Genomic DNA, 144,179 nt, shown 5'->3' with positions numbered 1-144,179 from the left:
TCCTGAATTCTCTTGTAACTACAAACTGTATGTTGCTGACTCTCAAGTTTCTATTTCTAGGCTAGACCATTGTCTACTGCACATCTTCAACTCCGTGTCCACTCCATGCCCTCAAACACAATATTTCCTTTTTGTGTGATATATTGAATGTGGTTCAATGAATCCAATGTGCGATATATTGAATGTGATTCAATGAATTCAGTGAATTCAAATGAACTGATGATTTTATTTCCATGCAAATAACAACTCTTTGGGACAGATCAGATACATTTTTTTACTTCCATATTGCCAAATTTTAATTTGATCAGTTCTATATTTATCCCCCTGTGGCAGCTGGAGCACTGACAGTAGACGGAAACTTTCCTCATTCCAGTCTATCAAGGAAAATCTGCAGTTAAAAACTTTGATCAGCAGGCATTCAGAGAATGGTAGGTGGCAAATAAAGATCCTAGTGGATTATTCTAATTACATTTTGTTTTACCTTCATAACTTAAGAAGCTGTAAGAAAAGAGAGAGGACAACTTTCTGTGTGTGTGTTTTTTTAATATAATTTATTGTCAAGTTAGCTAACATTCAATGTATACAGTGTACTCTTGGCTTCAGGAGTAGAATCCATGATTCATTGCTTACATACAACAATATACAGTGCTCATCCCAATAAGTGCCCTCCTCAATGCCCATCACCCACTTTCCCCTGATCCCCACCCCCCCATAAATCCTTAGTTTGTTCTGTGTATTTAAGAGTCTCTTATGGTTTGCCTCCCTCTCTGTTTGAAACTATTTTTTCCCTTTCCCTTCCCCTATGATCTCTTGTTAAGTTTCTCAAATTCCACATGAGTGTACACATAGATCTCTCTTTCCTTGACTGACTTATTTCACTTAGCATAATACCCTCCAGTTCCATCCATGTTGTTGCAAATGGCCAGATTTCATTCGTTTTCATTGCCGAGTAGTATTCCACTGTATATATAAACTACATCTTCTTTATCCATTCATCAGTTGATGGACATTTGGGCTATTTCCATAATTTGGTTATTGTTGATAGTGCTGCTATAAACATTGTGGTACATTTGCCCCTATGAATCAGCACTCCTGTATCCTTTGGATAAATTCCTAGTAGTGCTATTGCTGGGTCGTAGGGTATTCTGCTTTTAATTTTTTGAGGAACCTCCACACTGTTTTCCAGAGAGGCTGCACCAGTTTTCATTCCCACCAACAAGTGCAAGAGAGTTCCCATTTCTCCACATCCTCACCCACATCTGTTGTTTCCTGAGTTGTTAATTTTAGCCACTCTGACCTGTGTGAGGTGGTATCTCAGTGTGGTTTTGATTTATATTTCCCTGATAATGAGTGATGTTGAGCATCTTTTCATGTGTCTGTTGGCCATCTGGATGTCTTCTTTGGAAAAGTGTCTGTTTGTGTCTTCTGCCTGTTTCTTCACAGGATTATTTGTTTTTCATGTGTTGAGTTTGGTAACATCTTTATAGATTTTGGATACTAGCCCTTTATCCAGTATGTCATTTGCAAATATCTTCTCCCATTCCATCAGTTGCCTTTCAGTTTTGTTGACTGTTTCCTTTGCTGTACAGAAGCTTTTTATTTTGATGAGGTCCCAATAGTTCATTTTTGCTTTTATTTCCCTCGCTTTTGGAACTCTCATCACTGTTATTTAACAGAGTGTTGGAAGTCCTAGCTTAAGCAATCAGACAACAAAATGAAATAAAAGGCACCCACATTGGCTAAGAAGAAGTCAAACTTTCACTTTTTGCAGATGACATGATACTCTACGTGGAAAACCCGAAAAACTCCACCAAAAAGCTGCTAGAACTGATACATGAATTCAGTAAAGTCACAGGATATAAAATCAATGTACAGAAATTGGTTGCATTTCTATACACCAATAATGAAACAATAGAAAGAGAAAACAAGAAATCAACCCCATTTACAATTGCACCAAGAACCATAAAATACCTAGTAATAAACCTAACCAAAGATGTAAAAGATCTATATGCTGAAAACTATAGAAAACTTGCGAAAGAACTTGAAGAAGACACAAAGAAGCGGAAAAACATTCCACGCTCATGGACTGGAAAAACAAATATTGTTAAAATGTCGATACTACCCAAAGCAATCTACACATTCAAGGCAATCCCAATCAAAATTGCACCAGCATTCTTCTCAGCGCTAGAGCAAACAATGTTTTAATTTGTAGGGAACCACACAAGACCCTGAATAGCCAAAGTAATGTTGAACAGGAAAACCAAAGCAGGAGGCATCACAATCCCAGACTTCAGGCTCTACTACAAAGCTGTAAACATCAAGACAGTATGGTACTGGCACAAAAACAGACACATAGACCAATGGAATAGAATACAGAACCTAGAATTCGGCCCCCAAGTGTATGGCCAACGAATCTTTGACGAAGCAGGAAAGAGTATCCAATGGAAAAAAGACAGTCTCTTTAGCAAATGGTGCTGGGAGAACTGGACAGTAACATGCGGAAGAATGAAACTGGACCACTCTCTCACACCATACACGAAAATAAACCCAAAGCGGGTGAAAGACCTAAATGTGAGCCAGGAAACCATCAAAACCATAGAGGAGAAAACAGGCAACAACCTGTTTAACCTCAGCCGCAGCAACTTCTTACTCGACATGGCTCTGAACTTTCTGTGGTTTTGACAGTTGTATTAACATCCTTCTTTAATGAACACTGTACGAAGTTTTCACAGACTCTAAGTATGAGTCTAGTTTGAAGTGTCTAGTGTCAATTGGCACAATGGATGCAGAGAAAAAAGAACTAGGATAATTGGATGCGCTAGATATATAAAAGTATTGACTAATGTTATTACAAATTATTTTTATGATATTCTCTTACTTATTTTCACCACTTTCTTTCCTGGTGTATTACTTTATATTGAAGACAGAAGAGGTAAACACAAAATTTAAATAAAAGAATGAAAAATTAAGATGAGGCAAAATTAGGTCTAAAGCAAGCAATAACTGGATTAATTTGCATCTTCTTTTTAAAACAAAATCATTTTATTATAAATCAACCCTCCCATCTCAGTTTAAACTGTTATTTTGGGTTTTATAACATATATCTGAAAGGAATTAGTTTTCACATATTAATTGGTTAAAAGAATGAGCATTTCTGAGAAGTCAGTTTTAATGTAAACCAATGACTATTTGTCTAACAATTTCTTACTTTTTAAACAATTGAAAACAAGAAACTTGAAGATTCATCTAGGGGGCAAACTTTAAAAATGACCACCTACCCAGTGGTAGTGTAGTTCCTATTAATTTTTTTATGTTTTTATTTTATTTCTGAGAGAGAGAGAGAGAGAGAGAGAGAGAGAGAGGGAGGAAGGGGCAGAGAGATAGGGAGACACAGAATTCAAAGCAGGCTCCAGGCTCTGAGCTGTCAGCACAGAGCCCGACACGGGGCTCGAACTCACAAATGGTGAGATCATGGTCTGAGCTGAAGTCTGATGCTGAGCCTCCCAGGCACCCCTCCTGTTAAATTTTTTTTTTTTTTTCAACGTTTATTTATTTTCGGGACAGAGAGAGACAAAGCATGAACGGGGGAAGGGGCAGAGAGAGAGGGAGACACAGAATCGGAAACAGGCTCCAGGCTCCGAGCCATCAGCCCAGAGCCCAACGCGGGGCTCGAACTCACGGACCGCGAGATCGTGACCTGGCTGAAGTCGGACGCTTAACCAACTGCGCCACCCAGGCGCCCCCCTCCTGTTAAATTTTTTAAAGCAATATGTACATATTGTATATTCAGAAATATGCAAGTACTTATATTTTTCCCGTTAGCTGGAAGAACCTGCAAAATAAATGAGATACTGTGATGTAGGTCAAAGTAAGAAGTGGAAACCCAAACAAAAACATATGTTTCTCATTTGATCTTTCTACCTACCTCACATTGTATTATGGCTGTAAATATTTAACCTGTTCTCCCCACAGAATACTTTTAATTTGCTTACAGTTTAAGTATTCATTTTTCATCAGTAACCAAATGCTCAAAATGTATCCTCTCCTCATAATTCTCATGGAAATTTCTCCAAAATAATATCACTTTTCTCAAACAGTTATAAAGCAAAATTGTCTCAATGATGCTAAACATGGCATGTTATTGAAATGTAAAAGGCTTCCACATCTAACTGAATGAATTAAGAAAAGCTTCAAGGAGGTTACATTTTTACTGACTTGGCGGCATATTTGAAGGTTGACAGAAAGACTCATACGGAAAATGTATATAAGTGAGTATGATGCGTTCTGGAAACTATAAGTAGTTTTTTAATTTTGGATTTAGTTTAAATTATTCTATTTGTGTCTAGTAAGTGTCTTGAAACCTTACAAAAATGTGTCAGAAAGTTTGTGGGCAAAGGTTAATCTTAACAGGTCCAGTAACGGGAACTAGATTTAAAAAGGCCTTGTGCATTTTGTGAAGGAATTTAGATTTATCTATTCTCATTTCAATCTCTTCCCTCCATCATGCCCTTCATCAAACACAATATATCCTAAGCTGAATTCATCTTTGCACTAAAGCCTCCTCCTATATTCCCCAGCTTATTAAAATGCATCACTTGGGTGCCTGGATGACTCGGTTAAGTGACCGACTCTTGATCTTGGCTCAGGTCATGATCTAGTGGTTCGTAAGTTTGAGCCCCACATCAGCTCTGCGCTGAGAGGATGGAGCCTGCTTGGGATTCTCTCTTTCCTTCTCTTTCTGCCCCTAGCCAGCTCACACTCTTTCTCTCAAAAATAAATCAATACACTTAAAAAAAAAAAAAAAAAAAAAGACATCACCATGAAATGTCTCCCAAACCAGAAGTCTGTTAATCATTCTCAATTCCTCTCTCTTTTCCTTCCCTAACTTAACCAAACAATGAAGAATTTCTGCCTCCTAGAACTCATATCTGTTCCCTTCTTCCCATCCCTGGAGCCAATGCCTTACATCAACACTCATTACTTTTAACCCGAATTCTTGCATGCCTTCTAAAATGTGTCCTTGCTTCCAATCTTGCCCCCCTCTGCTCTTTCTTAACACTGCTATCATAATGCCCATTACAAAGTGCAAAATTAGTCATGTCACTTTTCAAATTTGACTTCTTCAATGACTCCCTAGAGTCTTCAAGATAAAATTCAAACTCTGTTGCTCAGAGAACAACAAAGATAAAAACAAAGCCCTTCTGGATCTGCTCTTGACTATATGGCCACTTCATTTCTTTCTTTTCCCACTCCTTCCACCACTATGCACCATCAAGTTGATAGTCAAACATCAACCTGAACTGTAAAGCTTGTTAAACACACACACACACACACACGCACGCACGCACGCACGCACACATACACCTTGGCCATGATTCAGATATTCTGGGTTTTTAACAAATTCCTAGGTAGTTCTGATGTAAATCAGTCTGAGATCCAATGCTGTAAGTCCTACTGGACTACTTAGAGTTCCTTGGCTTCTCCATGAGCTTTGTTCTTCTGTACTTTGTACATACTGAACATTCCTTCCTAACTCCTTTCAGCCCCTTTCCCTGCACCTGCAATTCTTGGCTAGTTCCTACTCATATTTCAAAACTCAACTCCAACAGCATCTCCTCCAAACAGCCTCTCTGACTACCTTATCCAACCCTGTGTGGGTTAGGTACCTATTGTATACGTTCCCATAACACTCTGTTTACCTCTGTCGTGGTATTTAACAATTGGAATTCGCGTTGTTTGTCATCTTGACAGACTGTAAGCTCTTTTATCTTTATATACTTAGTGTCTAGCAAGCAACAGTGCTTAATAAACTTTCATTGAATGAATGAAATAGCTCACCTCTGAACTCTCATACAACTCACTATCATCACTTGTGGAGGAAAAAACTCAGTCCTCCTCCTGTGTTTCTTCTTTACTCTCACTCTACGGCCACGCTTACAGCACTCTGACACTAGATATGTGGGGGGTTTTCTCCCACCAAGCAATTCTCTGCAACACCAACTGAGTGTCATACAATTTAACGCAATTCTGACACTATCTACCTGGAGATGGCATCAGGTCTCACAGGTTAAGGGTTCAGTCCCATGAGACTGCTCCCCCTCCACTGCAGATGCCAATCACAAGTAGTAGGTCCCCAGGTTACCTACAACTTCTGTCCAACTTGGCTACAAATTGGAGGTTCCCATGACTTTCTCTCCCTTGGACTCAATTATTTCCTAAAATAGTTCACAGAACTCAGGGAAATACTTAACATTCATCAGTTTATTAAAGGATATGATAAAATATACAAATGAACAGCCAGATGAAGAGATACATAGGGTCTGGGAGGTCTGGGAGCATCCCAAGCACGGCAGCTCTGTCCCTGTGGAGTTGGGTCAGTTATCTTTCTGGTATGTAGATGTGTTCACCAACGTGGAAACTCCCCAAACCCCATACTATTAGGATTTTATGGAGACCTCCTCACATAGGCATAATCAATGATTCACTCCATTTCCAGACCCTCTCCGTTTTCTGAAGAATGCGGGTGGGGGATAGAGCTGAAAATTCCAAAGTTCCAATCATGGCTTATCCTTATGGTGACAAGTCCCCACCTAGAAACCAGAAGCCTTCCCAGAATCACCTATTAGAACAACAGATGCCCCTAGAGTTCTCATCACTTAGGGATTTGCCAGTGTTTTAGGAGCTCCGTGCCAGGAATGGGGTTGAAGGGCAAATATATATTTCTTATTATAAATCACAACACATCACATCACTATGTCCCTGGCTATTACTCAAGTACTGCCATATACCATTGTAAATTCACTAAACTTTTATCTCTTATATTGTTATATACCCTTTTGTTGTTTACAGCTTGCCTCACCAACTAGACTGAAAGCTTCCTATGAATATTTTATATTTACTCGATTATCTGACACATTACATGACCCCTTACATATCAAAGACACTCAGGATCAGGTCTGTCCCATAGTCATACAGGCCAGGCACTGCCTAACGCTGAAGGGTGCTGTTTACAAGCACCCATAAGTTGTGCTGTACAGCGGCTCCAGTCAATATGATTAATGAAACAATGCTTAAACCCATTTAATAATGGAATAAAGAAAATACTTTTAGGAACTGAATTTAAATGAATAAAAGAACCACATAATAATTGGCAAAATTTGAAAATTATACATTGTTTTCTCTGAAACCTCTTAGGATTCAATCAGTCTCCTCCCACAAATGTCTCCTGCAGAGGGGAGAAAGTCCTCCCTCAGTCTCTTCCTGGCTCAGAGCAGTTTCCCTTCAGCACAGCTTTCACAGAGAATGACCTTGCCTTCCCTGAAGATGCTAAAAACATACACACAGATACACTCTGATGGAATCAACACAGGATACTTCATGGGTCATAAAAAATCTTATTAATCTTATTCAAAGATTTTTCTGTCAAGATAAATCTATGATCTCAGTAGACACGCTCTCTTAGAGTACTTTTTCCATTAGGATAATAAAGAAAAAAATTATTGGGGAGTGATGAATGGAGGATAGGGAAGGGGAATGGAAAATTTGCTATCACTTTATTTGGAAAGTCAACGTAGTTATATATACCATCAACATCAAGCGTTTTCACTAACATCTGGTGTTCTTCAGGCTTTACAGAAACACTGAGGTCATCAAAAGCATCTTTCAAGTCACCAATCTGAATTCTGTTGCAGTTCATCAAGTTGACAGTTTGGAGGGCAGTACATAAACCTGAAAACACAGGGGGATTCTATAGGTCATATATTTCAATTAATATTATCATTATGATTCCAAAATTAATAAGCCAAACATCCCTTTATTCCAAGCATATTTCCCTGAGATGTTCAGTTATTTTTGTCTCAAACTAAAAAAACTAAGATGACTCAGTTTTGTTTTTGTTTTTTAACTTAACTGCCTTACCAATGAGTTACACAAATCATCATACACTCAAGGTATCAGCTTCTCAAAAGTTAAAATAGGCCATTGCATCTTTTAGGGAAATGTTTCATTGTATATGCATGAGACAGAATTTGGGGCTTACTTCTGTCTATATGAAATAGCCCAAATTTCAGAGTATAAAAATATTAGTCCTGAATTTTCTTCTGCTTATTTTGCTACTGCTTTCAGTTTTTGCATATTCTTCATAACTTTCACTCTATTATTAGAAGTCCGCCAAGGAGTGTGGGAGTATTAAGGTGCCCCATTCCCAGCTCTTATCTAAAACCTCTAGGGATTTTCCCTTCTAAATGGGGTCCTTAGGATTAGAGCCAAGCCTCTGTCTGCCTTTTCAATGACTCCCACAAATCATGGTACACTCAAGGTCACTGTTTGGATTATAATCTCTAGTTTATCTAAGAGAATATTTAAAAGGAGGCAAAGTACTGGTACTCAAAAGAATTGCAGGAAAGAGTTGTACTATTTAGTAAGACATTATTAGATAAGACATTTTCCAACAAATCCTAATTCATGAGTGCCTTATTTCTCCAATAAATCCCAGCAGGTTTTTTTTGTAGACATTACAAACTGATTCTAAAATCCACATGGCAGTGTAAAAGTCCTAGAATAGTCAAAACAACTTTTTTTTTTACATTTTTTTAATGTTTATTTTTGAGAGAGAGAGAGCGCGAGAGAGCGAGCGAGCAAGCAGGGGAGGGGCAGGGAGAGAGGGAGACACAGAATCCGAAGCAGGCTCCAGGCTCTGAGCTGTCAGCACAGAGCCTGACATGGGGCTCAAACCCACGAACCATGAGATCATGACCTGAGCTGAAGTCGGACGTTCAACTGACTGAACCACCCAGGTGCCCCAGTCAAAACAACTTTTTAAAAGTAGAACAAAGTTAGAGGGCCAATACTACCTGAATGGTTTCAATGTTTATTGCAAAGCAACAGGAGTCAGACAATGTGGTTTGTGTAAAAACTGACAAAGATTAATAGAACAGAAGAGAGAATCCAGGAAATAAATATATATGTATATTTATATGATTTGTTACAAAACTACAAAGGAATTTCCGTATAGAAAGTATAGAGAAAATACAATCTTTTCAACAGTGGTGCTGGAACAAATGAAGGTCCATATGCAAAAACAAAACAAAACAAAAAGGAACTCTGATCCATACTTTATTCCACATATAAAGATTAACTCAAAATAGATCACAGAGCTAAAATACAAAACCAGAGGTGCCAGGGTGGCTCAGTAAGTTAAGCATCCGACTTCAGCTCAGGTCATGATCTCCCCGTGAGTTTGAGCCCGCCTCAGGCTCTGTGCTGATAGCTCAGAGCCTGGAGTCTTGCTTTGGATTCTGTCGCCCTCTCTCTCTGCCCCTCCCCCACTTGTGCTTTTTCTCTCTCTCTCTCTCTCTCTCTCTCTCTCTCTCTCTCTCTCTCTCTCAAAAATAAATAAAAATATTAAAAAAATATTTTTTAATGCAAAACCAAAACCCATAATACTTTTAGAAGAAAATATAATAAAACATTTGTAACCTTGGGTGAGGCAAAGATTTCATACATGTGACACCAAAAGCACAATATATAAAAGAAAAAAAAAACTAATTAACTGGACTTCATCAAAATTAAAACTAATGCTCTTGACACTTAAGAAAATGAAGACACTCAGAGAAAAATGTGCTCAGTAGAAGACTCGGAGAAAATATTTGCTAAGTATATATCTCATAAAGGACATGTATCCAGAATACAAACAGAAATACAAAAAAACCCATCCAACTTTATTTTTTTTTATTTTTTTTTAACGTTTATTTATTTTTGAGACAGAGAGAGACAGAGCATGAACAGGGAAGGGTCAGAGAGAGAGAGGGAGACACAGAATCCGAAACAGGCTCCAGGTTCTGAGCTGTCAGCACAGAGCCTGACGCAGGGCTTGAACTCACGAACCGTGAGATCATGACCTGAGCCGAGTCGGACGCTTAACCGACTGAGCCACCCAAGCGCCCCAAAACCCATCCAACTTTTTAATTTTTTTTTAACGTTTATTTATTTTTGAGACAGAGAGAGACAGAGCATGAACGGGGGAGGGGCAGAGAGAGAGGGAGACACAGAACTGGAAGCAGGCTCCAGGCTCCGAGCCATCAGCCCAGAGCCCAACGCAGGGCTCGAACTCACGGACCGTGAGATCATGACCTGAGCTGAAGTCAGACGCTTAATTGACTGAGCCACCCAGGCGCCCCCCCATCCAACATTAAAAAAGATCTGTACAGACACTTTATAAAGATACACAGATGACAAATAAGCACATGAGAAGATGCTCAACATCATTAATCAGTGAGGAAACACAAATTAAAACCACAATGAGATACTACTACACACTTATTAGAATGATTAAAATTAAAAAGACTGACTCCACCAAGCACTCCCAAGGATATGGAGGAATTGGACCTCTTCATACACTGCTGGTGGAAATGTAAAATGGTGTGGCCACTCTGGAAACCAGTTGGCAGTTTCTTAAAAAGTGAAACATACACCTACCATGTGAACCAGCCAATCTTTGGTAACTACTCAAGAGAAAGGAAAGCATATATTCATACGATGAATATTGTTGTACACAACTGTTCATAACAGCTTTATTTATAAGAGCCCCAAACTGGAAATAGCCTAACGAGCCGCACCAGGTAAGTAGATAAACTTCAGTGTATCAGCAAAATGGAGTGCTATGCCAGTAATAAATGACAATGAACTGCTGATACATCCTACGTGGATGAATCTCAAAATAATTATGCTGAATGAAAGCATCTAGCAAAAAAGAATATACCCATTTTATAAAAGTCTGGTAAATGCCAATGGATCTATACTGGCAAAAAGCAGATCAGTCGTTGCCTACGGATGAGGAAGAGGATGGGAAAAAGGCAGGAGAGATTACAAAGGAGCATGAGGCAGTTTTGCAGGTCAGGGATGTGTTCATTACCTTGATTGTGATGACAGATTTATAGGTGTGTGCATATGTCAAACTGTGTACTTTTAATTATAAAAATATACAGCTTTTGAATATCATTTATAGCTCACAATACTGTTTAATAATAACAAAAGGCAATGGGAAATATGACCCACCTTCAAATTCAGGAGCTGGCTTATTTGTGTTCAAAGCCTCCAAAATTTGTTTGAGACTTACTTCACTATTTTCTAAAAAGTAAAGTATAAGGATTATAAAATGGCAAGGTGTCAATATTAATAATCATCATTAAAATAACCATGACAGGGAATGGTGTGTGTGGGGGGGGGGGGGGTGGGGGGGGGAGGGGACAAATTTTGTTAATGTCTGAAAATTAGCCAGATAAAAACTAATCAATTTAAAATAATTTTACCACGAATCTATTCCCTTAAAACAAGAAAAAATTCTAACGGTATTATTTGTCTTAATTAAATATTGATGTATACATTTTACAAATGTGATGCCAGACAGAGGGTGACTCTTAAAAATATTTCCAAGAGTAAAAAAATATTAATTTTAATTTGTTCTCAGTATGCCCACATTCTCATTATGTTTCTAAGACCTAGTTTATCTAAAACATACATATATAAAACATATCCCAAGCACACAGTAAAACTAGGACTTCAACAGAGATTGTTCTTTTAAAAAGGACTCACCATCAATAGATGCTTGACCCAGAATTTCCTGGAACGTCTTGTTGCTTAATAGAATTCTAGCCTTCCGGAGTTGGGACCTCAGCTCATTTATAGGCATCTTATCATTTCTGATCTTATCAAGAGTTGTAATCTCTTTAAATAAATCTGTAAACATGTCAAGAATAGAGAAGTGATGAGGAAGTTGAGGCAAAGCCCTTTTTTAGACTTAACACCCTAACCTGCACAGAGTAGATGCATTACAAAAGGAATTCTGAGTTAGAGGGCTTTCAAAACATGTCAGTGGGCTCTGTTTTCAGAAGTCACTTAAACAATAAGCAAAATTTAACATACCCCTAGCCAGCTAAAAGTTGAGTTTCTGCAACATTTTGTAGAAGTTTGCTTTTATTTATTAACTATTTCTCCTCAAAGGTTTTTCTACTACATGCTCCAGTCTTTCATAGACTGTAAAGCATTTCAAGAACAGCTTGATAATAAATAGCTCTTAGAATGAAGTCAAATATCAAAAATAGAACCCAGCTAGTTGGCAAAAGGAAAACTGAAAAATATAAATCTGTTATACTCTGAAAAACAGTCACACCCTCTCCTAGGCATTAGAAAGCCTCTCTTTCTTGCTAGCCTACCTACTAGTATTACATGCAGTAAATCCTTTTTTTTTTTTTTTTTTGTACTTTTTTTTAACGTTTCACTACAGGTGAGAAAAAGAAGCATATGGAAATTATCGGAGGTGAGAGAAAATTGTATTAGATTCACCAGGGGAGAAAATGTGTACCTTATACTGGAGCATATACTGAGACAAACTATTTTGCTTTAAGAAAGCATATTCTAGGAATGTAATTCTAAATAATTCATTACAGTCAAAGCACAGATTAAATATGATAAGGAATAAGAAAGCAGATTATAACATCTTGATACAGCAAAGAAAACTTAAGGAATTAAAAATACAGGGGAAAACAAACTATATTTTAGAAAAAGAATACCATTGAATGATCTTAGAAATTTACTTTTAATTTTCATTCTTTTACTATACTTACTATTGAATGGTGTTGATGGTTTAGGTGAATTAATGAAAACATCAATTACATCTTTTAAGATCTTTTTACTTTCTGCAAAGTTAAGAAATAAAATGGAATTTAAATAGATTTTAAGCTCATTAAAGCAGGGATCTGGTATTGTTTCAATTTCATTCAGCTTTCAAACTTCTGTGACCATAATGCATGGTAAGAAATACACTTAGATTATGAGCATGTGCGTGTGCGCGCACACACACACACGTACACACACACAAAAAGGGAATGCAAGGAAACACAATCTGGGAATTGCAAGGTACAGTTAGGATTCAGACCTCCCCATCCCCTGCCCCGAGGCAGGTCATAAGACACTCATGTGAGAGATGCCCTTGCTATACCCAGAGGGAGGGTGCATCCTTATCTCTGAAGACTGAGGGTTGGAGGGACACCAAGAGGAATCTGAACGAACAGACCTTACTAAGTTTCCCCTGGTTTACCACGCTCAGCTCATCTCATTTTGTCCTATCACAGTTTTCTACCACTTTCCACCCTTCATCAAAGCTAACACCAAAACATTCAGCTTTAACAACTCCTTATGAATATTCCCCTTTCATGTAAAATTTATATTAACTTTGAATGCTTTTCTCTTGTTGATCTGTCTCTTGTTACAGAGCTCCAGCTGGGAACCTAGAAGGGCAGAAGGAAAAGATTGTTTTCCCACTCCTACAGAAGCCTGCTTCAGGGGTCATAGGCTGGTAGCCCACAGACTGAATATAGCTGAGAGTCAGTCATGTCCATTGTCCTAGGGAGTGGTGGGGTTTTCTTTCCATTTGAATTTAACTATCTTCATCTAGGACACATGCTCTCAAGTTACCTTACAGTCCACACCCCTTCCTTTTGTCTTACAGCCAACTCATTTTATTAATTTTGCATTACGTGCCTGGCTACCGCAGGCATTTGAGTTAGCGGACTCTGCAGAGCCTGATTCAAAAGTTACCCTTCTCTATTGAAGTCTATTGTAATTTATCTAAATGGCAAATATTGGAGCTATGGCACTATACCTTTTGAAGTGGCAGGATAATTTGACCCATCTTTCCTATTCGAAGCAGTTAGCTTGGCCTTAAATATTTCCTCACTCCTGAGATTTTTGTAGACTGAGAGTTTTGGTAGGGACTATGTTTGCAAAAACCTAGAATCATTGAAGAAAATATGCCAAATGCCTAAATAGAGAGGAAGAGTTTGTCTGGAGACAGAGACAGAAGGAAAGAGAGGGACAGGGAGGGGTTGAGAGACTAGAGGTTTGATGGGAAAGAGTGAGAATTACCCTGTGGGAGCTTCCCTTCACACAGATGCAGGATTACCACAGGCTCCAACAACAAAGCATCAGTAGAAACACAATGCAAGGAAGTTTTAAAAGCTCTTCCTCTGTCTCCCACATTATGGTGTGACTTTGGAATGGGAGAGGGTGCCAGTAATCAACCACCCTGCCCCCAGGGTCTGATTTAATTTAATTGAAAGAAAAAAATGATTTCAATTTCTGGTATTTAGTAGCCAGATATCTGGATCAGCCCTCCTACTAAAAACAACTAAAAATTCTAAATAAAATTATTGCTATAAAAAAAAAAATCTTGGGGCGCCTGGGTGGCTCAGTCGGTTAAGCGTCCGACTCCAGCTCAGGTCATGATCTCACAGTCCGTGAGTTCGAGCCCCGCGTCGGGCTCTGTGCCGACAGCTTGGAGTCTGGAGCCTGTTTCAGATTCTGTGTCTCCCTCTCTCTTTCTGACCCTCCCCGACTCATGCTCTGTCTCTCTCTGTCTCAAAAATAAATGTTAAAAAAAAAAATTTTAAAAAAATCTTGAATTCATCAATGTGTTGCCAAGAAAGTAAGAAATTCCCAGACCAAACAACTGATGAAAGGCTGTAATCCAGAAACACGGCGACTGTTTTTACCCAAAGAGTGTTTGCCAAAGACAAAACAAAACAAAATTGGATGAATTTTAGTTTGTAGTTTCAAAGGCTCAGACAAAGCCTAAGTTCCTCCCAAAGTGGAGGGGAACGTGGGGTGGTTATCCTCAATTTACAAAAATGTTTCTCTAGATTTCAAGACCCAGAAAAAAATATCAAGAATAAGAAAACGTTCCTCCTTTATAGATAATTTGACTTTTCTCTCTAGCTACCTTTAAGATTTTTCTTTCTCTTTGGTATGTCACAGTTTCATCATGATAACCCTATGTATGGATTTCCTTTCATCCTATGTGGGATTCACTGGAATTCTTGTATTGGTAGGTTTAGGTCTTTCTCATTCTGGAAAATTCTCAGCTATAGTTCTCCAAATATTTTCTCTGCAACCACTCTGTCTCTTCTCTCCTGTGTGGCTATATATCACATCTTTTCATTCTTTCTTTTTCTAGCTTTACTGAGATATAACTGACATGTAACATTATATTAGTTGTAACTAATATATAACGTAATCAGATACACATATATATTTCAAACTGATTGCCACAATAAGTAGACCTCTTCATTCTGCCTTCCTTTTAGCTTCTTCTTCTTCTTTTTTTTAATGTTTATTTATTTGGGGGAGAGAGAGAGAGTAGGAGATGTGCAGAGAGGGAGACAGAGGATCTGAAGAGGGCTCCATGTTTACAGCAGTGAGCCCAATGCAGGGCTCTAACTCACAAACCACAAGATCATGACCTGAGCAGAAATCTGATACTCAATCAACTGAGCCACCCCAGCGCCACTAACCTCTTTCCTATATTCCAACTCTGTCTTTCTATGCTGCATTCTGTATAATTTCTTCAAACTCCTTTGCACTTCATATTTCTCTCTTCACCTATGTTTAATCTGCTAATATTGTTGTCTGCTAATTAATTTTAATTATTATATTTTTAATTTCTTTAAGTCCTGTTTCTTTCTTTTCAAATTTTAGTTTCCCTTACATGTTTTCAAATTTATCTTTTTTTAGAAGAGTACAGAAAGAGTGAAATTAAAAGAATAGAAAATACATATATATCCAAAAATATACTGTATTGCATATTCGCAGGTTGCTCAGAGAGTAAATCTTAAAATTTCTCAACATAAGAAAAAAACCCCTTTTTAACTATGCATGGTGACGTGTTAACTAGATCTATCGTTGTGATCATTTCATTCTCTATGTGAAATATATATACAAAATGTCACAAAATCAATGGTAGAGAAGAAAATGATACAGATGAAAACATAAATTGAGGAAACAATAAACACGATAGAGAGGATCAGAAAGCCAGGAATTAGTTAAGAGTTATTAAAATTGACAAACCGCTAGCATAAATGACCTAAAAAGAAAAAAGATGGGGCGCCTGGGTGGCTCAGTAGTCAAGCGTCTGACTTCGGCTCAGGTCATAATCTCGTGGTCCATGAGTTTGAGCCCCGTGTCAGGCTCTGTGCTGACACCTTAGAGCCTGGAGCCTGCTTCAGACTCTGTGTTCCCTCTCTCTGACCCTCCTCCACTCTCTCTCCCTCAAAAATAAATAAAAACATTTTTAAAAATCTTTAAAAAAGAAGTATCTGATTTTATTTATTTTTTAAAATGTTTGAAACATCTTTTTAAACATTTTTAATGGTTATTTATTTATGTTTGGAGGAAGAGAGAGAGGGAGAGAACAGGGGAAGGGCAGAGAGCAGAGAGAGAGAGAATCCCAGGCAGGCTCCGTCCGTCAGTGCAGAGCACTGTGAGATCGTGATCTCAAACCGTGAGATCATGACCTGAGCCAAAATCATGAGTTGGACGCTTAACTGACTGAGCTACCCAGGCACCCCAAGAAGTATCTGATTTTAAAACCTGGATAAAAACAGTACTTGTTTCTACTAGTCTTCTCCAAATAAAGAAGAGTATCCACACACTTTCCAAAAGGGTTACAACAATTCTCAGTAACCAGTTTATAAACATAGCAGTCCCATAACAATCTTCCTAAACCTATGGTATTAGTATTCTTAAAAAAAAAAAAAAAAAAAAAAATGAGCCAGCATGAACACGTATAGTCTAAACAGGAAAACTGAGAGGTAACTCAAGAACTCACCATCTGTTTCAGAGTTCAGTAACACCTCAGGTTTTTCTTCATTTAAAGGTTTCTCCAGGCCCTCCAACGCAGATAAAAGGTCTTTAACTTCAACTTTCCTATCAAAGACACTATTAACAACGTTACATGCATCTTCTATTCCTAAACAGAGACATGACAAAATACAAAGATATCTAGTTGGTCAGTCTATCCAGAGAAGCACATAACAACTTGATTTGGGTGAGATGTATTCATTTTCTAGAATACCCAGTCTTGAGAGATTTTGCCTCTCTGAAATATTCTCCAAACTGAAAGCTCTACAACATTTATAGGTTTACAATGCTTATATCAGAAAACAAGACACACTGAAATAGTTTACCTTACTAGTTCAACACAGGAAGGTAAACAAAACAACAAAATACCAAAATTATCTCTAAGAAAATAGTGCCATGATGGGGAAACAAAAGGGGGCACTTGGGTGGCTCAGTCAGTTAAGTGTCTGACTTTGGCTCAGGTCTTGATCTCACGGTTTGTGAGCTCGAGCCCCACATCAGGCTCTGTGCTGTCAGCGCAGAGCCAGCTTCAGATCTTCTGGCACTCTCTCTCTCTGCCCCTTCCCTACTCATGCTCGCTCACTCTCTCTCTCTCAAAAATAAATAAACAAACATTTAAAAAAAGGCAGCCCTTTCTGTCTTTATCTAAACATTTGGAAAGAATGACAGTGTTGTTGATGACATGCCAATAATTTGTTGCTTTACTAACTCAAGTGTTATTCATTTATATCTTTTAATCTCCCTTGTATCCAAGTTACAACTGTCTTCTTTATTATGTCCTCCCTATTTTTTCCCCTTCATCATACTTCCTAAAGAGTTCTTTATTAGTCTTTTGAAAGAACCAACTTTTGGTTATATGGATAAGTGCGTGTGTGTGTGTGTGTGTGTGTGTGTGTGTGTGTGTGTTCTATTTCACTAACTTCAACTTTCCACTTTGTTAGCTCCTGACTAGCACTTTTCAGGGGGATTGTACTGCTCTTTTGTTGTTTATGCTGCTGGTTAGCTCTGTAAACTGAACGTTTAAGATAAATTGTTCTGGAGGCGCCTGGGTGTCTCAGTCGGTTAAGCGTCCCACTCTTCATTTTGGCCCAGGTCATGATCATGTCAGCTGCGCTGACAGCAAGGAGCCTGCTTGGGATTCTGTCCTTCTCTCTCTCTGCTCTTCCCCCCCGTCATATGCACTCTCTCTCCGAAAATAAATAAACTTAAAAAAAGATAAATTATTTTTGATATTTCTTGTTTTCTAATAAAAGCATTTAATGCTATAAAATATCCTGTAAGATTGTTTTGGTCACACTCTACACGATTTGATACATAGTGCTTTCACTGTCATCATTTCTAAAATCTTTCAGGTTTCTTTTATTCTTCCACCAAGGAATTACTTACAAGGCAATTTGTTTTTCATCTTAAAAGCAACACTTTTCCTTTCTTTCACAAATAATTTTAATGTCACAACATCATGGTCAGACTATGTGGTCTGAATGACTTCTGATTTTCAGAATTCACTGAAATTTTTATTTGTGGCTTAAATACATCATCTATTTTTGTGGATATTCCATAAGTATTTGAAAAGAATGTGTATGTTTTTAGCATACAGAGTACTCTAATCTGTTTCTGAAGTCAACTTTGTTAATATTGTCACTTCAATCTCAATCTCTTTCTCAATTTCTTTCAATCCGTCTATTTCAATCTTATCTATTTAGAATTCAGTGTTTACCTGGAAATAGATATAAATATGGTTGTGTTTTATGGGCATTAGTAGAAATCCAACTTATATAAAGCATTCTTTGTTATACACGTATTCCATTTTTTCCTTTCTTCATGGAACCGTATTATTACTGAGGTCTCTCTCTGGTGCAAATGTAAATCTAGTTTACTGTTATGACGTGTATGTATGGACCATATTTTATTCAACCATTTCCCAAATCATGGACTCATAGATTGTTTTCATTTCTTCCCTCCCATAATGTTGCAGGGAGCATCCCTGTACATGTCTCTACAAGAAACTTCTCTGGGCTATTTATCTGACAATAGAATTATTGGATCATAAGAAATATGCATACTGAATTTGACAAGTACTGCTAGATTGCAATCTGGAATGCTGTACCATTTTACCTACTCACTAGCAATTTGTGAGTATTGCCAACTCTCTTCATACACATATTTAGCTATGTGGGTTTCTCCTCCTGTATACTAAGTCTTATATCCTTACTTATTTTTCCAATTGATTTCTTTCTTTCTACTGTTGATTTGCACTGATTTCTACTGTTGATTTCTACTGTTGATTTGTATTTCTTTCTACTGTTGATTTCTACTGTTGATTTCTTTCTTTCTACTGTAATATTTGCAGAATTCCCTTATATTTGAGATATTAATTTTTTGTTAGTTATCTTGTAATTATCTTCTTCCAGTCTGTTACATGTTTTAGAGTCCTTCATTTACCAGAAATCCTTAATTTTGATGTGATCAAATCCTTTTTTACCCCATGGTTGTGCTTTTGGGGAGTAACATCTTTAAGAAGGCATCCATAACCACAAGGCACAATAGTTTTTCTTGCATTTTCTTCCAACAGCTTTATAGTTTAATCTTTGAGATCCATTTTAACATTCATTTGATTCTTTGAAGGTTATTTTTGTATATGGTATGACATAGGGATTCTACTTCATTTTCTCTGCATTGTAAGGCAATTTTCTCAAATCAGAAGCTAAATAATACATCTTTTCCCCCACTAACTGATGATGTCATTTCTATCACATTCCGAGTTCCCATTAATAGAAGTCTCTACTGGGTTCCATATTGTGATGCACTGGTCTATTTTCACAGGTCTATATTAAAACAGCATTATGCTATGTACTAACATGTGACAAAGCAAGATCTTTATCTTTTTTTTTCCCAAAAGGGTCTTAGCTATTCATAGATCTATAATCTTCTATAATGAATATAGCATTAATTTGTCAAGGTTCCCACCAAACTTATCCTGAGATAGTGAGTGGAACTGCATTCCAAGTACAGATTATTTAGAGAGAATCCACTTATTTCAATACTTCTTTTAAAACCCCAGTTTTAGGACTACAGTTCTCAATCTCAATGTCTGTGGTCCAAGGCTGTTTTTAGTGTCCCCATGATAGAACTGTGCTGAAATTTCAAAACAAACCGAAAAAAGTTAAGCATTTAGCCAGTGTTTTTCACAAGGAGATAGAGAGCAAATGTAAAAAAATATATATATGAAGAAATAAACAAGAAAGATAAGAATACAGAGGGGAAAAGTCATTAGATGTGATTTAAAAAAGCAAACCTGTTACTTTGATTATAAGATGGATAACCCCATCAGCATTAGTGAGGACAAAAGAAAGAATATAGCAATAAAACACATGACAAGGAAGAAAGAGAGACAACAGAAATTTTTTTAAATAATTCAAGAATATTACAGTATGGAAAATATGCATCTATGTGTGAAAACCTAGAGTTTACAACATGAACTGAGTTTAAATGAGAAAATGCATAAAAGGGGGGTTTGGTAGAGTATATATAAAGTCTATATACACACATACCTATACATACACCAACCCCCAAAAATGAAGTTTCTGTTCATATGCATTTTGAATTTCATACTTACTGTGGCACTCGATAAATTCATCACTGTTGTTCAATTCTCTGATGAAATCCTTAAAACTCACCACTTCATCTTTTTTTAAAAAAGAAAAAAAGAAAGAATTTAGGTATTATTGTAAAAAGGACCATTTGATGTTATAACACCAGAGCTATAAACACAAAAATAATGGAGAGGACTGGTAATCCTATTGTGACACATGTGATATGCAGAATAGACCTAAAATAAAGCTGTCAGAGATGCACTTTGAACATCAATTCCTCTGATAAAAACCCGTAAATTGATAGACAAGAAACAACTTTTAATTTCTCTTTTAAAAGATATATGGCAGTATATTTCCTTTGGCATTTAGAGTGAAACTTCTGAAATATGCAAAATTTGTTATTTTAAATTGAAATAATTACTCACCGTTAGGATTAGTGTTATCCAAAGTCTCCTTTATTTTATCATCTGTTAGATAGATTCCAATGGCATTTAAATTTTGCTGAAGTACAGGAATGTCTTTAAGTTCATTTTTGTAAATGTTGATGTTGTAAAATTGATTTTTATTTCCTGGGAAGAGATAATCACCTTCAGTTAGAAAGGAATTTTCATGTTTCTCCTTTATATTTTAATTTTTTTTAATGTTTATTTATTTTTGACAGAGAGAGAGAGAAAGACAGAGCATGAGCTGGAGAGGGGCAGAGACAGAGGGAGACACAGAATCTGAAGCAGGCTCCAGGCTCTGAGCTGTCAGCACAGAGCCTGACACGGGGCTCGAACTCACAGACCGCGAGATCATGACCTGAGTTGAAGTCAGACGCTCAACCGACTGAGCCACCCAGACACCCGTCTCCTTTATATTTAAAAAAAAGTGGGGAAAAAAATCTCCCAAGATATAAAATTATACTTAAGAGAAAAGGCAGTATTTGTATTTATTTATGTACCTACAATAATTTAAAATAGGTGACAATAGGTACACAGAAATGTATAAATATAAGTAAGGAAACTGGGGGAAAGAAACAGAAGAGCAGCAAAAATAAGACAAAAGAGAGCAACAGACAAAGTACATTTCATAAGGTCATATACATTAAATTTTGCAACAATATCAAATGTGCATGCATCTAACAAGAGCCTTCCAAATATAGCAAAAACTTGCAGAATTAAAGGGAGGAATGCATGAACCCATAATCAGAACTGCAGATTTGAAAATCTTGCACTTAGTAATTAATAGAACAACTAGAATAAACATCAGGAAGAATTAAGGGCGCCTGGGTGGCTCAGTCAGTTAAGTGTCTGACTTTGGCTTAGGTCACGATCTCACAGTTCATGAGTTAGAGCCCTGTGTTGGGCTCTGTGCTGACAGCTCAGAGCCTGGAGCCTGCTTTGGATTCTGTGTTTCCCTCTCTCTCTGCCCTTCCCCTGCTCGTTCTCTCTCTCTCTCTCTCTCTCTCTCTCTCTCTCTCTCAAAAATAAATATTAAAACAAAAAAAATTTTAATGTTTAAAAAAAATCAGAAATTAGAATATCCAACAAAACTAGCAAACAATCTAACCAAATGATATTTATAGAACACTACCCAACAACTACAGAATATACATTCTTTCAAGTGCACATGGAATATTCACCTAGGTAGACCACATGCTAGTCTTTGAACCAAATCTTAATGAATTTAAAAGAATTTAAATTGTACGAAATAAATTCTCTGACCAAGGTGTATTACATTAGAAATCAGTAACAAGATCCCTAGCACATGTCCAAATATTTGGAAATTAAATAATATAGTTCTTTAATTTTTTTAATGTTGATTTATTTTTGAGAGACAGAGAGAGGCAGAGCGTGGGTGGGAGAGGGGCAGACAGAGAGGGAGACACAGAATCCGAAGCAGCTCCAGGCTCTGAGCTGTCAGCACAGAGCCCGACACGAGGCTCCGACCCAGGAACCATGAGATCATGACCTGAGCCGAAGTTGGACACTTAACCAACTGAGCCACCCAGGTGCCCCTAAATAGTACATTTCTAAATAACTCATGTTTCAAATGAGATATCACAAGGTAAATTAGAAAATATTTTAGGGCGCCTGGGTGGCGCAGTCGGTTAAGCGTCCGACTTCAGCCAGGTCACGATCTCGCGGTCCGTGAGTTCGAGCCCCGCGTCAGGCTCTGGGCTGATGGCTCGGAGCCTGGAGCCTGTTTCCGATTCTGTGTCTCCCTCTCTCTCTGCCCCTCCCCCGTTCATGCTCTGTCTCTCTCTGTCCCAAAAATAAATAAAAAACGTTGAAAAAAAAAAATTTAAAAAAAAAAGAAAATATTTTAAATAAGTGATTATCAAATCACAACATATAAAATTTTGTGAGATGCTGTGAAAGTGCTCAGAGGGAAATTTGTAGTTTTAAATGCTGGAAAGGTATAAAATCAGTAGTACAAAAAGTAGTGGTATGAAATTCTTTTTTCTTAATGTTTATTTTTGAAAGAGAGAGAGCGCGCCTGCGAGCATGAGTAGGGGAGGGGCAGAGAGAGATGGAGACACAGAATCCAAGGCAGACTCCAGGCTGGCACGGGGCTTGAACTCACGAGCCGTGAGATCATGACCTGAGCCAAAGTCGGACGCCTAACCGACTAAGTCATGCAGGCACCCCTGAAACTCCTTTTTAAAAAATTCTTTTTTAGAGTTGTATAATACTCTACTGTACATAGAAACTAAAGTTTATTCAACTAACCTCCAATGTTTACACATTAAGTATTTTCATTCTTTTGCCATCTCAAATAATTCTGTAATGAATAATCTTATGTATCTATATTTTCACATTGTTGGAAGGTATCTTCAGGGAAAATTCCTAGAAGCAGGATTGCTGGGTCCAAAGGTAAAGGCATATGTAGTTTTGTTAGACATTGCCAAATTCCCTCCATTAGACTGGTAGCATGTTAAACGCCCACCAGCTATAGGTAAACGTCTTTTTCTCTACAACCTAACAGTTGTGAAGGTTTTCAATTTTTGCCAATCTAATGGGTGAGAAATTGTATGTCCATTTCAATTTGCATATTTCTTATTATGAGTAAAATCAAACATCTCTTAATATGTTCATAAGCCATTTAAGATCTTTTTTATGATTTATATATCCATGACTTTTGCCCATTTTTCTATTTTTCTTCTGTGATATACATTATAGTTTCTACCATATTGTTATTTGTTCTTTGACTTTACCTATGATATTGTATTAATAGATAAAATTGTTTTTTTTTTAAATTTTTTCCAAGATGGATGTCAGAGAGCTTACTGCCTATGTTTTTTCCTAGATTTTTTTTAAACGTTAAAAAAATTTTTTTAACATTTTTCATTTGTTTTTGTGAGACAGAGAGAGAGAGAGAGAGAGAGAGAGCGAGCATGAGCCGGGGAGGGGAGGAGAGAGAGGGAGACACAGAATCCGAAGCAGGCTCCAGGCTCCGAGCTGTCAGCACAGAGCCCGACGCCCACAGACCGCGAGATCATGACCTGAGCCAAGCCAGACACTTACCTGAGTCACCCAGGCGCTCCTCTTCCAGGAGTTTTATGGTTTCAGGTCTTACAAGAGCAAGTATTTAATCATAGTCTAAGATAGGAATCCAGTTTCATTCTTTTGCATGTGGTTGTCTAGTTTTCCCAACACCACTTATTGAAGAATCTGTCCTTTCCCCACTATATATTCTTGCCTCGTTTGTCATAAATGAATTGACCGTATATGCAAGGGTTTATTTCTGAGCTCTCTGTTCTGTTCCACTGATGTCTGTTTTTATGCCAATACCATAGAGTTTTGATTACTATACTTTTGTAATAAAGTTTGGAATCAGAAAGTATGATGGCTCCAGCTTTGTTCTTTCTCAAGATTGCTTTGGCTATCAGGGTTTTCTATGGCTCCATACAAATTTTAGGATTGTTTGTTCTAGGTGTGAAAAATGCCATTGGAATTTTGATAGGGATTGCATTGAGCCCGTATATCGCTTTGGGTAGTATGGACATTTTAACATTATTAATTCTTTGACTCCACAAGCATGGAATATCTTTCCATTCATTTGCATCATCTTCAATTTCTTTCTTCAATGTCTTATAGTTTTCAGTGTACAGGTCTTTCACCTCCTTGGTTAAATTTATTCTTAGGTATTTTATTCTTTTCAATGCAATTGTAATGGGATAGTTTTCTTAATTTCTTTCTGATAGTTTATTAGCAAATAGAAATGCAACTGGTTTTTCTATTTGATTTCATATGGTGCAACTTTACTGAATTTGTTTATTAGTTCTAACAGTTTTTTTTTAATAGGGCCTTTAGGGTTTTCTACATATAATATTGTGTTATCTGCAAATAGTAACAGTTTTATTTCTTTCTTTCCAATTTGGATGACTTTGTTTCCTTTTCTTGCCTAATTGTTCTCGGTAGGACTTCCAATACTATGAACACAAGTTGAGTAAAAGTAGTGAGAAAAATTATGGCATAGGGAATATAGTCAATAACACTGTAATAACATTTTATTGTGACAGATGATAACTACACTTATCATGGTGAGACGTGAGCAATACATAGAATTATTGAATCACTATGTTGTATGCCTGAAACTAATATAACATTTTATGTAAACTATATTTTAGTAAACAAAACAAAACAAAAAAACTGGCAAGAATAGGCATCCTTGTCTTGTTCCTGATCTTAGAAGAAAAGCTTTCAGTTTTTCCCCATTGAGCATATATGTGGCCTTTCGTATATGGCCTTCATTAAGCTGAGGTATGTTTCTTCTGTACACACTTTGTTGAGAGGTTTTTTTTAATCATAAATGGATGTTATCTATCATAAATTGATGTTTGGCAGTTTCTATCAATTTAAATATATATCCCAGCAATCCCATTTCTAGGTATTCAACTAGGAGAAATGAAAATATATGTCCACACAAATACCTGTACATAAATATTTATAGCAGCTTCACTCATAATCACCAAAACCCAGGAAACTTCAATAGTTTATCAATTGGTAAATATACAAACATTACATTCATGTAATGGAATAATACTCATCAATAAAAATAAACACACTGCATGCAAAAAGTTGATGAATGTAAAGTATAATATGCTATGTGAAAGAAGCCAGACTCAAATGAGCTTCATATGTTATGATTCCATTTACATGACAACCTAGAAAAGGCAAAACTTTAGAGTCAAAGAATAGATCAGGGGTCACCAGGAATGAGGGTTAGCGAAATGGATGGACTACAAAAGGACACAAAGAAACTTCTGTGGTGATACAGTCTATGTGCTGTTTAGTAATGGTTACATGACATTATTTTTAAGAATTCAAAAAACAATATACCTAAAAAAAGGTGAATTTTACTACACGCAAGTTATACTGCAATAAATATAAATTTGCTCCTCAAAAATATAGTCAAGAGAGTAGTTGAGAATACATAAAAACAGAAAAGATAGGTATAAAATCCACTTTGCTAGGTTGGTCAAAAGTTTTAAAGTTGTCTTCTTTTTATTTTTCAAATTTTTATTCAAATTCTAGTTAGTCAACATATAGTGTACTATTGGTTTCAGTAGAATTTAGTGATTCATCACTTACATATGACACCCAGTGTTCAACGTAACAAATGCCCTCAATACCCATCATCCTTTTAGCCCATCCCCCGCCCACCTCCTTCCACCAACCCTCAGTTTGTTCACTATAGTTAAGACTCTTCATATGGTTTGCTTCTCTCTTTCCCCCACCTTCCCCTATGTTCATTCGTTTTGTTTCTTAAATTCCACATGTGTGAAATCATAGGTATTTGTCTTTCTCTGCCTGACTTATCTCACTTAGCATAATCCAGTCTGGTTCCATCCACATTGTTGCAAATGGCAAGATTTCATTCTTTTGATGGCTGAGTAATATTCCATTACATATACATATACATGCACCATAACTTCTTTATTCATTCATCAATCCATGGACATTTGGGTTTTTCCCATAATTTGGCAATTGTTGACAATGCTGCTATAAACATCAGGGTGCATGTGGCCCTTCAAATTAGTATTTGTATACCTTTTGTGTAAATACCTAGTAGTGAAATTGCTGGGTCATAGGGTAGTTCTATTTTTAACTTTTTGAGGAAACTCCATTATTGTCTTCCACAGTGGCTGCACCAATTTGCATTCTAAAAATTATTTTCTCATTGTTTATAATATTCTAATAAATTCAGGTCAGATATACCTAGTGAATAATCTCAGAGAACAGTATATAATCTAATATTTTTCTAGCACTATCAAAGTAAAACCACCCATAACTTTGAGTTTGGGGTAAATTTAGCAGTCTTTGCCATATAATTCAAACACAAGTTATATAAACTAATACTGTATTGTTTTATCTTTAAAAAAATTTAATGTTTGTTTATTTTTGAGAAAGAGAGAGACAGGGAAACCGAGAGCGAGTGGGGGAGGAGCAGTGAGGGAGGGAGACACAGAATCCGAAGCAGGCTCCAGGCTCTGAGCTGTCAGCACAGACCCTGATGGGGGGCTCCAACTCACAGACCACAAGATCATGACCTGAGCCGAAGTCTGACGCTTAAACAACTGAGCCACCAAGGTGCCCCTATATTGTTTTATCTTTATATTGTTTCTTACTTACCTGTGCTTTATCTAATCCTGTGTGTTTTTTAAAAGATGTTTTAAAAAACATCTTTTTTTTGAAAACATCTTTGTTTGTTTGTTTGTTTACTATTTTAGGGAGAGAGAGAGCACAAGCTGGGGAGAAGGATGAAGGGAGAGAGGAAATCTTAAGCAGGCTTCATACTCAGCGCGAATGGATGCAGGTTGAGCCCATGACCCTGGAATCATGACCTGAGCCGAAGTCAAGAGTCAGTTGCTCAACCAACTGAGTGACACAGACGCCCCAATCCTGTGTTGTTTTAACATGAAAACCACTGCCTGTCCTTCCACACAGAGCCAGTAGATACATATTAAGTGGAACTCACCTGAGGCTTTAGGCATGTTCAATGTATCACAGAACTTAATAAAAAAATTCTTCAAAGGTAATCTTGCCATTTTCTGTAATGCAAAGTAAAATGTAGATGAAGGAATTACTGCTTCTGAATTAATCTGTCAGCAGTTAATAGTCAAGTTATAACAAAGGTGAAAAGCCCGGGGGTCAGCCTGTACTGTTCCTTCTTCCTTAACTTCTGCATACATATGATTATCAATTTCTATTCAATTATTTCCAAATACTGCTTGAATATATCACTATATTAGTTAATGCCTATGCTATTACAATAGCATTGCTAAAAATCTATCGCATCAGTCTCATTTCTCTCCATTTATTTTAAACAATGCAGCAAGAGAGGTCTTTCTCTTTAAAAAAAAAATCTGGTTACTCCTCTGAATAAAACCCTTCAGTAGCTCCTACTTGTCCAAAAACTACAAAAGCAAAACAAAACAAACACACGGTGGGCAGGCAAAGAGGCTATAGGCCAATATTCCTTACAAATGTGTTAACATCTAAGTGAAATTCTAGAAAATAGGGTTTAGCAGTATAAGCAGAAACTAAAGTTCTAGATACCTTTAGGACATGCATTTTCACTGAGGGTGATAGGCTTTCAGGAAGGAAAACAGGTTCTTGGAGGGGAAAAAATCTTAGCCATTACAATGGTTTGTGGCCACAGTACATAAGCAAATATTTATTTTTGGCATTAAACATTCATAGCGTGTGGGATGGTGAAAAAGACAAAAATGTCTAAAAAGTCTCCTTAGGGGAGTGATATTTTTTTTTAAAGGTTAAGAAACACTACTTTTAGGATAATGGTAACCACCTAAATTTACTCTGGAGAAATCTAAGAAAAAGGCTTAGAAATCCATAGGACCAAAGATGGCATCTTGATGTGGAACTCAGTGCATAGAATTTGGTGGTGAAGGAAAAGAAAGAAGCAGTTAAAGATGAAGTCCCTACTAAACAGTATCAAAATGTCAGAAGGCTCACTACCCCCACCTCCCACCCTCTGCCCCAAAGGTGCCATTAAAGTAAACGGACTTCATTTACTTCAGTAGAAACTGAAGACAGAGCTCCACACTGAATGTGCCACCCAACACCCTCAACTCTTTCAACAAATCAGGATAGAAATGGACAAAGGAAGATCTGAGATGGGAGCCAACAACTCAGAAAATAGACTGTGTAGAAAGACCAAGTCAGCTCCAAAATAAAGACTCAAGTAAAGTAAAGGTACACAAGGTAGAATGGATATGACAAACTATAGTAAGGGACATAAAGGATAGACATGAAAAGAACCAAAAGGAAAAAAAAAAAAAAAAAAGGAGGGGGAGAGAGAAAAGGAAGAAAAAAAAAAAAACCCAATGCAAAAAAAAAAAAAAAAAAAAAAAAAAAAAGTAGAAAAGTTTACAGCAGAAGTGACAGAGCCCAGAAATAAACCCCACATATGCTCAACTAATATTTGACGAGGCAGCCAAGAACATTCAATGGAGAAAGGATGGTCTCTTCAACAAATGGTGTTGGGAAACTGAATAACCACTTGGGATACTCCCCAAAATTACCTCAAAATGAATTAAAGATTTAATTGTAAGATCTGATACTGTAAAGAAAACATAAGGAAACAGCTTTCAGACATTGGTCTTGGCAATGATTTTTTGGACATGACACCAAAAGCACAAACAACAAAAGCAGAAATCAACAAGTAGAACTAGATGCCATTTAAGATTTTTCTTTTTTTTAATGTTTATTTATTTGTGAGAGAGAAAGACACAGAGCATGAGCAGGGAGGGGCAGAGAGAGAGGGAGACACAGAAACTGAAGCAAGCTCCAAGCTGTCAGCACAGAGCCCGACATGGTGCTTGAACTCAAGAATCATGAGATCAAGACCTGATGTCGAAAGCTTAACTGGCTGTAGTCGGACGCTTAACCGACTGAGCCACCCAGGCACCCCAGAACTACATTCAACTTAAAAACTTTTGTACAGCAAAAGAAACAATCGGCAAAATGAAAAGGCAACCTACAGAATGAGAGAAAATATTTGCAAACCATATATCTGACAAAGGATTATTATCCAAAATATATAACAAAGAATTCACACAGCTCAATAACAAACAAGCAAATGAACTATTTTAAAAATGGGCAGAGCAATAGAATAGGCATTTTCCCAAAGAAGACATCCAAATGACCAACAGGTGCATGAAAAGGTGTTCAACATCACTAACCATCAGGGAAATGCAAATCATAACCACAATGAGATATTGCTCAAACCCGTTAGAATGGCTATCATCAAGAAGACCGGAGATAAGGATTTGTGATGATGTGGAGAATGGGAACCCTCATACACTGTTGGTGGCAATGTAGATTGGTGCAGCCACTATGGACAATAGTATAGAAATTCCCCTCAAAATTAAAAATAGAACTACGATATGAACCATCAATTCCCCTTACAAGTGTATATTCAAAGGAAACGAAAACAGGATCTTGAAGACATACTCCTGTGTCTATTTCAGCATTATTCACAATAGCTAAAATATGGAAACAATCTAAGTGCTCATCAACAGATGAATAAACAGAGGTAGTGTGAAAATAGACAACAGAGTATTTTTCAGCCATGAGAAAGAGAGAAATCCTGTCATTTGCAACAAGATGGTAGGATCTTGAAGTCCTTATGCTTAGAGGAGATAAGCCAAAGACAAATGTTGTATATATCGCTAATATGTGGAATCTAAAAAAGCCGATCTCACAGAAAGAGAGCAGAATGGTGGTTACCAAGGACTTAGGGGGTGGGGTGATTGGGGAGATACTGTTAAAAAGTACAAATTTGCAGTTAAAATGAATAAATTCTGGAAATCTAATGCTGTGCTGATCTAATACTGTATTACATAATTGAAAGTTGCTAAGAGACTAGATCTTAAATGTTCTCACCACAAAAAAAGAAATTGTGATAATTACGTGATGTGATAGAGGTGTTAGATAACATTACAGTGATAATTATATTGCAATATATAAATGTATCAAATCAACACATTGGACACTCTAAACTTACATAATGTTATTATATGCCCATTATATCTCAATTTTACAAAAAGGAAAAGAAAAACTCTGTGGAGGTGGAGTGGGGGGAAAAAAAAGCTCTAAGTCACTAATATTGAGGATGAAAATGAAGGTATCATTACAGATGAAGCAGAAATCAAAAAAGATAAAAAGCAGATGTCAAGGACAACTTTATCCAATACATTTGAAAAGTCAGATGAAGTGGACAAATTCCTATAAAGACACAGCCTGCCAAAATTGACAGGAAAATAGAATATTTTCTTGGTAATACCATACAATTTCAGAAATTAAATCAATAGTCCAGAATTTTTCCATAAATAAAACTCTAGGCCCATAAGGCTTCACCTGTGAGTTCTGCTTAACATTTGAGGAAGAAAAAAAATCTCTTACAGAGAATAGGAAAGTAAAGAATATTCCCCAACTCTTTTGAAAACGTAACAAAAATGATATTCAACAATACCAGTCATTAAAATAACGCAGTTATTTTGTACATTTATAAACATCTGCTTCCTTGAGCCAATGCCGCAGGCAACACCCCCTGAGGTATTCCTGGATATCAGCATAGTTTACCTTCCAAAGGGTTAACACGTGGCGAAGGGCCTCACGGACTCTGTTGTACTCTGTGCATGGCATTCTGACTGAATACTGCCCGTGCCAGTCAGTTCACAAAGTGACCTCATCTCCCAAGTACCACCACCCACAGGGATAAAGTAGGCCCAGACTCACCCATCTGTTCAGTTTCACAGAGCTCAGGCTTGGCACACTATGGTGGCACTGGTGCTCACCAGTCATCTCACTGCAGCGCCCCCCCCCCCCCCAGGGTGCCCTCCATTGCTGTATATCCCATCCATACATCTCCCATCCCCACTGGTAGATGATGGCCTTTACAACTAGATGCATTCAGACTACTAACCATGTTCAGGTCCATGTCTTAATACTTCATCAAGTAAAACATTAGCTGCATGAAAGTCATTGTTCATCAATAATGCCTTGAGGCTAGAGACATCAATTAGATCATTCTGGAGAATTTGAATAGTAATGAAGAGTAGCTGTGTAACTGAGAAAAAAAAAAAAAGAGCAAAAACGTGCTTCAACAGCAGAAATAAGAGTACATTGTTCACTTTCACTTAATGGGCTTGAGTTGCATAAAAGAACTTTACATGAAATTACTAGTAGTTTTAAAAACCATTGTGTAGGGGCGCCTGGGTGGCGCAGTCGGTTAAGCGTCCGACTTCAGCCAGGTCACGATCTCGCGGTCCGTGAGTTCGAGCCCCGCGTCAGGCTCTGGGCTGATGGCTCGGAGCCTGGAGCCTGTTTCTGATTCTGTGTCTCCCTCTCTCTCTGCCCCTCCCCCGTTCATGCTCTGTCTCTCTCTGTCCCAAAAATAAATAAAAAATGTTGAAAAAAAAACAAAAAAACAAAAAAACAAAAAAAACCATTGTGTATTGTAACAGCTAGCAGTTACTGAACACTAAGTGCTGGAGACTCTTCTGAGTACTTCTACTTTACCTACTTAAGTCTATTATTACCTATAATAATTCCAAGATAGGCATTATTATCCCCATTTTTCAGATGAAGGAATTGAGGTTAGTGAGATTTAAAAAAAAAATTTAATGTTTATTTATTTTTGAGAGAGACAGACAGACAGACAGACCACGAGCGGGGAAGGGTCAGAGAGAGACAAAGATGCAGAATCTGAAGCAGGCTCCGGGTTCGGAGCTGTCAGCACAGACTCCAACGTGGGGCTCAAACTCACTAACCGCGAAATCATGACCTGAGCTGAAGTTGGGCGCTTAACCAACTGAGCCACCCAGGCGCCCCGAGGTTTGTGAGGTTAAGTGATTTACTAAAGAATACACTGGTATTAAGTGGCAGGGCCAGGATTCAAATCCAGGCACGATATTTCCAAAGCCCATGCTCTTAACTACTGTGCCTTTCAAGTAGACGTATGTAACTGGTCAACCATGATGCCTACAGCTACATAATACTTCATATGTGGACCCTGAAATAATTGTGAAGCATTACAAAGAAGTTTACATCAAAACTTTATTGCCTTATTTCACTTAAAGTTATGTTACAGAGACAAAATAAGAAGAAGAAGAAGGTGCTGTTTCTGTAAGTCGTGCTCTTTATATTTATCTTATAGCCCCACAAATCTTGACAGCCTTGGTCACTTTCCAATGCCTTCAAACAGTTGTGGTTGTTGATGCTGTTTAATTTAATCCACATTTTACTAGCTGTTCTCAGCAGGAGGGTTGGTTTCACATAAGCTACTCCATCATAGTCAGAAGTAGAACCAGGTAACTCAAGCTTTATAGGTAAATTTGATGCCCTGCTCTGGTTGAAAATTACTGTTTAGGTTATTACTTTACTACAAAGCTATAGTGATTAAGACCATGTGGCATAAGAATAAATAAAAATCAATGGAATGGAACTGGGAGTCTAGAAATAAATCCATACATTTCTGATCAATTGATTTTTTACAAGGATGGCAAAACCATTTATTTAAGGGGGAAAAGAATGATCTTGTCAACAAATGATGCTGGGGTAACTGGCTATCTGCATGCCAAAGAATTAAAGTGGACTCCCATCTCACACCACATACAAACATTAACTCAAAATGAATCAAAGATTGAAATTAAAAGGCTAAAACTATAAAATTCTTAGAAGAAAACATTAGTATAAATCTTAATCATCTTGGATTATGTTTAGACATGATATCAAAAGAAGTGACAAAAGAAAATATAAACTGGATTTCACCCAATTTAAAAACGTTTGTGCTTCAAAGGACACCACCAAGAAAGCGAAAAGACCCATAAAATTAGAGAAAAGATTTGCAAATCATCTATCTGATAAAGCTATAGTATCCAGGACATAAGAACCCTAACAACGTGACAAATAACCCAATTTTAAAATAAGCAAAGGGTACATATCTCTAAATGGCCAGTAAACACATGTAAAGATGTTCAAAGTTATTAGCCATCAGAAAAATGCAAAACAAAACCACGGTGAGATACTTGTGAGACTAGGCTAGAATAAAAAAGACAGACAATGTAACAAGTACTGACAAGGATTTAAAAACTTTTTTTTTTATTTTTTAATGTTTTTATTTATTTTTGAGACAGAGACAGAGCATGAACGGGGGAGGGGCAGAGAGAGAGAGGGAGACACAGAATCGGAAGCAGGCTCCAGGCTCTGAGCCATCAGCCCAGAGCCTGACGCGGGGCTTGAACTCACGGACCGCGAGATCATGACCTGAGCCGAAGTCGGACGCTTAACAACTGAGCCACCCAGGCACCCCAGTACTGACAAGGATTTAAAGAAATGTACAATGCTGTTGGGAATGTAAAATGGGGCAGCTGCTTTGGAAAATGTTCCAGCAGCTCCTCAAGTTGAATGTAAAGTTACCACGTGACCCAGCAGTTCCATTCCTAGGTAGGTACCTGAGAGAAATGTAAATGTACGTCCACACAAAAACCTGTACTCAAAAAAATGTACACATGTTCATAACAGCATTATTCTTAGTGGCCAAAAAAGGGAAACAACCCAAATGTCTATGAACTGATAAATGGCCAAAGAAAATGTGGTATAACCACAGAATATTATTCTACCACGAAAAGGAATAAAGTACTCATTTATGTTATAATGCAGGTGAACCTTAAAAACAGTATGCTGGGGCGCCTGGGTGGCTCAGTCGGTTGAGCGGCCGACTTCAGCTCAGGTCATGATCTCATGGTTTCGTGGGTTCGAGCCCCATATCGTGCTGACAGCTCAGAGCCTGGAGCCTGCTTCAGATTCTGTGTCTCCCTCTCTCTCTGTCCCTTCCTCGCTCTCTCTCTCTCAAAAATAAACATTAAAAATTAAAAAAAAAAAAAAAACAACAGTATGCCAAATGAAAGAAGCCAGACACAAAAAGCCACAAATTATATAATTCTAGTTATATGATGTTCAAAAATCAACACAGATAGAAAGCAGACTAGTGGTTGTCAGTGGCTGGGGAGAGTGGGGAAATAAGCACTACAGGGTACAGGGGTTTTTTTGACGTGATGAAAATGTCCCAGAATTAGAGTGTGATGGTTGCACAACTTTGTGAATATACCAAAAACCACTGAATTGAACACCTTAAAAGGATGAGATTTGGGGCTCCTGGGTGGCTCAGTCGGTTAAGCAGCCGACTTCGGCTCAGGTCATGATCTCGCGGTCCGTGAGTTCGAGCCCTGCATCAGGCTCTGTGCTGACCGCTCAGAGCCTGGAGCCTGTTTCAGATTCTGTGTCTCCCTCTCTCTCTGACCCTCCCCCGTTCATGCTGTCTCTCCCTGTCTCAAAAATAAACATTAAAAAATTTTTTTTTTTAAAAAAAGGATGAGATTTTATGGTACGTGATTTATATCTCAGTAAAAATGTACATTTGATAAATAATGCCATTGATTATAAAGGTGTTCTAATTTTAGAGATATTCAAACGTGAAGAAAAAAAGACATTTGTTTCCCCAACGCATTTAGAAATACATTGTTGGCAGGGGTGTCTGCATTTGCGGAGAGTTCTTTGGTAGGTGTTCTCTGTAGACATGGGCGTTTAGGGAAAGATGCTGGTGTTGAAATGGTTTCCCTAATTTCAAGGAGCACGAGAGGAACTTTGGGGACAAAGACCAAGCAATTGTCTTTATGCAGCAGGGGCAAAATGATGTGGTTAGGCCACAGAAATGACATGGTAGTAAGAATGATACAGGGATTAATGGCCCAAGCATTTAAAGAAACTAGATAGATGAAGCTAAGATTTCTATAAATGAAATCAATGGCCAGTCCATTTGGGTAAACCTGAAAACTCCAAAGGCCTGTCTTGAGACAGCACAGAGGGTAGTGGTCCTTCACCCAATTTCCACACCTGATTTAATTCATAGATCCAGAACCCCTTGAGTGAAGAAAAATTTATCTCCTCTTGAGGAAGGACTTTATATTAACAGCAAAGGTATTTACTGTGTATCTTCTTCAACCCTGTTTTATTTCTTTTCCCTCCTTTATAACTTTGTCCCATTTTCACTTGTTTTTTTTTTTTTTTTTTTATATCGCATAAGCTGCTTGAAATCCTTTTTGACACTATAGAGACTACAAATTAAACACTTGAAATCCATTTAGTGATTTTTTTTAAATGTGATTTCATTATCTTTATTTTACAGTCACTTCTTTAAACTGGAAGTATTCACTTACCTACGGACTCTTTGAAAGGTGGACTTCCTTTAATTCTTTCAAAGAAATCTTTTAAATTCACCTCATTATTATCTGGAAATATCAAAATCAAGCATATTGTCATTAAAACCCTGATACTCAGTCAGTACACAAAATAAAGGCTCTGATTAACAATACCTAAAATCTCATTCTACCTTATTTTCTCTCTCAAATGGCTGAAACTATTTCAATGTAATTTTTCATACTTTCAGGAACCACACCTATTGATCAGTTAATGATATTAATAGTTCACTTTTTTTGACTTCTTACTCAAAAGTAAGAACTTAAAATAACTTTTGAGTTCCTTATGTATACTAAGTATCCTTTTATGATGCTTCACATTTATTAACTAAAATATGCACAAGAATTCATTCTATAACATGCTTGATGTGCCTATCCTTAAAAGATGAAAGCAAAGAGAAATTAAATAACTTGTCTAGGTCACAAGAGCCAGAAAGTGCTCGAGGCTGTATTTGAACTAAGGCAGTCTAAGGCCAGAGGTGACAATGTTAACTATTGGGACACACACACACACACACACACACACACACACACACACACAGGAAATAAAATGCAGTAATGTAACCACAGCAGAAAATATAGGGCTATACCTACAATGAAAAGACTTTAACTTATAACAAAATGGCAAGCTGGGTAGCACAGGAATGATTACAAATTCCTAAAGATGCTGTATGAAATACTTTATTCTATAAATGCATTATCAAGTTGTATGAAAAGGAAATGATAAAACGTTAAGTGGGCACAGAGATCCAGAGGGGAAAACCAAGTGAATACTAAGCCTACAGCTATTTGGGGATACATATTAGATCCAAAAGCAGCAAGGTGCTTGATTTAAATGTTCATGCATATTCATAAAAGAAATCTTGGGTCCTGCTACACGGAGAGTTTGAATTTAGATACCAAATGAAACTGGGATGCTTAAAGAATTTCAATCCAGTGAAAGGGAGATTAAAATATTATATTCACTGGCCCATGTAAACACCAGGGTGACCTAAATCTTCCCAATTTTGAGAGGCAGTGGGTAAAAAAAATCACCTGTGAAAAATCTCCTGCAACTCATGTGGGCTTAGGGTCTAAATTTATACCACTCTCATGATATGAAAAACTCCAGGTCAAAACATAAAAATTGATTGAGGTCAATAATAATCTATGGCAAAAGCAATAACCAATCAATGCTGGGGAGGTACTCTTAAACCTAAGACATGCTCATGGGATTCCCATAGAAAAAACAAGCTGGTTAAGATAAACCCCAAATAAAAAGCCACCTAAAACTGGTAAAACTCACCAGCTTCTAGAAGTATTCCCACACGATTTGACACTTAAGAGTGGATGTAAATAGGAAAGGAGATCAAGTTCACAATACATGAAGTCAAAGATGGAAAACAAAGATAAATATGTGACCACTTGGAAACAATGATCAAGACTAAATAATTATTCTTCTGAGATGTAATGAAACCTTGGGTATTTCCTTTGGTTAAAAAAGCAGAATGGGACAAGCAAAATAAAAGGTGAAATTGGGTCTCCTCTGAAGAAAGACTGCAGATCAAAATGAAGCTGCTGATGTCATGTCTTTGTTTTATTACATAATGGTATTTTCCCACCCATGCTTACAAGAAATGAATGCTAATTATCTAAATAAGCATATGTAGAGTATGAACAGATAGATACGGTCAGTAAATAAATTAGCAGACTATTTTGGCTCTAATTTATATCAACCTAGGCCTCACTGCGACTGCCTTTAGCATTTTACCTCCATATAAAACACTCTAAAACTGGTTCCTATAAACAGGAAAAAATGAGCAGAATCTCAAGCCAAAAAAAATGCTCACCACCGATGTCACAATATTTAAGGGCTTCACTGACGTCCTCCTCAGCTAAATTAACATTCAAACTTTTCAGGGCATGCTCCAAGTTACGTATGCCAATCTTGCCATTATCAACACTTGTCAAGATATAAGCAGCTTCTTTAACTGCTACAAAGATAAATAAATATATATAAGATACTATTATTTTAAAAAATGCAAAATAGTTTGCCCAGAGTCCACTATAGGTGAACTCTCAATTTAAGTATATATATTTAACTAAAATCTCTGCAGAAAAAAAGCAAAGTATTTTCTACTTGTAACTGACAACCTATTTATTTCAAGCAGCATTTAAAAAAATTAAGGGCGCCTAGGTGGCTCAGTCGGTTAGGCATCCAACTTCAGCTCAGGTCATGATCTCATGGTTCCTGGGTTTAAGCCCCGCATTGGGCTCTGGGCTGAAAACTCAGAGCCTAGAGCCTGCTTCAGATTCTGTGTCTCTCTTTCTGCCCCTCTTCCACTTGTCCTCTCTCCCTCTCTCTCCCTCTCTCTCTCTCTCTCTCTCTGTCTCTTAAAACTAAACATTTTAAGAAAAGAAAAAATTAAACCAAAAAATTATATGCAGAATATGATGGGTTACCTGAATCCACTCATCCATTAAATACTGAGTAAGCTGTGACCCTTTCTTAAATAATAGTAACATCCTGTACATGTAGATCTAAAGACTTCTATCAACTGATGAAATAAACGAAAAAAAAATGCTAAAATTTGAGATTAAAGCTCTTGATCTCCAGGGCCACTACCAGTCTATATTGTGCTTTTGTGTGAATTGAAAAAAGGCACCCCTCTCTATGTATCAATTACAAAGAGGCATACCTTCCTCTAGGTAGCTGCAATCTAGCATTGGTGGTCCTAGCCTGGAGAGCACAGTGGAATGTAGAATGCATTTCAGTCTCTACTTGTACCCTCTCAACCAGGCATCTTTGTGCAAGCACAACCCATACAACCAAATGTAGTCCTGTTGATACCACACCAATTTAAAATATAAAACATGATCATTACTGGGAGTTTCAATTTTTTGTCAATACCATTTCTCACCCCATTTCTCTCTCAACCCCAAAACGAGTTGTCATGTATGTTTCCACAGTCCGAAAATCGTTGCATTATACTAACAGATCTAAACCTTCAGTTGGAAAGAATACCATAATACCATTTTAGACCTATATTCATTTTTACTAACATTTATTTTATAGCTACTAAGACCAACAATGAAAATTTCAGCCCTCTTAAAGAGTTTCCTTTAAATTCCTTGAAGACAGGGACTGAATTTGTCATGTCTGTAAATAAAATTATAATACATTATATAGTTGGTACTATGAGAAAAATGTGTGCCAGATATGAGCACTGAGCACTCAGATATAAAGCACTGAGACAGTTCACCTAACCTATAACTCTGAAAAGTCTTATGGGTTGAGGAGTGATGTTTGAGCTGAGTTTGGGGGGAAAATGTGAATTTGTTTGACAGAAAATATACAGAAAGGAAACAGCACATGCAAATATACGGAACCAAAAGCACATGGAAGATATGGAACCAATTTAAATTATAATAAGTAATATGGTTACAGAATAAATACAAATGCAGAAGTGATGAGAGATGAGGCTAATGAGATAAGAAGACAGATTTATTGTCATTCTTTAATTCCATAAATATTCACAATTATATAAGTCAATAATATAAAAGATTTGAAACAATGCCTAGCACAGTAAATATCATCTAATATTAGCTATTAAATTAGCTATTAATAAGGGGCTTCTGAAAGCCAAAATTGTGCTAGGATCTGGAGAAACAATGCTAGGACTTGTAGCAAAATGGAAACATGGTTCTTGGCCCAATGATGCTTCCAGGCACGTAAGAAAAAGAATCATTAACCAAATAATCAAAAATATGACTAGAAAACAACCAGATTTTAACATGGGCAGAAGACCTAAATAGACATTTTTCTGAAGAAGACATACAGATGGCCAACAGACACACGAAAAGATATTCATCACCAATCTCAGGGAAATGCAAATCAAAATAACAATGAGATATCACCTTACACGTGTCAGAATGACTAAAATCAAAAACATAAGAAGTAACAAGTGCTGGCGAGGACGTGGAGAAAAAGCAGCCCTTGTGCAATGTTGGTGGAATGTAAATTGGTACAGCTGATGTGGAAACAGTATGGAGGTTCCTCAAAAAGTAAAAACAGAAATACTATTTGACCCAATAATTCCACTACTGGGTATTTACCCAAAGAGAACAAAAACACTAACTCAAAAAGGTATATGCACCCCTATATGTTTATTGCAGCATTATTTACAACAGCCATGATATGGAAGTATCTCAACTATCTATCAATAGGTGAATGAATAAAGATGTGGTATATTATGGAATTTGACAAAACCATGGAAAAGAATGAGATTTTTTTTGCCATTTGCAACAACATGGATGGACCTAGAGGGTATTATACTAAGTGAAATATGTCAGACTGAGAAAGACAAACACCATATGATTGCACTCATATGTGGAATCTAAAAAACAAATAAAAAAAAGAAAAGCAAAATCAGACCTATAAATACAGGAACAAACTGATGGTGGCCGGAGAGAAAGGGGGATAATGGGTAAAAGGGGTAAAGGAGAGTAGGAGATACAGGTTTCCAGGAATGTAATGACTATGTCATGGGAATAAAAGGCACAGGAAAGGGAATATAGTCAGTGATATTGTAATATTGTTGTATGGTGACAAATAGCTATGTTTGTGGTGAGCATAGCAAAATGTATAGAGAATCACTACACCTGAAACGAATATAACATTGTGTGTCCACCGTACTCAAATAAAAAAAGTTTAATGAGAAATTATATTATTTTGGTCTTAATGAATTAAGATAATTCAAAGTTCTCTAATATTTTTGCTACTTTTTTTCCTAAGTAAGCTCTACACCCAACATGGGGCTTGAACTCATGACCCTGAGGTCAAGAGTTGCATGTTCTACCAACTGAACCAGTCAGATGCTCCTACTTTTGTCACTATATAAGCTAAAATATATTGAGCATTTCTAGTGTCATTTAAAAAAATATTAATGGGTATTTATAGTATGAAGTAAATGCTATGAAAAAGACATAGTTTAATGAAAGCTTATAATAAAAGAAGCTGACCTCGACTAGCAGATAATGACAGGCTCCCTAGAGGAAATTGACATTCATTCAATTTTTTTTTTAATGTCTATTTTTGAGACAGAGAAGGAGACACAGAATCTGAAGCAGGCTCCGTGCTCTGAGCTGTCAGCACAAAGCTCAGCACAGGGCTCAAACTCACAGACTACGACATCATGACCTGAGCCAAAGTGAGACACTTAACCAACTGAGTCACCCAGGCACCCCATCACTCATTTGAAAGATGAGTAAACATTAACTAGGCAAAGAGTGTCAGGGAAAACTATTCCAGGGAACAAAATACGCAAAAGCTTTGTAGTTGGAGTTCTAAGGAAATGAAAGAAAGCCATTGTACTTGAAAATGCAGAAAGCAAGGGTAATGGTACAAAATTATACCAGAGAGCTAGGACATGCAGGATTTTGATCTTTAACAACAATGAAAAATGTTTAAAGAGTTGAAAATAGGGGGACATCACACAATCAGATTACTTTTTTGAAAAAAAAAAAATTACTCTGGCTGGAGTGGGAAGAATGGACTAGGAATCCATTGGCACCTGGCAATGATCCTAAAAAATAACTCTTTCATAGGGAATGCTTTCTTGTATACATATATAAAGTCCTTACCATCTGCTGTTGGTAGTTTCAGATTTGAAGACAAAGCCTCTTTCCTAAAGTCTGCAAATTTAAATAGAGAGATTATGCCATAAGGAACAGCATCCTGATTTTACCCAGTTTGGAAGAAAACCAATGGATAAATTACATACTTCATTTCTCAATAACATTTAGCATTGACCATCCCCTTCTTCTCAAAATCCTCCACTAGCTTCCAGAATAACGTTCTCTACTCATCTTCCTCTTACTTCTTAGACTCCATGGATTCGTCAAGCTCCACCAAGCTTCTTAAATGTGGCTGAGATTCTAATGTTACAAATGCTTCCTTTATCCCTAAGAGAACAGCTTAATCCCCAGGCTCATATATTCAATAACGTGTTTAATTATTAGTCTGAATTGTCCTTTTTTAGTCCTGCCTGCCTACCTATCTATCTAATTCTGGAGCTTTTCCTAAGGACAAGGTGCAGTTATACGCTTCATCCTATACATTTTCTACACAAATGCAAATTGATACAGAGATCTATTTGAGGGACAAGTGATAGAAACAAAATATGTCCATTTGCATAGATGGACCACATCGCAGTTAGAGAGCAGTTTAGAATAACTCACAACTAGTACAGGTATTACCTTGAAGCAAAAGGAGGTTAGAATCAAGATACATTATATTTACATTAATTTTTAAAATGTGATCCAAGCAGGATTAAAAAAATATAACTAACCTATTAAAAAGTACTTTCAAAATAGTAGGTTTGGCAATTTTACAAGATAACTCTAAAACAGAATTTCTCAACCTGAGCAAAATTACATTTGGGGCCAGCTAATTATGTGGGGGAGTGCTGTCCTATACATTATAGGGTGGTTAGTAGCATCCCTCACCTCTACTCACCAGATCCCAGCATTCCTCCCCCATCAGTTTTGACAATCTAAACTGTCTTTGCAGATTGCCAGTTTTCCCTGAGACACAGATCTGATCTCATTTTTTAGCTGAAGTTAAATTTAAAGGCAGGGGATGGCTTTCCAAGTATTGATAAAACCCATCTGGGTATATCCCAGATAAGAATATGGATGGATCAGGTAAATTCTTTGTAAATAGAGCAAATAGCCAGATCAACACTTACACAGAATGTTATATAGACCAATGGTTTAATTGTTCAACAATAACTTGTATTTTTCAAAGAGCCTGTCACCTAAAAGAAAAAGAAAGCTAGACAACTATTAGGACCTCTCTAAAATTCATAAAAGGAAAGGGATTAACTTTGAAATGAAATTACTCTAGAAAGAAACATTTTAAAGCCATATGACAACGTATATAAATACTTTCAGACCAAGTTTACAATGCAGTCCAAGAGATCATCCAGGAATTTGATACTGTAATAACTAAATCTCCGTGAATATAGAATATAAGATATATCTCTAAATCTGATCTGTAGTAAATTGCATTTCAATACATTTACAGTAGTATTTAGGAACTAAGTATTAAGATTTAATTAATTAGTATTTGGTAAAATATTTTAAAACCTTGGATAAAATTTTAGAAGAAATTTTTATTACAAGTTGCTGGTTATCTGCTCAATCAACTCACCGTCGAGCAAGGAATCATCCAACACTTCTTGAAAACTATTATCAGTGAAATAAATTCTATTGGTGTTTCCAAGTACATCTGCATAGTTGTCCTTGCCAGACTGATCACTTTCTTCCATACATTCCAATGTACCGATGATGTCATTCAATACTACAAACACAGAGAATATACATGCAACATGTAATTCAGTCCATGGATCTAAATTTTTGGAACATAACAGTAAAACTGATGGATTCTTCCAGTTTTGCACTGTCCAAAATGGCAGCCACTACCCACATGTGGCCATTTAAAAAGGTAGAGCAATCCGTTCTCCACTATAGTTTTCTATAGCCCCTTATCTTTATTCTTAAAATTATTTTGTTAAAACTCTGGGTTCTGCGTGGGCTATTCCTTTATGAACAAAAAAGTATGCCAAAGTTTCTCTAGTGATTCTATTAACGAGCTCACCATTTCATAAAAAATACCCTCCATTCGTCACACCTGCTCCCAAACTCCAATCCTTCCCTTTCTACTTTCTTTCCCTACACCCCTTGCTCCTGTCAGCTCACTTTACCCAATTTAGAGAATCAGCAAAGCCTATTATGTTTAGCATGATAATATCAAACATCTGAACTAGGAAATCCATGACTGACCACCCCCCCCTTAATTAAAACAAACAAAAACCTCTTCACATTTCTAAAGTACATGTCTAAAAAAATAATCTTTCAGAATTCATTAAGAGAAATATATAATAAATTACTTTAAAATTAGCTAATTTATGTGAAAGTATAATTTAATATATTATGTTGTTCCATGAGTTAGTCATTAGTCATTGGTAAGAAGTTTCAAAAATAGGCCATGTGAGGAATGGTTGAAAGGAAATCTGAGTCCAGAGAAAAGATGATTCAACATAAAAGAAAGAAAATATAAGAGCTCTCCTCCCATCCCTGGAGGGCTACTGACGGGGAAGAGTCCAAATGTTAAGTTTGGGAATGGAATTATAAGGCAGGATTTCCATCAAATATGTGGAACAATTGACTAGTTCTACAGCTGTCCAAAAATTATGGAATGCGCTGCTTCAAAGAGTCATAAGGATTTCCAAGACAAACAGTAGGATGAGTGTCCCTTACGATTAGCCTGTCCCTGAAGCCCACTAATGTGTTTTTTTAATTTTTTTTTAATGTTTATTTCTGAGACAGAGAGAGACAGAGCATGAGTGGGAGAGGGGCAGAGAGAGAGGGAGACCCAGAATCTGAAGCAGACTCCAGGCTCTGAGCTGTCAGCACAGAGCCCGACACGGGGCTCGAACTCACAAACCGCGAGATCATGACCTGAGCCAAAGTCGGACGCTCAACCAACTGAGCCACCCAGGCACCCCTAATGCGGTTTTTAAATAAACATGTAAAAATCGAAAAAACTCCGTATCTAATTAACACAGAAACTATCAAATCCTCTACTATAGACCTCATTCTCTGACCACAGTAAACTAAAAATAAACAACAAAGAGAGGACAATAATGAAATTCAAATTCAAATTTAAAATTTTTAAATTCATTTAAAATTTTTCAAATAATTGCTTTCAAATTTAAGGTTTTTCTCTTAGGCAACTCTTACATCAAGGAGAAAATCAAAATACAACTGAATATGCTTAGAAAAAAACAAGAATAAAGACTTTGATAAACCAAAGTCTTACTGAAATGAAAATTGATAGTCTTAAACATTTATTTCTCAGTAAGAAGAAAAAAGTAAGTTCATAATTTAAACAACTTAGAAAAACTACAAAATGGACAAAAGGGAACAATAGAAAGGACATCCTAAAGATAAAAGCAGAATTTTTTTTTTACTACAAATAGAAACACTAAAGATAAATCTAAGATGTAGAGCTTTAAAAAGAGAGATAATTAAAAGATCTGCTAGGAAATCTAGAAGAAGATATATATATATATATGTGTGTATATATGTGTGTATATATACACACATATATACACACACACACACACACACACAAATATATATATACAAATTTAAGAATGAGAAAATAACCAGACACAAAAAAATCAAAAGAATTATCACTGCATAGGATTGTACTAATATTCCCAAAAAACACTTGAATAAAATAAATTTCCTAGGAGAATAAAAATTACCAAAACTGACAAAATAAAACAGAGGATGGCAATAAGCAGTCCACCAAAATCAAAGTCAAAGATGAATAATAAACTAGAAAAAAAATGGCAATAGACAAGACAGAACATTAATGTCCCTTATATATAAAGAGCTATTTAAAAAAAAAAAAGAGCTATTTATAAATTCATATGAAAAAGACAATCTAATTAAAATAAAAGAAAAGCATATTCGACAATCATATGAAAAATGTTTTACCTCACTAGTCATTAAAGACATGCATATTAAAACAATAATAGAATTCTTTTACCAGCAGAATTTTCAATAAATAATATCCATTACTGATAAAAGTGTGAATTTTTACAAACTTTTTGGAGGATAATTAAGCAGTAGCTGTTAACATCTCACATCTGCATATATTTCAGTCTAGCAGTGTGACTTCTGAGGGTTTTATCCCCCAGGAGAACTTTATGCACATATATACATACAACAATGCTCATCAAAATGTTTCAGTGGTGAAAAATTGGCAAATTTTCAGATTTTTAATTGGCAAATATCATCAAAAGTGTTGTGGATAAAATGACAGTACATCCCCCAAATGGAATATTATTGCAGTCTTTAAAAAGAATGAGGTTGCGGGGCGCCTGGGTGGCGCAGTCGGTTAAGCGTCCGACTTCAGCCAGGTCACGATCTCGCGGTCCGTGAGTTCGAGCCCCGCGTCAGGCTCTGGGCTGATGGCTCGGAGCCTGGAGCCTGTTTCCGATTCTGTGTCTCCCTCTCTCTCTGCCCCTCCCCGGTTCATGCTCTGTCTCTCTCTGTCCCAAAAATAAATTAAAAAAAAGTTGAAAAAAAAAAAAAAAAAAAGAATGAGGTTGTTTATGATACAATGGAACATGGAACAATATCTAAGATACACTGTTAATTTCTTTAAACCTGCAAGTCGTGGAATATTATGGACATGGTAATTTTATTTTAAATTTTTTTTTTAACGTTTTATTTATTTTTGAGACAGAGAGAGACAGCGCATGAACGGGGGAGGGGCAGAGAGAGAGGGAGACACAGAATCGGAAGCAGGCTCCAGGCTCTGAGCCATCAGCCCAGAGCCTGACGCGGGGCTCGAACTCACGGACCGCGAGATCGTGACCCGGGCTGAAGTCGGACGCTTAACCGACTGAGCCACCCGGGCGCCCCCATGGTAATTTTATTTTAATTAATTAATTATTAATTAATTGATTTATTTATTTAGAGAACAAGCAGGGGCAGAGAGAGAAGAAAACAGAGGATCTGAAGTGGGCTCTGTGCTGACAGCAGAGAGCCCAATGTGGGGCTTGAACTCACAAACCATGAGATCATAACCTGAGCCAAAATCAGACATTTAACCAACTGAGCCACCCAAGTGCGTCTAATTTTTAAATAATATCAGAATACACAAATATTCATAGATTCAAATAAAAAAGGCTAAAGGGATATTTACCACACTTTAACAGGGATATTTCCAGAAGGTGACATTACATGAGCCTTGCACTTTATATCTCTTACATTTCTGGTCACTAAATTTTTTTATAACAGTTTCAAAATTACCATTATTATATAATAAAATGTCCTTACTTTAGCTATTGGAAAACATCATAACCTTGTCATTTTCCCAATCTTTTCCATTCAAATACAAATTCTTAAATGAAAAACAAATGTAATCAAGTTTGCCATAACTGGAAGAGTTCAAATGTAGATGAAACAAACATTTGGCACAGATACTACAAAGAAGATCTGAGCACCAAATATAATGTTTGGCTACGTGACCTCTGAATGAGTCCTGTGTTGTTTGCCATTCAACAGTTTTACCATAAAGTTCTTACCAACAAAAGTGGAAAATTTCTGAGTGTCCTTCAAAGCCCTCATACAGTCTTTAACATTCACCACGTTGTCATCTGTAAGAGAGAGAGGGGAGGGGAACAGACAAGAATCCCTGGAAAACGTAATATTAAAAAGCTCATATGAAAATCAAAACCAGCATACAATTTCTTTACTTTACATACAAGATACTTGGGATTCATTTTCACCCACTGTGCCTTGCAATTAACCTTACAAGATTGTAGATATGCTAGTTCTGATTCTACCTGTAAGGCAACTAACCTACTAAGAAAGTTGTAAGTCCAATAACTTTACTTGGTACAAACCAGCAAAGCTAGGTTTTCTATTCACAGAGCTGGAATTTCCAAACTATGTGTTAGTCACTAAATCAAGATCTATCTAAAGAGAGTGGATACCAATGAGCCCACTCCCCCACAAAATTTCTACCTGCTTGCTAAGAGTATTCTCATTAACTGTAAAAAAGGACTTTAAAAGAAAGTCTCCTCTTTAAGGACATTTACAGCAATACAAGCAAATACCTATAGATATTAGCTCAAAGGAGCCCTATTCGCTTGAACAAAAACCTTGCACACTTTCTTCAGTTACTCCTACCCAAAACAAAAAAATGGATAATAATATTTAAATGCTTACCAGAAACAAGATCTGACTGAAGAATTTTCTCTACCTCTTCTTCAGGTGACTTAATCCCAATATTGCCTAGAAAGCTCTCCAAGTTCTTCCCAGATATCATGTCACCTTCAAGCCCATCAAGAGCTAAGACAATGTCTTGTAACTCTAGAAACAGAAAAAAGTGATTCGGTAATTGAACTAACCTCTGACTTAAAAAACAACAGTAGCCATCACTCAAGACTTTTGTCAGTGGTAGTCCATGATTTATGATCACCTCTTGAATAAGAAATCTCAGTGAAGAATCCAGCCCTCAGGAAATTCTAAGTCCAGCAAAACAATATGCTTGGTCTGCCATGTTTCTTTGGTGCTAATATAAAATTGGCACAACCAAAATGGTTGCTATGGCTGAATTTTTCACTGCAATGACACAAAGTAGTTATTTTAAACTAGAGCTCTAATGGTAGCAAACAAAATTAACTCATCCTGGTGGAAGTGAAATAGATTTCAGAATCATGAGAAATGTAAAATTGTAAACACAAGTATCACAAAGACTCACTCACCTTTTCTTTTCAATTCTACCAAGATCCAGTTGTACTCTGGCATCTGGAATTTTGCTTTATTTCCAGCCCTTTCAAAGGAGGCAGTGTTAAGTACATTCAAATCCTGGCTCCAGGATTTGTGACCTGAAACTATCTGACCTTGAGCAAATTATTACTATTTAACCCCTCTATCAAATTCAGTAGTCTTATATCTAAAATAATTTAATAATACTATCTACCTCACACAGTTAATATGGAGATTAAATATATGATGTATGAAAAACACTTAAAACAACATTAGGTATATAGCAAACACTAAGTGTCATATTAATAGCAATAAAGTTACTATTATTATTATTATTATTATTATTATTATTAAGCCTTCAGGAATAGCTGCAAACAGTAATCACAGCTTCTTAGTACCTTCGATCCCGCTTCACTTTCTGTCCCCCTAACATCTCAGCGAGGCAACTGCAAATGACAGTCACCTAAAAACCTGTATCAGCTCTGCTTGTTTTACCTAAAGCTTGGTTCCCTTTAAAATATGGTTTCTTTGCACAGACACCTTAAGAGGAGTCTGCTCATCCTCCCATGCTCCACATAGGACCAGGAAGCAGAGAAACACTCCTAAGATTCTGCTGTCTGGCTATTTTAGTTCCACCTTCAATCAAACCTATCCCTCCCCTGAGATTCAGGCCTGTCATTGACCTACACTACCCTCCGGACACCATCATCTACTGACTTTCTGATCACTCTTTCACCTTCTTGGAGGATCTTTGGTCACCCTGCTCATAATCCTCCCTCAGCCCCATTTCCCATTATCATCTGATGACAATAAGAATGACCTTGACCTCTCAACTCCAAAAACTTTCACTTCCTTTCCAAAGTCATCCAGATCAATGGCTATCCTTAATCCTCATCAATACCTAGAACTGCCTGCCCAACCTCTAAAATCTTCAACTACAAGATCAGACACTGACCATAATCCCTTAAAACTGTGTGTATACTGAAGGAAAGCATAGAACTTGATCCACAATATGCCTGTTTTCTCAGCCCCTCCAAGTTTGTCAACAAATAGTCCAGGCACAGTGAACTAACCTTATCAGTCAGTAATGAAGGGAACAGTCTGAGCATATGACAGTCAACCTTGCAAGGAGACTTTTCTAAAAAGAGCAGTTTCAGGCCTGCTATGTTAACACTTTTCTTCCAGGGTGGCCCTTCCTCACTCTTCCCTGTAATTATTGGCCTTTTCTTGCACTGGCTGACAGATTCCAGTGTCAACCCCCAATCATTATGACCAGCTCCCAGATTCAGGTACCTAAACTACACCTTTCTCCTTTTTCACTGTTCTCCTTTCTCAATGGTTTAGTTTCCACTTTTTTTTCCTTCCTCCACATAAAAAGTTATCTGTCCTGAATACCAGTCTTTCTGAACTCTGTTTTCTGATTTCAAAATTAACTACCATTTACCAAGTATATAGTATGTGCCTAATAATTAGATTATGTGCTTTATATGTGTTTTTGCAGTTGATCCTGACAACTCTAGGAGAAACGTGATTTTATTAGCTTCCTTGTTTTAAAGATGAGGAAACCAGAATGACCTACAGAGACTACCCAGCTGGTAAGTCAAAAACCCACAAACCACCATGTATCAAACTCCATAGCCCATGTTCTTTTCTACCTGTATGCATTGTTTCCTATAGCACGGCTAATCTATTTCACTATACTATATTGATGCTAATTATGTTACGTGACCCAGGTAACATATTTATATGTCAACAGGGAATTATTAAGTACTTTTCTTAACCTAAAAGAGAAACAATGATGTTAAAAATTTTATACCAGGGCAGAGTGGTTATGAAAAATCTGAAAAGTATCTATCTACTTCTTTACACCCAGAAATGACTCCGCTTCCGTTTTCCTAAACATATACCTATGTTGTTATTCTTCTCCTGACAGCGCTCATTGACCAAACAGTCATTTGAATGTTATTCAAATAAATTACCAGTGATAATTAAGTTTTAAACTTATTTTCCCAATAGAAAAGTACACAAACTCCATGAGTATGATCTCCATTGGTTTTAGGTCTATGATTTAACTTTTAAGCAAAAATGGAAGTCAAGTGGTAGGAAATAGCCATGGTACCAAAATGCACATGGTCACTCTTGTATGTTAACAAAATCCAAAGAAAGGAACATGAGGAATGTCTACTAAAGGAAGAGGTAGAAGATTTCTGAGAAATTCTATAATATATAAGCCTTTACACAGGGTAGAGTCCTAAGTCTGAGGCTAAAAATGGTATAGAAAATTTTCATATCTGAAAAATTGTAAAGCTAGTATCTGACTTTACATAAAGTCCAGAACAAAACACACACACACACACACACACACACACACACACACACACACACACACAAATAACAACAACAAAAAAAGGGATTTAAAATAGGTTACACAGGCCCCATTCCAGAAAAAGGCATTTTTCTTTCATCATGGATGCTGCCAACTTTTAATCAAAATCAAGTTTTGCCTGCCTTAAAACAGATCAATGCCAACATGGTAAGCAGAAATTAACAGAACTAGAAATTCTAAAAAACAAAACACAAAGACATCCATTCAATAAAAGTAAATTTAACAGTCACAAATAATTTACTAGTTACCTTTTAACCTGGAGGCATCACGAATATCCTTTACCACTTGTCCAAATTCTTCTATTTGTACTTCATCATCTTCTGCAAGAAAAACATTTTTTTTCAGTTTATTTATTTATTTTGAGAGGGGGGGGGGAGGGGAAGAGAGAGAGGGAGAGAGAGAATCCCAAGCAGGCTCCATCCTGTCAGCACAGAGCCAGACAAGGGGCTCGAGTCAATCAGATTCTCTATCCCAGCCCCTTGGACTCTGGGGCTGAGACTAGCCAGTCTCCGTGACTGCTCAGAACATTAGCCCGTTAACTTGGGGGCAGCCACAGTCTGTCCTCTGGAATGGGGAGCAGAATATACTGCTCTACAAAGAAAGTAGTGAAGGAAATGCACGAGGAGGCAGAAACTTGTCAGGAAAGCCACACTGACAGTTCCCAGCTCCGCCTCCGTTCTCTTCCAGAGAAGAGACCCCTTGGGTAAGCTCGGTGAGACACCTTGTCCCCTCCGAAGCCATCTCCCTCAGCTAACTCAAGTTCCTTTGCTACTGTGTCCAAAACAGTTTTAATACAACATCAGAGAAAGACCCAGATCCCAAGTCTTGTAAGTCCCAGTTCCAAGCCCGCCGCTCTCCCACATTTTTCTAGATGGTTAGAAGGGGTGGAGTCCTTGCCTCCTGTCCCCTCCTGTCACTACATCCTTCTTGGGGCTCTGCCTGCTGACTTAGTCCCACAGTGACCTCCTCACCAGTTCTTCATTCCCCCTGCTCCAGACACAATCTTTTTCACACAGTTGATGGTTGAGAGAAGATCGGGGCTCAGCAGTTCTGAAGGGGAGACAGAGAATACCTGTGAGAACACAGAGGACAGTCCCAGAGACTGAGGCACACACCGGCTCTCCCCGCCCCCCGGGGGCTGAGTCCTTCCAGATTAGGCAAGGGCTCCCTCCCAGAGGCCCATGGAGATATCCCTACAATGGCTGCTAGAGGTCAAGGGTGGCTAGGGGTGGGGGCAGGAGGGGCAGGAGTAAATGTATGTTTACTACCACACATCCTAGCTAGGGTACATGCTGGTTCGCGCCACGTTTGAGGGTTTCTAGGGAAAGGAAATGTCAAAACAGGCAGCACAGAGGCCGAGGTAAACCTTGCCTAATGAGAGAGGCTCTTCAGGTGAAGAGTGCAGGGATGTTGATCAGAGTACGAAAGAGGGAGTAAGGGGCAAAGTCATGGACCTGTGGAGCCTCCACGAGTGGCTCTGAGGTGGGGAGTTTGCCCTTGGCCTCGAATCAATCAGGCCATTGACCAAAGTCAGGACTTGATGGTTAGAGCTGAGCCTTCAGGGCCACCAGTCTGGCATTCAGCACTGGTTCTATGAGCCTCAGTTTGCTCGTCTGTAAAGCGGGGATCATAATAGTTTCCACCGCATGAGAAGCTGGCATGTGAAGTGCTCAGCATACAACACACTCTCGCTAAATGTTGGCCGCTGCTGTCCTCTGTTACTGGGTGTGCAGAGCCTTTCTGGAGCCTGCACCCCGGAGAATCTCCTAACCGGAGGGGCATCGTAGCCACTAGTGAAATCCTCTGCTCAGCAAAGGCACTCCTGGGTGCATTCCCAGGCTTGGAGTGGGACGAGAAGTCCTGTGAGTAGACCCCACTCATCCTCTCCCCTCTCCCACCCTGAGACCCCGGCCAGACCTTTGCAGTCCTCGTGGCAAATGTTTTCCGAGTGACTCTTGTGATCATTGCACCAATAGTGGCTGTTGATCTGGAAGACGCCATAGTCGAAGCTGCCGTCTGCATTTTCATTTACCTTTGATAGGTTGAAGTTGCTCTCCACAAAAGCCAGGCACAGCCCTTAGAACAGGGAGAAGAAGGTTTTTAGAGGGCTCTGAACTGAGGGACAAAGGACACGGAGGAGAAAGGGAGACGGGGAAGCAGAAGAAAGGAACAAGGCCTAAGAGGCTAGACGGGGCGAGCTGGCCGGAAACACCCATTAGCTTCTCTCCTCGCCCTTCGGTCCATCCACCTGCCCCTCAGTACAACCGCTCATCATCCCGCTGTCCATCCGCATCTCCTGCACTTGATGATCGCCTACTGTGTGCCATGACCCGTGCAAAGCCCAGTGAGGGACATTCAGCTGGGGCAAAGGCAGCTGGTGCCTTCAGCAAGAACGAAGACGCACCCCTTAAAGGACCACAAGACAAGATAAAACGAGAAGGACGGCACAAGACAGGTGTGTGCAAAATCTGGGCAAAAGGAAGCTAGCCCCACCAGGGAGGAGGACGAAGCCTTTGCACTGCCTGCTCCCTCTGCCTGGAATGCTCTTCCCCAGACATTTGGGTGACCCGGTCCTTTGCCTCATTCAGTGCTGCTCAATGTCACCTCCTCAGAGAGGTATTCCTTGACTTCCCCTTCAAGGACAAGGTTACCTCTCACTCCCCTGGCTTTATTCTGCTGCATAACATTTATCACCACCAGGAAGTGCTTCATATGTTTGTGTGTTTGTTTGGGACTCGCCTCTCCCCCTAGAATGCGAACACTGTGAAGGAAGGGGCTTTGTTGATGTCTCTGTCCCCAGCCCCTAAAATAGTTCCCGGTACATAGTAAGTGCTCAGTTAATAATATTCAGTGGAAGGAATATAGAATGTTGGGAGGGGCTTCTCGGGGAGGGCTGCTTTTTGAACTTGGCTTCGAAAGATGAATGATGGAAAGATGGCCACATAGGAGGTGACCAGGAGCAGAAGAGGAATGGGGGGGCGGGAGTGTGAGAAAGCAGCACTCACAGTCACTCAGGGAGTAGCCCTCAAACCTATCCAGATCCTCCTTGTGCAGCACTCTGGCCAAGTCACAGCGACTGATGAGCTTGGCCTCATTTATGGCAACGAGGCAGCTGACCAAGGACATGAGTAGCATCCTCATCATCTTCGGAGGGGAGAAGGTGCAGCTGAGGGCCTGTGGTCCCGAGGATCTCCCAGACGTGCTGCTGGTCTCCTCTGAGCACCTGAGGAATCTGGAGACAGCAGCCAAATGTCCCGGCTCACTCACGGCTCCCCGCCTGGCTATTTCTCTTTCCTCTCACCATTTTATACTTTCTTTTACTACAGAAACTTTCAAACATTTACAAAATAAGAGAGAATAATATCATGAATCTCCATGTAGCCACTGCCCAGCGTCAACAGTGAAAAACCGAGGCTGATCTCCTTTCATCTATAGGTTTTCTCCTGTTTTAGCCATTCTCACTCTTGTAAAGGACACCTGGCTATGGGCAGCATTTGGGTACAGGGGTGGGGAGTGAGGCTGGCAAAGGAGACTGATGAGCACTGGACTTTACTGGTACTTGCGTGTGTGGGTTTGAACATGTGCTCTCGTAGGAAGGGCCAGGCCACTGGGTGTTGGTCTGCCCTCAACCCCACGCTCCCAGACGCATGATATGTGACTTTTCCCAAGGGTATACCCTGCCATGTGCAATTCCTGAGAGGCTGTCTTATAAGCTCTACACCTTTGTTTCCACTCAAAACTGGGGTCACTCAAGTAAAAGTGACCTTGTTGAAGAAATAAACTTCACTTTCACACTCTGTGTGTGTGTGTGTGTGTGTGTAGGGGGAGGTGCAAGGGGCGGGGACTCTGGATTCACATCGCCTGCTTTCAAAGGTTGGGCTGCAGTGTGACCTTGGGCAATATACTTTACCTCTCCGGGCCTCATTTGTAAAAGGAAGATATGCCAGTACCCACTTACTAGGGTTGTCATGATGATTAAACGAAATGATAAATGCCTAAATCTTGGTTTTGCATTCCCCCCCAAAATAGGAAGCAAGACTTCTGGGACAAAGGTTGATTCCTAGGCTGGAGTTAGGAAAGAGTATAAAATAAGTCTGAATTATCTTGTGCTAGAAAGTAAGAAAGTGCTCAAAATATGGATTGGGGCACGTCAAATGGACATGAGAGCCAGCTCAGAGGGGCACCCACTGGCCAAATCTGGAACACTTTCTTGGTAACAGCTTTATTGAGATAAAATTCACAGTACATAATTCACATACCGCACAATCACTTAATTTAAAGCGTGCAGCTCAATAGTGTGTTTGCAGAGCCGTGCGACTATGATCGCGGTCAATTTTAAAACATTTTCATCAACCCAACAGGAAACCCCATACCCATTAGCTGTCACTAATCCACCCCTCCTCCAACCCCTGCCCACCACAAGCCTACTTTCCATTTCTCTAGATTTACCTAACCTGGACACTGCACACAAATAGTCACACCATAGGTGGCCTTTGAGCCCGGCTTCTTTCGCTTAACGATGTTTTCAAGATTTATTCATGTTGTGGCAGCCACTGGGATCTCATTCCTTGTGATGAATCCTTCTTTTGTCTCTCTATTGATCGTTTTATAGACTTTTGGGCTACTTTGGGGCTATTATGAATGACGGTGCTGTGAACATTCACGCACAAGTGTTTGTGTGGACAAATGTTTTCATTCCTTCGGGCATATACGCCAAGGAATGGAACTGCTGAGCCATAGAGTAACTTCAAGTTTCAACTTTGGAGCAACTGCCTGACTTCAAAGTGGCTGTACCATTTTACATTGCCATCGGCTTTTCCACATCCTTACCAACACTGGTTACTTTAAAAAAAAAAAATTATAAAGTTTATTTAGTTATTTTGAGAGAGAGAGAGAGAGAGAGAGAGGGTGCACAAAAGCTAGGGAGGGGCAGAGAGAGAGGGAGAGAGGGAGAATCCCAAGCAGGCTCCTCACTGTCAACGCAGAGCCCAATGCGGGGCTTGAGCCCACAGACTGTGAGATCATGACCTGAGCTGATATCAAGAGGCTCAACTGACTGAGTCACCCAGGTGCCCCAACGCTTGTTTGTTTTTTTAATTCAATTTACTCTTTTTTTTTAAGTAGGTTCTGCCCATGACCCTGATGTTGAGAGTCACCATGCTCTATACCAACTGAGCCCACCAGCACCCCCCCCCACTAACACTTGCTATTAACTGTCTTTCTGATCAAAGCTCTCCTAATGGGTGCCAAGTCGTACACATGATGGTTTGGATCTGCATTTTCCTGGTGGCTAATGACGCTGAGCATCTTTCTATGTGCTCTTTGGCCATTTGCATATCTTTGGGGAAATTCAGTATTCAGATCTTTTGCCCATTTTCTAGTTGGGTTATTTGTCCTTCTTTATTGAGTTGTAAAAATTCTTTATCAGATGGGAATGCAAGCTGGTGCAGCCACTCTGGAAAACAGGATGGGGGTTCCTCAAAAAACTAAAAATAGAACTACCCTACAACCCAGCAATTGCACTACTAGGCATTTATCCACGGGATACAGGTGTGCTGTTTTGAAGGGACACATGCACCCCCATGTTTATAGCAGCACTATCAACAATAGCTGAAGTATGAAAAGAGCCCAAATGCCCATCGATGGATGAATGGATAAAGAAGGTGTGGTATATATATACAATGAAGTGTTACTCGGCAATCAAAAAGAATGAAATCTTGCCATTTGCAACTATGTGGATGGAACTGGAGGGTATTATGCTAAGTGAAATTAGTCAGAGAAAGACAAACATCATATGACTTCACTCATATGAGGACTTTAAGAGACAAAACAGATGAACATAAGGGAAGGGAAACAAAAATAATATAAAAACAGGGAGGGGGACAAAACAGAAGAGACTCATAAATATAGAGAGCAAACAGAGGGTTACTGGAGGGGGTGTGGGAGGGGGGATGGGCTAAATGGGTAAGGGGCACTAAGGAATCTACTCCTGAAATCATTGTTGCACTAGATGCTAACTAATTTGCATGTAACTCTTAACAAATAAAAAATAAAATTAAAAACAATAAATTAAAAAAAATAAAAAATAAAAAATTCTTTATCAGATACATGGCTTGCAAATATTTTCTCGCATTCTGTGGGTTGCCTTTCACTTTCTTGATGGTATTCTTAGAAACAAAAGAATTCAATGATGATGAAGACTGTTTTCTCTATCTTTTGTTGCTTACGCTTTTGGTATCGTAGCTACAGAATTAATACAGAATGGTTTCTAAGGTAGTCTGGGACAGTTTGGCCATCAACACAAATAAAGATAGTGACAGGGGAGCTTGGCCGGCTCAGTTGGTGGAGCGAGCGACTCTTGGTTTCAGGGTCATGAGTTAGCACCCCACCTTGGGCCTAGAGCGTTTTTGAAAAAAATAAGGATAGGGACAGATTATAATCTAGTGAAAGAGATAGGAATCCCTGAGTCCTTAATAGTAATAAATAGACAAACAGATACATAACGGGGATGGGGTTGGAGCTCTTCCTGACAATAAGATGGTGAGTGATAAACGTGGAGGTGGTCATGAGGTTGGAAAATCATCACTCTGCAGCCATCATAGATTAGTTTGGGCAAGAATCATCAATGGATATTAAATCTAAGGTGGTGGGAAGCTTGGTGAAGAACTGGATGGGGCACCTGGGCTGGCTCAGTCGGTTAAGCATCCAACTTCGGCTCAGGTCATGATCTCGTGGTTCATGGGTTCAGGCCCAGCATCGGGCTCTGTGCTGACAGCTTGGAGCCTGGAGCCTGCTTTGGGTTCTGTGTCTCCCTCTCTCTCTCCCCCTCTGCCGCTCACACTCTGTCTCTCTCTCTCTCTCTCAAAAATAAATAAACATTGGAAAAAAAAAACTATCAATGCCATGAAAACACAGAATGGGGCTATTTCTGTCACCGTGTGCATGTGTGTGTGTGTGGTGGGTGTGTGCATGCGTATCTTTCCCCTGAAAGCAGGTGTATGTTCCTGAGAGCAAAGGCCTAGGTTCCTCCACCCACAGGCTGCTGCTTGGGCAAGATGGCTGCCCTAATGGCCTTGTTTCCTCACAGATGTCTTCTAAGCTCACTCCGTACCAGCCCGACTCTTGATTTTGGCTTGGGTCATGATCTCACAGTTCCTGGGATCAAGCTCTGCATCACGCTCTGCACTGACAGCGAGGGGCCTGCTTGGGATTCTCTCTCTCTCCCCCCGCCTCTCTCTCTGCCCTTCCCCCACTCATGCTCGCTTGCTGTCTCTCTCTCTCTCTCTCAAAACAAGTAAATAAACTTGAAAAAAAAGTTTATCATGTTCTACCTATTAGATGAGCAAATATCCAAAAGTTTGATAATACCTTCTTTTTTTTTTTTTTTTTTTTTTTTTTTTTTAATTTTTTTTTCAACGTTTTTTATTTATTTTTGGGACAGAGAGAGACAGAGCATGAACGGGAGAGGGGCAGAGAGAGAGGGAGACACAGAATCGGAAACAGGCTCCAGGCTCCGAGCCATCAGCCCAGAGCCTGACGCGGGGCTCGAACTCACAGACCGTGAGATCGTGACCTGGCTGAAGTCGGACGCTTAACCGACTGCGCCACCCAGGGGCCCCAATAATACCTTCTGCCTACAAGGCCGAGGGGGCACAGGTACATTCCTGACAGAGTGTAAACAGGCGATTATCTATGAAAATTGTAGATTCATTTATCCTTTGCCTCAGCAATTCTGTTTCTGGGACTTTACTGAACAGAGATAGTTGCATAGAATTAAAAGATCACATACACACGGTTATTTATAGAAAGAGTGAACTCCAGTGTCCAGTAAATACAGGGCTGGTCAAATAAACTAAGGTACATTCATACAATGGAAACACATGCCATGGGGGGAAAAAAAATTAAGAAACTGATATGAAGCTCCAAAACAAAAATTCTGATCTCTTCTAAGACAAGGTATCAAACAGTATATTTATAATAGCTTTGTGGGGATGGGGCAGAGATAAGAAATATAAAAGACATTTAAAAAGTCTATTACAGATCTATTAACAGATATTAACAGTTATTAACAGATCTATTCATATCTGTTAGATGCATTTAGAAACATCAGAAAAAGACATGTAAAGGGGGTGCCTGGGTGGCTCGGTCAGTTAAATGTCTGACTTCAGCCTAGCTCATGATCTCACGGTTCGTGAGTTCGAGCCCCACGTTGGGCTCTCTGCTGTCAGCACAGAATCTGCTTCAGATCCTCTGTCCCCCTTTCTCACTGCCCCTCCCCTGCTCATTCTCTCTCTCAAAAATAAATAAATAAACTTTAAAGAAAAGAAAAAGAAAGATGTAAGGAATTAATAATTATGGTTACAAAGGTGGAGAAGACGTTTCACTGTAGGTAGACTTTTTTTTCTTACCATAAAAATAAATCTATTAAAAAATGAGTGTTTAAAAAGGGCCTGAACGAAGAAGGCTCTGCTGGGGTGAGCATGGTACAACATAGAGAGATGGTGACTCACTACCTTGTACACCTGAGACTAATATAACACCGTGTGTCAGCAATACTCAAATAGAAAAAAGTTCTTTTAAAGAGACAGCTCTGCCCAGCGTCCCTTCTCTAGTCAAGTTCATTGCTCCCTGTGCTCTTCCTCCACTCACTCGCTTGGCCCCTTTTGTGCACCACCTCCTCCAGGCCTCATTCAGGGTCTGTGTCCTTCAGAGGCCTTCTGGGAGGTCGCAGCGGAGCACCCAGACGCGCTGGGCTTCACTGCGTCTTTTGGAAGTTGTATATCTAACTCCGAACCGTTGGTTTCCGCCCTAGAGGCAATAATATTTTACACGAAGCCTCAGAGAAATTAGGTAACTTGTCGAAGATCAGCCAGGGGCAGAGCTGGAGCCTGATTCAGCTCTGAGCCCTCCCTGAATCCATTCTCCTCGCTGCCCCATGTTGCCTCCAGTTACAAGTCCCGGCAACTCCAGTCCCTGAGGAAGAGCCACGATCCCCTTTTCCTTTATGCCCTTAGAGAGGTCAATGCTCAGTGACAGGCAATCACATGCTATAGGGAGGGAGAGAAAGAGGAAGAGGAGAAGGAAGGAAGGCAGGGGGAGGAGAGGAGTGGGGGAAGGACACTCACTCTTGCAGAGACGGGTCTGAATCATCGGCATTTGCTGTCCCCAGGTCGGAGTCGTAGGACATGGGCTCCTCGGAACGGTCTGGACTCTTGGAGCCATTCTCTTGGAGTAGGCAGCTATCAGAGTTTAGGCTGCAAGACAGCTGGGATGAACCGGCGGTGTCCAGGCTGAGGGAGGAGGCCGTGAGCTTCCGGTTCCGTCGGATCTTATGGCCTGAGTGCTGGACTTCGATGTCCTCCGAGCCTGAGGAATGGGAAATTGAATCCAGAGACTCTTTCCGCTGTAGTTCTGTCCCAGAGGTGGTGAGGGGGTCGAGCTCAGAGAGCGGGCAAAGCCCAGAGAGAGCCAGCGGGGTGAGCGTCCACTCGTTTAAGATGGCGGACTTGTAGGAGGGCTCGAAGGATAAGGACGTCAGTCCCTGCAGGAAGCTGAGGAGGAACTCGCCCTCCTCGGCGTCTCGAAGCAGGGCTGTGGGCTGATAGTACTCGCACAGGCGGGCGGGCTCCTGGAGGAGCAGCTTCAGGTAGCACTCCATCAGGCCGTCATTGAGGGCCAGCCTCAGCCAGGCCCGGCAGCGGCCCACGTCCGTGCTGACAAAGATCAGGTGCTCCAATTCCGAGACGATGTGCCTGGGGGTGGAGAGGACAGGCTTGTTTCAAGAAGTGAGTTCAGATCACAGAGGATCATTTTATCCACTGGTGAGCAGGAGCCAGTAATAACGACTGCAAGTATATACAGGCTTGGGAAAATATCTCAGATAGCAGTGTTCTACAGGGAATTGAGAAATATTTAGCTACAACTCCCCACTTTTTCAAGGTTACTGTCATGCAGGATAATTGCCATTTTAGTTTCAACTCCCCAGGCGCCCTTGACATCACCTGCTCATCCGGCATACATGTGATGAGCCCCTAAGTGCCAGGTCTTTGGAGCTGTGAAGATACAGGATACAGACATGGTCCTGCCCTCAGTCCAGGTTACTACCTTTCAAGGGCACACGGAAGTGAACCCTGTTGTCAGTAGAGCTGGGGTGGGGGGAAGGCAATCACTTCCAGGTTGCAGTAAGGACAATGCCTTAGGCAAGGCATTGCGGGATTAGGCATAGGGATTAGGCACAGGCAAGGCATTGAGCTGGGCCTTGAGCGATTTCAAGCCGCAAAGATGGAAGGGGAACCTCAGGCACCAAGGACTGACAGAGAAAAGGCACCAAGGGTAGGGAAGCAGCAGCTGTGTAACAGGAGTGGTGAGCACTCCCGTTACAGCACGGGGAGGAGGAGGAGTGGCTGATTGGGTTGCAAAGTCAGGTGATGCAGGGTCTTGAGCATCCAACCGGTGAGGCAAGGTGGGGCAAGGGTCCCCACACCTGGCTGTGCGTCAGAATCACCTGGGAACCTGGTCAGGATACAGATTCCGGGGCCCCAACGAAGTGAATGGAACTCCAGGCTAGCACTGGGGAGCCTGAGAGTTTTTACACCGGGAAATGACTTGACCGCAGTCGCGCAGACTTCTGGGTGGGCTGCTCGGGATAAGATCATGTACCCAACTCAGTTCCCAAACCCTTGGTCTGATGTAAATGCCCTTCCTCTGACCATCACAGTGCCCTGAGCACGTCTCGCCCATAGGAGTGCGTGCTCCACAGGGCTCAGGGAATGAGCTCGGGTTAGCTTAAGCTCAATAAATGTTGACCAGCTGCCTGACCTAAGGACAGACACAATGAGATAAGGGGGACAATCAGAAAGCCACTGCCACCTAGGAGTGAGGTAAGAACCTGAGATAGGGCGGTGGCAGTCAGCATGAAAAGGAAGATACAGACTGACAAGGCACCTTCAGGCTGAAGGTGGCATTTAATAGCCCTTAGAGGCAACGTGCCAGCAGCTGCTTGCTCCAAAGCCCAGGCAGTTAGGGCCAGGGCCGCAGAGGCAAACGTCCCAGGGTGGATATTCAGATGATCTGGATTCCACGTCTTTAAAAAATGCCATAGCCTGTTAGGATATAATACTTAGCATAGAGATGTTCAAACATTCCAAGGCAGGGTCAGCAAACCTCTTCTGTTAAGGGCCACTTAGTAAAGATTTTAGGCTTTGCAGGCCACACATTCTCTGTTCCAACTACCTAACTTTGCCACGGTGTGGCAAAAAGGCGGCTCCTGCTAAAGGCGACCAGCCAGGGGCCTGAGCAGCCCCAGGCCATTGCCTGTGCGCTGAGGGGCTCTTGAGGCTTGGTCTAACAATAACCCCTATCTCACCCATCTCCATTCTAGAACACAGAGCATCTCTGCTGCTTTCCCATATAGCTGTAGAGGGAGAGCCCAGGGTCACCCACACTGAAGCTCCTCCCCAAAGCAAAGCCTCCCCTGCTGATCTCACTTGTGGGTGACAGCTTTCAGGAGGGGCCAGAAGACAGGCTGAGGCAGAGGCTTCTGGTGGGCGCTCTTCTTCCTTTTCCCTCCGGCCTCGGCTCGGATGTGCTTGGCATGCAGGCCGTGGATAAATACGGCCTCCAGGGCACTGCACATGGTGTTGGCATCTCCGTCTTCGCTAGTGACCACTGTGTCCGAGGACACGTACTGCTTCTGCAACGCCTTCACAGATCCCACTAGCTTCTTCTTGATGACCTAGTCGGTGTCAGACATAACACAGGCCTTTAGAAGATCCTGCGGTGACCCCTGGAAGGTAAGTGCTTATCACCAAATACACGCACACCCACACACGTGCTCACGTCTACCTGTGGGTGTGTATACAGCAAAACTAGCACAAGCTAATCATAGAAAACAAAGATGGGCGCCTGGGTGGCTCAGTCGGTTGAGCGTCCGACTTCGGCTCAGGTCGTGATCTCACGGTTCATGGGTTCGAGCCCCACGTCGGGCTCTGTGCTGCCAGCTCAGAGCCTGGAGCCTGCTTTGGATTCTGTGCCTCCCTCTCTCTCTGCCCCTCCCCCACTTGCACACGCACGCACGCTCTCTCTTTCTCTCAAAAATAAATAAACGTTGGAAAAAATTTTAAAAAAAGAAAGAAAACAGAGACAAAGCATAGAGGAGAAAAGGAAAATTACGTACTTATACCACCCAGAGATAGTTATTTTTTTGCAAAGATATTTGTATATTTTTCTTTTGTTTTGCTTTTTAAACCGAACTTCAGTGATTTGATAGCCATAGAAATCTTGTGTTTAAATACCGGCTCCATCATAGTTACAGGTGTGGGAGCCTGGGTGATCCATCTAGGGCAGGGGTGAAGCTTTCCACCTTGTTTAGGGGTCTACGATTCCATGAAGAGGCAACAAGTGCCACTTTAGAACCATAAAAACACCAAGAAAACAGGAGCATGGTCCACATTAAGAAAGATCGTAGGGGGGCGCCTGGGTGGCGCAGTCGGTTAAGCATCCGACTTCAGCCAGGTCACGATCTCGCGGTCTGTGAGTTCGAGCCCCGCGTCGGGCTCTGGGCTGATGCCTCGGAGCCTGGAGCCTGTTTCCGATTCTGTGTCTCCCTCTCTCTCTGCCCCTCCCCCGTTCATGCTCTGTCTCTCTCTGTCCCAAAAATAAATAAAAAACGTTGAAAAAAAAAAAATTCAAAAAAAAAAAAAAGATCCTAGGGGCACCTGGGCGGCTCAGTCAGTTAAGCATCTGACTCTTGATTTCAGCTCAGGTCATGATCTCACGGTTTTTGAGTTTGAGCTCCGTATCTGGCTCTGTGCTGACAGTGTGGAGCCTGCTTGAGATTCTCTCTCTCTCTCTCTCTCTCTCTCTCTCTCTCTCCCTCTCTCTGCCCCTCCTCTGCTCATGCTCACTCTCCCTTTCAAAATAAATAAAATAAACGTTATTTATTTAAAAATATCTTTTTAATGTTTATTTTTGAGAGAGAGAGAGAGAGAGAGAGAGACAAAGTATGAGGAGGGGGGAGGGGCAGAGAGAGAGGAAGACACAGAATCCGAAGCAGGCTCCAGGCTCTGAGCTGTCAGCACAGAGCCTGATGCAGGGCTCAAACCCACGAGCCGTGAGATCATGACCTGAGCTGAAATAGGACGCTTAACTGACTGAGCCACCCAGGCGCCCCTAAAATAAATAAATAAACTTTAAAAAGAAAGAAAGAAAAAAGGAAAGATCCTTGACCTGGCAGTCAGAGGCAGATGTTAGTCTCAGCTCTGTTGGTCAACAGCTGGGTCACTACAGACATTTCACTTAACCTCACTGAGCTTAATTTCCTCATCTGTTAAACGGAACGAATACTTCCTGACCTACAGCACAGGAGTTGGGGGGCGGGGGGATTACTCTGAGGGCAGGACTTGCTTTTTTTTTTCATTCTTGCATCCTCAACACTTGGCTTGGTTCCTGACACATGTAAGTATTCCGTTAAGGTCTGTTACATAAATCAATTATAAAATACATATATGTAAAATCCTTTGGAAAGATAAAGACAGTTCTGTCATAGTATAAGCATGTCAAAATTACCTATGTGTTTTGGAAAAGGATTGGGAGGGAATACAGAAAACCTGGTTTGAACTGTTAGCTGATAGGATTATGGATAAATATTTTACTGTTTTATTTTTATCTTAGCCCAAACAGTTCATGTTAATGTTCTTTGAAAAGTCGAATGTTCTTTTTTTTTTAAAAAAAAAAATTTTTTTTTTTAATGTTTATGTATTTTTGAGACAGAGAGAGACAGAGCATGAACGGGGGAGGGTCAGAGAGAGAGGGAGACACAGAATCTGAAACAGGCTCCAGGCTCTGAGCGGTCAGCACAGGGCCCGACGCGGGGCTCGAACTCACGGACCGTGAGATCATGACCTGAGCCGAAGTCGGACGCTCCATCAACTGAGCCACCCAGGAGCCCCTGTTTTTTTTTTTTTTTTTTTCTTTATAACAGCTTTAATGAGACACAATTTACATTGCCTAAAATTCACTCATTTAAACTATACAGTTCAGTGATTTTTGGTATGTTCACAGAATAGTGAAACTACAGCCACTACCTAATTTTAGGACATTTTCATTGTCTCAAAAAGGAACACTGTGCCCATGAGCAGTCACTCCTCTCTAGTCCCCTCTCCCTCAACCCCTAGCAACTACTAATCTACTTTCTGTCTTTATGGATTTGCCAATTCTGGACATTTTGTGTAAATGAAGTCATACAGTATGCAGTCTTTTGATGTTAGACATCTTTTCATATGACTTATGGGTCATATACTTCTTTTATTGTTTGCTTATTTGACTGGAGAGAGAGAGAGAGAGAGAGAGAGAGAGGCAAAGAGAGAGGAGGACAGAGGATTCAAAGTGGGCTAGGGAGTGACAGCAGCAAACTCCCAAATCGTGAGATCATGACCTGAGCCAAATGGACGCTCAACCGTCTGAGGCACCCAGGCCACCCTAATGCCCTCTTTTCTTTTTTTTAATGTTTATTTATTTTTGAGAGACAGAGAGAGACAGCATGGGAGGGAGAGGGCAGAGAGAGAGAGGGAGACCCAGAATATGAAGCAGCCTCCAGGCACTGAGCTGGCAGCACAGAGCCCGATGCGGGCCTCCGGCCCATGAGCCGTGAGATCATGACCTGAGCCGAAGTCGGATGCTCAACCGACTGAGCCACCCAGCTGCCCCTTCTTTTAATGTTTACTTATTTTTGAGAGAGAGAGAGAGAGAGAGAGAGAGAGAGAGAGAGGAGAGAGAGGGAGAGAGAGAGAGAGAATATGCATACATGTATGTGCCTGTGGGGGAGGGGGCAGAGACAGAGCGGACCGAGGATCCAAAGCAGGCTCTGCTCTGACAGCAGAGAGCCCAATGCAGGGCTTGACCTCACAAACTGCAAGACCATGAGCCGCTTACGATCATGACGCTTAACCGTGTGAGCCACCCAGGCGCCCCATATGTATGACTTCCTTTGAGAAATCCTTGGTCTTCAGGCAGCCCCTATTAAAATCCGTTGTTTTTTATCAATTCCCATTCTATCACCAATAAGATGTTCTAGAAAGGGCAGGGTCTCCTCAGAGCCTGCTTCTGCTATAACTCTTTCTCAGCCCGAAGCCTCGCTTTCCAGACAGTACTCATTCATTTCAAAGTGAGGAAGACCAATGACATGGCTGTCCCGTGCCCCCTTCCCCACCCTTGAGCCTCTCCGACTGCCTACCGGGATGGCAGCCCGGGGGTCCAGTCCATTCTCCACCACCGAGAGCATTTCCGCTCACACTGCAGCTCCCTCGGAGAATCACATGACACCTGCAGAGACAGACGGCGCGGCCAGATGAGCAGGTTCCAGCTCACCACCCCCAGCCAATTCTCCCCCTCCCCCCAGCAGGCAGCGGGTCAGCCCATCTTCCTCAAACTGCAATGCAAAGGCCTCTGAATTCAAAAGTAAAAGCCAAGAGTGGATTTTAAGGAAGGAAACAAGGGAAGAGAAGAAATCTGAGGGCTCGAATCTCAGGAGGTGGGGAATCCTATGTGCCGTGGGTGGGTCCACCCTAATCAGGGCATGGAGAGGCCTCTGTATGCCACACCAAACGCTGGCACAAAAAAGCAGGGAATGAGGGGCCGATTTGGATACAGAACTAAGGGTGCGAGGGGGATGCTGCCGCTGGAGGTGCCAAGAGCCCACGTGGACCAGGAAGCAGGGGCTCACAATTCACATTCGGAGCCTCTGACTCCTGTGCCAGCCCGATGTCTGCCAGCTCGGCAGGGACAAGCACAACTGAAGGAAGTTTCCAAAGGGAGGGCCTCTTGCTACATAGCTGCTTCCCCTCCAGGCACGAGGGTCCAGCTGGAGCAGCACAGGGACACGCCTAAAGGGAAACAACACGGGTTCGAATCTCAATTTGCCACTAACCACTTAGGCATGCTAGGTGGGGCACCACGGCAGACGTCTCAAACGGAGGTTATGAATGTGGAAAACGCCCAGCACAGTGCCTGACGGTACTAAGGATAAATGGTATCTATTACCCCGGTTGGATGTGGCCAAGCCTTATAGGCAAAGGCCACTGTCTGAATGAGTCCGCTCAACTACCTGAAGTCAGTACACAGGTAAATCCCTCAGGGCACTGGCTTCCCCCCCACCCCCCCGGGGGTGGCTTAGGTGGGGGGGGGGGGGGCTCAACCTGAGCCTCGGGGGGTGGCTGTTGGCTCGCCTGGACCGCCCCAGCCACTTGGACGGACCAGGATTGGGCAGGCACATTCCCATCTAAACAGATCTCTAGTGACCACGCTGCCGAGCATGGAGGGACACCAAAAAATAGGTCATCGCTGTCTCTGTTCTCAAAAACCTATGGCCCAAAGAAGTTATCAAATGGAGGCATGATGAATGGATTTTGTACTGTTTACACACATTGCTTCATTCATTCCTTGTAACCACCCTAGGCGAGCTCTTTTATTATCCAGATAAATCAAAGCTGACCCAGGTCAGGGAACTTCCCAAGATCCCAGGGCTGATCAGTGGCGGGCTCTACCACCTTCGGCCAGGATGACATCCACCCTTCTGGAAGAGGCGGGTGTGAGCTAGGGCTAAGGGGTGGCTGGGGAGGGGGCAGGGAAGTCTTGGGAGGAGGGCTCTCCAGCTGGGGGCCCAGGTGGCGGGATGCAAGGGAGCATCAGGGTTGAGTCTGGCAGGAAAGGTTTACAGGCGAACAGTGAGGCATGGAGAACGGCAGGGTGGCCCTAAATGATGAAAGACGCTCTGATTCAAGCCCTGGCCTCTGGATCCGGCAGAGGGTGAACAGGACCCAGCGCCGACCTTCCTAAGTAAGGACATGCAAAGGCAGATAGGTGTGTGGAGGACGGCCCCCACGAAACCAGCTCTGGTCAGCGCACAACAGACTGACAGGAGGAACACTAGCCCCTGGCCACAGCCCATCAGACTGTCTCTCCCTCCACCACTTTCCCAGCTCCTACCCACTGGGAATCCTCAGGACCCTTCGCTGGAGACCAGCTCCATGCTCTGGCCACCAGGGCACCGGGAGAAGGGGACATACTATAGAGTCGGTCCTGAAACCGTGCCTGATCCTAGAGGCTGGGTTTCTTCAAGGCTACCCTACGCAGCCCTGCAGGCCACGTTCAGGCTCGCTGGCTTTGAGACCCTGGCATCCAATCCCCTCTGGCAATTCCGGGGGCCTGCCCTTCTAGACAGAGCCTCAAGCCCTAAAACTGCCCTTCCCTCAGCCGGCCTCAAGGCTTGGGCCTCAGCAATCTGAAGAGGAAGACCATTGAGGCCTCATCAACTAATTCACTGAATATAATATTCACTGGAGGGAGGGAGGCTTATCATTAAGTGGGTGCTCTGGCCAAGTCAGGGTCTGCTGAAAAAACAAAGTAAACTGACACTGAGGTCAGAGCAGGGCCAGACAAGAGACAACTGTGACCTAAAACAGTGTCGGGAACGTCACAAAAGGACAACAGTGCAGAGAAACCTAGAAGAATTGCCACTTGACAATTCACAAAACAGAACTGAGACGTGGGGGTCAGGCCAAAGTTCCGGGCACATCTTTCCTTGCAGGAAGCCAAAGCTCCCTACCTACATAGGCCTGTCGGTTCTAGAACGCCTCAGGAAGGCAGGAAATGGCTCAGAGGCAGGACCACGACCATCTACGATGTGAGATCTCTGGGCTCTGGGTCTCCTGACTGCTAGGTCAGCACTCCAGCAGGCTCCTTGGGTGAGCCAGACCCCCATCTACCATGCTATGGGACTGGTTTCACTTTCTATCTTCAGAGCTGTCTTCACTGACACCAAGAAGCAAACGAAAGAGGGGTGGGTCTTCAGGAGACCCAGAAGAAAGAGAGCAAGTAGAGAGTTCAAACATCCCTGATACAGTGGAGCAGAAAAGGTGAGTGCCGTGTGCCTTTAGGAAACTCTTAAGTCACCCTTCGTCTACCTCTGCCCCTCTGTATTGGTTCACTCTGGCACAGGATCTCATTCTCTATCCTCATTTAATTCTTAAAACAATCCTGTGAGAGAAGGATGAGTATCCCTCATTCACAGAAGAGAAAACTGAGGCTCAGTAGAAACATGCCTCAGGTGAGGGACAGAATTTTCTCACTCCAAGCTCTGTGCCTTTCGTCAGTTCATACTGTCCCAGGTCCTTGGTTCAAAGAGTTTCAGGCAAACTTATTATTCACAGACTCTTCAGAAGCTCCACCTTATCAAAGAAGGCCTAACACTGACAAGAAACAATCTTGCCCATCAGATCTGTGGCCCCAACTAGCTGACCACAGGTCCTTTCCATGGCAGCCAGGTTTCCGAGCTGTCCCTCCTCAAATGTTCCAACACACAGGAAGGAATCGTTGGGGTTGATTCTCTTCGTGATACTGCCTGGCCTTCTATAAACATCCAATTTCACTTCCTCCAGAGACTAAGGAAGAACGAAAAGAGGAGAAGGACTCAGATGAGACTTACATTAGAAGAAGAAATGGATAACCTGGCTTCACCACTTTCGAAACACTCCGTTCATCAGTAAACAGCAACCTCTTCTTCTTAGAGACTTCCCCGCCATCCGCGACAGCCTCGTCTCTACGGCCTGACTCCGATCCTGCACCTGGCTATGCACGACAACAGGCCGGTGTTTAAGCCCTCCAGCTGCTGTACCAGGTGATGAGTCAGGGTTTTCAGCTGGAAACAAATGACAAAGTTATCTTCTGATTCAGAAAGACAGCTGATACTTCAGACATGTGAGTGCTGAGTAAACAGCACCTCCTTCTACCTGAAGAAAGTTGGATTTCTAGACAAGAGCCCTGTGGGGGGTGGGATGGGTGTGGGGGGGGGGGTGGGTAGGGCGACAAAGCAACTGAATATCAGCTGGAGGGCAAGCAACTTCTGGCTCGTGATTCCCAGTCCAAAGGCTAGTGGGTGAGGCCAGAAATGTGAGGTCTAGGAACACTGGGTATCTTTCTTTCCTCCCTCCCTCCTTCCATCCAACAACACCCATCTCTCCCATATTCTTGTCCCAGATCCCTTAAGATTCTGGCAAGGACCAAACTCTGAGTGAATGAAAGCAGGACCTTTGCCTGACTCATTCACCATTGTCTTTCTAATGCTTCAAACAGTGCACGGCACACAGTGGTGCTCACAAAATACTTGCTGAATGAACAGATGAGTAAAATAAAAAGGCTCAGACCGTTTCAGACTGTAAGAAGTTGAGGTATACAACTTCTCAGTGGTGGGGTCACTGCAGAACTCCTTCCATTACACCAAGCTGCCAACAGGCTGAAACCCTTCAGAGATCACACCTTAACGGAAGGGGATATTGAAGGTAAAAGGACATCCGATTCTCAAAGGCGTGAGACTATAAATGCAAGCAAACACAAGGGGTCTTCTTTGGGGTCCTTTACAATGGCTGTCAAGTGGCCAATCCTTTGGAGTTTGGTCACCAGAACTTAGAGGGGATGTGCACCCCCAAATCCCAGGAGATTATAAATGTTAACCATGGAGCCTGGGTGCCTCAAGAATGTCTAGCTACTCTGAGATAACTTGACTCTCTGTGTTCATGGGTAATCAAAATGGTCAAAACTCAATGATCCAGCACCTGCAAAAAGAGGAAGCAATTCAACAGCCTCCACGGAGGCCTCGGCGTCCCCAGGATCCACTCATCTCTACTCTTCACAACATGTAACGTCACCTCTGGCACATTCGGTAGCGGGACTAATCTACAACCAGTTCTGGCCAGGAGGAGCACTGGGTGAGGGTCCTTTCTGAGCGGCAGGGCAATGCACATGGACATGATTCTGTGACCACAGCCAACCCCACACAGTGGAACCGCTTGAGTTTCTCCAGATCGTCACCCAAAAGGAAGTGATAAGCTTCCACTGCCCCAGCTGAATGAGTAGCTCCCTCACCTTCCAGGTATTTGGATGATACCTATCATTCCAGCAGCCAACGCGAGTAATGTAATATGGATGCCAGGAATACAATCCTTAAGGACAGGTACAGGGGGCCTGACATCCAGGAAAAGCACTTGACCCACGGGAGAAGGATCTCTACTCCTCCACACTTACTTACCATCTGAGGCCCTGCCTCAATTGAGGTGTTCGGCAAGTGCCTGGCTCTGAGAAAGCAGGTGGGGTTGGCAGGGGACTGCACTAGGTTCTCAGATCAAATGGGGACCACATCAAGGGAAGAGTGGGCACAGAGCTGGGATGAAGAGTTGAAATGGGGATAGGAAGACGTCAATCTAACAAGATTGGGTAGGGGTGGTGGGAACTAGGGCAGCAAGAGTTGGGGGGTGGTTTAGCAAAGACTCAGGAATGAAGTGTCCTCAGGCTGGCTGGGGATGGAAAGAAAGTATGCGGTGGGCTTGGAAGTTAGGGGTTGAGTGGGTGAGGGCAAGAAGATACATACAAGACTTGAGATAGGGCTGAGATCAGAGTTATCAAGAAGAGGGGGGTAAGCGCAATAGGGCATCTACTGTAGTGGTAGGTATTAAATGAGTGGGGGGAGGTGGGTGTTTTGGCTGAGCAGACCTTGGGGGGCTGAGCAGGGGGGCTGGGATAAGAAAGCTGAGCCTGAAAAGGGGTAAGCCAGAAAGACGGGGAGGGGGAGGGGGGGCTCGAGGAGGTTTGCGTGGAGCACTGGGATTGCCAAAGGGGTTGAGGGGTGAGAAGGAGATGCGTTAGAGGGAGGCGGAGGGAAGTGGCTGTCCTAGGGGTTGGAAGTGGGCTACCGTGGGGTCGAGTGTGGCTGCACTTACGCAAGACCAGTGGTGAAGGGGTGAGGGTAAGGGCTGGGCTCGGGTCACGGGTGGAGAAGAGGAAGGGGACGGGTCAGCACTGGCTGTTTGGGCTGAAGGCTCGGGTCCGAGTGGGGTAGGGTGCGGGGCTCAGGCCGGGCAGGGAAAAGGCTCTGAAGCAGGACAGTTTCAAAGCAACCAAGGGTTTGCGATCACGGACAGGGCTGGTGACCCATCGCCCGTTCTCGTCTCGGCCCCGCCGTCCCCTTCTCACCCTCCTCGCCCTCTGACCCCTAACTCACCAGAGGGAGCGGGGAGGGGGCGCGGGGCACTCCTGGCCACTGCAGCCCCTAAGCCTCCGACCAGGCGCTGCGGCCTCCGGGCCAGGGACAACAGGAAACGGCGCTCGCGGCGCCTGACGCCATCACGTTGGTTCGGCGTCCGGCCCCGCCCCCGGACCGCGGAGCCCAGCGCAGGGCCGGCGGAGCCTCGGGGCGGGGCCAGCGCTCAGGAAAGCCCAAGTTCCCAGCTCCAGAGCAGGTGAGTGATCTGGGAGGCTGGGGACTCTGCGACCCGAGATGCGCACGAAGAGGCGAGGCCACCAGGCTAGCCCACCAGTGTCGGGCGGAACGTGTCCTACTGCCCGCCCCCAGCAGTGTCTGCGTCTCACTAGATCCCGGCCGCCTTCTGGGTTCACGACCTTGCCTGGGCACAGCACTATCTACCGTGCTGTCTACCGAGGCTGTCTGTTGGCCTCCTGCCCGGAAGGTTCCCACTTGTAAAATCGGACCAATAACGTCTACCCTAGTTTTGCCTCCCTGAGGGCATCAGTGCAGTTGGTGCTTCCCGCCTGGTGGTTCTCAGGACAAGCATACAGGTTTTGATCACCCCTATCACCAAGGGAGCACCTTTAGGTACCCGTCAGCCCCCAGGCATGAAGCTTAAGGTTCTGGTTATTCTCATCTAGCCAGGAAGTTGTTTGTTTCCTTTACTTGGTAGAGTTGACATTTCTCTTTCACATGGACCCAGAACAAAAGGTCAAGAGTGTGTGTTGGTGGGGGTGGGGACAGATGTCTTGTGCTTTGGACACTTCATACCTGCAGGCTCAGGTCAAGTGGGATCTTAGGGCCTGAGTGTGGGGTGAGTACTGGGGTGGAGAGGTACTGCTACCTGCAGGTCCAGGGGGACTTTGGGGGTGTCTACAGGGCTGGTCTGGGAACGGGACAGTTCTTGGAAGAAAGCTCCACTGATCTGGGCCAGGCTCTCCATCAGCCTTTCTGGGAAGGGGAGAAGAAGGGGTCCCAGTGCCTGTTTCCATTTATAAAACCAGCTGTTGGAGATGTGGCACCTGAGTGTGTGCGGGCTGCCTCTTCAATAATTCTGTCTCTAGGAGCGAGAACCACCTCTCCTCGATTTTAGACTAGATGAATCTGAGTACATTTAGTATGGTTAACAGTTGAACAGAAAGTTAGAAATAAGGACACGGAGGGATGCCTGGGTGGCTCGGTCGGTTAAGTGTCTGACTTCGGCTCAGGTCACAATCTCACAGTTGTGAGTTCCAGCCCTGCATTGGGCTCTGCGCTGACCGTGCAGAGCCTGCTTGGGATTCTCTCTCTCTCTCTCTCTCTCTCTCTCTCTCTGCCCCTCCCTCGCTTGTGCTCTCCCTCTCCAAAGTAAATAAACGTTAAAGATAAATAAATAAGGACACAGAAGCAAAGCATTATCTTAGCGTTAAACAACTTGGAAAGTAAGGAATTTACTGGGAAATCCAGTTTCCTGGGCAAAAGGATAGTGTTTCTGGTTATAATTATAGCACATCAAGAGCATCAGTGTCTTGATACAAGCATGCCCTCCCCCAGATGGAGCCAGCAACATTCCTCAGTTCTTCCAATGAATTTTTGCGCAGCCGCTGTCTGCAAAAGCTGTGGGAACCCCGCATGGTAATCTCTTATCTATCTTTTCAGGAGCCCCTGTCTCCTGGTCTTCTCTTACTTCTCAGGCCTCTCGGCCCCTCTGCAAAGTCTACGGGCTTGTCCTCCTCTCTCCATCTTACTCTGGCGCACATTTCCACCATTCGTGGGCCACGAGTCCACCAGGTAATCTGAGGCCGGAAAAAAAAATCTCCCATTACCCTGTTATTTGAGCAATAATAAAGGTACGTGCAAAGTGCCATGGTGCCAGGGAAGAGGCCTTGAAGGTTATCCTGGCGGAAGCAACTTTTATCTGAGCCTTCCGGGTGGACACAGGAAAGGGCAATGCCTGCGAAGAGACTGGTAGAGAAACGGCCGGTGGGTAGGAATGCAGACTGAGCTCAGGGGAGGGTGCACGGAGAGGTGGAGAGGAAGCTAGGAAGTAAGGCTAGAGTAAGGGGAGGGGGCTTAGAATGGAAGGGGGAGATAAAGACAGATTGGGCAATGGGGAAAGGGAGGAGGCACAGACACAGCTGGAGGCCAGTGCAGGAAGGGCTCAGACGCTCACAAAGGCACTGGTCTGTCAGATTTCAAGCACTACGCATAGTCATTCAAAGCCAGGCAGGAGGACTGCAGGCATCTGAATTTCTCGGGGGTCTAAGGTGTAGATTCCTGAACCCCGCCCCTGCCCTGGAGAGTCACTCTGGGATGAGGTCCAAGTATTTAGCCTTGACCCAAACCTTTTCTGTCTCTTGCCCTACCACCCGTGGATCTGAAGGGTGAGAAAATGTGAGAATCTCTCCTTAACCTAGGAGCTGAAGGGCAAGGCATTTAACAGGTGTGGAAAATAGAGGCTCCTATTTGCCAGATAGGAATTTTGATTTATCCTTAGCAACCACCCTGAAGGTAAGCACCATTGTTATCCCCATGGCATAGATGATAAAACAGGCTTAAGAGAGGTTAAGGAACTTGGGGGCCCAAGGCCATACAACTCATAATTACTACAGGTGGGATCCTCACCCAGCTCTGATTCTAGCTGGAGAACTAGGATAATTCAGTGGCCGAGCAAGTGGGCTTTGGAGCCGGGAATGCTTAGGTTTGAATACCGGCTCTACCCCATACTGTTTTCTAGGCCTTCCCTAAGACAGCGCAGGGCCCAGCACAACCCAGCAAGTGTGGGCCTGAGACCACTGCCACAGTCAGTGGTTTTCATAGGCCCCTCGAGATGGCACCAGAGATAGAAACTTCTAAGTTTGATTGGTGGTTAGAAAAGAGAAGTAAATCACAACACGCTGAGGCCCCTCTGCCTCAGGCAGAGGGGCCAGAGTGTGTGACTTCCGGGAAGTTCCCCAAACTATCTGAGCCTCAGTTCCTCATCTGTAAATTGGGGAAAATATCAGTTGCCATGAGGATTAAATAAGATAATATCCTCAGGACGGTTTCTGGTCTGAAGTAAGCACTTGAGGATAACTAGCTATATTATTATTATTATTATTATTATTGTTACAGTTTTGGCTAATTCGTACCTACCCAGTTCAGTCAGATCTCCGTTTTCTAACTGGTCTTTGAGCACTGGAGTGAGAGCCTCTCTTGTTTGAACCCCAGATGTATGCTTACTTGGTCTCTGACCGAAATCATCTAAGCAGAACTAATGCCACCATTTCTTTTGAAACCGGAATAGGTAATGTTCTCATGGCTTCTGTTGCAGGAAGCTGGTTCTTCCCACTCTCTTTAAAAAATGGATTTAAAGGGTTCGTAAAAATTATGTGTCAATTCTATCTCAATAAAGTTGGACACAAATACAGCTTTGAGGTGCCGTTGACAAAAGAATGGACTCTTTAAGCCTCCCAAATGTTATCACACATAGTTTACAGTTCAAATAGTACGAAATGAAGTGGTGAGGAAACAGAATGACCCGCAGCAGCTTCTTGCCTCGACCATCCCCACCCTCCTGGGCCAGCTCGCCAGTCCTCGGTCCTCCTTACCTCTCGCTGGATCTTCTGGTGCTTATCTCCACCTATCTTGTGTTTCTAGCTCTTAATTCTTCCATTTAAAAGAGTTTTTTAATTTTTTTTTTTTTTTTGAAAGAGAGAGAAGGAGAGAGAGAATCCCAAGCAGGCTCTGCGCTGTCAACACAAAGTCCGATGCGGGGCTCGAACCCACGAACCGTGAAATCGTGACCTGAGCTGACGTCAGACGCTCAACCGACTGAGCCACCCAGGTGCTCTGATTCACCCATTTTAGACGCTATCTGTGGACTTCCTAGCAACACAGGCAAGGAGTTAGGTCTTTAACACCCCCCACCCATTCCATTCTTGGGGTTTAGTTTTGTCACTCTTGCCCCATGATTGATAGTGGTTGCAGAATTGTGACTAGGTAAGCATTGTTCACCGCAGAGCTTGCTCATGTAGTCCGATGGCACTCGTTTCTGTCCCCTGACCCCCCGGGGTTTAATTTCTTCTCCTTCTCTTTCTGTGCTGCCCGCCACGATCACTCCTCCACTCCGCTCCAGTGCTCTGGCATGACAGTTAGTGCCGTTTCCCTCGGCTACCTCCTTGACCTGTCATACGCTGCTGTCCTGGAACCTTCCTTCGCTGCTTCCTGGGCTGGGGTTTTCCTGGCTCCCTTCTCTTCTTGCTTTCTTTACTCTCTCTCTTAATCTGCAGTTAAGAATCCCTTTCTAATATTAAAAAATAGAATGGTCTTCGGACCTGCTCGTGATCGTAGGGATCCTTTCGATATCTATTAATTGGGACAAAAAATACAGAAAGACCAAAAGTTACTATGAAGGCACTCCTGCTCTTAAGTGAATTTGTGTTTTACTCACAATAGCATCTATGAACGTGTGAAAGCCTGTTCAAAGTTTAGGCTTAGGGTTAGTTCAATCTAGCCTCAATGTCTGGTCTTCCATTTGTCACCTCGCCCCCTCAACTTGCCGTGAGACAACCCCCTCTCTTGACTTTCTATTCAGTTCCTGTGCCCTAGCAGAGACTTAAGTACTGGTTTAAGGCCCACCTTGCAGGTGCACGCTGACCATGGCTGGCCAATCAGGGTCTCCTCCTGCCAGATACAGGGTCCAAGCAGACCAATCAGAGGCTTTTTGAAGACTGGCTTTCCTTTATGAGGCTTGCTCAACCTCAGTGGAGAGTTGGAGTTACTAAGGACTATCTTTGCAGTCTTGGGGCATCCATCCTGTGGCCTGAAGCCGTCATGGAGGAAAGCACAACTGAGGGATAGTTGGGGAGAGAATGACGTTTGAGCGCTAGATGCGGCCAGCTTGAAGATCTTAGGCTTCCCGGTTATGTGAGCCGATACACCGTATGACATTTTTGGCTTAAGCATATTTTAGTTGGATTTCTTTCACTGGGAGCATAAAGAGCGGCGACTGATATCCTGTCTTTGTGAACTTGGGCAGGTTATACAAGCGGTGCGTACAGACTTGGACCGTGACAACGCAGCTCCCACTAGGTCCCCTATGGCTGCCCTGTTATCAGCCTGAGCCTGAGACAGCTTGACATTGAATAGCCCGTTTTAGGGACTGGAGGAAACGACTTACCATGAGTCACTGCCCTAAAATATGCTTTCTACCCACATGCCCGGTGCCTGGAATTCTGTGGTGATGGTGGCATTCGTCAGGGTTAACCATGGCTCTCTTCAAACGGTTCTCCTTTGGAGTGTGAAGTCTGCGATATTTAACTTGTAGAAGTCCTTTCTTCTGGAGGTCCCTCTGGCAGGCAGTGGATCCAGGATGCGGTGTAGACAGACCTAGGTACACATCTCAGTTCCCAATGGCACAGTCCCTTTGCAGCTTTGCGGGCAAACCCCTAGCACTGTGTGCTGACCTTTAGGAGGTCAGTCTGTATCACATAAGGAATCCGACGCAGAGAGTGAAGAAATGGTCTCAGATTCACCCAGTAATCTCCCTGAGTCAGCCCTGAGGGCAGGGCCTGGCCCTAGGCGTTGGGAAGAGGAAGGAGATGTGATTCTTGTCTTGTCAGGGCTCCTGACCTGATAGAGAACTGCGGTTGAGTCTTCACATGGACGGACGCTGTCTTTCACTCTGCGCCATTCGTAGGTGACGCCTAGAAGAGCAGGGCCACCGTGTTGTAGCCTCTGACCCAGGACTCTGTCACATTCTGGGAGAGAGAATTATGGGCCCTCCCCGCATCCCCGCTCCTGCTGTGTCTCCTCGTGGCCACAGTGTACTTTCCCATCCCCTGGCTTGGGGCTGGGGGCTGGTTCCGTGCTTAGGCTCGAAGAGGCCCGATGGCTCTTTTGCTTGCTCTCTTACGCTTCTCTTGGGTAGCCGCTGCCTCTTCAGCCTGGGTCCCGGCAGCAACACAGGGAGAAAAGACCAGCAGTGAGAAGCAGCGCCGATCCAGCCAGCAGGGCATTAAAGTACAGCGGTAACGGCCAACCTGTGAGAATCGGTTTCCCAGCCTCCTCTGAGTTTTGAGGATGGTCTATTAGTTAGCACTGTTGTGGCAAAAGATAACAGATACATGGATTCCCTCCGTTATCAGGTTACGTACAGGTTCAGCTGCTGCAGTAGAGACCCAACACAACAGTGGTTAAGTGATTTTTTTTAATTCTTTTTTTTTAATCCTTTTTTTCGGGGGGCGGGGGGGAGAGTGCAAGCGGGGGAGGGGCAGAGAGAGTGGGGCAGAGGATCCAAAGCGGGCTCTGTGCTGACAGGCTGACAGCACAGAACCCGATGTGGGACTCAAACTCACGAACCCCGAGATCGTGACCTGAGCTGAAGTTGGATGCTTAACCGACTGAGCCACCCAGGCGCCCTTTAATTCCTTTGTTTTTAAATGTTTATTTATTTTTGAGACAGAGACAGAGATTGAGTGGGGGAAGGGCAGAGGGAGACACAGAGTCTGAAGCGGGCTCCAGGCTCCGAGCCGTCAGCACAGAGCCCGATGTGGGGCTTGAACCCACGAACGGTGAGATCCTGACCTGAGCCGAAGTCGGACACCTAACCGACTGAGCCATCCAGGCGCCCCAACAGTGGGTTAAATTAAAAAACAGCTTCTTGGGGGCACCCGGGTGGCTCAGTCGGTCAGGTGTCTGACTTTGGCTCAGGTCACGATCTTGCCGTTCATGGGTTCGAGCCCCATGTCGGGATGTGTGCGGACGGCTCAGAGCCTGGAGCCTGCTTCACGTTCTGTGTCTCCCTCTCTCTCTGCCCCTCCCCTGCTCATGCTCTGTCTCTGTCTCTCAAAAATAAGTAAACATTGAAAAGAAATTTTTTTAAGAAGCAGCTTCTTGATCTCTCATATGATAATCCGGTTAAGTACTGGATCTGGGGCTGGTTCGGTGGCTCTTATGTCAGGGAGCCAGGCTCCTTCTGTTTTCCTGCTCTACCACCCTGGGGTGTAGCTCTCATCCAGACGAGGCCTTTGTACCGTTGAAATCTTCATTTCCTCCACAGTGTGGCGCCAGACCGCTCTCTGCCGCTGCCCTGGAAACACACGCAGCCTAAGCACCATTCCTGCCTCTGCTCTGGGCCTCGGGACTTTTCTTCTTCTTGAATGAGTGTGCTCCCGCCCCCCAGCTGGTGCTCCACGCCATCCCCCAGGTCTCAACAACATACCCCCACCAGGACCACAGGAGCCAGAGCTGGTCGTGCCTGGTGGTCCTCAGGACTGAGAGGCCCTGACCTCCGTGGGGGCAGGAGCCGGCCAGCATGACCAGTCGGGACTCCCAGGTTAAGAATCCAGTTGAGCCTCCTGGTCATCCTCAATCTGCTCTGCCCTTCGTCTCCCACCCCCAAATCCCTGCCGACCTCCAGCCCTGAAGAAGCCGGAGAACCTCTGCTTCCCCCACCTCCCCGTCCGCCTTGTCCTACTTCAGTCGTTTGGTGAGCATAAAAAGGCCTGTCAAAGTGGTCCCTCTGTTTGGGGGATGGGCTCAGGAGGGGTGGGCATGTGGGTTCGGAGGGTGACAGATTCTTTCTCCAAATGCTCGCCAGGCTCCTCCGAGCCCTCTTCTTGATTCGACCTTGCTTGGCCTGTGAAGGCGAACAAACACGGACGTGGTTGCTGGCAGCTCGTGGCCGCATCCCTAGTAGGACCCTAGCCTCCCTTAAAGTGCCTGCCTGCAAAACTCCCGGCTGTCTAAAGGATTGGCTGCTGAGTCCAGCCAACGCCTGAAGATCGGGCCCCTGTCTCCCAGCTTCTGTGAGAGGGCAGGAGCTTAACTTTGAGAAGTGTCAGCAAAGCCAGATGGGTCTCATATGGGCCAGCGTCCCTTCCTGCTTTTTGTCATCTTTCACTTCTGATTATAGAGCCCCCCACTCATTCCCTTCCCTAGTCCCTCATTCTCCCTGTGAAATACCCCATCACCTCTGTAATAATCCCAGTCGGGTGCCTGCTCACGATGAACCCTTTCCCCTACGGCACTGCAATACTATGTTACTGACTGAAATCTGTCTGGATTACTTTAAGTAGTGTCTGCTTTTGTTTGTTTTCATCAGGGGAGGTGTGCAGGATCAGCCTTTTAATTTTTTTATTTTTAATATTTATTTTTGAGAGAGAGGCAGGGTGCAAGCAGGGGGGTGGGGGAGGGGCAGAGAGCGAGTTAGACACAGACTCCAAAGCGGGCTCCAGGCTCCGCGCTGTCAGCACAGAGCCCGACGTGGGGCTCAAACCCAAGAACCGTGAGATCATGACCTGAGCCGAAGTCGGTCGCTCAACTGACTGAACCACCCAGGTGCCCCAACAGCCTTTGAAATTAAATTATTTTCAGGATCAGCTTTTTAAGTAAGCATCCCAGGGATGTTTGCGTATAGAGGTCCAAAGGCTGTATTTTGAGAAAACATGTTTCCCTGTGGAGATCTTTTCTCTGGCAGCCCTTTTGAATGGGGGCTATGTTTTCTCAGATACTGCATTGCCAATAGTCCATCCAGCTTTAATTCCAGTGAGAACGTTCCAGAGATGAAACTAAGAATCAACTCCAGGCGCTTCTCCAGTCACCTCTGGGGATGAGTGTATGTCGTCAGCATCCAGCGCCTCACCTGCTGCCCAGCTAGAATGACACCTTTCAGGGTTTCCGACTTAGAAACACGACCACCAGGTTACTCCACGTGGACACCACCCCCCTTTTACAAAGCCTTTGAACACCCCCCCATCAGGAGGGGTTTGCTGGATGATGTTGGTTGGCTCTTGACACCCATTTCTAGCCCCTTCTTTGCAGGTCCTGGAAACCCACGAACCATCGTTGACAGATTCCCTCGACAGCAGAATTGTGCCAATAAAGCGTACCTGTGTGAAATTTGGAAGGCGGAGGTGGAAGGAGGTGGAAGCCATGCTTTTCTCCTCTGTAGCAGCAGACATGCGGGCCGAATGTTGGAGTCCATACTCCCCACCAGTCAGGCTTGGGGCCATGGGGCTGTAGTGACCCCGGCAGTGGCTTCCCGAAGTTTCCTGACCGAGTGGCAGCAGCAGCTTTGAATCTATGGAGAGCAACTGTGGTAAAGTAACCTGAGAGCTAGTGGTGCGATTCCCCCCTGGCCCTGACCTTCACCACCGCGAGCCCCACCAGTGGTGAGCACCAATTGCTTGTATGACCTTTGTGTGTGTGTGTGTGTTTGCAATATCTAGAATGGTTTGTTTTCCTGGCTATGGTAGTTTTAAAATATGTTCACAAAACTGACGGTTGATGGGGGGTGGGAGGGAGGGGAGGGTTGGGGATGGGTATTGCGCCTGGGTGGCTCAGTTGGTTGAGCGTCTGACTTTGGCTCAGGTCATGGTCTCACCATTCATGGCTTCGGGCCCCGCATTGGGCTCTGTGCTGACAGCTCAGAGCCTGGAGCCTGCTTCAGATTCTGTGTCTCCCTCTCTCTCTTGTTCTCTCTTCAAAATAAACATTAAAAAAGATGTTTTTTGAGGAATAAATGTTTATTGTTGTTTTTAAAAAATTTTTTTAAATGTTTATTTTGGAGAGAGAAAGAGACAGAGACATAGAGTGCGAGTGGAGGGGTGGCAGAGAGGGTCATAATCTCGTGGTTGGTTCATGGGTTCGAGACCCGCATCGGGCTCTGTGCTGACAGCTCAGAGCCTGGAGCCTGCTTCATATTCTGTGTCTCCCTCTCTCTCTGCCCGCATGCTCTGTCTCTCTCTCTCCCTCTCTCTCAAAAATAAACATAAAAAAAATTAAAAGAAATACGGCAAGGTAGCATTTGAGACTGATAAGTATTGTGCAAATTTGAGGTCGTGTTATAGAAACAACATTTTCTAAGCTTCACTTTATGAACCACATTTGAGCTAATGGAAATATTCCAAAATAGGAGAATGGAGTTGCCTGGAATCCCGGCCCACACTTCGGGAAGCCCAACTATGCACAGATGGGTCTTCTTGGTTTCTCGTCAGCTCTGTCTCTGTGTCCACCTCTCTTCTTCAAAAAGTCACCACCGGCCCCCGCTCCACCCAGCTCATGAAGGAGTTTGAGCTGGCATGAGGAGTTTCTGCCCTTGTGACCTAAGAGTGACTAAAGGGCCTAGTACTGCGCCTGGCTCAAAGCAGGTGCTCAACAAACAGTAGCGGCCACCATCCTCATCGTTATAATTATTGATTCTTTGATGGTAACCATGGCTTAGACGTCTCTGTACCCCTGCACCCTGCAGCAGGGCAGTATAACCGTCAGCAGGCTTTGGAGTTAACAGGCCTGGATTAAACCCCTACCTGGTAGTTTTGGATTTGCGGCCTTGGGCACCTGAACAGGGTACCTACATCCTTTAAGCCCTGTCCCCTTATCTGCCAGATGGGGATAATAAAGTATGTTTTCACGGACTGTTGGGCTAAATTAAGACTGCAAAACACCCAACCCAGGCCTTGACACCAAGTAAGCAAATAGTAAACTAGGTGCTGCTGCCGCTTCCGATTACTGTTACTCTCTAGTCTTGTGCTTTCAACACAGTTATTTGTTGGCTCACTGACGTCACCACACAGAGACAGACACTTGGTGGCCGTTCTCACTAAAACGCTGGGGGAACGGGAGCAGGCACCAGGAGAACAGGTGTCCTTGCCCAGCAGCAGCAAACTAATAAAGCCGAAGAGGCACTGATGGGCCAATCACCCCGCTTGGAACCGTTCCTACCAACCCTGCCAAACCTGCTGGGCTGTGCCCCAGTCCTACTGTCCCCTCGGGGGACTCTGTTGGTGGCCAGCGGTTGGTGCCATATTCCATCACCTATCGCTAAGCCACCAGCATTTATTTGGGGGCATTTAAAGAGATTGTCAGGGGCGCCTGGGCGGCTCAGTCGGTTAAGCATCCGACTCTTGACTTCAGCTCAGGCTGTGATCTCACGGTCGTAAGATCGAGTCCCTCGCATCGGGTTCCACACTGAGCACACAGCCCGCTTGGGACTCTTTCTCTCCCTCTCTCTCTGCCCCTCCCCCCTTGCTCTCTTTCAAAATAAACAGACATTAAGAAAAGAGATTATCAAACCTTGTTAATTCAGGATTTCTTTTATTCACTACTGTATTTTGACTCTGACGTCCTTTTTCTAAAACCTGTCATTCATGTACTCAGAAAGCATAGATGACTTCATTATTTTTAATGTTTATCTATTTTTGAGAGACAGTGTGTGAGCTGGGGGGAGGGACAGAGAGAAAGGGAGACAGAGGATCTGAAGTGGGCTCTGTGCTGACAGCAGAGAGCCCAATGCAGGGCTCAAACTCCCACACCATGAGGTCATGACCTGAGCCAAAGTCGGATGCTCACTGGACTGAGCCACCCAGGCACCCCGACTCCTCCCAACATCCTAAATGTGACTGGTTAACGCCCTCCTCTGCAGAAGTGGAGGGATGTTTGCGTCTTCTGCACGTTGTGCTGCATTATCTCTTGGAATCGTGCAGCCCTGATCTGAGCTGGGTAGGAAAGCAGTGGTAGGTGTGGTGCTGGGCTGAACTGGAGAGAGCCCAGCCGCACGCATCCGACCCTCAGTGGGGTCAGCAGAGGCTAGTGGGGTACAGGTGAACAGTAAGTGCCCCCACCAATAAGTGTTCTGAAATAAAGGCCTGAGCAGGGCAGTCCTGGGTAATTACTGCTCTCACACATTCTTTACTCTAACCCTCCAGCATCTCCCTGCTAGCTCTCTGAGGGTGGGGACTTTTTTTTTTTTTTTTTTTAAAGAAAACAAACAAAAAAACCCAATGGGAATTATCTACTAGCTTGTAAGGTTGAGGAACACCCTACTTCCAACTACACATTTTGTGTCTGAGTTTGAGCTCTTGGGAAGAAAGACAGGCCTCAGCCCTACAGTGGAGGTCGGCTCAGCGATCCAAATATTCTGGCAACCCCAAAGACCTCACAGAGGGGCCAGAGAGAGATGATCCTCTATGGGCAGGGGGTCAAGCGCGTTGTGAATAACTGGTATTTGGTGAGCCAGGGGAGAGAGCACCAGAATAGGCTGTTAATTAACTTAATAGTCTAAGCCCCTTGAAGATACGTTTTCCAGTTTCCAGAGACTGACCGTATCAGGGAAATGACGGAAAGACGCCCCGTTCACCCTACTTTGCCCATACTGTGTCTTGTGGAAATACTGGCTACCACGAGGGACTCTGGCTTCAGTCCTGCTTCTCTCGCCTGTGGCCCCTGTTGTCTGTAGATAAATATTTAACCGTTTACGTTTTAATTCCTTACCACGTGGCTAGAATTGGTTATGGATTTATACATTTTAATATGAGAAAAAAAGTATTTTACAAGCAATGCTGAGAAGCCAGTATCGGAAAGTAAACTTTGTAGGTGGCCTGAGGCAGGACGGCGTTCACTCTGTGACAATCTCACGTGCTGTCTCACTCTCGTCACCCAGCTCTTCAGTAGTGGAATCTGTGGTCCGAGTCTTCTCTGCTGTGGCTTTGCCAGCCTCCCTGGGAAAAGGAGGAGAATGCCAAGGCTTTGACTCTCGAAAGGAACAATTCAACTCTTCATAATTTCCTCATTTTAGAGAAAATCTTCCCCAATCACGTACCCTAGTTCCATGTTGAAAATCTCATCTTCATCAGAAGAATCCTTGTCGTGTAGCTTCTGTGCCATGTTTTTCTTGCGTGTGGCATTGAGAGGTCTGTACATGTCCCTAAGCCAAAGTGGCCGCCTTCTCCAGAAAAAGCCCTTCTAGAAACCAGAAAGGACAACGTTAGGTCTGTTTCCCCTGCCTTCTCCAGCCACGGTACTTTATCCTCCTCAGATTTACCTGATTGTCACTTTCCTCTGAGCATCTCTTACGCAGCAGAGATCCAAAGAAGCCCCTGGAAGGAAACACACACACAGACAATTGGTGATTCGTACCATTTTCCGTGCCTCTCACAATGTATTTCTCCAGTCTTATTAGCAAGCAAAATCAACACAGACCTGGGATCTCAGAAATAATTCCATACATGCTGGGCTTTCAGAATTTTCCTGTGTCTGTCCATAATGGCCCCACAGTGTCCCTGGGAGACCTTTGTATGTAACTTGACATGAAGTATAGGCAGGATTTTCACCCTGCTCACCTTCTGGCCCTTGGCCAAGTGCCCTTGTGCAGTCAACAAACTGGGTGACCACACGGCAGAAGCACCTAACTCTCTCCAGAAGCATTTTACATCAGTCCCCGCCAGGCTTAGCCTCACAGGCATCATTTGCTGGTGGGTGGGGAGGTGTTTCTATTTTCCTAGCTGCTTTACCTTACAAGATGAATCGCACCGAGTGAATGCCTGAGTCCAACCAGCAGTTATCTAGCTCACTGACTTTCACACTGCAGGCAGATGAGTGAGTGAGTCGTGAAATCACCTGAAAACACACGGCTAGCGCTAAAACACAAAATACTCTTTTTGAATACAAACGGAATAGGGGATACCTGGGTGGCTCAGTCAGGTGAGCAGCCCAAGTCTCGATTTTGCCTCAAGTGATGATCTCACAGATTGTGACATTGAGCCCTGTGTCTGGCTCTGTGCTGATAGTGTAGAACCTGCTTGGGATTCTCTCTCTCTCTCTCTCTCTGCTCCACCCTCCCCCCCAAATAAATAATAAACTTAAAAAAAACAGAACAGAAAGAATCAAGAGTGTATGGTAAGTTTGTTTTAGAAGGTACTTATGTCTATACGGTATGTGTGCACTGAGTTGTGACATAAAATGCAGTTCACAGCCCAAGAACAGTGTAGTCAGAGACGTGCCCAACTGGAAAGGAACCATCTTCTTTCTGGTTCTAGTGGTACTAGTGATACAACCGTCCGGCAAGACATCTTCCTTTTCTCCTTCTCCATCTCATTATTATAAAAGGAAGAGATAAATGATTATCTAAGGTCTCTCCCAGTTCAAATTCTATTGGGTCTGGATAAAGGGAATGGAGAGCGGGGCCTCGAAAACCAGAAGGAGGAAGAAGGAAGTTTTCCCCCTACTTTACGGGGGGGACTCATGTATTCTACCCTCCATCATGCTTGAAGACTAGCGCCTTCACCCCACGACTTTTGGCCCTCCCTATCCCTTCTCCAGAGCCTCTGAGAAGGTCTGTGGCCAGGCCTGATGCCCACCGCCAGCGGGAACGGGTCTGAACATTTCCACCCCCATCCCCCCACGATCTTTCTTTAAAGGTCTAGTGAGCAGGTGCTCTGTGCCAGTCCCATTCTAACTCGGGTTTGGCTGGGCAGCTAACTTTGCTGGATCCAGGCAAAGCATTAGGCCAAATATGTATTCTTTCTGCCTTTGGTGATTTCCTGGCTGTAAGACAAGGGGATTGAAATAGATGAGTTTGAAAATCTAGTTCTAAAATTCTACTTTAACGATTGCCAGACTAATATTTACCTTGAGCTTCCTTCTTTACCTTCCTTGGCTGCTGTTCTATGAGAATAAATCTGTTTTGGAAGAAAACATGATCACAGTTACCCATCACAATAACCACTCCCTCCACATCTTTATTCATTCCTTTGCATTTTAGGTCTTATCTACCCAGTGAGATGATAACTTTTCCTAGGACAGGAATTTGTTGAATAGTCCTTTGACTCTTCAATAACACCTAACTCGTGTGCAGCTGGTAATACATTTTACTGACTGCCTCAGATAACATTCAACAGGTAATTCCTAATAAAAATTCTTGGGAGGAGGAAAAGAAAAGTGTCTACCAGAAACCTAAACAGCAGCACTGTTTTAAAATCAAGGACAAGAGTAGGATGTCTGTTATCACTGCTGCTATTCATTGGTGTTGAGGGGGTCCTAACTGATGCACTGGGAAAAAATGGAGTCGTGGAAAGGAAGAACTAAGATGTATTTGCATACGAAATTACAGACAAACTAAAAGGCCCAAGAGAATCAACTAAAATTTTATTGGAAGAAACATGAGAATTCAGCAAGATGGCTAGATATATATAAAATCAAGAGATCAACATGTAAACCTCAATGACTTTCCTATGTTCCATAAACAATTAATCAAAAAACGGAAGAATTATCCCATTTACAATTATCAGTAAAAAGGCATAAAGTACCTAGGAATAAACTTAGCAAAGAATGGGTAAGACCTATGAGATGAAAACACTAAAGCTCTTCTGAAGGACATTAAGAAGAAACAAATACGTGATCTGAGACACCTTTTTCCTGGAATAGTGTAAAGATGTCAGTTCCCTTCAAATTAACCTACAAATTCGAGGCAATCCCATTCAAATCCCAAGACAGTTTTTTAAACAAAAACTGGCCAGCTGACATTTGGTAGAGAAAATGTGCAAGCATAGCTACAAAATGGATGAAAAAGAAGATCACAGAGCAGACGTTAAAATACGTTCTTACAGAGCAACTGCAGTTAAGTATGTAGCGTGATACTGATACAGGAAAAGAAAACCAGGTTGATAGAATAGAGTCCAGATAACACTAGTATTTTGGATCCATGAAGAAAGAATGAACCATTCAATAAAAGATTTTAAAGTAACTGGATCTTTATGCAAGGGAAAAAAGTTAGATCCCCTACCTCGACCGTACCAAAACACCAAACAGATTCCATACAGATTAAAAATAAATAAATCACAACAAATATTATAAGAGTACAGAAGAAAATATCAGAGACTATTTTTATACCATGAGGCGAAAAGGCCTTGTTAACGAGGCCCATGTCCCATAAGCCATGAGGCAGATATGGTGACGGACTGTCCACACCCCCTGTTCATCGTAGTCCTTGCCCCCTTGATCCCCTGGATTGTTTGTCCTCTTCCTGTTGATTTATAAAACTCTCTTCATATGAAATATATTAATCCTTTCAAGGGCTTTCACTGAATTTCAATGTTTCAAATATTTGTCAGTGTTTTTATCGTGAAGGAGACGGAACAGTGGGATAGGAGCACAGGCTGACTGCAGGCACAGCTGGGTTCTGCTTTGGGTTTTGCCACAGGGGCCTTAAGCTGATCCCCTTCTATGTAGGAAAGAAGGATGGTGATATCATCCTCACAGGACTGTGGGGATTAAATCAGATGTCTGGTTTATTCCAAGCAGAAATCAGACAAGACGATCAAATCTATCAAATGTTTCTGCATGTGGTATCAGGTCACAAAGCTTTTTCTCACCACAAGATTATAAAAGTATTGATTCTATTTTCTTCTAGTACTTTGATGGGTTCTTGTTTCTCTTTTTTTACATGTACTGAAATATGTTTTTTTAAGGTGAGAAATAGGGATCTGTTGTTATTTTCCTCCCAAATAATTAAGCAGTTGTTCTATTACCATTTATTTATTTTCTTCCACTGATTTGAATACTAAAAGGTAACATTTCAATGTTTATTTATTTATTTTTGAGAGCGACAGAGAGAGAGAGTAAGAGTGAGAGAGGGGCAAAGAGAGAGAGACACACACACAGAATCCAGAGCAGGCTCCAGGTTCTGAGCTGTCAGCACAGAGCCCAACACAGGGCTCGAACTCCTGAACCATGAAATTATGACCTGAGCCAAAGTAGGACGCTTAACCAACTGAGCCACCCAGGCGCCTCTAAAAGGTAACATTTTAAAAGTCCTCATCACCCACGGATCTGTCTATTGCTGGACTCTGTAGGCTACTTCACATAAATATTACGTTGCATTATTCCTCATTGTGAAATTGACACAATGCCTCATCTCTTCCTTTGAACATCATTATTGTCCACTACAGGAAAAAAACTGCATGGTCTCTGACCTCAAAAAGTGTATCATCTAAGTAGGGAGAGGAAATAATGAAACCACATAAAAAAATATAAACACAAGGTTAAACCACATAGGAATTTAAAACAGCAATAGGAGTTTATAGAACTTCCCAAAAGCAAAAGGCTGCAGGCCACCTCAAGATGCAGAGTACTGACTGGACAATGGCCAATGATTTCTCTTCCCAGAGGTCATGGTAAGTTGACCCCATGCTAGTTCCTAGGCTCTTAGGCTGAGAAATCAGACTCTGATCTCATCAAGAGAGAACACACTTCTTTCTGCATGGAGGCAATATCACCTTACCAATGTCACAGGATTGATCAAAATCAGAATGTCAGGTCATGACTTGACAATAAGGAAAACATCCATTCCACAGATAGGGCATCTGTGTCCACATGATTGGGCATCACCTCCTGTGGAGACAGGCCTCTGTGGCACACTGAAGTATAATCAGAAGGCTATTTGGTGAGAAGAGAAGTGGAAGAAAAGTAATTAGCTGAATCCAGTGTTTCATGGAAAGGACGGAGGTAGCTAGATCCATCCATCTGCCCCGCGGGCACAGCCCGGCTGGTGGGCCTGACTCTCATCTGCTGCCTGAGGTGCCATCTCTACTCTTAGGCAAGGCTAGGTGGGCACTGCCCATGTTGGTCTCTTCCTCACCATTTCTATGCTTTTACTACTGACCAACCCTCCAGAAGACAGACATGTTTCTCCTTAGCAGTTAATACATCCAGTCAGGTTTTACTCAAATCTGATAGACCAGGAAGCCTTACATATCTCTGCTCTGATCCATGACCTTGATATTTCTCTCTTGAGGAGCTGCCTTTTAACAAACTGTTTAGCATATTTTTGTTATCAGGGGAGGGGAATGCGTCACTGTAGACCCTAAGAAATGGTGACAATCTCACAGAAGGACTAGGTCCAGGAGTATTACAGTATTCGGGGAAGGCTTTGTGAAGAAAGATGAACTCGAGTTGGCTTTTGAAGGCTCACGGGACTTCCACCAGCAGAGTGAAATAAAGGAATTTCAAGTGGGCAAAGTCACCAACAAAAGTAGGAATGGGCATGGTCTGACTAGGGGATGGTGAGGGGCTGTTTTGGCTGAAATGGAGGGTTGCCATGACAGATGGCAATATATATATATCTATATATATATAGATAGATAGATAGATAGATAGATATAGATATAGATATATAATAAGCATATGTATATTTGAATAAATATATTGAATATATATTCAATTCATACATAATTGAATAAAAGGTAAACAGGCAAGCTCCAGGAATAGGCAACTGTAATTATGACACGCTCTGAGTAGCCTGATGCAGGATTTTAGCTGCAGGGTTTTAACTGAACCTGTTTACACAATGCCTTGCGAAGTGGGGGAGAGAGCTGTAGGCACATCTAATTAATCAACAAGATGACACTTTTATCTCTAAGCCATGCCCTTTCTTCCAAGATGACTGATAGCTCCATGAAGGTGAAGACTATTTCTCTCTCATCATTTTAGCCAACGAGGAAAGAAATCAGTGGTAGTAGGAGGATGACTGGTGAGTGCATCGAATCGACATCATTTTTTTGAGTTGAAGAAATTTTACTATCATGTCAACTGTGGCCTTCTTAGACCTAATGTCTCAGAACAAGCTAATGGCTTGTTATCTTGGTTACAATCCACAGATGTCTCCCGGCAGTGGGGTTCCTTTTAAAATCCCTGGAATATACTTTGCAATAAAAGGACAAAGCATATCTCAGTCCTCCAGACTGAAGAGGGATATCAAGTCGTGATAGGTGGGAAAGTGGCTTTGATTTTCAGTTTGTGGGTTCTGAATCTATTATAAAGAAGGAATATAGTCTGGGAATCTGAACTAATTGTTGTCCTTACCTCAATGAGACAGAACACTATGATCAAAATCATCACTACTACAGTCACAGATATTGCCAAGATGAGTTTGTTGTTATAGCCATAGCCTGGAACTTCTTTTGTGAGCTAAAAAAAAGGGAAAGAACAATTTTTTTAGAAAACAGAGATAGGATGAAAGTTAACTATTCTTTAACGACTCTAAAACCCCATTCTTTCCGATGAATCGCTTATAGGTTCTTAAGGAATATACCAAATCTAATGTGATATGTAATCTTAATCATTAGCATTTTCTTCAAGACTTGATGTATCTTGTATGTTAGGTCCTCTTTTTGTCTCCTCTGGGAACAGCGGCACTGTTTCCTAAATGAGCAAAGTGGCAGATCACTGCCTTAGCCAAAATTATGTGGCCAAGACAAGACCCGGACTAGGAGCCCCTGGTCCTTGTGCTTGGGTCCATGTCCTAAACCACCTAAATGTCGAGACCCCACATTTGGGGATTTATCCTCACCTCCCTTGACTCCTGCCCTCTCTGTTCACTCTGGACTTCTGTGCTCTCATTGATATAATTCTCATTTTTCCATTGGTCCGTATCCCACTCTGCCTTGGACACCTTTACTTCTTGCTGCTCGCTGAGAAGCTTCATCAGGAGGCCTGTTCTGGAGATGAGCTTGGCACAGGCCAGCTGCACCTGGGTCTCAGAGCAGTCCATTTTCAAAGTCCGGATAACATGAGAAATGAGCCTTCTCACGTCATTGCTGGGGATGAGGGACTGTAGCTGCTGGTTTAACTGAATTTCAAACAGATCACCTGGGGACGAGAGCTTTGACACAGTGAAGCCTGTGGCTTTTGGGGGCAAGCCAGTGCCCGCATTGTGGTATTCCCGTTGTGTATCATTGGTTTGTTTAATGGTCGGCATAGAGTTGTCTGCAGTAACAGTAGAATTAGCAGTGGAAAGATTCTTACGGTCTGTGAATTCAGGGAGGGTTTGTTCTGGCACAGTAGTGTTTCCTGTAGAAATATTTTCTTCAGAAACATTTTGGGCAGTAGTGTTCTCTACAGTAGTGTTTTCTCTGTAAGTTCCTGAAGGAGCAAATAATTCTGGAAAAGGATTTTTCTGAGGACTCAGTTCTCCCGGAGATGAAAAATCCTCTCGTGAAGGGGAATTTATGAGGCTCCTGACTGCAGAGGATGGAGGCCTCTTTGCAAGCAGCTGTCTATTACTGAGTGAACTTTCCTTTCTGGACTTTCGATTCAGTTTGGCCTTGGGTGTTCTGTGGACCACACGGGAGCGACTTTTATGAAAGTGGTGTGTCTTTCTGGGGAGTGAGGCTGGTCTGAAAGGCTTCATATTTCTAACTCTAGCATTTGCATCTTCTAAAACAAAAATGGTGTACGTTAAGTCTTTTGATTCTTTTTTCACGTCAGGTGGGGATTTTGGAGCGGGGGTGGCAGAAGGCCTGCCCAAAGAGTATTGCTTCAGGAAAGAAGAGACCGCTGCCTTGTGCTCATCTACGAACGAAGGCTCTGTATTGAAGGAGCTTCCCACTAATTTGCTGGGCCTGTGCGCCACGGGAAGCTCCCCTGGGGATGGTCTCCTGAGCCTTCTTTCCTTGGGAGCGGGGGTGGCAGAAGGCCTGTCCAAAAAGTATTGCTTCATGAGAGAAGAGACCGCTGCCTTGTGCTCATCTATGAACGAAGGCTCTGTATTGAAGGAGCTTCCCACTGATTTGCTGGGCCTGTGCGCCACGGGAAGCTCCCCCGGGGATGGTGTCCTGAGCCTTCTTTCCTTGGCCATGTTCTCCACAGATGGCTGGGCGCTCTGTTTCCTCTGGATGTTCTGACGTCTCAGTTCTTTTAAGTGCCTTTTCCGTATGCCCTTTGGGCCCTTGATGACCTTGTTCACTCTCAGGAACTTTTTCCCCACACTCTCAACCTCGTCTAGGCTCTTCTCCTGCGGTTGGGCAGTTTCCAATTTCTTTGGAAAGATTTGACGTTTAAACTTGGGACCTAAAAGGCTGGAATGTATAAGCATGGCCATTTTTTCTTTCTTTTTCACGTCATCAATTTTTTCCTGAATTTCTGCATCTACCAAATTTTCCAGAAAGTAGAGTTTTCTCAGTTTATTCTTGTAAGTTGAATTGTTGGATCCAGGTTTAAGAGAAGGGTCCCCTGTGTCGTTCATCGAGTGACCCACGGGCTTGTCTCCCTCTTGCACATTTGAAAACAGAAGTTTAATGAACGGTAACAGCGTCGATTCTACGTCTTCTAGATTGCCCTCCGAGAAATAAGGCAATATGTAATTCAGTGCACTAATGACATCACTTTCGTCATTGAAGTCTAGCTGCTCGTTCATAAAGGCTGACAAACTGACACGATCTATGTCTGAGGACGCCTTCTCTGGCTCAATAGTCAGCTCCGTGCTGGCGCTCTTCTTTCGAGCTGTCAATACCTTCATGAATGATCCCTCTGCCTTCCTTAGGTATACTTCCTGATCTGTCGAAGAAGAAGAAGAGATGAGTTCTGATAATGGAAGACTGACAGCACAGCTCTTTGTCAATGCACAGTCATACGTCCCAGTCAAGCAAATTAAGAATCAGCAAATACTCGAGCGCCATTTAGAGAGGAGACGAACTCAAACTTGGACCCACGATTGGCAACAACAAAAGGACAAAAAGATGTGTTTTGAAAAAGTAGCTATTTCCTCAGAACATTCCACAGTGTGAATAAGTATATTTAGAGTTATTCCATTGGTCCCTAAGGGCCGATTGCCCAGGCCTCAAGAAAAGCCAAGGCCGGAAGATACTCGGCTAAACTGTGTGCAGCTCTAGTGCGACTCCTGGCATTCACATACCCCACCCTGTCCTGCTTCGGGGGCAGAGGGAGCGCGAGTCTTCCTCCTTCTACGTCTTCAGTGGGCTTGAGTTCTTGCTACCATCACATATGCACGGGACAACACCCGTCACCAGCAGGCCCTCATCTGGACACGCCCTCTCCGCCCACCCACCAATTCCTTCGCTTGGTCCCTGCTCCCATATATCGCACCTCCCGTAACATAAGCTCTAGACAGAAAAAACTAAACACAAGACCCGCTAAGTCCACCCTGGTTCTTTGCTTAAATTTGGGCAGAGATGTGGGGTATAGGTTAAGAGATTTTCCAGCTATGAGAGAGATGCCACTGTGGGGCATTCAAAAAAATCAACGGAATGATACTTGAGGTTTTAAAATGCAGAAGGGATAAAGAAACTTTGGTCAAATGCCTACTTTGCTTTCATTTCCTTTCATTTCCAGATTTCTAGCTTTACTGAGAGAACCATCCAGAGCTTCCAACTACATGAAGGTCAAGCGTACAGCTTGTGTACACTGAACAGCACTGTGCAGCTGGGTTTTTCCAGAAGAATTAAAAGTATTTTTAGTGGTGCTGGTGAGAATCGGAGGAGGAGGTGATAAAGGTCACGAGAGAGGAGGAGCAGCGGGCTGGCGGAGCGCCCAAAACGGGAGAGGAGACTCGAGTGCTAGGCTAAGGCACCTCTGATCTCATTTTTCCTCGCCTGTCAAAGGAGATAAAAAAAAAAAATGCCTATTCTGCCCACCTCTAAGGGAGAAGGGAGTAAGATAATTGGTAAAACATTGTTTTGGAAAACAAGCAACACCACTTATAGAAGTAGCAAAGTGTAATTTATGCTGTGCCCTAGACCATTGACAGGGACCCATATTCAAGCTATCCAGGTGCAAAAGCACATTTTGGAAGTCACCAAGTTAGTGCCAATAAAACCTAAGAACAGAAAAATACCTAAAAGCACCTGTGTTTTGGATAGAAAAGCTTAAGATTCAGAACAAGAGTTGGACAGCCCAAGAATAGAAGAGCCCTCTCATCTGTTAGAACGGTTGGGTAGCAGCTTCTGGTTAGGGCACAGAAACACAGAGGCTCCAAATAAAACTTTTTCAGAAATCAGCATCACTTGTACTCTTACACACTTATAAAAACAACAAAATAAACAAAAAGGTATCTCCACCTGTCCTATAAGACAAAGGGCACCTGAGACCTAACGCACGTAAAATCAGCTTATAAGCTGTGATGCACTATGTGAACAGGTTTTCATTTGGGGGTGGGTAGTTGACTTAATAATGTAACTGAGAATCTGACTTTTCACAAAGGAATAGTTCTTAGAAATTTAGGGATCTGAACTCTGAATGAGTAAAAATAATGCAATGACATCATTAGTTTAAAAATTTACCATTGTTAGGGTGCCTGGGTGGCCCAGTCAGTTAAGCATCCGACTTTGGCTCAGGTCATGATATCACAGTTCAGCCCCGCATGGGGCTTGCTGCTGTCAGTGTAGAGCCTGCTTCGGATTCTCTGTCCCCCTCACTCACTCTCTGCCCCCTCCCAGCTCACGCACGTGCATGCTCTCTCTCTCAAAAATGAATAAACATTAAAAAAAATTATCATTGTTGATTAAAAATAAAAGTTAAACCACAAATAAAATAAAAATTTACAAATTTATCATCAGGCAATTAGGACTTACCACAACGTGTGCCATTTGTCAGACATGCACTGTCACAATGTAGCTTGACTGTCTTACAGACAACCTCAATAGTATTTTTAAATTGGCAGAGACAGCAGGCCATACGGCTAGGTAAAATCCTATAAATGGAAACACAGACAATTAAATTAGTGGTAAAGGAGTTACTCGAGCAGGTAGAAGAGGCGGGCCAAAGTCATCACAGGGCTGTGCAAAAAGGAATTCTTGAGGCACATGGCCTGGATGGTTGGGTAGGGACCAGTTGGCCAACTGCTGCTCTTGAATATTATAAATACACAGATAGAAGGACAGAGGTGCCCAACGGAAAGGTAAGGATGACATGGGGTATGGTACCCTTAGAATGAGATAGAGATTAGAACTGGGTGACACTGATCAGTAGTTTAATACACAGGTAACTCCTTCCAAGCCAAAAGTCTCACTTCGGGTTGAGAGCACACAGAAAGAGGGTAGACTTCTAAGAGTTTGAATAAATCTGAAATATGGCCCATACTGAGGATAAAAAGCAATCAACTTTGGCTCAGGTCATAATCTCGTGGTTCATGGGTTTGAGCCCCACATCAGGCTCTGTGCTGAGAGCTCGGAGTCTGGAACCTGCTTCAGATTTAACTTCCTCTCTCTCTACCCCTTCCCTGATCACTCTCTGTGTCTTAAAAATAAACAAATGTTAAATTTTTTTTTTAAAAAAGCAATCAATCAAAAACTAATCCATAATCTACACAAATGCTACAATTAGCAGACAAGGGCATTTAAAAAAGTTATTATAACAGTATTTCATATATGGAAAAAACCCCATGCCTCTCCTTAACTCAATGAATTGTGCAACAACTTCAAGTGGCCTAATATATGTATACTTAGAGTCCACGAAGGAGAGGAGATATAAAAAAAATTTGAAAAACTAATAGCCCCCACATTTCCAAATAAGTAAACCCTATAAACTCACAAATCCAGCAAGGTCAATGAAATCTGAGCACAACATGGATTAAACTACATGTTTAGTTTAATCCATTAAACACGGATAAAACTACACCACGGCACATGATAATCAAACTGGTCAAAGCCAGCGATAAAGAGCAAATCTTAAAAGCAGCCAAAGGAACAAAACCACACATGACACACAGAGCAACAAAGATATAACAATGACAACATATTTCTTGTTGGAAATAATGTAAGCCAGAACTCGGTGGGGCAACATCTTTCAAGCAGTGAAAAGGAGAGGGGGACCAAATAGCTATCAAGCTAGAATTCTATACCCAAATCTTTCAAAAATAAAAGCAAGACAGACTATCTGAGACATACAAGAGCTGGAAGAATTCATCATTAGCAGGCTTACACTGTAGAAATGCCAAAGGAAGTATTTTTTTAAATGTTTATTTGAGAGACAGAGAGAGAGGGCACGTGCAGTATGCGTGTGCAAGGGGGAAAGAGCACTGAGGAGACAGAGAATCCCAAGCAAAGCCCAACGCGGGACTTGAGCTCACAAACTGTGAGATTATGACCTGAGCCAAAATCAAGAGTTGGATGCTTAACTGACTGAGCCACCCAGGTGCCCCTAAAGAAAGTATTTTTAAGCAGAAGGAAAAGGATAGCAGACGGAAATGTGGATCCACACAAAGGAATGAAGAACATTAGAACTGGTAACTATATAGGTTATGATTTCACTTCACTATATGTATGTATATCATTTCACTATATGATTTCACTTATATGTAGAATCTCAGAAAAAAACAAACAAACAAGGGGTGCCTGGATGGGCTAAGTCGATGAAGCATCCTACTCTTGATTTCGGCTCAGGATCTCAGGGTCGTGAGATCGAGCCCTGTGTCAGGCTCCACACTCAGCATGGATTAGATTAAGATTCTCTTAAGATTCTCTCTCTCTCTCTCTCTCTCTCTCTCTCTCTCTCTCTCTCTCCTCTGCCCCTCTCCCCAACTTGTACACTCTGACTCTAAAATTAAAAAAAAAATACACCAAAAACCATAAGATACCTAGGAATAAACCTAATCAAAGAGGTAAAAGATCTGTATGCTGAAAACAATGGAACGCTTATGAAAATAAATTGAAGAAGACAGAAAGAAATGGAAAAACATCCCATGCTCAAGGATTGGAAGAACAAATATTGTTAAAATGTCTATACTACTCAAAGCAAACTACACATTCAATTCAATCCCTATCAAACACCAGTATTTTTCACAGAGCGAGAACAAACAATTCTAAAAGTTGTATGGAACAAGAAAAGACCCCGAATTATAATGTTGGGAAAAAACAAACAAACAAAGCTGGAGGCATCATGATTCTGGACTTCAAACTGTATTACAAAGCTGGAATCATCAAGACAGTGTGGTACTGCACAAAAACAGACACATAGATCAATAGAATAGAATAGAGAACCGAGAAATGGAGCCACAAATATATGGTCAACTAATCTTCGATAAAGCAGAATATCCAGTGGAAAAAAGATAGTCTTCGCAATAAATGGTGTTGGGAAAACTGGACCGTAACGTGCAGAAGAATGAAACTAAACCACTTTTTTACACCATACACAAAAATAAATTCAAAATGGATGAAAGACCTAAATGTGAGACGGGAAACCATCAAAATCCTAGAGGAGAACACAGGCAGAAACCTCTTTGATCTCAGCTAAAGCAACTTCTTAGTAGAGACATGTCTCCAGAGGCAAGGGAAACAAAAGTACAAATGAACTACTGAGGAGTGCCTGGGTGGCTTAGCGGGTTGAATGCCTGACTCTTGGTGTTGGCTCAGGTCGTGATCTCAGGGTCGTGGATTGAATCCCGCATCAGGATTCTCTCTCCACTTGAGATTCTCTCTCTCCCTCTCTCTCTGCTCCCCCCCATGCATACATGTATGTGTGTGTCCATGTTCTTAATTAATTAATTAATTAATAGGGGCACCTGGGTGGCTCAGTTGGTTAAGTATCTCACTTGGCTCAGATCATGATCTTACAGTTCGTGAGTCTGAGCCCCGTGTCAGGCTCTGTGCTGACAGCTTGGAGCCTGGAGCCTGCTTCAGATTCTGTGTCTCCCTCTCTCTCTCTGCCCCTCCCCTGCTTGCACTCTGTCTCTCTCTCTCAAAAATAAACATAAACAAACAAACAAACAACATTTTTTTTAATGAATTATTGGGACCTCATCAAGATAAAAACCTTCTGGGGCACCTGGGTGTCTCAGTCGGTTAAGCTTCTGACTTCAGCTCAGGTCATAATCTCACGGTTTGTGAGCTCGAGTTCCGCATCGACTCTCTGTTGACAGTGCGGAGCCTGCTCAGATCCTCTGTCTCCCTCACTCTCTGCCCCTACCCCACTCTTGTGCTCTCTCTCTCAAAAATAAACATCCATGAAAAAAAGATAAAAAGCTGTACAGCAAAGGAAACAATCAACAAAATTAAAAGGCAACTGATGAAATGGGAGAACATATTTGCAAATGACATAATCTGATAAAGGGCTAGTATCCAAAATATATAAAGGACTCAACACCCAAAAAATCAAATACATAATCCAGTTAAGAAAAGGGCAGAAGACATGAATAGACAGTTTTTCAAAGAAGACATCCGGAAGGCTAACAGACACATGAAAAGATGCTCAATATCACTCATCATCAAGGAAATACAAATCAAAATCACAATGAGATACCACCTCACATGTGTCAGAATGGCTAAAATTAATAACTCAGGAAACAACAGATGTGGAGAAAGGGGAACCCTTCTGCGCTGCTGGTGGGAATGCAAACTGCTGTAGCCACTCTGGAAAACAGTATGGAGGTTTTTAAAAAGTTAAAAATAGAACTACCCTACAACCCAGCAATTGTACTACTAGGCATTTAACCAAAGGATACAAAAATGCTGATTTGAAGGGGCATGTGCACCCAATGTTTATAGCAGCACTATCAACAATAGCCAAAGTATGGAAAGAGCCCAAATGTCCATTGATGGATGAATGGATGAAAGATGTGGTATATATATACAATGGAGTATTACTTGGCAATCAAAAAGAATGAAATCTTGCCGTTTGCAACTACATGGATGGAACTGGAGGGTATTACGCTAAGTGAAATTAGTCAGTGAAAGACAAAAATCCTATCACTTCACTCATATGATGACTTTAAGAGACAAAACAGATGAACATAGGGAAGGGAAACAAAAATAATGTAAGAACAGGGAGGGGGACAAAACAGAAGAGCCTCATAAATATGGAAAACAAACTGAGGGTTACTGGAGGGGTTGTGGGAGGGGGGATGGGCTAAATGGGTAAGGGGCACTAAGGACTCTACTCCTGAAATCATTGTTGCACTATATGCTAACTAATTTGGATGCAAATTTTAAAAAATAAAAAATAAAACAAGGTAAAAAATAAACAAAAAATAAACAAAAAACCAAATGAATGAATAAACAACAACAAAAAAGAGAAAACACTTGTAAATACGGAGAACAAACTGGGGATATGGACAAAATGAGTGAAAAGGGTTAAGAGGTACCAACTTGCAGTTATAAAATAAATAAGTCACCAGATGAAAAGTACAGCATAGGGAATATAGTCAATAATACTGTAATATACTTATTGTGGTGAGCATTTCATAATGTATATAATTGATCACTGTGTTGTGAGCATTTCATAATGTATATAAAAGATCACTGTGTTGTACACCTGAAACTAATTTAATATTACATGATCTATATATACTTCAATAAAAGAGATAATTGAGGGGCACCCAGGTGGCTCAGTCAGTTAAGCATCTGACTTCAGCTCAGGTCATGATCTCATAGTCTGTGATTTCAGGCCCCACATCAGGCTCTGTGTCTACAGCTCAGAGCCTGGAGCCTGCTTCAGATTCTGTGTCTCCCTCTCTCTCTGCCCCTCCCCCACTTGCACTCTGTCTCTCTCAAAAATACAAAAATAAAAAAAGATAACTGACTATTTAAACAAAAAAAATAATATGGTGTGCTAAAAGTAAAATGTATGAAAACAATAGCACAAAGGTCAGGAGGGGAACAATGGAAGTACACTATTTATTGTAAGGTTCTTATACTATTCATGAAATCATATAATATCATTTGAAGATAGACTGTGATAAGTTAAACATGAACACTACAAACCATTAAACAGCTACTAAAATAACAAAACCTGAGTTGTAACTATTTATCCCCCCACCAAAAAATAATAAAACGTACTAAATCAACCCAAGAGCAGGAAGAAGAAGAAAAAGAAAAAGAAAAGAAACAAAGAACAGATGGGATACATAGAAAAGAGTAGACAGTAGCTTTAAATGTAAGCATATAAATAATTACATTAAATATAAATGGTATAATCACCTAATTAAAAGATAGAGTTGTCATACTGGATAAAAAAGCAAAAGCCAACTATATGCTGTCTATAAGATTCATCTTCAATACAAAGATATAAGTAGGTTAAAAATATGGAAGAAATTATGCTTTGCTAACACTAATCAAACGAAACCTTGAGTGGCTATATTTACTATAGGACAAAGTCAATTTCAAAGCAAAGATATTACCAGGGATAAATGAGGTTATTCCATTGTGATAGAAATGTCAACTATTAGAAAAGACATAACTTAAGAATTTATGTATCTGATAATAGAACTTCCAAATATATTAAGGAGAATAGGAAAGAGAGACACATAAGCACTCAATTATAGTTGGAGATTTCAATATCCCTCTCTCAATAATTGACAGAAAAAATATATAGAAAATGAGTAATGATACATCAGACTTGAAAAATACTACCAACCTACTTGACCTAGTTGACATTTATAGAATACTCCACACCAAATCAGCAGACTACATATTTTCTTTCAAGTGGACACATAATATTTATCAAAATAGGCCATATTCTCATCTATTACCAGAATTCATTGGCTATAAAACAAGCCTCAATAAATTTAAAAGGATTTCAGTCATCCAACATATTGTTCTGTGACCACAATGGAATTAAATAACAAATTAACAGATCTGTAAAATCTCCAAATATTTAGAAACTAACCAACACACTCCTAAGTAACCCTATTGGTCAAATAAGTCAAAATGGATATTAGAAACTATTTTGTACCAACTGAAACTGAAAACACAACATGTCAACATGTGGGATGTTGCTCATATAGTATTCATCTTCCCCAGTGTCCACTTTTAAGAAACTAGAAAAAGAAAAGGAAATTCATCACTGAGTAAGGAGAGAAAATGGAATGATAAAGATCAAAGCAGAAATTTTTGAAAAGGAAAACAAAAATAGAGAAGTCAGTGTAATGAAAAGGCACTTTTTAGAGAAGATAAGTAAAACTGATAAACTTCTGGCCAGATTTATCAAGAAAAGACAAGAGAAGACCAAATTATCAATATCAAAAATGAGAGGAATGACATCACTACAATTCTACAGATACTAAAAGGATAATAAGGGATTATTATAAAATACTTTATGTCAATAACTTCAAGATGAAATAGATTCCCTGAAAGACATGAACTACTCAAAAAAATAAAGTATGTAATTTAAGTAGCACTATTACAAAAATAAAATCTGTAGTTTAACACTTTCTCACAAAGAAAGCTTCAAGCCCACATGGCTTCACTGGTGAATTCTAGCAAACATTTAAGGAAAAAATAATGCCAATTCTGCACAAACAGTACTAGAGAATTGAAGAGAGGGGAATACTTCCCAACTCAATTTTAAGGCCAACATTCACCTTATGAAAAATAGATAAAGACATTAGAAGAAAGGATAGATAGAAGATCTCATATACTGCTGGCTGGAATGCAAAATGGTACATCCACTTTAGAAAACAGGTAAGCAGTTTCTTAAAAAGTTAAATATACACTCAGCATATGATGTAGCAATCCTGCCATTAGGTATTTTACCACCTCCCCCCTCCCCCAATGAAAACATATGCTCACACGAAGACCTGCATGTAAGTGTTTTAAGCAAATTTATTCGTAAAGGCCAAAAAGCTAGAAACAACTCAAATGCCCATTAACTGATGAATGCATAAACAAACTGGTATATCCTCACAACTGCAATACTACTCGGCAATAAAAAGGAAATGAACTACTGACATGTGCAAAAACATGGATGAGTCTCTGGGGTGCCTGGGTGGCTCAGTCACATAAGTGACCGACTTTGGCTCAGGCCATGATCTCATGTTCCGCAGGTTCATGTCCTGTATTGGGCTCTGCGCTGACAGAGCCTGGAGCCTGCTTCGGGTTCTGTGTCTCTCTCTCTCTCTCTCTGCCCCTCTCCTGCTTATGCTCTCTGTTTCTCAAAAATAAATAAACGTTAAAAAAGTTAAAAAAAAAAACATGGATGAATCTCAAAAGGATTATGCTGAAAGGATCCAATCACAGAAGACTGCATACTGTATGATTTCATTTATTTATTTTTTTTAATGTTCATTTATTTTTGAGAGAGAGAGAGAGATGGAGTGCAAGTGGGGAAGGGGTAGAGAGACAGGGAGACACAGAATCTGAAGCAGGCTCCAGGCTCTGAGCTGTCAGGACAGAGTCCGCTGCAGGGCTTGAACTCACAGACCGCGAGATCATGACCTGAGCTGAAGTCGGACGCTTAACTGCCTGAGCCACCCAGGTGCCCCTGGTATGATTTCATTTATAAGACACTGTGGAAAAGGCAAAACTATAGGGACAAAAATTAGGTTGGTGGTTGCCAGGGCTGGTGGTGAGAAAAGGGGATTGGCTGCAAAGGCACATAGGGGCCTTTTGGGGTGACAGAAATGTTCTACGTCTCAAATGTGGTGGTGGTTACATAACTACACGTTTGTCAAAACTCATCAAACTGTATGCTTAAAAAGAGTAAATTTTATACCTCAATAAATCTGACTTAAGAAAACAATAAAACAAATCTAAGTAAACAACTAAGTGAAAATACACATAAGAAAAATCAACTTACAGTGTTTCCAATTCAAGGGTCATCATGAGGAGGCTCTCAACTGTTGTAAGTGACACCTGTGTTGATCCCATGTCTCTGAAGGAGAAAGCCCAAACATGCGTGATTTGAACCCAAGGATAAAAATTCTGTACCTAAAAAGATACTTAACAACATGTGATTACTTCAATTCTGGCTTCTTTGTCAAGTCAGCTCAAGAGTTTTCTTGCTATGGACAATAATTTCAGAAAGCTCCCAATGAAGACATTTTATGTGCATCATCAAATTAATCACCTTGGTGCTCAACAGTACAATCCTTTTTACTCTTATCCTCATTTTCATTCTCAGTTGCATCCACCTCTCTTGATTAGTCTTTTTTTCTTTTAATATACACCTTACTCCACTTTCCACTTTGAGATAAATGGTATTTCTACCTACATCTACAAGTCCCATGTCTGTTATGTGTTCTTCAATACTACTCCTTCCTCTGCAGGCTATCTTGCCCATATACGTTTTTTCTTTGCTAATAATGCTTATTTCAATAACCCAGTTAAAATTTAAATTACGACTTTTTAACCAAAACGCAAAATACTTAATCTTTTGATGACAACAAAAAAGATCAGAAATCATCTCATGAGCCATGAGATTGTTGCAATACTTACAAATATTTTAATGCTGGCAACTTAAAAAGATAGGAATCTTCAACAGTTGACAGAGGGTTACGACTGATAATTCTGAAAAATGCAATGGAATTAAAATTATCTGCATTTCCAGTAATGACTACCATGAAAGTTTATGTTCATTTTGGGTGTATGGAACTGGAAGGTGAAAACTAATCATTTTCTGCCTTTGCCTATAAATCACCCTTAGATTCTGTAAAGCACTCTTCCTTTGGGAACTACCCAGCTCTCTGGACGATAAAGTGGAGAACAGAAAGAGGAAAAAAAAATTTTTTTTTTTACGTGGACAGCAAAGCAAAGATATGCCAAAGAACTTTTTGGGCTGAAAATCCTAGAAGTGACTATGCTGGTAGGAAGCCCAGGCTCTGTAGGAAAGACTGTTTCTAGTGTCCTCTATAATTCTAGGTGCTTTTCCTTTATCTCTAGAAATGTAAAAAATTCCACAGTTTAAAACACCCGGTTAAAGACAAAAATAGGACCAATTTCTCAGTTTGGGGGCCAAAGACAAAGGGATTAATCTAAGAGGAAATGGTGAAAGCTATACCCCCACCATGTGTATTCTCCTATGACAGCCTTTGTTAGGTGGCATATGATCCCGTTTCCTTATCCATCTCCTGGACTGCCAGCTCCTTGAGGGCAGGGACCATGCTCTATTGTCATTTTTGTCCCTGTGCCTGACAGAGTGCTTGTTATTTACTAGTTACTTAGTGAAGGCTTGTTGAATAAATAACATTTTGTCACTGTTTGACACAAGTTTTTATTCCAAAATGCCGAGTAGATTTTCTTCTCAATTCTTTACAGCAAAAATAAAGTGAAGGAAACAGGAAGAAAGAAAAGAAAATCTGCCTTTAAGTTGACTCTGCTCAAGAATCATCACTGTACTTTTGCAAAATTATAAGGATAATCATCACAACCAATACTATTGAGCTATAGGGCATCTGTGATCAGCATTTCACATTTAAACCTCACAATAACCTTATGTGATAGATACATCATTACCCCATTTTACAAGTGAGGAAACTGAAGTACAGAGAGGTTGTATAATTTGTCCCAGTTTGTCAAGCCAGTCAAGAAGCAGAGCTGGAATCTGAACTCAGTTCTGACTCCAAAGCCTGTATTTAACTTGTATGAAAAAAAAAAGGGGGTTTAAAATAGCCGTTACCTTAAACTTAACTTTGAGAGCATTAAATATAGAAACACTTTGCTGAACTTCATCTCTCCATCTGGGAGAGCTTCTCTAAGAATTACATTTTCTATTTTTATTCCTTTCCTCTAATCATCTCCCATGATTAAGTATTTAATTAGCCTGTGATCATTGAGACTTTAGAGATTTCATTTTTTATTTTTGTATTCTATTTTTTGAGAGAGAGAGTACAAGAGTATGAGTGAAGGAGAGGCAGAGGAAGAGAGAGAGAGAGAATCCCAAGCAGGCTCCATGCCCAGTGCAGAGCCTGACATGGGGCTTGATCCCATGACCGCAAGATCATGACCTGAGCCGAAATCAAGAGTCAGGCAGTTAACTGAGCCACCCAGGTGCCCTGAGACTTTAGACATTTTAAAGCCCTGTTACAGGTGAATCAGTGAAAATGAGAAAGGAAGGACGTCTGAAAATTCATCCTTCCGTAAAAGCAACAACAACAACAAAAACTAGCAAAAATGGTCAAAATCAACTTTCTCAGAACTTTGGAAATTTTAACCAATGGGCTTGCAGCAACCCGGAGAGCATTTATTAAAGAAAAAATTACTAATTTCTATGAGAACAGTGAGCTCTGTTGTTTTAACTTGTCCTCAACCTCTGCTCTCCATCCTGATGGTAGCCTTAAAAATTGCCCACATCCCAGGGGAACAGAATGGAGCTGAAGTTCCTTAAAGCCTCATTCCCAAGGAACAAACTGTCATTGTTTTACCTGTCTAGTGGGGTCCCTAAAAAACTTCACTTGAAAGCCTTGCCCTTGACCTCACTGAGAACTGCACAGTGCTAAAATAGCCTCTTCCCAAGGGGCATTTTTTGAAAACAATTATAGATAAATGTTTTAATCTGGCAGCTATGTGAGGCAATTGATAACAAGACAAAAAATAGCCTAAACAAAAAGCCTAAAAGGAAAAAGCTGAGAAATGAGATGTCCATAGGGACTTTGAAATGCTCCAACATCTTCCTGGGTAACTAGAAGACCACAAGACATATTCCTGGGAATGTAGAAAAAAAACCTTAGCACTAATAAATGAGTTCAGCAAGGTTACAGGACACAAGATCAATATGTAAAAATTAGCTTTATTTCTATACATCAGCAATGACTATTCCAAAAATGAAATTAGGAAAACAATTCCATGTATAACAGTACTCAAAAGAACAAAATACTTAGGAAAACATTTAACCAAAGAAGTGCAAGAATCACACTAAAAACCACAAAACGTTGTTGAAAGAAATTAAAGAAGATTGAAATAAATGTAAAGATATGCCATGTTCACGGATCAGAAGACAATAGTGTTAAAATGGCACTATACCCCAAATTGAACTGTGGTTTCAGTATAATCCCTATCCAAACCCCAACTGACTTCTTTCCAAAAATTGGCAAGCTAATTCTAAAATCTGTATGTCAATTCAAGGGACCGAGAATAGCCAAAATGATCTTTTTAAAAAAAAAAAAAGTTTATCTATTCATTTTGAGAGACAGCGAGCATACACACCCGTGCAGAAGAGCAAACATGAGCGAGTGTGAGTGGGGAAAAGTGTGAGCAGGGGAGGGGCAGAGGGAGAAGGAGAGGGAGCATCCCAAGCAGGCTCCATGCTGTCAGTGCAGATTGCAACACAGGGTTCCATCTCACAAACCATGAGGTCATGACCTGAGCTGAAATCAAGAGCCGGCCACTTAACCAACTGAGCTACCCGGGTGCTCCAAAACGATTTTGACACAGAACAACAAAATGGGAAGACTCACATGCCCTGGTTTCAAAACCTACTTCAAAACTACAGTAATCACGGTGTGGTACTGGCAAAAGAACAGACATGTAAGTTGATGGAACAGAACTGACAGTCCAGGAACAAATCCTCACATTTATGGCCCACTGATTTTCAACAAGGGTGCCAACACCATTCAACGTGGGAAGACTAGTCTTTTCAAATGATGCTGGGACAACCGTATATCCCCATACCAAATAATGTAGTTGGATTCCTACACTTCACACCATATATAAATATTAACTCAAAATGAGTCAAAGACCTAAATGGAAGAGCTCAAGCTATAAAACTCTCAGGAGAGAAATCTTTATGACCTTGGATTTAGGCGCCAGTTTCTTAGACATGACACAAAAAGCACAACAAACCAAAGGAAAAATAGATAAACTGGACTTTATTTAAAAATAAAAAAACAACCCAAAACTATCATATGTCTGATACAAGTCTAGTATCCAGAACATCCAGAATATATAAAGAACTCTTAAAACTCAGTGAAAAGACAAATAATCAAATGTTTAAATGGGTAAAGGATTTGAAGAGACATTTCGCCAAAGAAAATACATGAATGGCCAATAAGCACATGAAAAGATGCTCAATGTCTTAGGTCATTAGGGAAATATAAATCAAAGCTACAATGAGATAGTACTCTACACTCACTAAGATGGCTATGATCGAACAGAGAGACAATGATAAGTGGTAGCAAGATTTGGGGAAACCAGAATCTTCATACATTGGTGGGAATGTAAAATGGTGTAGTCACTGTGGAAAACAGTTCGGCAGTTCCTCAAAAGGGTTAAATATAGAGTTACTGCATGACCCAGCAATTCCACTCTTAGGTATGTACCCAAGAGAATTAAAAACATATGACCACACAAAAACTTGTACATGAATACTCATAGCAGCATTATTCACAATAGCCAAAAAGTCAAAATAATCCAAATGTCCAATAACTCACGAATGGATGAACAAAATGTGACTGGAGCACCTGGGTGGCTCAGTCGGTTAAGCATCTGACTTTGGCTCAGGTCGTCATCTCACAGTTCATGAGTTCGAGCTCTACATCAGGCTCTGTGGTTTTGGATCCTCTGTCCCCCTCTCTCTCTGCCCCTTCCCTGCTTGTGTGTGCTCTCTTTCAAAAATAAATAAACATTAAAAAAAGGAATGAAGTACTGAAACATGCTACAACCGGATAAATCTTGAAGCCAACAAGCCATGTGAAAGAAACTAGACACACATTTCTATGAAATGTCCAGAATAGGCAAATCCATAGGGGCAGAAGGTAAATTAGTTGTTGCCAGGGGCCTGGGAAGAGGGGAGAATGGGGAGTAAAGGCTGATGGGTATGGTATTTCTTTCGAGGGGGGCGATGACAATGTTCTGGATTAGCAGTGATTATTGTCTATCAAAGTATACCATTGGACTATATACTTTATAATGTTGCATATTCTATTATGCGGACTATATCTCAATTTGAAAAAAAAAAAAAAAAAGAACCATGTTGTGATAAATAGAGAACCAGTTGCCAGAAGATCAAACACGTTAGTAGGTGGAGAAAAGGGGAGCGAAGACTCAAACTCTTCCACGCGGAGGTCAGAGGGAGTTAGCGGTGCGGCTGGGAGCCATGCATTTTTGTTCTTGCCTTGGAAACTCCCCTATTCTTCCTATTCCAGCCCCTTCTTCTACGTTTTTTCAGGCCCATTAACATGTCGGGTTTGTGTAACACTAGTTAATATCCAGTCAGACAATGTTATGAAGAGAAAGAACGTGAGTGTCACATGTCTGGTTAAACACAGTTCCTCAACCTTGAGGCTCCGAATGTCCTTTGGCTTTGAAAACATAAAAATGGCATTAATACCTACAAGCTTACTGGCGGGCTCTGTGCAAGTAACCTCTTCCACGTGTGTGTCTTCCCCTGCCCACTTCTCCCCCCCCCCCACCCCGCCCCCCTGGCTCCCTATTAAGAAAGACTATGAAGAATTATGCAGCCAAAACAATTTAGTAGTTTGTTATCCTTCCCCCCAACTATCTCAGTGCTCTACCCCCACTGTCCCCCCCTCTTTCCTGGTAGCTCACCCATGGCCTTATACCCATCGGCTCGGTGCTTCCTCTTACCCAGGCAGCCCTCCTGCTGAGATGAATGCCCTGTGTTTATCTGTAGTGAAAACAAAATACAGGCCACTCCAAGTTATCCTATCTCCTCCTGTCTTTAGTGCCGCCTTCTCTTCATGGAGCTATTGTGCCCGAGCCAAGGGGAGAATGAGAACTGACCCGACAGGTTACATCTGCTGGACCGACAGCAATTGTCTTTCCACAGACTGCGATACGCACGAACGGTGGACGCTGCACTAGACATCATCTCCATTTCCGTTCAATTCCCTCATTTTACAGATAAAACGTGTGCTGACTCAGTCTATTGGCTTTTGGATATTCGTGGGCTTATCTTTATGGGAGTAAAACATAACAACAGTTATCCTCAAAGACTGTCTCATAATCAAAGTTGAAGAAATACTGTTCTAGATATTTTTTTGTTTTTTAAAAACTCTATCTTATTTGAAGAGGAAAACTCAAGTATTTTTGCAAAAGCTTTCCGTTGCAGAGCAACGGGACAGACTAAAGGTAGCTCACAAAATAAGGGAACATTTCTTACGTGTTATTTTTTTTTTCTCCAAATTCTTCTACAGAGGTCCAGACAGATGGGCTACGTTTCCTTTCTATTAACTGAGGAGACAGAGAAGACTTGAGGACTGAAGCTTGTCACCACTGTCCTGAATGTACTGAAATCCTAACAGCTTTGGCTGAAAAAATGTCCAAAGCAGGCAGTGAAAATACATTTCAAATAGGACAGACTCCAAACTCTCTATGCTGGAATCCCAAGGCATGGAGGGAAAACTGGCTCCTTGGAGGAAAGCAGTTGAAGAAATAAGTAGAGTGATCTAGACCCTATTCCAGTATGTTTGAAGTACTTGGGGATAGAATAACCCCTTTCCTTTATTCATCTACATAGGTCCATGAGCCATGAGAACATGACTCCCCATGCGAAGCTCCTCAATACAAGACATCTAACGGCATCACGTAGATCCTCTCTCAGGGGTTGGGCGGGGGGAGGGGCGAAGCCTAAAGAATCTGAAATGGTGAGCCCATGTTTTAATTCAAGTTCTGAGAACAGCCTTGAAGAGGAGTTTCTGGCAGTGAGGAACAGCCCAAGAAGCAAGGGCCCCGGAATCAGGCAGACCTAGGTCTGAATTCTGGCTGTCACTTCCTGGTGAAGGGACTTAAGTAACGAACGTCTCCGAGTCTTTTTAGCAGCATTTACCTCATAAGGCAACTTGAAGATTAAAGGAAAGAGCATGTGCAAAGCACCTAGCATAAGGCTGGGCACAGAGTGGGTGCCTAGCAGTGACGATGTGATATTTGCACCAGGCGGTGAGCAGGAAGCCTGGGGATGCCCATAGGTGGCATGGCCAGGAGCTCCCGAAGCATAGGGAAAAGGAGCTCCCTGCTCGAAAGGTCCTATTCCAGTGAGAAGCTGACTCCAAGGGACGACGCCCAAAAGGCCGGTTGTCATTCAGGTCCTACCTAGTGCCAGGGAATGCGGAATTGTATTACTCGCGAAGCTTCTTAAGTGGTTCTGTCACTTATTGACAGTGTGAACCTAGGCAAGTCACCCGATGTCTCTGAGTTTCAACTTCCTCATCCCCGAAATGAGGATGATACTACCTGTATCACAAGAGTTGCTGGAAAAACGAAAATGAAGTGGCGTGTGAGGGGCCACGTCCGGAGCATTTCCCACGTGCCAGGCTCTATTCTAAGAGTTTAAGACACACTGTCTTACTTGCAGCACAAGCGAAAGGTCTTAGCGTAGTGCCGGAGCGCAGTAAATACCTAACAGAGGTAGGTATTAAAGAAATGATATGGGGCAGAGGAGCAACTACCATGCTTCCCAGAGAAAGAAGATGCCTTGGCATATACGTGGGAAGAATCAGAGGCAGCTGGGAGAAGAAAAGTAACAGTTGGGTATGACTATCGCAAAGCTTCTGAACTACCACACACGGAAAATAATAAAAGTTACCCTAAATCACCCCAAAAGGACAGCCCTGAGTTGTCATCTTCATCCTTAACGTTGATGCCTTTCTGAATCTGAGAAGAAGCTGCCAGGATTTCCAGTACATACCAAAAAGCGATGACAATATCCTGAAGTGTGTCAACTTGTGTGGGCACGCAGCCGTCTAAAAGGAAGCAGATGCCAGTTGACTGGGGGAGCGTTAGGGCGTCAATGTGACTGCGGCTCGACTTTGCCTTCAGAGGGTGGCCACACCTACCTCAACGATATTCTCAACAATAATTCAAAAGGGGTAAGGCTTAGATTTTCCTTATTCTCCCTTAGAGCTTATGTTCTTGGCACAATACTGATGCGCCACAGACGAGCCAGCATGTGAATGTGCTCTATCCCGATAAGGTACAGCCTTTCTACATCGTAGAGTCCTTCGGCTTCTAAACTCATGGAGCTCGTACTGTTAGAAGCAATGAAGTGAATTTTTTAAAATAAGCCATCGGTCTGCACCTGTGTAGGTGAATGAAGGAGAAGCACTTTAAAGTCAGGAAAAAAAAAAGTATACTTAACATTTAGGATTATCAACCACTGTTGGTTTTCCATAATATATTTCATTCCTGATTTCATCTGAAAGAAATAGGATTATTACTACCATTCAAAAAGTGGTACCTTATTAATAAACTCTTGGCATGGCTTTGAGGTGGATTTCAGATTCAAAATAGACTTTACCACACCGCTAACGTGTTCACTCAGTGTTTATCAATAACTTAAGAGGCTTCATTCAAAAAACTTACTGAGATAGAATTACCTGAAACCCAGGGGTGTATCGAGGCCTTGTAGGGTCTGAACCTCATCTACTTTGGGAAATCCTGCCTCATCAAAACATGCAAAATTATGCGTACAGGAACTGCGAGGGTCCCTCCCAAGACTTTGGAAGGGGCCTATGTAAGTGAGAAGACCTGAAGTTTAAGCTTCAGTCAGTTCAAGATAAATCCACCTCAGCTGGGGCCCAAAAGGTTTACAAACTTATTTAATGCTGGAGAAAATATTGTTTCAACTTATAAACACCCCAGTAATTAAGTCACATAGGTAATAACGTGACTGAATTCACGGGATGGCATCTCCCTTGCGCATGCTCTCTTTCTCTCAGAATAAATAAATAAACGTTAAAAAGAAAAAAGAAAAGAAAAGTTTGGCCCCAAACAAGGAGCCCAACCTCCAATACACACTTACTGTACTGTGATAATTTTTTGGAAGTTAACTGTGAATTCGTTTTAGTAGTACAGCTCTATTCAAACCACATTGAAAGGGCGGGCCTACGCCGGCTGACTCCATCTTGTTCTGTGTCCTTCACCTTGACCACACCTCCTCCCCTTGAGTAACCCCCCCCCCCCACCTGCCTAACAGCACTCTTCCCCAGGACCCTTCCCCAGCCAATCAGCTGAGGCCACAGCCATTACCTCACCAACTGCCCCTAGGCCCCCATAAAACCTTTGTCCTTTTGAAACTGGCTCTCTCTCCCCGGTATCTCACCTCTGCATCAGTGCAGGTAGGGGATTGAGCTCGAGCTAGCTCGAATAAAGGCTCTTTTGCTTTTACATCGGACTCGGCTCCCTGGCGGTATTTGGGGATCACGAATTCTGGGCATAACACACATGACATGAGTATTAATTTATTCTCAATACCAGCTAGCTCTGGTTCTTTAATTACCTTTTTCTGTCATGTAAGATTGATGAGGGAGCATGAGGCAAGTTGAGGGCAAGATACAAGTTAGCACATGCCCCTGCCCCAGGTGGGATATGTGTGATTCTGGCTGCTCGAGGACAAAGGAAAGGAAAGAAAACAAATGGTTAACTGATAAGAGATCTCAGTCGGGCAAGATAGGAGTTTCCATCAGTTTACAAATATCTTAGTAAATTACAAGAAAAAGGCAATCTTATCAATAGCCTAATCGCCAGAAACCTACAGAATCAGCTTCCTGGAGACCCCACATCACCCCTCCATAGTGATATGGGGAACAAAGGCAAGAAGGAAATCTCAGGTAAAATTAAATTTCCTTATAACCTGCAGCCTATTGACAGATACTTGAGGCAGGCAAATAAAATATTTCTCCAGGAACTCCCTACTGTCTTAATGCTTTGCTAGACGGAAAAACAACCTTAGCTTGACAATAGCAAGGCCTCTGGTATCTTAGGAGTCCTCTTTCACATATCACAGTCCCTCTGGAGACTTCCCTTTTGACTTGACCTCCCAATTCCATAGCATATAACCTGTCACTCTTCACAACCCCAGCGCAGTTCTTTCTGCCCACGGTCCTGTCCCTGTGCTTTAATAAAATCACCTTTTTGCACCAAAGACATGTTCAAGAATTCTTTCTTGGCCGTCGGCTCCCGACTCCCCACCATCTCCCCAAAACTTCATCAAGATGAACGTGGAAACTCAACACAAGCAAGTTGTTGCCTTTTCCACAACAAATCTTTTCTATTCCACAACCATCCCCTACTTTGTCACCCCCTAGCTCGTTACCCTGCTGCACTGATGCCAGCATGGCTCACATACGTTTTCCCATCAACGGCCATCTTTTTCTCCTTCCAGTATGAAAGATTCTTGGGGACAGTCCCTGTGTATTCTTTGTACCCCCAGTACTTAGTACACTGTCGACATAGAGTGCGCGTGGCACTGAGTGTTTTTCAATGAATTCATTCATTGTTATCAACGGATTCCACCCTATTTTGTCCTGTATTGCCTACCTAACTATGAAATTCAGATTCTTCGAAGAGACTCTCGGTGTTATAAGATGCTTAGTAGAGGTGGTGAGTTTTAAGACATTATATTGACACCACTAAAACCTCTTGGTGGAGAAACTCAATGAGCCCGTTCTCTGGCATGCCGGCAAAACAAAAAACTGACCCTCAGTATTCTTTCCCCAAGTTAGGCATCAGCAAATTAATGAGAGGAGAGAGGAGGCCCCTGCTCTTGGGCACCCGCAGGAACTTACTCCAGCTCCGGACACACCGTAAACACTTTCATCTAACGGAAGATAAGTTGTGAAATCGGATTTCTGAACCACAAGACAGTAAGACAGTCTTTTCCAGCGTCTGCTTTAGAGGAGGGTCTTCAACCTTGAGTCTAAAAATCCCCCTCAGGCCACTGAACATGTCCAGTATGATTTGCTTTTTTACAGAGAAATCACAGAATTTTCCGGCTGAAAGGGAATAACATACTTCTTAATTGAAGAGTGGTCAGGAAAGAAAACACATGGAGAGCAGTGCCCTGTGGCAGGCATTCAGGAGTTCTTTCTGCTTTCCTGATGGCTCAAGAAGCACCCACACCTTTTGCTGCCTGGAAAACTCTGTGCTAAACTTAGTTCTTTGAAGTTCTCTTTTGCATAGGAAACTTGCACATGAGCAGGAATCAAAGTTAAATTCAAAAGTGGATTTCAAGGACCATGCACACCTTGGGGAAGCATCACTGTCACGAATTCCCATGATAATACTGACTTGGGTGTTACTTGCTTGGGGCTTTCATTGCCCACACAAAGCTGGGTACGAGGGAGGGCAGAGAGTGCCATTTAGGAGTTAAGACAAGTCTCTTGGCCTCTTTGTACCTTAGTTTCCTCATTTGAAAAAAAAAAATGGATTTTAAGACCTACTTTCCAGAATTCATACTGGGTTTATTAACACACACCTAACCAATCACTGTATGATATTTTTACATGTAGTTTTTTTTTTTTTTACATGTATTCATTTTCTATTTCACTTACAGCTTGTGTAAAAACGGCATTCCATGCCAGGCCTGAAATGTTCCAAAGCTCAGTTCGGTGAGTAAATTGCAACCAAGATTTCTACACACACACACACACACACAAAAACAAGACAAACAAAGAGAAAAAAAAGATATTCTTTCAGAATATTTATCCTTTGGCAGTGATTCTAATTTATAGATAATGAAACATAACCACAATACTCTCTCCATACACTAAAGAAATCTCACTAGGAAAGATACTTGCCTTTTTAAAAAAATATTTGCATGAAAGATTTATACTTTCATGTTTATACATGTGGTGCATTAGATACAAATCAGTAAATGCTCAATAAATACTTGTGTTAAGTAAGTATTTTTTTCTAGAGAAGTAAGTTTATTTCTCTAGAAAAACGTTTCACAACTTTAGCACTGTTGAGATTTATGGTTGGATAATCTTTGTTATGGGGGGGGGGTGCTGCCCTGTGAACTGTAGGGTGTGACAGCAGCCCTGGCCTCCACCCACTAGATGCCAGGAGCACATCTACAGTCTGACAATCAAAAATGTCTCCAGACACTACCAAGTGTCACCTGGATGCAAAATCACCCTGGCAGAGAACTGCTGCTCTAGAACGATTCACTCTGATCTCTATAATAACTCTCACACCAAACTTTGCCACAGACAAAAAAGATTTGCTACATAATTTTAGTAGCTTTCGACTAATAAAGGTTCATTCATTCCAAATGAATAACAAAGAGGTTTACAATTAAGTTTAATACAAATTCCAAATATAATGAAATTATATTTGTAACTTACATAAACTTCAAAAAAGGTAGTGATTCAAATGTACGTCTTTCAATAGATTGTATTTTATTGCAGGATAAATCTCTAGGAAAAGGAAAAGGAAAATATTGCCTCAATTAGCTATAAGATATCTAATTAGTAGGATGGTAGTATTGAATAAGTAGCTTTTGGCTAAACTCTGAGTATTAGGAATTGTTAATTGAACCTTCCAGAGCCCCTAACCCTGTCCTCACCTTTCTTAAGAGTCTCACCTTTGTGATCTTCATACATAAAATATACAACTATAGATCTTGATAGATCTTGGAAGTAATGTTTCCTGAGAGCAGAAGAATTGATTAAATGACTTTTTGTGGCCTCATCAATTTCTAAATTATGAGCTCAAAGTTGTGATCGCCACATATAATTTCTTTTTTTTTTTTTTTTCAACGTTTATTTATTTTTGGGACAGAGAGAGACAGAGCATGAACGGGGGAGGGACAGAGAGAGAGGGAGACACAGAATCGGAAACAGGCTCCAGGCTCCGAGCCATCAGCCCAGAGCCTGACGCGGGGCTCGAACTCACGGACCGTGAGATCGTGACCTGGCTGAAGTCGGACGCTTAACCGACTGCGCCACCCAGGCGCCCCTATAATTTCTAACATTAAAAGGGATATTCTCACATTAGCACACCTTCCTGGTTTAGTTCTACTTCTTGACACCAAGTCAATACCAGAAGAGGTAAAAGATACCTTTTCATTTAACTTGAAAAGAAGTTACTCCTCTAATCAATACCTAACTTTGAACGAACTCAGAATTATATTATCATATTAATAGAAATTTATTTTTGGTTGTACGTTGCCTAAACGGTCTATGAATTTATCAATTGCTTCAGCTGCAAGTGGGGCCAACAAAAAAACAACACGGTCCTGGATTTTTATTTGGAAACACCCATTCTTGATTATGGTTGACCCTCTTATTTCCATGGATTTCAGCCGAGTCCCTCACTTTCCACCTACATGGGTACCACCATCTTCTGACTGGCATTTTCATCTCTGGTCTCTCCCATTCTAATCTATACTGCACACAGTCACCAGATTAATTCTCCAGGAGTGGTTCTCAAATATCAGAGTCACTTGGGAACTTACTCAAGATGCAAATTCTCAGCTCTACTCTGGACTGAGTGAATCAGGAACTGTGGAGGTGGAACCTGTGTTCTGACAAGGCCTCCCGGTGACCCTGGTGCAGTCTAAAGTTTGTCCTAGAGCACTGCTGTGATAACACGGTAGCGTGGCATATTATCCAAGGCCTTCAAAATCCTAAATCCGGCTCTAGTTTCCTACTCTACAGATACCAAAGAAATTTCTCCTGCATTTTGCCTTTCACTCACTCTATCTTGCAAGCATATTCTTCCCAAGATGTCTATCTGATGATACGTCATAGCCATTCAAGGTTCTGTTCAAACAGTATTTCTCTAGTAACTTCCCTGATCCAACTTGAAGTCTTCCCCCCCTCTTCTGTGTTCCAAAAACAACTTATACTTCTCATTGCCCAAATCCATTTCTTCCCCTCCCCCTCTCCTCCTCCTCCTTCTTCTCCTTCTTTTAATTTTTTAAAGTAGACTCCACGCCCAACCTGGGGCTTGAACTCACGACCCTGAGATCAAGAGTCGCATGCTCTACTGACTCAGCCGGTCAGGTGCCCCAATTTCTTCTTAATATAGTTATTCTGGCATTCCATTTCCTCTGGGCATAAACTCCATGAAAGTATGGACTAGTCTTGCTCATCTGCGTTGTCTACTGTGTTTAAAACTGATGCATGGACAAAGAACAAACTCAAATATTTATAAAATAAATTAACAGCTGGGTAGTGAGTAGAAGGAGCAAAACGACTGAAAAGAAATGTGGTTTTACGACTTTGTGGCTCCCTCTTCTGCACTTTGTCAGTGCTTCATCATCCATTTAGTGCTTAGGCATTATGGTTTAAGCTTCTGTTTATTTTCCCTGTGAAATCATGAGTTCCTACAAGGGTGGGAAGCCTGTCTTAACCATCTGCGTGCCTATGGTACTGGGCATAGGGCCTGTCACATTCTTTTTTAGGTTTTGATTCACATTTTTTTTGAATGAATGAATGAGAACACTTCACCTGACATGAAATAATTGGCTTACAAAGTACCTCATAGTAGAAATAATGAAAGGCCCTATCCATTGCGCAGTTTGTCTCTTTTGGTTTTCTCCAAACTGTGTTTGTAACGTTTGGAGCCCAGATGGCAGAGGTAGCCAAGAAGACCAATACAAAGTGGTTGTCCCCTAAGACTTGGAAGGTTTGATAATTTGAAGGGCTATTTTTAGTGTCATATGAGATTCTTTTTACTCACTACCCTTAAGCCTTCCACATTTGCAAGAAGAATCTATTTTCTAAAGCACATCATTAATAAGGATTAATGAGGGGTGCCTGGATGGCTTAGTCGATTGAGCATCTGACTTCGTTCGGTTCAGGTCATGATCTCACTGCTCATGAATTCGAGCCCCGCATCAGGCTCTGGGCCAACAGCTCAGAGACTGAAGCCCGCTTCGGATTCTGTGTCTCCCTCTCTCTCTGTGCCTACCCTGCTCATACTCTGTCTCTCTCTCTCTCTCTCTCAAAAATAAATAAACATTAAAAAATTTTTTTAAAAAGGATTAATGAAATACACAGCTTTGCATGGCATGGACAAAGAATAAACACTGAACCTCCATAGCAAAGAACATTAGTATCTCTGTATGTCTAATGTACAGAGATATATGCAAACATTTCTTCCTTGACAATGAGGCTGGAGAGATGTTTATTCTGTAATTAGCGAAGTTAGAGGCATTTCTGATGTTTGTTTAGTGTAAACATTTCTAACTATACCACTTAACCATCATTATATTTTTAAAGATTTCATTTTTTTTAAGTAATCTCTATACCTAACATGGGGCTCTAACCTACAACCTCGAGATCAAGAGTTGCAGACTCTAATGACTGAGACAGCCACGTGCCCCTTAGCCATCATTTTTTTAATGTTTATTTATTTTTGAGAGAGACAGAGCATGAGTGGGGGAGGGGCAGAGAGAGAGGGAGACAGAATCTGAAACAGGCTCCGGGCTCTGAGCTGTCAGCACAGAGCCCGACACGGGGCTCAAACCCACAAACTGTGAGATCACGACCTGAGTCAAAGTCGGACGCCCAACCAACTGAGCCACCCAGGAGCCCCAACCCCTTAACCATCATTTTAAACATCTATTTTTATGGTGGCATAAGAATTTCCACACTGATCACAGGAATCTACTCCTGAAGCCAAGTGCACATTGTATGTTAGCTAACTTAACAATAAATGACATAAAAAATAATAATAAAAAAATAAACTAATAAAATTTCCCACACTGAAATCCTTAATCTCTTAATAATTTAATATGTACTTGGTAATACTGCTTACATAATTCACCTGCTTAGTTAAATATTTAATATTTAAATATTTAATTTAGATTAAATTATTTAAAAATTCTGGGTTAATGGCATTCAAATTAATGTAAGTGTTCTATATTTTCTTGTCTTGTAGGTGACAATTTGAGGTTAACTTCAATTCCTCTCATTTTACTAAGCCAACTTTTTCAAACCTTTTCTGTAAAGGCCAGACAGTAAATATTTTAGGCTTTGCAGGCCATATACGGTCTCTGTCACATATTCTCTGTTTCTTTCTCTTCTTTTCTCTTTTACAGCCCTTTAAGAACATGAAAATCATTCTGAACTCATAGGTTGTATCAAGACAGACCATACACAGGATTTGATCCATGGGCCATAAATAATAAATATAAATAAAAGCAGATGGTATATGAACACTTACATAACAAGGTTCATATGGGTGTCCATAATTGCTCAGACTTCATTACCCCTTTTCCTCTACAACTGAAGGGCTTTTTCCTATATCTTGTCTATAAAATTAAAAAGTTGAAAATGCATAGGAGGTATTTAATGCTAGAGATGGGCTGGGTCCCCACAGACTTACAGAGTTATAGAATTTAATAGAGAGAATTATAGAATTCCACTATAGAGAATTATAGAATTCTACTGTTAGAAGAAATTGTTGCAATTACCCAATTTGAACCCTGTATTTTTTAATAAATAATATAACTAAAAACTCATAATAAATGATGAACTGATTAACTTACAAATACTGGAGGGATAGCAGGCCTTCAAATGTGTCTTTATGTAATTCGGTCAGATAATTGTCCCTGAGAATTCTGCAAAATGAAAAGGTCATTTCTGGGTCAAAATGCAAAAATAACTACAACTATTTGCTACACAGGACCGCTAGATGTGAGAGAAACCTGGGTAATGGTGCCACCAAATACACTAATTCTTATTTAATGTAGGGATGGTGATCTCTGCTGTTTGATTCAAATCTTTTCTTCTCACATACTCCTTTGTCTCTCCCTCTCTCTCTCTCTCTCTCTCTCTCTCTCTCTCTCTCTCTCTCACACACACACACACACACACACACACACACACACACCCCTATCCACTCTTCACACCAAAATGTACATTTAATGCCTACTCTCTGGATCACAAAATCTCTGTTAGAACCCAGCCCTGAGTGGCAAAAACATGGACAGAACTGCCACTTCCTCCTCTCTTTTCCCAAATTTTATTGTGGAAGCCCTATTTATAACCATATCAGTGCTACAAGTAAAGCCATCTAATTTTTTTCCCCATCTAAAAAATATCTGTGAGAACTAAAAATGTGCATAAAATGCACATAACATAAATGCTCAGTTTAATAAGTATAGAGTAAATACCCGTGTAACACTATTTGTTCATTCTACTGTTGGTGGATACTAGATTTTTCTAATTTTTAGTTATTATAAACAGTGCTGCTTTGGACATTTTTCTGTTTATATCCTAGTACACATTTGCCTAAGTTTCTCCAGGATTTAACAGGGGTACAAAATTGTCTTCCTAAGAGGTTGTGCTATTTCAAGCTGGCAGATTGAAACATGCCAAGTCTCTACCAAACTCCAAACTCCACCAAAGTCCCTAAGGATGATTAGAAAAGATACAATTAGAAAATCCACAACCTTAGCTCAAAGCCAAGGGAGTAGCTCTACAAACACTCCCCACCAGAAATGCCTTGGAGCCACCTACAGGGTGATTAGCTGGGATACTGCAGTAGGACCAAGGACAGCACATCAACCCCACATCCTTCCTCCTTGGATCTGGCAGCAAAGGGTGTTTTCTTCCAGGCAGGAGCCATTGGTGTTAGAAGGGGGCAGGGTCCCAGAACCCTGGAGGAAGGGTATACACTCTGACTAGCCATTAGAAGTCACCTCCCACCTCTTCTTTAACTCTCAGGGGGACCTGTCACCAATAACAAGCCCCGTGGTTCATTTCACCTCTTCCTTAGGACCAGAAAACAGAAGCAAGTCAAATCTCAACTACAAAGATAAATTGCACTCAGGAATGACCAAATGGAGTGAGAAAGCCAATTCTATTCAGGACAGAAAATAAAAAACAAATATAACAGCTTATAGTCAATGACACAGTTAACAGAGAAAACACAAAAGGATTTGAGAATACCAACATTAATGGGGCACCTGCGTGGCTCAGTCGGTTAAGCATCCGACTTCGGCTCAGGTTGCAGTCCATGGGTTCAAGCCCTGCACTGGGCTCTGTGCTGAAGCTCAGAGCCTGGAGCCTGCTTCCGATTCTGTGTCTCCCTCTCTCTCTGCCCCTCCCCAACTTGCACTCTGTCTCTCACTCTCTCTCTCTCTCAAAACTAAACAGTATACAAAATTTAGAATGGCATCATTAATATATCCTCAGACAGAGGTAAACAGTACATCTAATAAAAAGAACCAACTCAAGATTATATGAATGAAAAGTATTATCATTAGTAAAAAACTCAGTCTATGAGCAGCAGAAACGGTCGTTGAATAAATTAGAAAACTTGAGAGATCTGGCCACTGATTTCTTACCAATACTTGAAATTCTATGTATTTATTATATTTACATATTTGTTTTTATATTATATATTTGTAAACCCCTTGACAAGTGGGATATTTGGTCAGTTTTGTTCTTGGGCTTATATCCCTGGCATGTAAAACAGTTCCTGGGACATAGGAGATGCTCCATAAATATTTGTTGAATGAATTCAGAAAGTGACAGGTATCAATTTGCAAATATACTACTTTTAATTAAAACAAATCATTCATTTATCATCATTTATGAGAATAAGTACAACTTCACAGGAAAACAAATGTCTTTCTCCACCTCCGCCCCAATTTGTGACTCAATCTTTTGAGACAAGAACCTTTTGAGAATTTCATAAAAGCTATGGAATGGACCCTTTCCCTAGAAAACTGCACTTTCTTGAATACGTGCAAAGGTGTGCATGCGATTTCAATTTGCAGACCATCCCTTTAGGGCTCAGGTCCGTGAATAGAATGGACTGAATTTGTGGGTGCCAAACTTGGATGGGAAATAGAATCACATCTCTATTTTCACAAACCTCTAACTAGAATTAGCATTTCCTTCCATTATGAATGTAGGCAACAAACCACAGATTAGTGTAGTTAATTTGGTCCCCAGCAGAAATCAGATATTTTCATATCACATATTTGGCGTGGATATCTCAAAATATCATTTATTCTCATCAGTACCTTGAAGTTATAATAGTTAGTAGGCGTACCATTATATTTTGTTATTTAATATTCTAACAGAAGCAGATTTATTGCTATATCACTAATCTTTTTAAAAAATTTTTGAAAACTCTATTTCCACATAATTTCCTTTTCCTATATATTTTAACTTATTATACATTTGAAAACATTATCCCAAGAACATAAGCTTCTGCAGATCATCAATACATATATAGAAGGGTGCCTGGGTGGCTCAGTCTGTTAAGTGTCCAACTTCAGCTCAGGTCATGATCTCACGGTTCGTGGGTTCGAGCCCCACATTGGGCTCTCTGCTGACAGATCAGAGCCTGGAGCCTGCTTCCAATTCTGTGTCTCCCTCTCTTTCTGCCCCTCCCCTGTTCATGCTCTGTCTCTCAGCAATAAATAAATGTTGAAAAAAATTTTTTTTAAAATTTGATATATAGAAAAAAAGGTTAAAAATCCTGCCCCAGGGGACTATTGACCCATAGTTAAAAACTTCTGTCTTACAAGGCATAACCCTCAAGCTGAATTAGAAATCATCAAATCTTGGGGCACCTGGGTGGCTCAGTTGCTTAAGTGTCTGACTTCGGCTCAAGTCATCATTTCACAGTTTGTGGGGTCGAGCCCCACATCAGGCTCTGTGCTGACAGCTCGGAGCCTAGAGCCTGCTTTGGACTCTGTGTCTCCCTCTCTCTCTGCCCCTTCCCTGCTCACTCACTCTCTCTCTCTCTCTCTCTCTCTCTCAAAAATAAATAAACATTTAAAAATTTTTTAAGAATCATCAAATCTTACCAGATTCATCTTCTAGTATATAAACTACCAAATACACGCTTTTCAAAAAATATTTTTTTAATTTCAGTTTATTTTTTTTAATAGGTAATATATATTTGCATGGCTCAGAATTCCAAAGGTATATAATACACAATTCAAAGTTTTTCTCCTACCCCTGTCCCTCAGCCTACCCACTCTCTCCACTCTCTCTTGTTCCTTGTGCCAAATTACTTTCATTTTTCTTACAAGTTTGGGAAATAAGATCTCCAAGTTAGATACTATCATGAGAAAATATAAACTATATATAGTATTTAAGAAATTCATAAAATTCATAAGAAAACAACTACCTTGTTCTACCATTTGTCCCTTACCAGTAAGGTTATCAGACTAAGGGGCAGGGGGGAATCTACTTTAGGGGGATCATAATCCCTACATTTAGATTACTATGACTGTTATGTCTTTTATTATTAATTCAGAAGTCATTTATGACTTATCTACCCAAGTTGAACTAATGATATGACACACAATCTGTCATGAAAAATGCCAGTCAGTTACTTTGAGTATAATATTGTTTCCAAAATTACTTGTGTCTACACTGACTTTTTCTACAAATCAATTTAAAAAAAAGATAACAACAAAATTGGCAAAGGACAGAAAATTCAGACAAGAAACACAAATGCCCAGGAAACATACAGAGATATTTAAATGTATACGTAATCAGAAAAATTCAAATTCAGAAGGGACCCATTTTATTCACCCACCAGATCAGCCAAGAAATGGAGAATATCCAAGAGTGGGAGGGTAGGAGGAAATGAATGCTGTCATGGTGTATGGATTGGTGTGTAAATTGGCACACCTTTTTTGAGGGCAATTAAAATTGTATATATCGACATCGTCTTCATCCCAACAGTTCCATTTCCAGGGATCTATTCTACAGAAATACCCACCCACGTACACAAAGATGCATGTATGAGGTGGTCCATGCAGCAATGCATGTAATAAGAAAACTGGACACAGCCTAAACATCCATCAGGAGGGGAATTACTAAATCGTAATACACTCATACTATGGAATATTATGCAGCAGCTTGCATGGATGGGGTAACCCTCTATGTACTGGAAGAAAAAAAGTCTAAGACATACCACGAAGCAAAAGAATCGAGTTGTAGGATGTTACAATTTATGTAAAAAAAAGATAAGAAACTCACACAACAAACCTATTTTGCTGTAAATATGTATGTAGGCAAATGCATGGAAAAAGGTCTGGAAGGATATATACTAAATCCAGAGTAGTGGCTATCCCAGCAGTGGGGGGATTAGAACATAAGGCAGGTGTTCACTAGATCTGTTATTTCATCAAAAAAATTTTTTTTAATGTTTATTTATTTTTGAGACAGAGAGAGAGAGGGAATGAATGAGCAGGAGAGGGGCAGAGAGAGAGGGAGACAGAATCCGAAGCAGGCTCCAGGCTCTGAGCTGTCAACACAGAGCCCAACGTGGGGCTTGAACCCACGAACCGTTGAGATTATGACCTGAGCCGAAGTTGGACACTTAACCGAATAAGCCCCCCAGGTCCCCCTGTTATTTCATTTTTATATATTGAGACTATAATCACGTATTCCTTGTATAATGGAAAATAAGTTGAAATTGATTCTAATTTTAAAGGGAACCTGCCAAATTTAATTTTTAAAATAAACACAGATGGGGCGCCTGGGTGGCTCAGTCGGTTAAGCGGCCGACTTCAGCTCAGGTCATGATCTCGCGGTCCGTGAGTTCGAGCCCTGCGTCGGGCTCTGTGCTGACAGCTCAGAGCCTGGAGCCTGTTTCAGATTCTCTGTCTCCCTCTCTCTGACCCTCCCCCGTTCATGCTCTGTCTCTCTCTGTTTCAAAAATAAATAAACGTTAAAAAAAAAATTAACACAGAATTGCAATCGGTAGAGGTCGAGTTGGGATATGGAAGGGGAAACACCTTTCCTCAGAGCTACTGACTTCAAAGTTCTGGACCAAGAAGGACCTTAGAATGCAGTTAGTTTTTTTTTTTGTTTTTTTTTTTTTTGTATTCGTATTTGGAGAGAATATACTCACAGTTTCTCAGCCCAACGGTATCCCTTCCATACATTTTCATCAATGTGAGAAATAGAGTTTCCTTGGAAATTTCTGTGAAGAAACACAGTTCAGATCCTTGAATAGGTAGGAAAGGAATGAACAGAATAAATAAAAGAATCACTGGCAACCTTGTGGGGAATATTCCAATGCAGTAAATGCCAACTTTCTAATTTCCGCGGCTATCAGCATCCCAGGTGGTGCAATTAATAAAGAGATAGCGTGGGGCCACTGGCACAAACAAGCCAGCTCCTTAGAACCTGAACTTCCTATTTGTTCCATTCCTTGGGTAGATAACGCCTGTTAATTACTCTGGAGATAAGTATTTTTTTTCCCCAAATCACTTATGTGTCTAAAATGGTTCCTTCCACAAATCAATGAGAAAATAATAATTCAACGAAAAAAATGGTAAAAAATTTACCATTATCAGCAAACAAATGTAAAGAAGCCCTCTACTGAAACCTCTCTAGGTGTTAGAAGGATAAGGGAAGTTAGAAATTAGAATAACTAACATGGAAAGATTTCTTAGACATATTGTATAGGGAAAAGCAACAAATCACTGGGCAAGGAATTAAAAAGTATCCCCTCATTAGGAAATTAGGAAAAAATGCAAAGGAAAGAGATGGGAAGGAAGGACACACACCAAAAAGGTGACAGGAGTTATCTTATGAGTGGTAGGGAGGGTGGGGTGGGATTTTCACGTTTTATCCTCTATACCTGTGACATTAAAAACAAAAAAAAGTATCCATGATAATTCATGTATCCATGAATTACACATGTTTAAGAGAAGCTATTAAATGCCTGAGGTTCAGTTTCAACCGCTAACTCTGCGTATGACTTTGAATCTTTACCTTTAGTTTTGTCCTCTTCCCTCAGCAACAGCTTACCTGGTCAGTTTATATACACATTTTTTTCAGGGGAGTCAGGAATAAATTCAAAACAGATACCCATCTGCCCATGTGCCTGGTGGACATTTCCAGTCAACCTGAAGCCTTCTGGTTGCTCTGTGTTCCCTGGTAAAAGATGCCTCAACTTCCATCATTCTCCTTATCTGGGACAGAAGTTTCAGAGTAATATCTGAGTTTTCTCTTTCCCGTGCACACCCCACCCGCGACTGTCATCAGTTAGTCTATCTTGTCACTTCCTCCTTTGCAGTGCTCTCAAGGCTTTTCTTTCTACTCTTTTCAGCCACTCTGAGTCGGCCCCTTGTTACTTTATTCCCAGGTTTTGTTAGAACATTCTATCTGGTCTCGCTGGATCAAGCTCTCCTCTCCAGATCGGCCTATATGGGGAACTGAAAATAATCCTGTTTCAGCGTTCTGTATATCTCATGCTTGAAAACTTTCAATGGCTCTCTATAACTCAGAATCTAACGTTCAAACCTCTCTAGCTGATAGTCAAGGTTTCTCGTAATTGGATCTTTAACTGCTTAACCTAATTCTTAATTCCTGATCATTCCTGCAGCCGTGCCTTTGCCTAGACTTATACCCATTTTTTCTCTATTTAACACATCAGAGCCACTCTTTAAGTCTCAGCTAAAGCGTTAGCTTATCCATGCAGCTCTCCCTGACCTCCATACCCCGCTGATTACAGAGTCTGCTGAATTCCAACACCCATGGTACCTCTTTTAGTACTTAATTACATGCCACCTCCCTTTTTATGACCATTTCCTTTCTTCCCACCTGTCATTTCATGTTCTGAAGACGATTTCATCCTAGTGTGGCGCCCATAGTACTTACTCTTGGGTTGGGCCCAAACTGAGTACTGTATGTGGAAGGCCGGGCGTCAAAGATGAGGTCTGGGGAATCAAAATAATAACAGCGAACACTCATATTTCGCCAGGCACTGATCCAAGTGCTTCATATGTATTACCTCATCTAGATCTCACCATAATCCCATGAGATGGTAACTATCATAATTTCCATTTCACAGAAAAGGAAACTGAGTCACAAAGCTAATAGATGACAGACCTCGGCCCAAACGCAGGCAATCTAGTTCCAGAATCTCTACTCTTCACTACTCTGTTGTATCCTATTATAGAGGATGGAGCAAAAATGGGAGAGTAGAGGTTAAGGAATGAAATAATGGGGCTAAAAATTGGATAAGGAAAAAGAATAAGGACAATTACAAGTAAAAGATTGCAGAAGGGCGAACAGTAGTAAAAAGGAAAATGAAGATAAGGGATAGTTGACAAAGAAAAGGTAAAAACAGAAAGTCAGTCAACGTGGTTGGGGAGATGAGGAAGGCCCAGGGCGACATTGAGGAAGAGACTGCCATGTCAAGCAGGAGGCAGAGAACAAACAAGTAAAGGCGATTCTTACAAGATGGTGAAGGTGCCGTTGTAGGTGTCGGGCTCCAGCACGGGCACTCTGCGGAGCCTCTGCTGTGGGCTGAGACCAACACACGACAGTGTCTCCTCTTTGCAGGTACAGCGCTCACATATTTTGAGGTCTGTGGTGGCATTCTGTTCTGGTTGCCAAGTTAAAGTTGTGTATGCCTTTTCTGAGGTATACTTTACAAAATGCACCACAGGATGTTCAGTTGTTGGAGGAAAACCTGTCTCAAATGACTCTGGTTGCTGACTTACAGGAATTTCTAGGTCCATAGGTGGAACCGTGACTTCAGTCAGGTTTCGATGTTGACTCTGAACCTGTTTTGGATGTGCAAGTGTCACCTCAAGGTCCTTTGGGGGAGGAGTTGTAGTCTTCTTCAGGGTTGTCGAATGTTCAGCCTCTGTAATAGGTTCTGGAGTTATAGTAAGCTCCACATGACGAAATGGGATGATGGGTGATGCTGGATGCTGACCTTGATCCTTACTTGGAGTTGGAACTGTCACTTCCTGCTGGAATGGATATTGAACTACAACCTCCTTAGGTGGCTCTGGAGGCTGAGTTGGGGTGTCTCGCATGGTTGGAGAAGGTTCAGTCTCCACACTGGATCCTGCAGTTACAGTAAGTTCCAGGTCCATAGGTGGAACTGTGACTTCAGTCAGGTTTGGATGCTGACTCTGAACCTGCTCTGGATGTGCAAGTGTCACCTCAAGGTCCTTTGGAGGAGGAGCTGTAGTCTCCTTCACGGGTGTAGAATGTTCAGCCTCTGTAGTAGGTTCTGGAGTTATGGTAAGCCCCAAGTCCACACGATGAGCTGTGACACTGGGCAATGTTGGTTGCTGACCTTGATCCTTACTTGGAGTAGGAACTGTCACTTCCTGTTGGGACGGATACTGAACAACCTCCTTAGGTGGCTCTGGAGGCTGGGTTGGGGTCTCTTGCATGGTTAGAGAAGGTTCAGTCTCTGTAGTGGATTCTGGAGTTACGGTAAGCCCTGGGTCCAAAGGTTTAACTGTGACTTTAGTTAAGGTTGGATGCTGAATGTGCTCTGAATGTGGAAATGTCACCTCAAGGTCCTTTGGAGGAGCGGTAGTCTGCTGCAGGGCTGAGGAATGTTTAACATCCGTAGTGGGTTCTGTAGTTACAGTAAGCACCAAGTCCAAAGGCTGAACTGTTACATTAGGTGACGATGGATGACGAGCTTGATCCAGACCTGGAGTTGGAACTGTCACCTCCTGAAACAGTGGAGGCTGAACTACAACCTCCTTAGGTGGCTCTGAAGGGTGACCTGGGATCTCTTGCGTGGTTGAAGTTTCAACCTCTGTAGTGGGTTCTGGAGTTATGGTCAGTTCCAGGTCTAAAGGCTGAACTCTGACTTCAGTCAAATTTGGATGCTGAGCCTGGACCTGCTCTGGATGTGGAGGTGTCACCTCAGTGTCCTCTGGAGGAGCTAGAGTCTGCTGCATGATTGTAGACTGCTCAGCCTCCACAGTAGGTTCTGGAGTTACAGTAAGCTCCAGGTCAGCAGGCTGAACAGTAACATTGGGCAAGTTTGGATGCTGAGCTTGCTCTTGTCCTAGAGGTGGAACTGTCACCTCATTATGGACTGGAGGTTGTGCTACAACCTCCTCAGGTGGCTCTGGAGGCTGAACTGGGGCCTCCTGCTGGGCTGGAGGAGTTTCTGCCTCCTTAGAGGGCTCCGGAGGTTGAGTTGGAGACTGCTGCAGAATTGGAGATGGTTCTACCTTCTCAGGGGCCTCTGAAGGCTGAGCTTGTACCTCCTGTTGTGTTAGAGAAGGTTCTATCTCCTTAAGTGGCTCGAGAGGTAGAGATAGGGTTTCCTGCTGGACTGGAGATGGTTCCACCTTCTCAGGAGGGTCTGAAGGCTGAGGTGGGGCCTCCTGCTGTGTGGAAGGTTCTACCTCCTTAGGGGGCTCAGGGGATACAACTGGGGCTCCCTGCTGAGTTGGAAAAGATTCTGCCTCATTACCGGGCTCTGAAGGCTGAGCTGGGGGCTCCTGAGGTGTGGGAGAAGGTTCCACCTCCTTAGGGGGCTCAGGGGATATAGCTGGGGACTCCTGGAGGACTGGAAACTGAGCTGGGGCCACCTGCTGGGTTGGGGACTCTGCCTCATTAGGGGGCTCTGAAGGCTGAGCTGGGGCCTCCTGCAGTGTGGGAGAAGGTTCTACCTCCTTAGGGGGCTCAGGAGATACAGCTGGGGCCTGCTGGGGGACAGGAGACTGAACCAGGGCCTCCTGCGGGGTTGGAGAAGATTCTGCCTCATTAGGGGGCTCTGAAGGCTGAGCTGGGACTTCCTGCTGAACTGGAGATGGTTCTACCTTCTCAGGAGGCTCTGAAGGCTGAGCTGGGGCCAGCTGGGGGACTACAGACTGAGCTGGGGCCTCCTGTTGGCCTGAAGCAGGGTCCACAGCCTTAGGGGGGTCTGGAGTCTGAGCTAGGACCTCTTGTTGGCCTGGAGAAGACTCATCTTCAGGGGACTCTGGAGACTGGGAAAGATGCTTGGACTGAGCTGGAGCAAATTCAACTTTCTCAGGGGGAATAGGAGATTGAGCAGGGACATCCTGCTGCACTGGAAGATGTTTAACCTCCTTAGTTGCCTGGGGACTTAGGAAAATCCTCAGATCCACAGGTTTACCTGTGATATTAGGCAACACTGGATGCTGATCTTCACCTGGACCTGGAGGTGAGAATGTCACCTCATGCTGTACTGGAGACTGAGCTACAACATCTGTAGAGGACCCTGGAGGCTGAGCTGGATGCTCATACTGAACTGGAAAAGACTCGACCCCCTCATTGGGCTTTGGTTGCTGAGCTGGGACCTCTTGCTGGATTGGAGAAGGTTCTATACTTGCAACAGGCACTTGAGGCAGAGCTGAGCTCTCCTGCTGGCTTGGAGAAAGTTCAATTTCCTCAGGAAAATCTTCGGGTGGAGTTGAGACTTCATGCTGGACTGGAGAAGATTCCACATTTTCAGGGGCGGCTGGATGCTGATGTGGGACCTCCTGCTGGATTGGAGAAGGTTCCAACTGCTCAGGGGACACTGCAGACTGAGCTGAGGCCTCTTCTCGGAGTGGAGAAGCTTCAACCTCATTAGTGGATTCTGAGGTCATGGTAACTGAGGAATCCACAGGTTTAACAGTGACATTAGGCAACAGCAGGAGCTGAGCTTGATTCTGACCTTGAGGAAAAACTGTTACCACCTGATGCTCTGGAGAGTGAGCTGGGGCCTCCTGTTGGGTTGGAGAAGGTTCAACCTCACCAGAAGGCTCTGGATGTTGAGCTGTGGCTTCCTGTTGAGTGGCAGAAGGGTTAATTTCCTCAGAGGTCTGTGGATGCTGACTTGGGGCCTCCTGATAGGTTGCAGGTTTAACTTCCCCAAGGGGATTTGGATGCTGAGTTGTGGCCTTTGACTGGGCTGGAGAAGGCTCAGTCCCCTCAAGGGGCTCTGGATACTGAGTTGGGGTCTCTGGTTGGGTTGGAAAAGGCTCACCCTCCTCTGATGCCTGAGGATACTGAGCTGGAGCCTCCTGCTGGGTTGAAGATTCAACCTCCTCAGGGGTCTGTGGATGCTGAGCTGGGGACTCCTCCTGGGTTGTAGGTGGTTCACTCCCCTCGGAGGCCTGTGGGTGCTGACCCTGGCCCTCCTCCTGGAGAGGGGAAGGTTCACCCTCTTCCTGGGCCTCTGGAAGCTGAGTCGGGGCCTCCTCCTGGGTTGAGGATGATTCACCCTCCTCAGGGGCCTGTGATTGCTGAGCTAGGGCCTCCTGCTGGGTTGTAGAAGGTTCAACTTCTCCAGGATATTCTGGATACTGAACTGGGGTCTCCTGCTGTGTTGGAAGTTTCTCCTGTGTGGTAGATTCTGGAGATTGCGTTGGAGTCTCCTGTTGGACTGGCAAAGATTCAACCTCAGGGGACTGTGGAGGCAGAGTTGGGGCTTCATGCTGGGTTTCAAAAGGTTCCACATTAAGAGGCACTGAGGGCTGAGCTATAGTCTCGTGCCGAACTGCAGAAGGTCCCACCTCTGTAGTGGGTTCTGCAGTCATGGTAAGCTGCACATCTGGAGGTTTCACACTGACATTGGGCAGGTTTAAATGTTGATCATGGTAGTGACCTGGAGGTGAAACTGTCATCTTATGATGCCATAGAGGTTGAGCTGGGTGCTCCTGCTGGGTTGGAGAAGGTTCCACCTCCCTGGAAGGCAGCTCTGGAGGCTGAGCTGGTTGCTCTTGCAGGGTTGCAGAAGATTCTATCTCCCCTGGAGACTGAGCTGGAGTCTCCTGCTGGGTTGAAGATTCTGCCTCATTAAGGAGCTCTGCAAGCTGAGCTAAGGCCTCCTCCTGGGTTGGAGAAAGTTCAGCTTCTCCAAAACGGTCTGGAAGCTGAGCTGGGGGTTCCTGTTTGCTTAGAGAAGGCTTACCTTCCTCAGGAGGCACTGAAGGCTGAGCTGGGGTCTCCTGCTGCCTTAGAGAAGGATCAATCACCCCAGGAGGCTCGGAAGGCTGACCTGGGGTCTCCTGCTCACTTGAAGGCTCAACCTCCTCTGGAGGCTTACCCGAGGTCTCTTGCTGGGTTAGAGAAAGTTCTGCTTCCTCAGTATGTTCAAGAGGCTGAGGTGGGGCCTCTTGCTGGGCTATAGAAGATTCAACACCTTTATCAGGCCCTGGAGTTGTGGTAAATTCCACATCTAAAGGCTTACCTATAACCCTGGGAAACATTAAATAATCTGGATACTGACCTAGAGGTAGAGATGTCACCTCATCACTTACTGCAAGTTGAGTTAAATACTCGATAGGGAACTCTGGAACTAGAGTTGGGGCCTCCTGCTGGACTGGGGTAGGTTCAACCTCCTCGAGGCGCTCTGCAGGCTGAGGAGGGGCCTCCTGCTGGACTGGGGTAGGTTCAACCTCCTCGAGGCGCTCTGCAGGCTGAGCAGGGGCCTCCTGCTGGACTGGGGTAGGTCCAGCCTCCTCAGGGTGCTCCGCAGGCTGAGTTAGAGTTATGGTAAGATCCAGAGGTTTAACAGTGACATTGGGGAAGCTTGGCTTCTGAGCTTCACTCTGACTTGGAGATAGCACATTTACTTCATGATGTGCTAACAGTTGAGATATGATGTCCTTAGATGGCTCTGGAGGCTGAGCAGGGGCCTCCTGGGGGGTTGGAGAAGGTTCCACTTCCTCGGGGGCCTCTGTAGGGTGAGCTGAGGCTTCCTGCTGGACTGAAGAAGGTTCGACCTCTTCAGGGGTACTTGAAGGCTCAGCTGGGGCTTCTTGTGGGTTTGCTGAATTTCCATCCTTAAGGGACTCTGGACGCTGAGATGGAGCCTCCTGCTCAAGTAGAGATGGTTCTGTCTCTTCAGAGGGCTCTGGATGCTGAGCCTGAGCCTCCCCTTGGGGCAAAAAAGATTCAGCTTCCTCAGGGGACTCTAGATGATGTGGGGTCTTCTGCAAGGGTGGAGGAATTTCAGCCTCCTCAGAGAAGTTTGGAAGTTGATCTGGTCCCCCTGGGAAACCCATAGGTAGGTTCTCCTCAGGATACAGGAGACCCATATTGGAATCAAATGACTGGTGATCTTCGGCCTGATCTAAACCTACAGTTTTAGTCTTACTTTTGAGATGAGGAGGCGGAGCTATGGTCTGATTCTGATCCCAACCTGGCACTGGAACCACCTCTGGGAGCCTTTGATGCTGGGTTAGCTGGTCATTCAGATCCTCATCTGGCCCTGGGGGTAGTTCTCCAAACGAATCCGTGTCCAGCAATGGAACCAAAGTCTCGGTCAACTCCTTAGGCGGGGCCAACATCTGGGCTGGAGCAGAGGACCCCAGGTAATTAAAGCCCCCCGGCTCAGCTGGGGGTGTAAGTGCCTGGGGCGATTCGGGCGGGGGATCAGAGGAGTGAGAAGACCAGGGCTCAGCCGCCTCCAGGGGGTCGGAAGTCAGCTGGGCAGGGTCCAGGGCCCACTCCGGAGGCTGAGCTGCCTGGACCAGCAGCCACAATGGTTGCCACATAAAGAGAAGCAGTGGGGCCAACAGGCGCAGCCGGGACATGACACGCGGAGGCTCCGGGGTGCAGCGACCCAGGCGAGTGGGGTACTGGCGCTGGGCCCTGAGCGGGAGCCAAACCATTATGGCAGCCCCATGATGCGCACGCGCAGTTAGCAACTGTGCGCCCTCCCCGCCCACGTCCCACCCTTTATTTATGATGTCTTTATTTACGCCACCTTTATTAGCTCCCTGGAGATGGGCTCCGCACCAGCAGAGCGGGCCCTTTTCCCAGAATCACTTGGGGCCCAGGCCTCCCTCCACCCTGCAAAGGCCACCACTCCCCCCCCACTCCCCCCCTCCCCCCTCCCCCCCCCCTCCCCGGCCCGGGGCTGCTCACAGCAAGGTAGTACTTGGACTCAGATCTGGGTGGCCCCGCACTCCCGCAGCTCTGAGGGGTGGAAGGGTGGGGGAGTGGAGCAGAGCTTCCAAGGAAGCCACAGGACCTGGCATCCTGGGAAATTAAAAAATGCTAGTCCAGCTCTAGCAATTTGAACTCTTGCTCTTCAAAGCTTAAATCCGAGAGACGTTCTTCCTCCCCCTGGCCATACTGCTGCCAAGAAAAGTAGCTGACCTGCAAAATAAGCACCAGTTAGGGCGATGGGGAGGAGAACACACTTCACAGTCAGATATTCTAAAATGTTGCCATTTCCTCTAAATTCTCAATACCCATGGCTGATTATTAATTCACCACGCTGTTAGATGGGGGCCTACCACTGAATCTGCGATGGCCCCTAAATGTCTGTAGGAGGAGTTTGGGGGGAGTGCTAAGCAATTCATTCTGGGAAAGAGGGCCGGAAACCAATTCTAGCCCTTTATTTACACTGGGTGGGAAAACTTCCCCCATCTCATCTTGACTGGACATAGCCATTGATCTAGAAAAAGTAACAAGGCCACTTTTCAGAGGTCCACTCTGTGCGCCCACATGGAGAAGGCACTTAGGATGTTATAGTCAGCGTGTTAAACAATTTTCTTGAAATACTGCAACTAGCACTCAGTTTACTTCCTTCACAGCCCCTTTTCTAATGTATTTTTAGTCCTTGCTTATGGTCTGGCACAACCTCTAGCATGTAAAATGCAAGAGAGAGGGGGTTTTTATCTTAATCCCAATGTCTAGCACACAGGAATAGTTTTTATATGGAACTGATTCCAAGACTGGCCTCATGCAGGAATGGATCTGTTGCTATAATCAGGTTTCTGAAATCTTTAGCATCAATGCTGAATCTTTTTCTCATCTTTTCACCTTTTTCAGGAAGCTAGACTTTTTTTTTTTAATTTTTTTTTTCCTGAGAGAGAGAAAGCGTGAGCGGAGGAGAGGGACAGAGGGAGAGACAGAGAGAATCCCAAGTAGGCTCCACGCTCAGCACAGAGCCCGACGTGGGGCTGACCCCACAAACTCTGGGATCGTGACCTGAGCCAAAATCAAGAGTCGGATGCTCAACCTATGGAGCCACCCAGGCACCCCAGGAAGCGAGACTTCTCAAAGCCTAAACTTGGAAACGTCTGAAGTTTCCTCGACTGGTTTGATTTAGATTCAATTAACATTATTATTTTGCACGAAAAATCTTCCAGTGCTTTTTCAGAAAGTAACCATCTTCTCTTTCTCCACTCTCTTCCCTTCAAAACAAACTTTGCAACTGTGGGGTGAGTGAAATATTCAGAAATCGAGGGGCGGCTGGGAGGCTCAGCTGGCTGAGTGCCTGATTTCGGCTCAGGTCATGATCTCGCAGTCTGTGAGTTCGAGCCCCGCGCCGGGCTCTGTGCTGACAGCTCCGAGCCTGGAGCCTGCTTCAGATTCTGCGTCTCCCTCTCTCTCTGCCCCTCCCCAGCTCAAGCTCTTTCTCACTCTCAAAAATAAATAAACATTAAAAAAAAAAATCTAAAAAAAAAATTCACAAATCTAGCCCCAAATTAAGCTCTCAATGAGCTGAAACACATTTTTGCTTTTTTTTTTTTTTTTTTTAACATTCTGTATGTGGCACATTACTATTTTCTTTTAGAAATTATTTTGGCGGGGCGCCTGGGTGGCTCAGTCGGTTGGGCGGCTGACTCCGGCTCAGGTCATGATCTCGTGGTCCGTGAGTTCGAGCCCCGCGTCGGGCTCTGTGCTGACAGCTCAGAGCCTGGAGCCTGTTTCAGATTCTGTGTCTCCCTCTCTCTCTGACCCTCCCCCGTTCATGCTCTGTCTCTCTCTGTCTCAAAAATAAATAAATGTAAAAAAAAAAATTTTTTTTAGAAATTATTTCGGCAACTTCATCCCTAATTCAGGACATCCATGTGAGTGATTTACAGAAAAGTTCTTCAGCAAGATATTCACGCAAGATATATATGAGATGCCGACATCTGGGTGATACATCCTATTTGAATGGCATAATGGTTTCAAACGCTGTAGTATAATCACATTTAAGGCCATAGTTACTCTGTTCCCAAATCCTTGAGATTCTGTTTGAGGGGAGCTCTAAAAGGCTTGTGTCCTCTCCTATGTCCACAACTGTGGCAGTGCTCTGATGAAATTTGCTCTCCAAATTTCAAATAAGGGGTCAGAGCCAAGGGTCAGGACTTCAGGAAAAGCCCCAGAAATCCCCTGCAGTCAAAAGCAGTTTTTGAGTTTCACATTTCCCAAAGGATGATAGAGCTAATGCCAAAGTCTTCCAAATTCTGCTGGTTGCTTTACATTATGGCTACAGTGGCTATGTCACCCTTGAACTTTAATCTCCACATACTTGAATTAAATCCTGCAGCTCGTCTTCAGTACTGGCATCTGTGATCTCTTCACAGGGTCTGTATTCCACAGCTATTTTACCACTTTCTGAAATAAAGTGAATAAGGATTGGAAAAAAAAAAAAAAAAAAAAAAGAGGGCGCCTGGATGGCTCAGTCAGTTAAGCGTCTGACTTCAGCTTAGGTCATGATCTCATGGTTCATGAGTTCAAGCCCCATACTGGGGTCTCTGCTGTAAGCACTAGAGCCCACTTCAGATCCTCTGTCCCCCTCTCTCCGCCTCTCCCCTGCTTACTCTCTCAAAAATCAACATTTAAAAAATAAAGTTAACAAGATCAATTCAGAATTTTCCTTGTTCTAAAACTAGCTGTATACAATGATAGCACCCAATAACTAGACATTCTTTTTATTTATAAAAGCAGAAAATAAAAGCATTTCCCTAGAAGTTTTCTCATCTCACACTTCAGTTTTTAATCATAACTATGTGTGAAAAAATACACATGAAGTTAACAACTGTGTAGTTCAAAAACGCTATCATCTTAAGAGATAGGAACTAAGGAATAATGACACAGGAAGTTAAAACTATGGAAACAACAATGTTCAAAATCAGATGACTAGACAGTAAGGCATTAGGTAGAGGTCAGTGTGAGTTCTGGAATACAGACCATGGACTATAGCTGATACTTCATGTTAGAAACAAGGCAAGTGTCTACTCCCCGGAAACAAAATCCCACCAGATACGATGAACAATGCTTTGGAGGGAGAGGGAGGGGGAGGGGGAGGGGGAGGGGGAGGGAGAGAATGCGCTTGGACAGTTTATTGGCAGAAATGGCCCATGTCCCTTATAGACAATACAATTCCCCTTAAGGCAAAGTACAGCTACAACATTTTGATCGTGTACAAGGGATACCATAGCATGTTAGGGAGAGGTCAGCAACCCAAAGGTTTAGTTTGGTTCTTAAAGGTTGTTACTCAGAATTGACAGCTAATGGAGATTCTACCTGATGACCAGGGAAGTCAACTTTCACTGCAAGAGCTGTCCAGGCTGGAAGCCTGAGACCAATCCAGGGTCAACTCTTATGGGCAAATAAGGCCTCTGAAACTTAGCTAGGATTTCTCAGTCTCTAAGCCTGCAAGACTGTGAAGCGGCGAGGGCGGGGTGGGGGCGGCAATTGTTTGGGGACTCGTTACTAATTATAAAATTCCCTTGGAGCACAGCCTGTAACATTCACACCATCGTAGAACTCAATAGAGAACACAATCGATGCTATTCAATAGCCTGACCACTTTCAAGGTTCACAAAAATATAGCTGACCCTAATATAAGAATCATATTCATGGCACAAAAACAGACACATAGACCAATGGAATAGAATAGAAACCCCAGAACTAGACCCACAAACGTATGGCCAACTCATCTTTGACAAAGCAGGAAAGAACATCCAATGGAAAAAAGACAGTCTCTTTAACAAATGGTGCTGGGAGAACTGGACAGCAACATGCAGAAGGTTGAAACTAGACCACTTTCTCACACCATTCACAAAAATAAACTCAAAATGGATAAAGGACCTGAATGTGAGACAGGAAACCACCAAAACCCTAGAGGAGAAAGCAGGAAAAGACCTCTCTGACCTCAGCCGTAGCAATCTCTTACTCGACACATCCCCAAAGGCAAGGGAATTAAAAGCAAAAGCGAACTACTGGGGCCTTATGAAGATAAAAAGCTTCTGCACAGCAAAGGAAACAACCAACAAAACTAAAAGGCAACCAACGGAATGGGAAAAGATATGTGCAAATGACATATCGGACAAAGGGCTAGTATCCAAAATCTATAAAGAGCTCACCAAACTCCACACCCGAAAAACAAGTAACCCAGTGAAGAAATGGGCAGAAAACATGAATAGACACTTCTCTAAAGAAGACATCCGGATGGCCAACAGGCACATGAAAAGATGTTCAACGTCGCTCCTTATCAGGGAAATACAAATCAAAACCACACTCGGATATCACCTCACGCCAGTCAGAGTGGCCAAAATGAACAAATCAGGAGACTATAGATGCTGGAGAGGATGTGGAGAAACGGGAACCCTCTTGCACTGTTGGTGGGAATGCAAATTGGTGCAGCCGCTCTGGAAAGCAGTGTGGAGGTTCCTCAGAAAATTAAAAATAGACCTACCCTATGACCCAGCACTAGCACTGCTAGGAATTTACCCAAGGGATACAGGAGTACTGATGCATAGGGGCACTTGTACCCCAATGTTGATAGCAGCACTCTCAACAATAGCCAAATTATGGAAAGAGCCTAAATGTCCATCAACTGATGAATGGAGAAAGAAATTGTGGTTTATATACACAATGGAATACTACGTGGCAATGAGAAAGAATGAAATATGGCCCTTTGTAGCAACGTGGATGGAACTGGAGAGTGTGATGCTAAGTGAAATAAGCCATACAGAGAAAGACAGATACCATATGGTTTCACTCTTATGTGGATCCTGAGAGACTTAACAGAAACCCATCGGGGAGGGGAAGGAAAAAAAAAAAAAAAGAGGTTAGAGTGGGAGAGAGCCAAAGCATAAGAGACTGTTAAAAACTGAGAACAAACTGAGGGTTGATGGGGGGTGGGAGGGAGGGCAGGGTGGGTGATGGGTATTGAGGAGGGCACCTTTTGGGATGAGCACTGGGTGTTGTATGGAAACCAATTTGACAATAAATTTCATATTAATTTTTTTTTTAATTTTTAAAGTTGTATTTATTTATTTTTAAGATTTTAAGTTGATTTATTTATTTTGAGAGAGAGAGAGAATGAATGGAGGAAGGGCAGAGAGAGAGGGGGACAGAGGATCCAAAGTGGGCTCTGTGCTGACAGCAGAGAGTCTGATGTGGGGCTCGAACTCACAAACTGTGAGATCATGACCTTAGTTGAAGTCAGATGCCGTATGAACTGAGCCATCCAGGTGCCCCTTAATTTTTAAAAAAACTTTATTTAAATCCAAGTTAGTTAACATATAATGTAATAATGGTTTCAGGAGTGGAATTTAGTGATTCATCACTTACATATTACTCTCAGTGCTCATCCCAACAAGTGCCCTCCTTAATGCCCATCACCCATTTAGCCCATCCCCTGCCCACCTCCCTCCATCAACCCTCATTTTGTTTTCTGCCATTAAGAGTCTTTTATGCTTTGCTTCCCGCTCTCTTAAGAATCTTTTATGGGGGCACCTGGGTGGTGGTTAAGTGTCTGACTTCAGCTCAGGTCATGATCTCAAGGTCCATGGGTTCACCCATGTCCGGCTCTGTGCTGACAGCTCAGAGCCTGGAGTCTGCTTCAGATTCTGTGTCTCCCTCTCTTTCTGCCCCTCCCCTGCTCACATTCTGTCTTTCTCTCTCTCAAAAATAAATAAACAATAAAAACTTTTTTTTAAAAGAATCTTTTTATGATTTGCCTCCCTCTCTGTTTCTATCTTATTTTTTCCTTCCCTTCCCCTATGTTCACATGCTTTGTGTCTTAGATTCCACATATGAGTGAAATCCTATGATATTTATCTTTCTCTGACTTATTTTCCTTAGTATAATACACTGTATCTCCATCCACGTTGTTGCAAGTGGCAGAATATCATTCTTTTTGATTGCTGAATAGTATTCCATTGCATATATATTTTGCATTTTCTTTATCTATTCATCAGTCGCTGGACCTTTGGGCTCTTTCCATAATTTGGCTATTGTTGACAGTACTGCTAAAAACATTGGGGTGCACGTGCCCCTTTGAATCAGCATTTTTGTATCCTTTTGGTAAATACCTAGTAGTGCAGTTGTATCATAGGGTAGTTCTATTTTTAATTTTTTGAGCAAACTCTACACTGTTTTCCAAAGTGGCTGCACAAGTTTGCATTCCCACCGACAGCACAAAAGTGTTCCCCTTTCTCTGCAATGTCACTAACATCTGTTGTTTCCTGAATTGTTAATGTTAGCCATTCTGACAGGCGTGAGGTGGTATCTCAGTGTGATTTTGATTTGTATTTCTGTGATGATAAGTGATGTTGAGCATCTTTTCATGTGTCTGTTAGCCATCTTCATTGGAAGCCATGTCTTCATTGGGTAAGTATCTGTTCATGTCTTTTGCCCATTTCTTCACTGAGTTGATAAGTTGAGTTTGATAAGTTCTTTATAGATTTTTAGGAGCTGGTTCTTTTAAAAGATCAGCAAAATTGATAAACTAGCCAGACTCATCATCAAAAGAGAGAGAGAGAGAGAGAGAGAGAGAGAGAGAGAGAGAGAGAGAGAGAAAGGACTCAAACAAACAAAATCACCAGTGAAAGAAGAGAAATAACAAACACCACCACATAAATACAATTATAAGAGAATATTAGAAAAAACTATACACCGACAAATTAGACAACTGAAAAGAAATGGATAAATTCCTAGAAATATATAACCTACCAAAATGGAAGCAGGAGGAAATAGAAAATTTGAAGTGAATGATTACCAGCAAGGAGATTAAATCAGTAACTAAAAAACTCTCAACAAACAAGAGACCAGGATCAGATGGCTTCACAGGTGAATCTTATCAAACATTTAAAGAATAGTTAATGCCTATTCTACTCCAACTATTCCAAAAATAGAAGAAGGAAAAATTCCAAATTCATTTTATTAGGTGAGTATCACCTTGATACTAAAACCGGATAAAGACACCACTGCCAATATTTCTGATAAACATAGATGCAAAAATCTTGAACAAAATACTAGCAAACAGAACCCAACAATACTTTTAAAAAATCATTCACCATGATCAAGTGGGATTTATTCCTAGGATGTAAGGGTGGTTCAGTATTCGCAAATCAATCAACGTCATACATCACATCAACAAACGAAAGGATAAAAACCATATGATCATCTCACTAGATGCAGAAAAAGAATTTGATAAAGTACAACATCCATTCATGACACAAGCCCTCAACAAAGTAGTTTTAGAGGGAACACACCTCAACATAATAAAGGTCACATATGAAAAATCCATGGCTAACAAAGACAAGGATGTCCATTCTCACCACTTTTATTCAACATAGTACTGGAAGTCATAGCCACAGCAATTAGACAACATAAAGAAATAAAAGGCATCCAAATTGGTAAGGAAGAAGTAAAACTCACTATTTGCAAATGACATGATACTCTATATAGAAAACCCCGGAGCCTTGTAGTTTTTCATTGCTGAGGAGACCCCAGGAAAGACAGTGTGCAAGCTAATTTTGAGCTGCCTCTTTTTGTAGTCTTAAGAGAGCAGAGCACCTGTTGTCTGACTATTACCCTCTATGTTTCTGTAGACAAGTCTTATCTATACTCCTCACCATGGCTCAGCTCCAGACACGCTTCTTCATGCTTGTCTGGATTTGTTCAAAATCTCCAGACACTCTTTTGAACAACTTTTTTTTTTTTTTTTTTTTTTTTGGATGGGGGTGGCCAGGGTCTGCAGTCTTTCCATTACTAGCAGATATTGTTCTTGATTCAGAGATATCCACATAGCATTTGCCACAGGTGCTTATCTTTACTTCATCTGTTGATGTACAGAGATTCTTTTTTTTTTAAAGTTATTTATTTTGAGAGAGAGAAAGAGCAAGTGGGAAATGGGCAGAGAGAGAGGGAGAGAGAATCCCAGGCAGGCTCTGCACCATCAGCACGGAGCCTGAGATGGGGCTTGAACTCCTGAATCCTGAGATCATGACCTGAGCCAAAATCAAGGGTCAGACGCTTAGCCCGCTGAGCCAGCCAGGTGCCCAAGAGACTATGATACATAGTTACTTCTAAATTACAAGATTGTCATATAGTCTTCTTGTTGAAAAAGTCTTTGAACTAGAATAGGAATTATTCTTGTAATAAGAGCTTTGCAATACCAGTATATGGATGTTTGTTGTTACCCAAACAGTTGTATATTTTTCTAAATTTGTAGACTGAACATTGATTTCTTTTTGTATAAATCTAATAATTAAGTCATTGTTCTTAAGTTGAAGATGTAAGTAATTCAGATTTCAGATTTTTAAAAAGTAAAAATCCAAATAACTAGTGAGAGAATTCTTTCAGAAGTATTTTAGTTAATAAATGCAGGAAGAATGAAGAATTTTTACCATTTTGCAACTCCAAGTGAAATAATGGGTTTAAGTAGTGATTATCAATAGCTGCTAAAAACTATTAATTAGGTAAAAGGCTGACAGAGAATATTATGATGGATGGGATCAGAATGACATCATCAGAGTCCAGATGTAGATTTTCACATCATATAGAAAGAGATACAAAAAAAAAAAAAAACAAAAAAACAAAAAAACAAACAAAAACAAAAAACAAAAAAAAAAGAAAGAGATATAAGCTAATGCACTTCCTCATGTGATGCAATATGAAGCACATGATACTAGGTGTAAATATTCTTTCTGGGGAAAAAAAGCAAACCTGAAATCTAATCAAGTGTTTAGGTCTGCCTAGTGTACAGAATGTGTAGGTGGTAGAGGAACATTTAAAGAACTCCCTGGAGGGCTGCCTGTGTGGCTCAGTTGATTGAGTGTCTGACTTTGGATCAGGTCATGATCTCACAGTTCATGGGTTCAAGCCCCACATCAGGCTCTGTGCTCACAGCTTGGAGCCTGGAGCCTGCTTCGGAGCCTGTGTCTCCCACTCTCTCTGCTCCTGCCCCACTTGTGCTGTCTCTCTCTCTCTCTCTCTCTCTCTCTCTCAACAATAAATAAAACACTTAAAAAAATTTGAGGAACACCCTGGAGATATAATCAATGAAATCTAGAATGTAAGAAATATTAGAACAGATGACCCAGTTTCTTTAATAAATGAATGGCAAGAAAAAAGGGAGGGGGAACTGTTAAAGTTTAAATAAAACATACTAATAAAAAAGAAAACCCTAAAGACTTCACCAAAAACTACTACAACTGATAAATGAATTCAGTAAAGTCACAGGATACAAATCAATATTCAGAAATCTGTTGTATTTCTATACACTAATGATTAAGTAGTAGAAAGAAAAATGAAGAAAACAATCCCATTTACAACTACACCAAAAATAACAAAATACCTAGGAATAAACCTAATCAAAGAGGTGAAAGACCTCTACTCTGAAAACTGTAAAACACTGATGAAAGAAATTGAAGAAAACACAAATGAATGAAAAGACATTCCATGCTCATGGATTGAGAGAACAAATATTCTTAAAATGTTTATACTACCCAAAGCAACCTGTACATTATTGTAATCCTTATCAAAATACCAACGCATTTTTTAACTAGAAAAAAACCCTAAAATTTATATGGAACCACAAGAGACCCCAAATAGCCAAAGCAATTTTGAAAAAGAAAAGCAAAGCTGGAGGTATCACAATTCTGGACTTCAGGTTATATTACAAAGCCGTAGTAATCAAAACAGTATGGTACTGGCACAAAAAGACACATAGATCAATGTAACAGAATAGAAAACCCAGAAATAGAAGGTTCCGGAAGATGGCGGCGTAGGAGGATGCTGGGCTCACCGCGCGTCCTGCTGATCACTTAGATTCCACCTACACCTGCCTAAAGAACCCAGAAAACCGCCAGAGGATTAGCAGAACGGAGTCTCCGGAGCCAAGCGCAGACGAGAGGCCCACGGAAGAGGGTAGGAAGGGCGGCAAGGCGGGGCGCGCTCCACGGACTGGCGGGAGGGAGCTGGGGTGGAGGGGCGGCTCGCCAGCCAAGCAGAGCCCCCGAGTCTGGCTGGCAAAAGCGGAGGGGCCGGACGGACTGTGTTCCGACAGCAAGCGCGACTTAGCGTCTGGGAGGTCAGAAGTTAACAGCTCTGCTCAGAAAGCGGGAAGGCTGGAGGACAAAGGGAGGGAGAGCTGCTGAGCCCCCGGACGGCAGAGCTCAGCTTGGCGGGGAACAAAGGCGCTCGCCAGCGCCATCTCCCCCGCCCATCCCCCAGCCAAAATCCCAAAGGGAACCAGTTCCTGCCAGGGAACTTGCTCGCGCAGCGCAAACACCCAACTCTGTGCTTCTGCGGAGCCAAACCTCCGGCAGCGGATCTGACTCCCTTCCGCTGCCACAGGGCCCCTCCTGAAGTGGATCACCTAAGGAGAAGCGAGCTAAGCCTGCCCCTCCAGCCCCCGTGCACCTTGCCTACCCACCCCAGCTAATATGCCAGATCCCCAGCAACACAAGCCTGGCAGTGTGCAAGTAGCCCAGATGGGCCACGCCACCCCACAGTGAATCACGCCCCTAGGAGAGGGGAAGAGAAGGCACACACCAGTCTGACTGTGGCCCCAGCGGTGGGCTGGGGGCAGACATCAGGGTGGACTGTGGCCCCGCCCACCAACTCCAGTTATACACCACAGCACAGGGGAAGTGCCCTGCAGGTCCTCACCACGCCAGGGACTCTCCAAAATGACCAAACGGAAGAATTCCCCTCAGAAGAATCTCCAGAAATAACAACAGCTAATGAACTGATCAAAAAGGATTTAAATAATATAACAGAAAGTGAATTTAGAATAACAGTCATAAAATTAATCGCTGGGCTTGAAAACAGTATACAGGACAGCAGAGAATCTCTTGCCACAGAGATCAAGGGACTAAGGAACAGTCACGAGGAGCTGAAAAACGCTTTAAACGAAATGCAAAACAAAATGGAAACCACGACGGCTCGGCTTGAAGAGGCAGAGGAGAGAATAGGTGAACTAGAAGATAAAGTTATGGAGAAAGAGGAAGCTGAAAGAAAGAGAGATAAAAAAATCCAGGAGTATGAGGGGAAAATTAGAGAACTAAGTGATACACTAAAAAGAAATAATATACGCATAATTGGTATCCCAGAGGAAGAAGAGAGAGGGAAAGGTGCTGAAGGGGTACTTGAACAAATTATAGCTGAGAACTTCCCTGAACTGGGGAAGGAAAAAGGCATTGAAATCCAAGAGGCACAGAGAACTCCCT

General features: G+C 42.2%; 3 protein-coding genes and 3 long non-coding RNA genes across 15 annotated transcripts; 3 read left to right on the top strand and 3 right to left on the bottom strand.

Annotated features, from left to right (window-relative positions):
- Nucleotides 1–27,250: 27,250 nt before the first annotated feature.
- Nucleotides 27,251–51,019, bottom strand: LOC144615196 (EF-hand calcium-binding domain-containing protein 13-like). The gene is made up of 10 exons (XM_078442068.2): nucleotides 50,899–51,019; nucleotides 50,527–50,598; nucleotides 47,350–47,493; nucleotides 46,704–46,775; nucleotides 42,749–42,898; nucleotides 41,179–41,229; nucleotides 37,386–37,529; nucleotides 35,518–35,589; nucleotides 31,224–31,367; nucleotides 27,251–27,324 (listed from the first exon to the last, which is right to left on the bottom strand). The coding sequence occupies exons 1-10, from the start codon at nucleotides 51,017–51,019 to the stop codon at nucleotides 27,287–27,289; spliced, it is 1,008 nt and encodes a 335-aa protein (XP_078298194.2). The 3' UTR covers nucleotides 27,251–27,286.
- Nucleotides 50,742–71,462, bottom strand: LOC144615158 (pleckstrin homology domain-containing family M member 1-like). Of its 4 annotated transcripts, none has more exons than XM_078442006.2 (7): nucleotides 71,328–71,462; nucleotides 65,511–65,599; nucleotides 61,765–62,012; nucleotides 59,404–60,030; nucleotides 53,284–53,510; nucleotides 52,196–52,354; nucleotides 50,742–51,350 (listed from the first exon to the last, which is right to left on the bottom strand). In XM_078442006.2, exons 2-7 carry the CDS (start codon nucleotides 65,556–65,558, stop codon nucleotides 51,226–51,228), a joined length of 1,434 nt encoding a protein of 477 aa, XP_078298132.1. In that variant the 5' UTR covers nucleotides 65,559–65,599; nucleotides 71,328–71,462; the 3' UTR covers nucleotides 50,742–51,225. The 4 variants fall into 4 exon arrangements, with proteins under 4 accessions (XP_078298132.1, XP_078298130.1, XP_081651015.1 ...); XM_078442004.2 differs by lacking the exon at nucleotides 71,328–71,462 and adding an exon at nucleotides 68,760–68,848; XM_081794889.1 differs by lacking the exon at nucleotides 71,328–71,462 and adding an exon at nucleotides 66,000–66,179.
- On the top strand, nucleotides 68,866–81,233 carry LOC145715195 (uncharacterized). Of its 2 annotated transcripts, XR_014137208.1 has the most exons (5): nucleotides 68,866–68,951; nucleotides 75,024–75,156; nucleotides 78,373–78,801; nucleotides 78,913–80,015; nucleotides 80,136–81,233. It is a non-coding gene; the product is annotated as an uncharacterized LOC145715195 (long non-coding RNA). The 2 variants fall into 2 exon arrangements; XR_014137207.1 differs by having other exon boundaries at nucleotides 78,373–80,015.
- Nucleotides 81,234–82,389: 1,156 nt separating this feature from the next.
- LOC144615157 (uncharacterized) lies at nucleotides 82,390–132,536 on the bottom strand. 6 transcript variants are annotated; one of them, XM_078442003.2, is made up of 15 exons: nucleotides 127,776–132,536; nucleotides 126,448–127,418; nucleotides 124,109–124,180; nucleotides 118,767–118,838; nucleotides 114,613–114,684; nucleotides 113,818–113,898; nucleotides 103,031–103,102; nucleotides 102,393–102,467; nucleotides 94,457–94,575; nucleotides 90,439–92,423; nucleotides 89,952–90,056; nucleotides 85,722–85,771; nucleotides 84,136–84,190; nucleotides 83,914–84,056; nucleotides 82,390–83,812 (listed from the first exon to the last, which is right to left on the bottom strand). In XM_078442003.2, the coding sequence occupies exons 1-15, from the start codon at nucleotides 132,519–132,521 to the stop codon at nucleotides 83,710–83,712; spliced, it is 8,721 nt and encodes a 2,906-aa protein (XP_078298129.1). In that variant the 5' UTR covers nucleotides 132,522–132,536; the 3' UTR covers nucleotides 82,390–83,709. The 6 variants fall into 6 exon arrangements, with proteins under 6 accessions (XP_078298129.1, XP_081651003.1, XP_081651004.1 ...); XM_081794877.1 differs by lacking the exon at nucleotides 113,818–113,898 and having other exon boundaries at nucleotides 83,586–83,812; XM_081794878.1 differs by lacking the exons at nucleotides 113,818–113,898; nucleotides 114,613–114,684 and having other exon boundaries at nucleotides 83,586–83,812.
- LOC144615161 (uncharacterized) lies at nucleotides 96,026–108,721 on the top strand. Its single transcript, XR_013553643.1, has 2 exons — nucleotides 96,026–96,108; nucleotides 108,685–108,721. It is a non-coding gene; the product is annotated as an uncharacterized LOC144615161 (long non-coding RNA).
- Nucleotides 112,851–118,503, top strand: LOC144615160 (uncharacterized). The gene is made up of 3 exons (XR_014137212.1): nucleotides 112,851–113,130; nucleotides 113,820–113,874; nucleotides 118,157–118,503. It is a non-coding gene; the product is annotated as an uncharacterized LOC144615160 (long non-coding RNA).
- Nucleotides 132,537–144,179: the final 11,643 nt, after the last annotated feature.

This window comes from Panthera onca, assembly GCF_046562875.1.
Source record: "Panthera onca isolate mPanOnc1 chromosome E1 unlocalized genomic scaffold, mPanOnc1 haplotype 2 h2.Chr16_ul_8, whole genome shotgun sequence".
In the NCBI taxonomy this organism is placed as follows: Eukaryota; Metazoa; Chordata; class Mammalia; order Carnivora; family Felidae; genus Panthera; species Panthera onca.
Note: the sequence above shows the minus strand (reverse complement) of the source record. Positions and strands in the feature narration are given on the sequence as shown.

Excerpts from the sequence above, each read along its gene's own strand:
- LOC144615158 (XM_078442006.2), bottom strand. The coding sequence starts at position 65,558 with ATGCTCTCGGTGGTGGAGAATGGACTGGACCCCCGGGCTGCCATCCCG. Across the intron at positions 60,031-61,764 it reads CTGAAAGCTGTCACCCACAA|GCACATCGTCTCGGAATTGG; the intron begins GTGAGATCAGCA and ends CTCCACCCCCAG. Across the intron at positions 52,355-53,283 it reads GGGCTACTCCCTGAGTGACT|GGCTGTGCCTGGCTTTTGTG; the intron begins GTGAGTGCTGCT and ends CCCTGTTCTAAG.
- LOC144615157 (XM_078442003.2), bottom strand. The coding sequence starts at position 132,521 with ATGTCCCGGCTGCGCCTGTTGGCCCCACTGCTTCTCTTTATGTGGCAA. Across the intron at positions 114,685-118,766 it reads CTGCTATCCCTCCAGTATTT|AGATTTATCCTGCAATAAAA; the intron begins GTAAGTTAATCA and ends TCCTTTTCCTAG. Across the intron at positions 113,899-114,612 it reads CTACCTTTTTTGAAGTTTAT|AAATCTTGGTTGCAATTTAC; the intron begins GTAAGTTACAAA and ends GTGTGTGTGTAG.
- LOC144615196 (XM_078442068.2), bottom strand. The coding sequence starts at position 51,019 with ATGGCTTCGGAGGGGACAAGGTGTCTCACCGAGCTTACCCAAGGGGTC. Across the intron at positions 37,530-41,178 it reads GAAACTACCAACAGCAGATG|CAGTTAAAGAAGCTGCTTAT; the intron begins GTAAGGACTTTA and ends TTATCTTTGTAG. Across the intron at positions 35,590-37,385 it reads TAAATATTGTGACATCGGTG|ATAATAATGAGGTGAATTTA; the intron begins GTGAGCATTTTT and ends TGATATTTCCAG.